The 110,946-nt window shown below is 40.9% G+C and overlaps 15 protein-coding genes across 22 annotated transcripts; 6 read left to right on the top strand and 9 right to left on the bottom strand.

The window, feature by feature from the left end:
- Positions 1-2,501: 2,501 nt before the first annotated feature.
- Positions 2,502-8,378, bottom strand: LOC102704184 (UDP-glycosyltransferase 13-like). The gene is made up of 2 exons (XM_006662413.3): positions 8,309-8,378; positions 2,502-4,502 (listed from the first exon to the last, which is right to left on the bottom strand). Exon 2 carries the CDS (start codon positions 4,430-4,432, stop codon positions 2,939-2,941), a length of 1,494 nt encoding a protein of 497 aa, XP_006662476.2. The 5' UTR covers positions 4,433-4,502; positions 8,309-8,378; the 3' UTR covers positions 2,502-2,938.
- LOC102711463 (1-acyl-sn-glycerol-3-phosphate acyltransferase BAT2, chloroplastic) lies at positions 8,309-10,561 on the bottom strand. The gene is made up of 5 exons (XM_040528083.1): positions 10,388-10,561; positions 10,116-10,295; positions 9,108-9,514; positions 8,693-8,794; positions 8,309-8,617 (listed from the first exon to the last, which is right to left on the bottom strand). Exons 1-5 carry the CDS (start codon positions 10,476-10,478, stop codon positions 8,390-8,392), a joined length of 1,008 nt encoding a protein of 335 aa, XP_040384017.1. The 5' UTR covers positions 10,479-10,561; the 3' UTR covers positions 8,309-8,389.
- Positions 10,562-11,523: 962 nt separating this feature from the next.
- Positions 11,524-19,732, bottom strand: LOC102711185 (wings apart-like protein 2). Of its 2 annotated transcripts, none has more exons than XM_006661843.3 (13): positions 18,991-19,732; positions 17,846-17,945; positions 17,232-17,565; positions 16,871-16,983; positions 16,231-16,359; positions 15,971-16,061; positions 15,783-15,866; positions 14,835-15,460; positions 14,043-14,350; positions 13,749-13,893; positions 12,876-12,973; positions 12,693-12,774; positions 11,524-12,004 (listed from the first exon to the last, which is right to left on the bottom strand). In XM_006661843.3, the coding sequence occupies exons 1-13, from the start codon at positions 19,455-19,457 to the stop codon at positions 11,921-11,923; spliced, it is 2,661 nt and encodes an 886-aa protein (XP_006661906.2). In that variant the 5' UTR covers positions 19,458-19,732; the 3' UTR covers positions 11,524-11,920. The 2 variants fall into 2 exon arrangements, with proteins under 2 accessions (XP_006661906.2, XP_040384054.1); XM_040528120.1 differs by having other exon boundaries at positions 14,835-15,463; positions 18,991-19,646.
- Positions 19,733-23,766: 4,034 nt separating this feature from the next.
- Positions 23,767-27,230, bottom strand: LOC102710906 (protochlorophyllide reductase B, chloroplastic). The gene is made up of 4 exons (XM_006661842.3): positions 27,087-27,230; positions 26,851-26,937; positions 25,382-25,907; positions 23,767-24,562 (listed from the first exon to the last, which is right to left on the bottom strand). Exons 1-4 carry the CDS (start codon positions 27,141-27,143, stop codon positions 24,048-24,050), a joined length of 1,185 nt encoding a protein of 394 aa, XP_006661905.1. The 5' UTR covers positions 27,144-27,230; the 3' UTR covers positions 23,767-24,047.
- A 1,697-nt stretch (positions 27,231-28,927) lies between these two features.
- LOC107305139 (lytic cellulose monooxygenase-like) lies at positions 28,928-30,083 on the bottom strand. 4 transcript variants are annotated; one of them, XR_001551244.1, is made up of 4 exons: positions 29,712-30,083; positions 29,479-29,635; positions 29,295-29,338; positions 28,928-29,208 (listed from the first exon to the last, which is right to left on the bottom strand). XR_001551244.1 is itself a non-coding variant. In XM_015841799.1 (3 exons), exons 1-3 carry the CDS (start codon positions 29,841-29,843, stop codon positions 29,325-29,327), a joined length of 303 nt encoding a protein of 100 aa, XP_015697285.1. In that variant the 5' UTR covers positions 29,844-30,083; the 3' UTR covers positions 28,928-29,324. The 4 variants fall into 4 exon arrangements, 2 of the variants coding, with proteins under 2 accessions (XP_015697285.1, XP_015697284.1); XR_001551243.1 differs by having other exon boundaries at positions 29,295-29,635; XM_015841799.1 differs by having other exon boundaries at positions 28,928-29,338.
- A 9,308-nt stretch (positions 30,084-39,391) lies between these two features.
- On the top strand, positions 39,392-40,742 carry LOC121055557 (dof zinc finger protein 2-like). The gene is made up of 2 exons (XM_040528298.1): positions 39,392-39,744; positions 39,851-40,742. Exons 1-2 carry the CDS (start codon positions 39,643-39,645, stop codon positions 40,541-40,543), a joined length of 795 nt encoding a protein of 264 aa, XP_040384232.1. The 5' UTR covers positions 39,392-39,642; the 3' UTR covers positions 40,544-40,742.
- A 312-nt stretch (positions 40,743-41,054) lies between these two features.
- On the bottom strand, positions 41,055-44,772 carry LOC102703905. The gene is made up of 3 exons (XM_040528299.1): positions 44,379-44,772; positions 44,059-44,264; positions 41,055-41,565 (listed from the first exon to the last, which is right to left on the bottom strand). The coding sequence occupies exons 1-3, from the start codon at positions 44,469-44,471 to the stop codon at positions 41,313-41,315; spliced, it is 552 nt and encodes a 183-aa protein (XP_040384233.1). The 5' UTR covers positions 44,472-44,772; the 3' UTR covers positions 41,055-41,312.
- Positions 44,773-46,138: 1,366 nt separating this feature from the next.
- On the top strand, positions 46,139-60,837 carry LOC102710621 (DNA-directed RNA polymerase I subunit 2). The gene is made up of 27 exons (XM_006661841.3): positions 46,139-46,416; positions 46,952-47,025; positions 47,140-47,259; positions 48,166-48,242; positions 48,966-49,029; positions 49,143-49,213; positions 49,348-49,425; positions 49,511-49,556; positions 50,003-50,183; positions 50,271-50,323; positions 50,409-50,482; positions 50,574-50,691; positions 51,491-51,575; positions 53,943-54,055; positions 55,200-55,327; positions 55,404-55,483; positions 55,660-55,901; positions 55,994-56,158; positions 56,242-56,406; positions 56,510-56,584; positions 57,165-57,268; positions 57,348-57,423; positions 58,023-58,145; positions 58,257-58,400; positions 58,714-58,926; positions 59,281-59,532; positions 59,907-60,837. Exons 1-27 carry the CDS (start codon positions 46,242-46,244, stop codon positions 60,342-60,344), a joined length of 3,534 nt encoding a protein of 1,177 aa, XP_006661904.2. The 5' UTR covers positions 46,139-46,241; the 3' UTR covers positions 60,345-60,837.
- A 425-nt stretch (positions 60,838-61,262) lies between these two features.
- Positions 61,263-66,235, top strand: LOC102710332 (nucleolar complex protein 2 homolog). Its single transcript, XM_015841981.1, has 12 exons — positions 61,263-61,358; positions 61,448-61,578; positions 62,802-62,873; positions 62,976-63,485; positions 63,591-63,905; positions 64,000-64,047; positions 64,228-64,554; positions 64,636-64,842; positions 64,928-65,014; positions 65,108-65,202; positions 65,436-65,570; positions 65,654-66,235. The coding sequence occupies exons 1-12, from the start codon at positions 61,337-61,339 to the stop codon at positions 65,964-65,966; spliced, it is 2,262 nt and encodes a 753-aa protein (XP_015697467.1). The 5' UTR covers positions 61,263-61,336; the 3' UTR covers positions 65,967-66,235.
- A 1,591-nt stretch (positions 66,236-67,826) lies between these two features.
- LOC102703622 (vacuolar-sorting protein BRO1) lies at positions 67,827-73,083 on the top strand. The gene is made up of 8 exons (XM_006662411.3): positions 67,827-68,605; positions 69,170-70,120; positions 70,277-70,366; positions 70,455-70,523; positions 71,125-71,265; positions 71,546-71,594; positions 72,064-72,167; positions 72,298-73,083. The coding sequence occupies exons 1-8, from the start codon at positions 67,925-67,927 to the stop codon at positions 72,847-72,849; spliced, it is 2,637 nt and encodes an 878-aa protein (XP_006662474.3). The 5' UTR covers positions 67,827-67,924; the 3' UTR covers positions 72,850-73,083.
- Positions 73,084-74,721: 1,638 nt separating this feature from the next.
- Positions 74,722-80,596, bottom strand: LOC102710053 (RNA-binding KH domain-containing protein RCF3-like). Its single transcript, XM_006661839.3, has 8 exons — positions 80,287-80,596; positions 78,062-78,713; positions 77,249-77,671; positions 76,914-77,159; positions 76,089-76,808; positions 75,603-75,658; positions 75,427-75,520; positions 74,722-75,321 (listed from the first exon to the last, which is right to left on the bottom strand). Exons 2-8 carry the CDS (start codon positions 78,689-78,691, stop codon positions 75,142-75,144), a joined length of 2,349 nt encoding a protein of 782 aa, XP_006661902.2. The 5' UTR covers positions 78,692-78,713; positions 80,287-80,596; the 3' UTR covers positions 74,722-75,141.
- Positions 80,597-82,584: 1,988 nt separating this feature from the next.
- Positions 82,585-89,275, top strand: LOC102709771 (katanin p80 WD40 repeat-containing subunit B1 homolog KTN80.3-like). Of its 4 annotated transcripts, none has more exons than XM_015841911.2 (19): positions 82,592-82,802; positions 82,900-83,067; positions 84,020-84,150; positions 84,303-84,420; positions 84,544-84,770; positions 84,932-85,034; positions 85,250-85,320; positions 85,983-86,006; positions 86,141-86,215; positions 86,300-86,443; positions 86,519-86,642; positions 86,756-87,691; positions 87,779-87,840; positions 87,940-88,065; positions 88,147-88,221; positions 88,298-88,410; positions 88,493-88,609; positions 88,702-88,770; positions 88,876-89,275. In XM_015841911.2, exons 2-19 carry the CDS (start codon positions 83,040-83,042, stop codon positions 88,949-88,951), a joined length of 2,619 nt encoding a protein of 872 aa, XP_015697397.1. In that variant the 5' UTR covers positions 82,592-82,802; positions 82,900-83,039; the 3' UTR covers positions 88,952-89,275. The 4 variants fall into 4 exon arrangements, with proteins under 4 accessions (XP_015697398.1, XP_015697397.1, XP_040384045.1 ...); XM_040528111.1 differs by having other exon boundaries at positions 82,592-82,822; XM_040528110.1 differs by having other exon boundaries at positions 82,592-83,067.
- A 908-nt stretch (positions 89,276-90,183) lies between these two features.
- LOC102703342 (E3 ubiquitin-protein ligase HAKAI homolog) lies at positions 90,184-93,155 on the bottom strand. Its single transcript, XM_006662410.3, has 3 exons — positions 92,820-93,155; positions 92,019-92,077; positions 90,184-91,471 (listed from the first exon to the last, which is right to left on the bottom strand). The coding sequence occupies exons 1-3, from the start codon at positions 93,153-93,155 to the stop codon at positions 90,385-90,387; spliced, it is 1,482 nt and encodes a 493-aa protein (XP_006662473.2). The 3' UTR covers positions 90,184-90,384.
- Positions 93,156-93,283: 128 nt separating this feature from the next.
- Positions 93,284-97,946, top strand: LOC102703069 (enoyl-[acyl-carrier-protein] reductase, mitochondrial). Its single transcript, XM_040528082.1, has 10 exons — positions 93,284-93,641; positions 93,832-93,992; positions 94,084-94,152; positions 95,237-95,742; positions 95,824-95,926; positions 96,015-96,114; positions 96,408-96,484; positions 96,566-96,644; positions 97,410-97,528; positions 97,617-97,946. The coding sequence occupies exons 3-10, from the start codon at positions 94,127-94,129 to the stop codon at positions 97,708-97,710; spliced, it is 1,104 nt and encodes a 367-aa protein (XP_040384016.1). The 5' UTR covers positions 93,284-93,641; positions 93,832-93,992; positions 94,084-94,126; the 3' UTR covers positions 97,711-97,946.
- A 3,088-nt stretch (positions 97,947-101,034) lies between these two features.
- Positions 101,035-106,380, bottom strand: LOC102709205 (ABC transporter G family member 11-like). The gene is made up of 10 exons (XM_006661837.3): positions 105,940-106,380; positions 104,340-104,629; positions 103,926-104,097; positions 103,727-103,849; positions 103,504-103,632; positions 103,209-103,403; positions 103,010-103,096; positions 102,645-102,917; positions 102,330-102,437; positions 101,035-101,632 (listed from the first exon to the last, which is right to left on the bottom strand). Exons 1-10 carry the CDS (start codon positions 106,369-106,371, stop codon positions 101,285-101,287), a joined length of 2,157 nt encoding a protein of 718 aa, XP_006661900.3. The 5' UTR covers positions 106,372-106,380; the 3' UTR covers positions 101,035-101,284.
- Positions 106,381-110,946: the final 4,566 nt, after the last annotated feature.

The following is a 110,946-nucleotide window of genomic DNA, read 5'->3' as shown; positions in this document are numbered from 1 at the left end:
TTAGACCACTGAGAATATGTATATAAATTTTATTTATAAATTATTATTCTTTTATAAATACGTTGTTTCGTTTTTTCAACGTAAAAACCAACGGATGACCCTGACACACAGAGTAATCAGAAGAAGATCATCTGTATGATCTCAATAAAAAAAGTCAAACGATCTCCCACTTCGAGTATCACTACTATACTACTACTTATGTATTATTGGTTTATAATAATTGTATTATATTTCCTCCGTATACAAATGTTTGACGTTAAGAGAGTAATAAGGAAGTATGTACTAGTGGTGCGTATCATTATGTTCTTTTTCCTTGATTATTCCTACATTTCTACCATCTTGCCATCATCTTATCTTTATAAAAAAGATTTTTAACTTTGTAGATGCTAATTTCATCATTTACACTAGCTATCAACTATATTTTATTAAATTTGCGTGAGAATTTTAGAATAGTTTCAAATTAGTTTACCAACTGCAATCGATGGCTCACCAAATAAGGGTGAGTTTTGAGAGCGAAGAAAAAAAAGGCAGAAGATCACAAAAATCAATGTATCTTATTAATAAATAATATGTTAAGCATATCTATTATAAACTGAAAATATAAATTAATATAACTTTTAAGCAGTTTGTATATAATTTATTTTTAGAAAATACTCTCTCCGTCCCGAAATAAACCAATCTTTCATATTTTTGATTATTTGTCTTATTTAAAAAAATTTACGATTAATATTTTTATTTTTATTGAATGATAAATCATGAATAGTATTTTACGTGTAACTAATTTTTTAAAATTTATTGAAAAATTTTCAAATAAGACGGAAGGTCAAACGCTGGACACAAAAAGTTGCCTTACTCCGTGACGAGGGAGTATATCGGTAAGGAGTTTAAAACACATGCTCAGAGGTAGTTTACTTAGGGGGTGTTTAGATTGAGAAAATTTTGGGAGAAGTGTCACGTCAAATGTTTGACCGGATGTCGAAAGAGGTTTTTGGACACGAATGAAAAAACAAATTTCACGGCTAGCCTAGAAACCACGAGATGAACCTTTTGAGCCTAATTAGTCCGTCATTAGCACATATTGGTTACTGTAGCACTTATGGCTAATCATGGACTAATTAGGCTCAAAAGATTCGTCTCAAGATTTCTTACATAACTGTGCAATTAGTTTTTTGGTTTATTTATGTTTAATGCTTTATTTAGGTGTCCAAAAATTTGATATGATGTTTTTGAAAAAAAAAATTAGGAACTAAGGTCTAAGGCCTTGTTTAGTTATAAAAAAATTTCCCAAAAACATCACATCGAATCTTTGGACACCTAAATGAAGCATTAAATATATATGAACATTAAAACCAATTACACAGTTACGGGAAAATCATAAGACGAATCTTTTGAGCCTAATTAGGATATGATTAGTCATAAGTGCTACAGTAACTAACATGTGCTAATGACGGGTTAATTAGACTCAAAAGATTCGTCTCGCGGTTTCCAGGCGGAATCTGAAATTTGTTTTTCCATTTGTGTCCGAAAACCCGTTGAGACGTCCGGTCAAACGTTCGGTTTGATGTGACTCCTTTGACAAATTTTTTTACCAACTAATCAACCCCTAAACAAGACCTTACTTCGAATGGCATACGGACGGTACCTTAATTCATCGATGAATTATTGCAGACGGTAGGTTGCAGTGGCACTATCTGATGCATCACATACACTGATACTACACGTCCTCCCTCCGTATCAGATTATATGCGATTTTGACTTCTTATTTATAATGTTTGACACTCGTCTTATTAAAAAAAATTAAAAACTTTATTTACTTTGTTTATTATTTTCTTTATTATTATAATTAGTTTAAATATTAATTATATTTTTTTATATTTACACTAAATTTTTAAATAAGACGAATGGTTAAAAATTATAAGTGAATAAGCAGAATCCTATATATATTATGGGACAAAACGAGGACTACACTTCATGAATATGAATGTAACTACAACAAATTTTTTGGTGAAGCTTTCTTCTAGGTTAGTATCATTACTCCTACAATGGTGACAACGATACTGTTGTTACTCATATAATGGTAATAACAGCTAAACACGTGATGAAAATATATTTAGGACATATAAAAGACTTTTATTAGCTGAGTCTCTTCCGTGTAACATGAGTAAATATAATAACACAGAGAAAACAGAGAGGAGGGAAGAGAAAAAGGGAAACAATTGAAGAACATTTTGTTTCGTGAGATAGATAAAAAAAAGGAAAGGCACGTGGCAAATTATTCCAGTGTATTGATTAAGAGATCGTATGTCCCTTTACATTTGTATATGTTTTCATAAGATAAGTTCTTCTTGTTTAACCATTTCTTTTATTTAAGAATTTATATAATTATTAATTATTTTGTTATGATATGATTTATTAGAGCAACCACACTGTTGACAAAAAGTAGCCCATAGTGAATTAAATATTATGTACCATGTGACTAGAACATTATGAAATTAGTCCGTAGTAAATAAATAACAAAAGCTAACCATACCACTATGGATAAATCATAAGACAAAAAAATATTATTTACACTGTCCTTCTAACACATCACGGTAAACATCTAGTGTGGACGGATTTTTTATTTCCCCTAGGACCACTCACATAGATATCCGGATTCAGTGATATTGTCCTGTGATATTTTCAGTGATATTCTGACATGTGGACTCTATATATGTCTGGACCTACGTGGGAACCACATGTCAGTGACATAATGTTACTGAAAATATCACGATGCAATATCACTGAATCTCGTCCCTCGTATAGACCGCTTGATCCGGATACATTGTGTCATAGTATTTAGCTATTGCCATCTGCAGTGGACGACTGGTCTGGGCTGATACACGGTTGTTGCCTTGTTGGTATAGAAAATTTAGCTTTGTCCAGCAACGACACGTCGTTCCTACCTAGCGAGCTGCCGCTTGTCCACGTCGGAGAGGAACGCCGAGAACGCCGCGCGCGACGAGCCACCGCCGTCGGCCCAGGCCGCCGCCGCGGCCGCCTTCTGCGCCGCGACCCGCGCCCTGAGCTCGCCGCCGGCCTCGGACTCCATCACCTGCCTCACCCTGCGCTCCACCTCCTCGGCAGCGACGAGGCCCCACTGCCACCCGGCCATCTCCACGGCGACGCCCATCTCCGCCTCCGCCACCATGAGGGCCTTGTTCATCCTCTGCTCCGCGTGGAGCGGCCAGCACAGCATGGGCACGCCCGCGGCGACGCCCTCCAGCACCGAGTTCCAGCCGCAGTGCGTCACGAACGCGGCGGTGGCGCGGTGGCGGAGCACCTCCACCTGCGGCGCCCACAGCTTCACGACGGCGCTGCGGCCGCTGGTTCGGTGCAGGAACCCCGCCGGGAGGAGCGCGTCGAGGTCCGGCTCGGCGCGGGGGTCGTATGGGTCGCCGCCGCCGACGACGGTGGAGACGGGGGCGCGCACCACCCACAGGAACCGGTGGCCGGACCTCTCCAGGCCGACGGCGATCTCCCTGAGCTGCTCCGCGGAGTGGTTGGCGGAGCCTGTGCTGCCGAAGCAGAGGAACACGACGCTGCGGTCGGGTTGGCCGTCGAGCCACGCGAGGCACTCGTGGCGCCTCTCGTCGTCCCTCTCGCCGGGCTTCTCGACCAGCGGCCCGACGCAGTAGAACGGCGGCGGCAACGCCGGGCCGCCGCCGCCGCCACCGCGCGAGCCTCTGAGCGCGCTCGCCACCCGCGGCTCCAGCGACTCGAACGTGTTCACCAGGATGCCGCTGCAGTACTGACTGTTCTTGCGGCCCAACGCCATGATTGCACTGTACACCTCGCTCTCCGGGTCCTCGAGCAGCTCGTCCCAGAGGTGAGACGCCGGCATGGAAGGGAGGCCAGGGAGCTCGAGAGGGGTGTCACCCAGCTCCCTGAAGCTCGGCCGACCCTCTCGACGGATCAACGAAAGCTGGAGGAAGATGGCGAAGGCACCTGCATTCCCCGGGTGGAAGACGTAGCCGGGGACGCCGAGCCCCTGGGCAACGTCGAGCGCGTCGACGGACAGCGAGTCCACGACGAGGGCGTGCACGTCCCGGAGAGGCATGGAGGCGAGGAAGCCGTGGAGGCACCGGTTGTGCCGCTTCACGAGGTCCAGGTACCCGAGGAGGGAGAAGTCGCCGCGGTCGGTGGTGGTGGCCGGCGGCGGCCGCCGGAGGCGCTCGACGCGTGGCCGTGGGAGCACGTGGAAGCGGATGGCGTGCTTCTTGGACGAGACGACGCGGTCGACGGTGGCCGTGAAGGCGACCTGCTGGTGCGCGGCCGGGTCGATGAGCGCGACGGCGACGGCGTAGCCGCGACCCAAGAGCTCGTCGGCGAGCTGCATCATGGGGAGGAAGTGGCTGACGGCGAGGCCGGGGTAGAGCACCATGGTCTTCTTCATCGTGATGAGTTCTCTCGGCGTGAAACACGAATGATGGCAGGTGAGATATATGTTGTTCAACTATTAAAAGCTGCCAATTATGAAATGGAGCCTTGTTAGGTGAGGTGGGCACTATGCAAGATGATACGGTCGGAATGAAAACGGTACGAAAATATCACAAACCGAACCGAACTGTTTTTTATATTTGATTCAATCGAATTCGTATTTTTGGACAAATTCGAAATATTAAAATTTAAAAACGGAACACAAAATTTAGAATGCGAAAACAGAACGAAAACGGTTTTACGCTTGTTCGACCGATTTCTATATTTCTATATTTTATTCGAAACATTCCGTATTTCTAAATTCGGTTAAAATCGAACTTGGCCCACTACCAATTCACAGTGAAAGCCCAAGCCCATTTAGAAGAAAACCCTAATTGCTGGAGGACCCAGAGTGGCGGCTGGCTGCTGCTACCTCATCCCGTCGTCGGCCGATACGGTACCCGAGAGAGACGAGAGTCACGGGAGAGACATCACCAGGCGGGCGGCTCATCTCCCCGCCGGCGTCGGTGCCGCCGCCTCCTTTCCCCGCCGGTGCAGCCGCCTCATCTCTTAGAGCATTCAATAGTATAGCCAACTACTACTCCAATTCAATCTAATAATCAATTCATACTATAGCTATCTACAAAACATATACTAACATGTACCACATGGCATACCCACACTGTGTCTTGAAGCCTGTGCTGTAGCTGGCTACAAATTTATAGCTAACTACTTTTCTCTCTCCTCGCTTATCTTCTTAGAATATATTTATAGCCTGCTATTGTATCTGTTTTTATTTGCCTTGCTCTTATGACTTAAGGAGTGCACGCAGTTGGTCTAAAAAAAGGAGTGCACACAGTTTCAGTCGCCTATCAACGGTCATAGTCAGGGCGGATCTACCAAAGAGCTGGCAGAGCTCTAACCCCCTACACGCTGGATTCCTATGGAAAATAGAGGAGAGGAGAGGGGGAGAAGAGGAAGCTGAAGGAGGAAGAACGTAATCAGCCCCTCCAACCTTCAGATCTTAAATCCACCACTGATCATAGTCATTGCTATAATAATGTTTTCAACAGTAAAAATATGATAATTTTTTTGTTACAGTGATATGAACAGCGCGAGCCACTCATCCGATCTCTATCCTGCGTGGGCGGGGCTTCCATGTTTCCTTGATGGTGTTCTCATGCATGTTCCCTCCACGTGTTAGCCATTCATTTTGATTACTTTAAAACTTTACCGTGTGGGCCTTTCTGTCCTATTCCTACCTTTCTTCCGGAAAACAAAACACAAATAGATTATGTTTCAGCTAACAAAAACTCAACCACACTCTCTCGCGTACTTAGAATGTTCACCGCCATCGTCGACTCTTTGGCCGGGTGCAGTTCAAATATGCATCCGTGTTCGAACCTCTGTCTCCTAATAACTTTATTTTTTAATTTCTGCTCTAACACTTTGAGCATGTCTTATTTGAAAATTTTATTAAAAATCTTTAAAAATTAGCCACACGTAAAACACTATTTATATTTTATCATCTAATAACAATAAAGAATTTTAAATAAAACGAAGAGTAAAAACATTATAGCTAAAAAATAGAAAATAAACTTATTTCGAGACAGAGATAGTAGTTTGCACGCAGGAACCCAAATAAAGAAGAGGGTATCGTGTGTGCATGCAACGCAAGTCGACCCAAATACGGAACGTGGTGCCTGTACATGTAAATCGCAAGCATCTCATATCCCATGAATTCAAATCTGATGTTGCGAACCACAACCAAGTAGTAAATCGCAAGCATATCATGCCATCTTGAAACCAAATTCGCCGCAATGCCGCCTGGTGCTCAAAAGCTTCAGGATACCATCATATTCGAAGCTTTCCAACTTCTTCCTTCGATTTTCAATTAAACCTAGCAGGCTTAAAGCACGACGCAAACGATCTTGTAGCATACTCGACTGGTTAATCTGCGTGACAGCAGCAGCAGCAGCAGCAGAACTCGACTGCATGTAGCGAAAGTTATATGCTGTCTCACACTCTCACCATTCAAAGTGCAATTCTGGCCTGCTCCTCCACACCATGTCTTTGAAACAGGAATAAAACAGGATCGCGTCATAAGATTTGCCGATATTCGCAAGCACTTTGTACTGCAAAATTTAATTTAATGATTCGGAGACCACCTTCGAAACTGGGAGAAGTTCTTAGGATCTGTTGTGTATTTGCATATTCTTAGAGATTTAAAACTCAATGCTGAAAAATAAACTTTGGTGTCCCCCCCCAACCCCCCCCCACACACAAAATCAATTTTAAATTTAAGGTTAAAAATTAAAATTTTGACATATAAGTATAAGCAAAAACGAAAAAACATGGATCGCAAGGAAATAAAGTGCTTGAGGGACAATGCCTAAGCATGAGCGGTATCGCTGAGAAAGCTAGTTTATAAATGTGTAATGAACCAGATGAGAAGGTCAAGAAGTGTACTAATGGAGGTGGTAACTTCCAGCCTTTTCATAGGGATGGAAATAGCCAAATAACAAATTAAAGTATCATACTCACAGTAACTGCCTCTATCAATTACATGTTTGATGAGCTTTCATCATTCAAAAGGTATTAATGTTGATATGGAAGAGTAAGTGCAGCATGAAAATTAAGGTTTTTGGATGGCTCATGCTCATTGATACACGGGATATGTTGGATAAGAAGAAGTGTATGCCACAGAGAAGTGATCTTATGACTTACATGTGCCTTATGTGACCAGAATTTGAGAGAAACTTATATGAATGTTAGAATAAGTTTAGCACTTAGCATGATTGCCCATACTTCACAAGTTAATTTAATGAATCGAGCAACTTCTAAATATATAGCAGTTCTTAGGATCTTATATATTTGTATTGTTAAATATAAAACCGGGGGGAGGGGGGGGGGGACTACAACATAGTTTGCAAATCTGGCTAACAATGGATGTCGTGTATTTCTCCTCCCTCTTCAGTCTGCAAAAAGGGGCAGCACTTACCACCTGCTACTCTGCTACCAGTCATACTGGAGGCTCAGAACATGAAGTACAATAAATTGTGGGCTAGAACGCATATACTTTTTCCCGCTCATCTTACTAATAACATATATGTGAGCAAGCCAACTAGCAGAACTAGCTAATGAGCACCTGCTGACACGATGCTTTTGTCAATTTTGCAACCAACTGAACAAGAAGATTCATACATGTCAACTTTTTTGTAAATATACTAAAAAACAATTATTTTGGATGATAGAAGTGATAACTTCCGACATTTGCACCAACTTACGATGTACAATACATAGCCAACTAAACAAATTAATGGGTCATATTTAAAGTACTCCCTGAATTTCATGTTATAAGTCATTTTGATTTGTCCAAAGTCAAATCTCTTCAAGTTTAATCAAGTTTATGGAAAAATATAGCAATATTTCCAACATAAAAAAATACAAGATAAAAACATAATTCAATGATGGATTTAATGAAACTAAATTGTTGTTGTAGATATTAGTATATTTTTCTATAAATCTAATCAAATTTGAGGAATTTAACTTAGTAAAACCCAAAATGATTTATAATATGAAATGGAGGAAGTTGCCATCATCAAATACATGTTTGGTACTCTTTCGTCATTTTTAATCGAACAAGAGGTGTTAATTTTCAGTCCACTCTTACATGTTACTTGCCTCTGTGATTGGGAGAATAAACTCAAATCTCTAAAATATTGGGTGCAGATTCAAATTGAATGACCATTTTCTGTAAAAATTTGCAGGCCCAGAAATGCACCATGCCATTATACTACACAAGCTCATTTATATTAAATATCAAAGTAATTTACTTAACTAGTATCGGTACCTGTAATAAGCTTTGCCTTGGGAACCTGTCTGTTCCTTGTCATAGGTTCCATATAAATTTTTAAAAAAACACCATCATTCTTTAATGCACTCCATATCCGTTTAGAATAAGACTGTCAGCTATCACCTTCCTCGCTTCAGAACATAATTTCTCAGCATCATTCCCTTCAATTGGATGGTGAATAATGACCTTTACTGAACCTGAATTAAGGATGCCTTCCATTCCAGAAGGCATCAGTTTCCCTGTCCCGAGAAGAGTAATAGGTATCACAGGAGCACCAGTCTTTGTAGCAACACTGAATGCACCCCTCTGGGGACAGTTATAACCATGTCAGTAACTGAAAATAAAAATCTGATTAGATGTAACCTAAGTTTGTTACCTAACCTTAAATACACCAAGCTTTCCATCTTTGCTTCTAGTCCCCTCCGGAAAGAAAAATACAGATGCTCCTTTTTTCACCAAATAAACGCACCGTTTAAGACAGTCCTGAATTTTAACAAGCCAATTGTTATGTTCATCATGGAGTACTACAATGTTGACAGACCACAAAATATACTGGAAGGCAATCAACATTAAACAAAATTCACTATGTAATTTCGTCGTGTGTATATGCAACAGAGTTCTTCATTTTAAATAATGTGCTATAGCTGTGCGAGCAGAACTATATGCAAGGCGACCACCAAAGAGGTTTTGGTGTCTCCCCCAAAATCATGTATGATTCACAAAATCTTGTTTATTTAGAAACTTCTGGAAATGTGTATGTCTCCTAAAGAAAGCAGGGATGAGGCTAAGGCCATACCAGTTGGCTCCTGCTGTCCATACGCCGCAAAGGAATTACGCCTAAGAGATACATTGCCCATCCAATAATTGGGAACATAAATATACTTGTCTTGCTTATAAACTTGAAACACCTTCCTAGAGTTAGAAGGGTATAGATATCCAAGAAACTCTGATGGTTCGCAACATAGACAGCAGGGCTACTATTTGGTGGCAGATTCTCAATTCCCTCAACTTCAAGCTTGTAGAACATGGAAATTGTCAGAGTTGCCCAAATCTTTGCAATGTAGTGCTGAGCTCTCCTCCGGTATCGGTCAAATAAGAGCACAAGTGGATGAACCACAACCATGGCTACAAACAAAAAGATTGCTGCTACTGCAGTCACTGCGTAGAAGCAAACCCCTCTGACCCTTGAAAACAAATCATGGTCTGGAATCAAATAAATAAATAAAAGTAAGCACCAAGAAATGCAAATCTAGAATTTGGCATGAATCCCATGAGCTTGTCTATTGACCCTGGTTTTATAAACATCTACACATTACATGTAAACTATATTTTACACATTGCATCATACACTACAGTAAGCAATGCCCACTGCTGTTCAAATTTCATGAAACATGAAAGGTGGTATTAGCTGAGACAAGTTATGTAAGTTTTATGCTAAACATTGTAGCTATACTTTTCAGGTAGGTGGAGCCAACCGTTAACAGCCAACAATATTCCATGGTGGTTAACAAGAAGGAATGGAAGAATACTAAACTCCTAGCTTGTGGTCCAGAATGAAATAATGTGCTTGCAAAAATTAAATTTGGTTTCCACGTCTTCGGTTAAAAATAGTGACTGCGATTGCAGGTTCAAACGAATGTTATCCCCTCCATAATTCCACATTTTGCCAAACTAATGCCAAAGCCGTCTGAATGTAATGTCCAAGCTGTACGCCTACGAGGCAATGGCGCAGCGCTGCGCAGAAGGACGAGTAATGGCAACACATTTTGCGAGAGAGAGAGAGGACGAGGAGGAGACTGGAAACCTGACAGCGCGTGCGGCGAATCCCGCGCGGCAGCCGCGCCACCAGCGGCTAAGTCCGATCTCACCACCGTATCCCTCCGCCGCCACGCCGCGGCCACAACCTGCGGACCCGGGCGGCGGAACGCCGCCGATAGCCCGCGATGCGGCCGGCACTCCACGCCGCGGCCACCGCCCGCCACCGCTGCGGGGAAACACAAAAAAGGCACAAAAACCAGCACACGTGGGTAAGAGGAGATCGGCACCCGAGAGAAGGCGGGAGCAGAGGCCCGGTACCGTGCGGCTGCGGCGACGAGGAGGCGGCGGTGGTGCCGACGTGGAGGCGCGGGGCGAGCGCCGGCCGCGGCCGCAGGAGCTGGCCCCCCATGGGCTCCCCCTCTCGACGGCGCCTCGGAGCGCGCACGTGGAGCACGTGGCGGAGGCGGAGGCGGAGGCGGCGGCCGGCTGCCGCTTGGATCAGCGGAGGATGGATGGATGGATTGGGTAAAGCGGGTTGGCGATGGCGATGGCGAGCAGCCGGCGCGGAGGTGGAGGCTGCTTCGGATTGGAGCGGATAAATTCGTTGCAAACGAAGCCGCGGTGGCGCGGTGAAACTAATTTGTGGGGAAATTTACGAATGATTCAAAACTAATCTATTGGCAAAATTATATACGTGTTCTTACGGGTTTAAAAATAAAATACGATTAAAAATAAAATACGATCAAAAAAATTAAAATCAACACCAAATTTATGTTTTAGAAGCCAAACTTTAGCTTTGACTGCAAATACGAGTGCAGACTGTAGGATGAAGAATCCGGGGAAAAAAAATTCTACAGAACCGCATCAAGTTTGATAAAAAATGACTGCGTCGACGAAGATATTTCCAATATTTTCGTCTAATAAACTTGACCTGATGGAGTAGCGCGTCTGCACAAATAATAATTCAACAACTTATCTTTGTTACTGAGTGACTCCCACGTTTTCTTAATAAAAAGTTATATTACACAGAAATAAATCACAACGTTGATGTGCTTCTTGCCTATAATCATATATCCATATTTTATAATCAATATATATCTATATTAGCTTACCTAGTATTACCACCGCCGCAAAAAAATATAAGAGATTTGGTTATGCATTTGTATAACCAAAATCTCTTATATTTTATAAGATGGAAGTAGTATAAATTAATTATATTTTGGAAATTTTGTAATCAAAGTCGAGGTTTTCAATATCCAGAGTACAGTAACATAAGAGCATGGAAACCATGCCAAATTCAAATAAATTATATTTTTTATTTTTTTTATAAATTATCTAGTTTTTCACGTTACATGAGATGATGCAGTAAATTCAGTAATTGAACTGCTAGTCTGCTATGCAACAGAGTCAGGCACTAGCAGCAACACAACCACCAAACACTGTTAAATGTTGCATTGCTAACATGTGATTTATTCTAAGCTTCATCAGATAAGGCATGTGAGGTCACAGGTACAAACTGTATGGACGTCTCTGAATAACTGAAACACACACACACTACACTGAACATTCATCCCCTATGCTGTTATACTACTTTACATTCAATTAAAAAGTAGGGCTACTCCCATGCTAAGAAACATGGCTAGAAGAGAGAAAAAAATACACAAAACAGGAGCAAAAACAACAGGAGAAAACATTGAAAAAGAAAAGAATGAAACCATTGTTAGCACCCAAGTCCACTGCAGGTCAGCCTCCTCAGTCCATCTGCAGAGCCCCAGGCCAAGACAAACACTTGTGTGTATGCTTTTGCTGCAAAGAGGTTAGTTAATCTGTACAGGGCTCCTCTTCACTCTTCTATGACAGTTTGCAAATTTCGATAACTTCTGTGACAGCTGAATGCGTTTCCTCTGTAATCATATTGAGCTGCAGATGGAACGCCTGAAAGAGAACATGATGGGTTAATAAAGCTAAGCGCTAGGAATGCACCCCATCATTGTGGACACAACATTCTCAAAGTCTCAAATCCTAAATCGAAGTACAGAAAGCAGTGTACCCAGAGTGCTAAGCCAAGAGGGTAAGTGGTTAGATACTTAGAATCTCTCTCTTTACCACTAAATGTTGCAAGATTAATTATGTAGCCAATGTGTTGGCTTGGTTTGGTGCTACACTTTAACTGGGAGTTGCCCATCGATAGATTGACTCGGTGCCAGATTGTGTATCATCTCAAGGGTGGGGACTCAGGTGTTACACAAAGTTAAGTTTCATTAGTACCGTTGCGACAGACAGACAGGATGGTGCTTGCATGGTAAAATGGTAGGTCGTACAAATGGGGTTAACAGCAGACAATCTTACAGTGGGAACATACTGCCATTTTAAAGGTTAAAAGCCCTGTCCAGAATGTTTTCTCCAGTGAAGAAAACATCTTGTTACTGTTCAAACTTGAAACAAGTTGAATAATCAAAATATCCTGGTTTTTCCATTAAATTTTGCAAACAAGCTTCCTGGATGAGGAATAAAAAGGATTGTGGCGACACCCCACATGGCCACACCTCAGATGATAAATTAATGATTTCCAACATGGAGCAAATTCAAATATCACAAGGATTCAAGATTTCTAGAGACATACCACAAATTTCTCTAGCGCAGGCACAAGGATTTTTAAGCTGTTATTTGGAAGGCAGCTGGAAACAGCTCCTCGAACCTTCATGCTGTTACAGTGAGCAGACAGTATAAGTTGAATGCCATCGCTCTGACATTATGCAAGTAGTTAGGCATTAACAAAACAATCCAACAACTACAGATTGCAAACCTTTCTGTTGAAAGAAATGCAAGCAGAAGGGCCGCATAGGCCTCTACAATCATCATTTCAGCTTCCTGTGCTCCTTGCATCAAAGACTCTTCATCATCCTGTTGTTTACAAGCAACAGGAAAACAAATGGTCCATAGAACGTCATAATGTATGCACTGTGAGGTAAACAGTACCGTATAATATTATAAATTGTACTGACCAAGAACTAATAAATGCTAGAGTTCCCAGTGTTTTTAATTTAACAAAAGAAACAAAACTCAAGCTTCTGGTAATCCAAAATTGTCTGTTAATCATGTTCTATATATGTTGATCAAATTTGCAGGTTTGTGGTATTGAAATGTCGCAATAAGATGCCCTCTCACTTATTACCCAATGTCAACAGAAGGGGAAACCAATTTACTTCATACTAATTGGAAGATTGGTGCACTAAAATATTGTTTGAAATATAATCTCAGTGATTTTGGTCTAACTAGAGTACCAAGACTAGATTAAAATAGCAAATGTGTATACTTTAAAATAAGATCAGCTATTATGTTGACCTCTGCTGAAGGGCAAAACAAAATAGTGCTTTTTGAAACAAAGAGCAGGTAATAAATGCCTAGTTTTATCATGTTTTAGGCCACGTTCGCCGACCCTCGTTTTCCACGTGTACGCTTACCGAACTGCTAAACGGTGTATTTTTTGCAAAAATTTTCTATAGCAAAGTTGTTTTAAAAAATCATATGAATATTTTTTATATTTTTTTAATAATTAATAATTAATTAATTATGTACTAATCTATTACTATGTTTTCCGCGCCAGGTAAGTTAACTTACCTCTACCCCTCCCGAACGCGGCCTTAATCTACAAAAGAAACTTGAAGAGTAGAATTACCGGCGATATAGTTCCAGAAGCTTCACTGGCACCTTGACTTGCTAAGAATACGGAACAGAGGAGTGGTATGACATCCCTCTGTGTCTCTTTACTCTCTGGATTCTGAGATAGATCAACAGGAACACGGGCAGATGAAAGTCTTACCCTGTAGATAGGTTATAAAGTATAGTCATTTAAAAGAACATGAACAATAATTGGATGTGACAGTGTTTCTGAATTCTGACCCCCAACAAACTGACAACAGTAACACTGATATGAATTGAGCAAATGGAAGGAAGCATGTGAGGGGCTTACCTATTAAGACTATCTTTCTCTACAAGGTTGACAAGCAAGCCCAATATGGCAACAAGAAAATCAAGCTCATGTTCTCGCAATTGCTTAATTTTGACCTGGTGTGCCTTGCTGCTTTGAGAAGATGATATGCCATGATCAAGATTGGCATCTCGGCCAGATGCTCTATCTCTTGTGTGATAGTTGTTGTCCACAAAGAAACAAAAGGAGGGGAAATGCTTAATGATCAAGGAGGCCATGGTATTAAGTCCACCAGATGACGCAATCAGTTCGCAACCAGATGGGTTGTCATTTGCTAAGTTCATAAGAACCTGCCAGAAAGAAACAGAATTAGACATGTGCCAATATGGTCAGAAGATAAAAGTGCGACTAAGATTAGACCATGCAAAGAATTGTTGCATTTTCTCTAAAGTGATAAGGCAAAATTTACAATACTTGGCCTAACCATTTACAGATATCCTATCAAGGAGCGGGATAGCAAAGAAACAATATCAGTTATTTGGAATGTCTGACAAAACAACAAGAATGACTGAATGAGACAACTTAAGGGCATGTAAAGTAAACCTTAGGTACATAGTCAGAACAAGCATGAGTCCCGTTGAAACAATTAAGTTATCCTTAAAAATCTTTTGAAAGTAGCTTATTTTTACACACCAAATTTAGGCCTAAACATTATGTTCAAAGGGACTTCCTGAAAGCCTAAAACTATTGATAAGTTTATATAAAATTTTAAGCTGAACAATGTAAGAAGTGACAAGAAATATAAGAAGGAAACTCATTTAATACTTTAATTACCTTAACTGATGCCAAGAGGCAGTCTTCCAAAAGACTGGATTCATCTTTAGAACTAAAAAGAGATGTTGTACCCGACTGATTAATATCCTCTGGTTGGTCTGATTCATGACTATCAACTAGCACTCCATTTCCTGATTTTTCTATATGTCTCTGAGGTGACTTCTTTTTTGGACCAAACAGTTCCCAATTTGAAGGCTCCTGATCAATATCATCAAATGCAAAAGGGTCATCACCCCCATCATTGTCACTGTTTACATTTTCAGATAGACGGCGTCTTTTTGCCATTTCTCTGGAGTTACCATCAGAACTGTGTGCTCTTATTGAAATCCACCCACTTGAGCCTCTGATTGGATTTGAATTACCACGGTCCTTTTTGACATTCAACTTCAAACCACTACCATTGCTATGCCTCTTGCCTAACGAACCACTTGATGTCCCATTGCTTGATATAGATGGAGAACTGAATGCCTTCTGTGACACACCAGTATCACTACCAGAAGATATAGTAATATGAGAAACTTCTGATTTGGAAGATAAGCAACTATGGTGTGTCTGGTTGGGCAAAAGGCTCTTTTTCTTTGAGTTGTTGCGCTTTCCATCATTAAATGAAGTCCCTCCCTTGGCATCTGCTGCATAAGAGAGTTGCAAAAATGTGGCTACATTTAACTTATATGATGAACAAAGAATTTAAGCCTTTTATATTACTGTACAAAAGGAACAGCATAGTAGTATTTACTTTTGAAAACATGCATGAGACCCTAACTGCCTTCAAATTTAAAATGTTCAAAATATTAGGCCACATTTAATGAATATTTGGTGTCAGACAAGTTCAAATTCTATCGTGTGGTGTACTATAGGTGAGACTCGAGTGGCAACCAAACTATATTGAGACAGTGCAGAAAAGCTAGCAAAATCAACTGATCATACAGAGTAGGTGTTTGTTATTACCAGAGCAACTCTCTTGAGAGACTTTAGACGATTTTGGATATGTAGAGCTGGAAACACCGGAAGAATTCTGAAGTATCGAAAGAGCTGCAGCAAAAGAAAATAGGCATCAGACCTGCAACTTAACATATTGGATGTTCAGTACATTTTATTGTGTTAGAAAGCATATTGTATTATTAAGAAAAGAATACCTGATAATGATTCAATAGTACTGATAATGACACCAACAAAAGAAAGCGCGCATTTCGGGCTGAATTTTCTACTCATATTGAGCAAATGGGTCTGCAAGGAGAAAAATGAGTTCAAGAGTTCAAACTGCTTTTTCAGGGGAAAATTAGTGCTTAGCAAAAATGCAAGGTCACACTATTAGTGCACAGAAAAAATGAGAGGAAAAGATGGTATAGAGAAAGGAAAGGGAGCAAAAATTGAACAGGTAACATATGAACAATACCTTGTTATCATCACTTAGAAATGTGGCATTTTCCAATATTTTCAAACATTTCAAGAGGAGTGCAGCACTTTGCAAAGATGGTCCTTCCTTCAAGTCCAAAGCTGAAGTGGAAGTATCCTTTATGAGGTTCTGATACACAAGGTTAGCCACCAGAAGCGTATTAGAAAATAATATGTTTATTCAGTTTAGCAGCATAATATGATTGCACTATCAGTTTGGGAAAAAAAACACTACAAAGATAGGAACACCAGGCGTTTAAATAACATGCCTGCATTCCAAAGTTGCTTGGATGTGCAAGAAGAGCAATTGTACTCGAAATGTAACATTCAACTGAATTATGTCCACTTGGTGTAGATATGTCAAGTGTTATCATCTTGGGGGCATATAATCATTAGATGTTTCAAGTTCAAACATATTGCTTGATTGTATCTCTAAACAGTAGTATTATGGTTGGGACACTAACACCACAAGCAGAATGAGCAATTTGTGCAGCGGCCAATTTTCCATGTGCTGATGAAAATGTTTATTTTATTTGCTTGTAGCTTCAAGCACATTAAAGGTAAAATTGTTAAGACCTACAGAACTTGTACTATCCATTAGAATGGACAATGTAAAGTACACGGTATTAACAAGATCTCACCTCCAATGTTGAATGACAATTCACCATAACATCAAAAATACTGTCAAGACCACCCAATTCCCTTAGAGTTTCTTTAAAATTTCCTCCAATTCTGGTCACTGTGTCAGAAGTCTCTGAAAAAATCCAAATATTTGATAAGGGGCATAGCAGTATCAAAATAGCTGAAGTACTTCTACCGCAGATTAATTCAACTGTGCAACATAGATGTACTCTAAACAAGTCATAAGTCAAAACCAGGTGAAGGGCCAAGCAAAACCACATGAGAAGTCCTAAATAGGTGCCACATAACTTATGATGACTGTCTGTTTGGCTACGACGATCATGAATGGAAACCATAAACAAGAACTTTATTAAAACTTACCCTCCACTGAAACAGCAGACAAGCATGCCTTTTCCATTGTCAACAAAGCAAGCCACTTTGGACACAGTTCAGGCCTTGTTGTTTTCTTGTCATCCTTGCCGAGTGACTTGATCTCTTGACAGCTTAAGAGAATGTCTTCAACTTTTAAGAGGATTTCCTCTGAAATGCAGTCAGAATCCTTATTTGATCCATTAAGCATTTGAACTTTACTGATTCCAAGAAGTTTGGAACCTATTGACGGTGCTTTAGCATCGACAGCATTCACTGGAGGGTTTAATAATTTAAGAAGAAAATGTACACAAGATTCTGAGTCCAACAAATGATTTTCTTGAACCTGAACACAATGGATATATTAGAGAAGGACAAGTGAAGCTACAACATCAAACAAAATGTTGAAATAAAAGCATGAGCTTTCTAAATAATTTTCTTTGTAATCACATATCAAAATATTCGTGGGGAACTAGTGAATGCTTTTATAATTGTACTGTGGAAATAAATAACTTTGTCATGATGTGTTTATCTTTATGATCGGATATAGAAGAAAACAATCAATGTGCATTAAAAATGAAAGCAGCATGCACAGAAGCATGAGGACTGGATTAAGAGGTACTCACATCACTTGCCAAAACGAATAGAAGAGCAGCTGCACCAATAGTGCAGGGAGGATCATCAATATTCAAAACCAAAATCGCATCAATAATTTGTTGTACCAATCTACAGGATACAAGAAAAGAGGACACTTGTGAGTAACAAAACAAAAGGCAATGCATAATAATTTCATCCACAGAATATATGTTTGTTGAATGGTGAGATTTTGTCGACATTGTGGCATTGTTTTTGGTTTACAGGACATCAAGTGCACAGCTAAGGATCTGCTTGGCACAATTATGATATAAACCAATTTTAAACTTTTAAGAATATTTTTATAGAATTTTTATTTGTCTTCTTAGCAATTATGAAAAGAGATCCAGGCACCAAAAGTGACAAAAAAACACCTAAAACTAATCCTAAGATCAAAATCTAAATTCAAAAATCATATTTGGATTATAATCCAATGGAGTGACAAGAAGAGCCTAGGTACCAAGTAGAAACCATCCTCAAAGTTCCAAAATGACCGGTCTTTTGGCCCAGGAGAAATATTAGTATTATGCTAGAATTCAATGTTATCTAAAGAGATGTCTGCATTGACACCTAAGCAATCTTAATTCAGTTAAGAAAGATGTAATTATAGAATCTAGGCATTCATTATCAGTCGTTATGCTCCCATCGTCTATAAAGAGACCAACAAGCTAGAAATGCTCAAAGAAACTTAAGATCACACTTCCTAAACCCAGTTGCCAACACGTGGTGCGCAACTGAGTAAGGTGGTGGTACTGTGGTAGTAAGTTAGCAATGGCAAACTCCTAACTCTACACCACCACAGTGATAATCCTGACCAAGCAAGCAAAATAGAGACAAACAAACATAGACGAGCTGCAAACCATAATATGCCAGTTCTTGTGCCTAAAACGAAGGCGATAGATATCAATTGCAACACCAACCTCGGTGTTCAAAGGTCCAATGCCCTAAAGGCGGTTCCTTTCCCACAGGAATGCCTATTGCTGAACCCTAATCGCGCTGAAACAAAAACGAGAAGTCCAATTTCATAGCCCTAACAAGAATTTTCTGACCAAGGTTGCCCCCGAAGCAACAGCAAGAACCCGAATTGGTACTCTTTACAGCCACGAACAAGAAAAGGAGGGTTCTTTGGTGTACCAACCCCTGGGCCCGGAGGACGCGGCGGCGTGGCGCGGAGGCGCAGATCCCGAGCAGCGCGAGGAAGCTCGCCCGGCGCACCCGCTTGGGCGCGGTGGCGCGCAGCCCGTCGAGCGCGAAGTTCACCTCGTCGACGCTCTCCATCATCTCCCCGTACTCCTCCGCCTCCATGAGCGAGGTGGCCGCCACCGCGGGGGGCTCCGCGCACTCCCCGCCCCTCCCCCGCCGCCTCCTCCCCTCTACCCGGGGCGGCCGCGGCGGGTCCTCGTCGAAGTCCCACATCGACGACGACTCCTGCGACGGCGGCGGCGGAGGCTGCGACGACCCCAGCTCCACGAGGTCGTCGTCGTCCTCCCCGTCGAAATCGAACGCGTCCTGCGACGACGAGAACCCTCCTCCTCCTCCTCCTCCCCCTCCCCCTCCCCCGTCGGAGAAGGAGCGGGATCTGCGGCCGTACGTGCGCACGATCATCGCGCCTCGCCTCAGCTGCTGCTGCTCCTCCGCCCCCGAGCCGCGCCGCCGCGCATAGGAGAGAGGAGAGAGAGAGAGAGGGGGGGCCGTGTGGGTGACGTCGCTGGGGTTGGGTTTCGGATTTGGATTTCGAATTTTCGCTGCTCCCCTTCGCTTTTTGCGGCTGATCCGGATTTGGGGAAGGAATCGATCGAGGCGAAGGATTTGGGGGAAATCGGAGGAGGAAACTGGGAATGGGACACGACGAGAACGAGACGAGGTGGCTCGGCTTATCGGCTCGGCTCGTGGCTTGTCTGTTTTGGCGGCTTGTGCCCGAGCCGAGCCGAGCCAAGAAAGGGGGAGGGACCCACCCGCACAGGAAGGCGGTGCGGTGAGGTGGGGCGCTCCGTAGCCGTTGGATTTTCTTGGGGTTGATCTTGGCATGTGATGATGGGAGGTAGTTGAGCCTTAGGAAAGTCGTGACTGCTATGCTTATATTATCAGCGGAAATATAAATTTTAAAATTTTAGTTTAGTGTTAATTTTAGGGTTGTTTTATCGGTTTATTTTCAATATTATTTTTAGATTGTTAAATATATATATATAAGTTTTATATTAAATTATTTGTAATTGTTTGTAAGGTGTTTTACTTATTTTAAGTGAAAAGACGATGTTTTATTAGTACCTCGTATGCTTGTGTTCCGATCTTTTTTTACCCCGACACCGTCATACTAGATATGTTGTTCCACTCCATGTTTGGCGATGGTCAAACAATCATGTTTCTTCGCCCCTTGTTAACATCTAACCTCGCATGAGAACAGAACCATGTGTTACCGTCTTTCCATGTGCCTGGCTTGGTGAACGAGAGGCTCTTTTCATGTACCTAGCTTGGTGAATGAGAGGCACACATACGATACGACCGGTTTGATCCATTGCTTACCGATGTATGCACTTAATAGAATTTTAGGGAAATTGTGAAAACCACCCCAAATTGCACTCTTAGTTTTATTTCTTTTCATATAAGTTGATTTGACATAAATACTTCGTTCCTAATCCACTTTGGCTGGATATTACCCCTATCATTGCTACGCAAGTATGTTAGTGAGCTTTTTTTTCCGTACGCTCTAGGTGGTTGTGTATCTTATGTTCAACGTGGTTATAAAACTTATTACATTAGTCGATCTTGTCAAAATAGCTTGTGTCCCTGCTGATGCAGCATACTAGAGATGGATGTGGTTGCGGGGTGTGCTGGGATGCTCTCACGGTGATGTCTGGATGCACTCAAGCTCTGTCCACTCTGTTGCACACTCATCAGGCTTGTGTTCGATGCTAGCGCTCGATGGCATTGTCTATTAGCACACTCGACACCATCCTACACAAGCTTCTGTGAGTTCAATTGGGTTTCTTTGAAAACTATCTCAAACCATATATGAGCAGGCCTAACCACAAGAATACGTGCACAATGAAGATAAGGGATCATCTCAAACTAACAGTGACATTTGATAGGTTTTACCATCTTCACTATATTTTTACGATGCCATGACATTGAGTTACGCGCGTGCTTACCAGTTTTCAAACCTCGATGGCACACGTGCTCACTCCTCTTCTCAATACAATGGGAAAAAGTTTCTGTAGTTGTCGGGGAGGGCGGAGGGTTGGCGGAGAAGGGTGGTTGTCGGCGAGGGCAACGGGTCAGGTCGACAGGAGAGTGGCTATCGGCGAGGGCGGCGGGTCGATGGCGAAGGGCAACGGCTGATGAAAGGAGGTGAGCTAGCGGGGGACGGTGGGGTGGTAGGCAGGCAGCTAGGGTTCCTTTTTGCCTCGCTTTGCCTTGTTGTTCACTTCGCTACGGCTAGCCCTTGTAATGGGCTACTCTGTTTTTCTTTTTTTTTTAATATTTTAGGGCCCCGTGGAGATTCCCGTGGGTCAAAATTATCCTCTAGCCCTGGCCAAAAAAACCGAGGCCCTAGCCTTGATTCCATGCGATACAAAATTTGCCCCTGGCCGCGTTGGGGTGCCCGTCTAGGGATTTTGCCATCCCTAGAGCAGGTACAATAATAGACTATAAGCTAGCTATAAATATATTTTAAAGAGATAAAAGATGAGAGAGAGCAGTGGACTAATAATTTGTAGCTAGCTACAACAAGGGCTCCAAAGCTACTAATTTATAGCTAGCTATAACAAGGACTCTAAGACGCAGTGTATATATGACACGTGAGACCATGTATTAATGTAGGTAGTAGTTGGCTATACTATTGAACTTGCTCTAGATAGGTTTGTAAGCATGATGCAGAGGACGCGAACCGAGGAAAAAAATCCAGAATAGTAGGTGCCCAGCCACGGTGCTGTCCTACCGCGCCCTCCGCCGAGGCACGGCTTCGGTAAGCCATGGTAACCGAGTTTAAATTTAAGGAGAATTTAAAAAATTTAAGAAAATTTAATAAAAAAAATATATGTTGTATATGTTAATATATAGTGTAGCTTTGTCAAAGAAATTAATGAAAAATGGTATTCCCGGCGTAATTAAAAAGCATAAACGAGTATTTCGGAAAACAAAATTAAAAAATAGCCTATTGCAAGTAATATTTCATAGGAAGATGGTCAAGAATATATTGTGTTGAGTCATTATTAATTTACACTAGACACTTGGGCACATAATGTTGAAATACAAATATACAACGATGGATATATGAAAAATATGTATAGAGAAAAATTATACATGCATCTTAATACATATATAATAGTTTTATTTGTAATAATGAGTAGTAGGTATAGTTGTGACGTAGCAATCAAAATGAAGTTGTCGTTACTTGTTATTGGAGTGAATTATTTGGTGAAGTATGATATGCCGGTGTATGTTTATATGCTGCAATATCAGGAATTTAGAAAATGTCATGTGAAATTTTCTTGTTTTCCCTATAACATGTCCTATTGTCATAAATATAGTCACAAAATATTTTCCTATTTTTTATGTATTTTTTTAGATTTTTTAAAGTTTTTTTTGCATTTGACATCACATCCACGGTCTCCTCGCGGTAACCTCGGTTTCGGCTAAAAAACCGCGCGGTAAGGTGCGGTAACCACTGTTCTCATGTGTTGTTCCAGCAAGCAGTTACCGCGGTTTACCACGCAGTAACCGCGGCAAACTGTGCGGTAAGCCGCGAAAACCGCACGAGTTTAAATCCAAATTTTTTGGATTCAAATTCATTACGGTTTTTACGGTTACTGTGCGGGATCCGCGGAAGCACGCTTCCGCGGTTTTGGTGCCTTACGCGGTAAGAGAACCCAGGTCCTGCCCGTCGCCGTGAAAATTTTCAGAGCAGACGGCAAGTTCCGTAGAACTGGTCCATGAGCACTGGCCACTCTCGTAATAAGCAAACGGAACACGGGCAAAGTATCTGCCTCCAGTGGGCCAAACCTAGCCACCGTGTAGCCTATACACGAGACGACGAAACTGCTCCTGCCTGCGCCCACTGATTTTCCGGGTTCCGTCGTCTGCTGGTTTCCTCAGGATTGTTCAGGAATCGGGATTCTGCTTCTGCTCTGGAAGCTGCCACGGCAGCAGGGGAAAATGGCGTCCACAAGATCACAAGGAGAGGCAGAAACGCCATGAATCAGCTACAGGTGCAGAGATGCTCGCTGTTTGTGCGAACGACTGGAGATCAGTGGAAAGCAAAAACTTTTTGGGATCAATGGATTTGAAATATTCCCCACAAAAAGGATTCGGACAACAAATTAGAATTTGAACAAATTTTGCCTGGTTTAAAATACCTTTTTTGGCTGGTAAAATCCGGCCAAGATTATATCCTACGTTTGACTAAAAGATTATAAAATTTCAGAATTTTCAGTTTGAAATATAGAACCTGCTCAAAGTGCATTATGGCCGTTCATTATTGTTCGCGAGAGCTACTCCACTAGGGCCGCGTTCGGCACGATATGCATAAGTTAATTTATATCTGACACGCAAAATGTAGTAATAGATTAATATATGATTAATTAATTATTAAAAATATAAAATAGATTAATATGATTTTTTAAAACAACTTTCCTATAGAAAATTTTATAAAAAATACACCGTTCAGCGGTTCGGAAAGCGTTTATGCGGGAAAAATAATGAAGATAAGTTAACTACGGTGGGCTCCCGAACGTGGCCTAGGCAGGTAGATGAGATGATCTTTAAAAGAGACAAATTACTCAACAACAAACTTAGTGCCGGGTTGGTTTGAGATCAAAATTGACCAAACCAAAACGTACATATATGTAATTTTTATATAGATATATTTTGGTAAGGCTAATTTTAACCTCAAACTAAACCAAACCTTAAAATGAAATTATTTGTAGTTTTCGTGTTACCCCAGAGCTCTTATTATTACCAAAGTAATCCCAAAAAACCACTAGAGTTACATCTTACAAATCCCATGCCCCTTCACCTCTGAACAGGTTCAAATCCACCGAAACAAACAACTCACTCTGCATCTGTGCATCATATTGTACACTCACTTCACTTCACATCAAGAGCTACCAGTTCGTGAGAAAATGTGTCCTACAGTATTCTTTCCACTGAGCCGAGCTGAGCTGAGCTGAGCTAGAGACGGGCGGCGGCCATGGACGGTCAGGCCAAGCCGACGAGCTTCTCGCTGAGCTCCCAGACCTTCCTGGCCTTCTCCGGGTCGGAGGCCTCCTCGGAGAGCTGGTTCTCGAAGGAGGCGGAGTTCTTGTTCCAGCTCCAGTAGACGCCGGACTTGGTGAGGCTGGGGTCGCCGACGACCTGGGCGAGGCGCTTGCCGGCCTCCTCCTCGGAGACGTAGCCCTTGGTGACGTACTTCTGGAAGGGCGGGAAGAGGAGGCGGAAGAGCGGGACGTGCTCGCGGAAGAGGCCGGTGGTGGCGATGCAGCCCGGGTAGAGGGAGGCGAAGGTCACGCCGGTGGCCTCGTGGTGCCGCCGGTGGAACTCCTGCATCGTCAGCATGTTGCACACCTTGCTGTCCTTGTAGGCCTTGGCGCCGTCGAACTCGCCGCCGTCGATCATCGCCGACGTGCCCACGCCGTTCAGCCCCGCCGCCAGCCCCCGCAGGTCCCCCAGGTTCGCCTTCGGCGGCACGTTCCCCGCCAGCGTGTTCGTGTTCCCTGCATTATGTCAGTTGTTTATATTAACATTTATAAGCATGACACGTTAAACCATCATCTGAATCAATGATAGCAAATCAGTATGACCTCAATCTCACTAGTCTTAAAAAATCAAATCTCTCGCATTACATACCCCCACATCGACATCGACATTAAGTCCGCGTTTTGGTTGGTTTTAGTAACCGGATCATAGAAAGCAACAGTGTTTAATATATTATTAATTAATTATTAGTTATAAAAAATTAAAATATATTAATATAATTTTAAAGCAACTTTTATATAGAAAAAAATAAAGAAAGACACATTTAACAAGTTTGGGCCGTTTGCGCGTGGAAAACAATGAGATTTGATTAGAAAGCCGATGATCGAACGCAGCCTAAGGTATGATAATTTACGAGCAAAAAACACAATAAATATATATATATATGTGTTTATAAGGATTTAAAAGAAAATATTATAAAATAATCAACGATAAAAAACACAAAATCAACGCCAACATCAACTTCTAGTATAATTACAACTCTATTTTCAAATAATTGGCACTGCATTGTTTTCTAAAGAAATGGCCACCCATATTTTGCAAACGCACAACAGAACGACAGATATTGGCTCCCATGGTTTTGCTTTCGAAAGAGAGAAAAAAACTTATTATAAACTAAAAATAATTTATGAGTAAAAACAATTTAAAAGCAGTAAAATAGGATGAAGTAAAATAAATGTTAAATTTTGGGTTATAAGCAGTTTTAGATGCGAAAAGCCATCGTACATTACATTTATTTGTTTTTAAACTATTGTCCGTGATTAGTGATCGGTTGTTACCGGTGATGGAGCCGACGATGATGAGGCGCTTGGAGGGGTAGTCGGAGGAGGTGAGGTCGCTGAGGAGCTCGCGGGCGAGGAGGAAGTGGCCGAGGTGGTTGACGCCGACGCTCATCTCGAAGCCGTCGGCGGTGAAGGAGGGCTCCTTGGCGGTGGGCCGGTACACGGCGGCGTTGCAGACCACGACGTCGACGGGCATCTCCAGCTGCCGGACGTTCCGGACGAACTGCCGGACGCTGTCGAGGGAGGCCAGGTCGAGGTGGACGATGGTGTAGCTGCCCTTCTCCATGCCGGCGTTCTTGGCGGCGAGTGACGCCTTGAGGTAGTCGCGGCAGGCCATGATGACGTGCCACCTGCCCGTCTCGGCGAGCGCCTTCGCCGTCGCCAGGCCCAGCCCGGACGACGCCCCGGTGATGATCGCCGTGCCCTTGCGCAGCGTCTGCTTGCCCGACGGCGACGCCGGCGTCACCGACGGGGAGGACACCGCCGCCGTCTGCGCGCGGATGGCCACCGACGTGCTCACCCTCTGCAGGGCCCGTGTCATCAGTTTTCAGAAACAAAAAATTCAGATTTCGTGGCAAGGATTTCAGACAGAGTTACGATGAACTAACTGTAATTGCAATGAGAAAACCTGACTAGCTTGCAGTGGGATTAAGTTCATCAAATCAGTGGTCATAAGACAGTCAAAATGTAAACCTATTTAACCACTGCAATTTCCTTAGCAATGTCAGACTCATGGCAAACTATTTCCAAGCACAGCTGCAGGGAACTTTGCAATTGCAATCTTGAACCAAGAGTTTGTAAAATCCACACCAATTTGCAATGCAACAGATGCTCAGCAAGTCCAAATGTCAACCTAAATTGGCAAATTAACCAGACACGAAATGGCAACTTAGCTGCACTAACTACGGGGACACACATTGATCCACTAGCAATTTGCCAAGATGCAATCCTCTGAAAATGAAATAATCCCCTGACACTGACAATTTGACATGCTAAAAGCATGAGAGAACAGAGAACCACACTGACATGATTTCACTAGCCAGCTGATTAATGGCAAACATGTAAACATAGTGCAAACCATTTGCAACACATAGCCTCTCCTAACATAACAGATAGCTAACTAGAACACAGGTGTATTCGGCATTTCAGCTACACTGTCACCGACGCAAACTCATCCTACCAATAATCTGGAACTAATCCTGCGATATCAGAGAAGGAGAACCTGACACTTCAGTACTCACGGAATCAGTCAGTTACTAACCAACACAAACATCCAACCATACGAACAGTAGACAAGCCAAATAACACTATGAACAATGCCAAAAAATACATATATTTTAAAACAAAATCCGAATGCTAGAAATGTATATTTTGGAACCGCAAGGAGCAACAAGCAGAGGAGCAGCTACGAAAGAACAAAATTCACTCATGTGCAGGTGTGTGTCAGTATCAGCAGTGTATACTACCTTGGTGCGCAGGCCGAGAGCACTGGTTTCCAGCTTGAGCCCATCGGCGAGACGAACGCCCAAGAACGCCGAGTCCTTCACCGCGCCCTGCAACAACCCCCCCGAAAAAAGAATCACCACCAAGATCAAAAATCTCACTCAACCCAATCGCTCAAACTCTGAAATGCTAGCTCCTGTTCAGAAATGGCTGGACAGGAGAGCTGCTCCCGAACCACCCCCTGAAAATCGAATCTCACCTCCTTGCGGGCGGAGAGCGCGCAGGGGAGGAAGGAGGTGGCCGCCTGGAGAGCCATCGGATTCCGAAGCAAAACGAGAAGGAAAAAAAAAATCCGCTGCTTCTGCTGCTGCGAAGTGAGCGAGCGAGCGAGCGAGAGGAAGTTTTTGGCTGGGGTTAGAGCTTGGGGAGAAGAAAGGGAAAGCTTTTATACCAGGTGGCGATAAGGCGATAGGGGAGGGTGCCACCTGGCGCTGACATGGCAGCGCCCTGGCCAATGGGGTTTCGCGGTCTGGATTTCCCTCTCACGGGATATTTTTTTCTTTTTTTTTAACTCCTACTGCTTGCTACGCAATACTCCATCTTTTTTAATTTAACATTTTTTGGTTTCATGTTTAACAATTTGTATTATTTAATATATATAATTATTAATTATTTTGGTATGATTTAGTTTACTATTAAAGGAATTTTATATATTTGTACTAAAATTTTGATGAATAAGATGAGTGAATAAAAAGTCAATGATGCCACAAAAAATTTAAAAGATTAGTTGCTATTACTATTATTTATTTATTTATTTATTCATTCTTACTGTTTTTCTTTCTCTTTAGGGTTGATTATATTTTTTTGGGGTGCAAATGTTGGTTGCTGTTCTGTTTTGGTCGGCGTCGATCGGGACGGTTCGAGTGAGTTGTGCATGGATGGGCGGCTTTTGTTTCGTCCCGCGAGTGTGAGATGGACCATCTATTGGAACAGATGAGATGGCGTTTGTTGTTTTTTTTTTCTTCTTTTTATATCTGTTCCTCCTGAACGCCTCCAGATTCTCTAGGATCCGAAAGCCCAGAGTACGAAACTAGTATATATCAGGAGAGGAATTGCATATCAACGCACTAAGACTCCGTTTACTTTTCAAAAATTTATGGGAGAGAAATGACATCGATGAATACAATAAAGTATTAAACGTTACCAAACAAATTTCAATTTCAGATTCTGTCTACGAACCACGAGACGAGTTTTTTTAGTCTAATTAATCTGTCATTGACACATGTTGCTTACTGTAACACTTATGACTAATCATTTACTACCTTCGACGTTCGACCATTCGTCTTATTCAAAATTTTAGTTGAAATATACAAAATAACAAGTCGTGCTTTAGGTTCTTTTGATAATAAAGTAAGTCACAAGCAAAATAAATTATACTGCCATATTTTTTGAATAAAACAAACGATCAAATATTACAAGAAAAAAGTCAAACATCTTACATTATGAAACAGTGGGAGTACTAATTAGGCTCAAAAGATTCGTCTCACGATTTTTTCTAATTGTGTAATTACTTTTAATATTCATGTATATGTATATTTAATGCTTCATTTAGGTGTCCGAAGATTCGTTGTAATATTTTTGGAAAAAGTTTTTGGAAACTAAATAGGGCCTAAATTGGAACTACAAAAATTGATCGGCCAATGATAAATTCGGTTCGAAACAACGCTGTTGATCGAAACTGCATAATTTGATAAACCAATAACAAATTCAGATTGGGACACACTGCTAGCATAAAACTGGAAAGAAGAACACAAGATATATTCTAGAGAGAATTTTCTGTATGCCATTAAAATTATACCCGGTCTATGTCATGAAAAAAATAAAACTTCCCTCTATGTCATTCACTTCATTTTTTCTGTCTTATGTGCAACTGTTGTTAACTTTTCCATCCAACTTTGTTAACTGATAGCATTTTGCTTACGTTCTTTTTATATCACTACATGACTCGAAATATAGAATTGAAAATTGATCTATGTTTCAAAAGAAAAAAAAGAGAGGAGCTCTCACCTGATCCATAGAGTTCATCTACTGAAGTTTGCTTAATGAAGTCATACATTGATCTGTGTTCATAATCTTACTCTGTTAATTTTTTCCCAGCACCAATACAGTCATGCATTGATCACTCAAAGGTCATACATCACATACTCATGGAAAGCAATTGAAGTACCGAACATTGAACAACATCTAGGAAATAGACGCAGGGAAGAACAGGCAAATTCAGACCAAACCATATATTTTCCAGGTTACTATTGACTGATCCACTGTAAACTTTGAAAACCGAAATAAATTCAAAGGTCACTATTGTCTGATCCACTGTAAACCTGAAAAACGAAAAAAAAAAATCACGCCAAATATATCTGTTCAACTTGCAAACATACCCTAAAACAATAATGTGACGTCCACTGACATGTAGCAGGTTGCACATTACTCCTAAGTCCTAAGTTGTTTTTCCTAAAAAATATTTAAAAAAGATTAATCAGTTCTATGCTGGGCTGCTGCCAATCTGCCATGATGCAGATTTGTTAAGGAGACATGCGTGATCAATTCTAGTGGAGATTAATCTCCCATGGAAGATGTATGATGGGCTCGACCATGACGGCTATGGGTGGAAGCAGAAGCTGAAAGAGGTAACCATCGCGCATGGCGTGTCGCCGGCGGCGTAGCAGGGGTCGGCGGCGGCGCGGGCGAACCCGCCACCCACCCGTTCCCGCCGCCGTCCTCGGAGTCCCCCGAATCGTCGAGAAGATCCTGGCGAAAAGGAGATTTAGCACATCGGTGTAGATCGATCGCGAGACAAGAAAGAGACGAGATCGAGTGCGCGTACGGTGCAGGGGAATTCGCCCTCCTCGTAGTCGAAGGCTTCATCCACATCCATCTCTTCCTCTTCCTCGTAGATGACGCCGGATGGCTCGCCGTCGCGCGGGAGGCGCACGTCGCCGGGGATGAGGTCCTCCATCGGGTGGACGGGGTGGAACGTCTGCCACGACGCCCATTGGTGCCTCGGCCATCCTCCTCGACGACGGCGGCGACGCCGATAAAAATCGGTTGCCAAATGAATCCCAATTTGTTGAACGTTGTTTATTTACGAGACCTTTGGATGCGATAAATACATCGCTTATTCACTAATTAAGGCGGCGTTGCGAAACCAGTAGGAGTCGAAAATTACATGGCAATTGGAGTCCGATCCGATGACACACACGGCAATACGTTTCGCCTCTGATAGACTGTATCATCTGCATTTAGTTATTCGTTGATACATATGTTGATTAAGGTACATTGATCGTGTGTGTGTGTGTGTGTATATATATATATATATATATATATATGTTATCTGTATAAATCTAAGGCCGCGTTCGGTGACGGAGCCGGTAAGTTAACTTACCTCGCGCGTAAAACGGAGTAATATATTAGTACATGATTAATTAGTTATTAATTATTAAAAAATAAAAATAAATTAATATGATTTTTTAAAATAACTTTTCTATAAAAAAATTTTTATAAAAAATACACCGTTTAGCAGTTCGGGAAGCGTGCGCGTGGAAAATGAGGGAGCTAACTTATCTAGCTGTGGAGGCGAACGATGGCTTAAGTAATGTCAAAAAGTTTTACGTTCGGAAACAAAGGTACTACCTCTAGTCAATTTTGTTTGTCTTTTTTAAGCCCCTTGCGGGGTGTATATTATAAAAAAGAGAGCAGAAATTTAATTATAAGAGTTCACGAAAAAAACGGGGAGGGGGGTTTACAACGAGAACAGCGTCACGAGGACGCTTTGCCTAAGTCAATTTTATTTGTCGTTTCAGAAAAAAAATGATTAGACATATTCCCTTTCTAATTTGATTGTCCGTATAGTTATGTCTACAGATATACAGATAAGTATACACGGTAAAAAGACAAAAAAATATTTTAAAATTTTGCTTTTAAAAATTTAAACTTTAGATTATAAATATAAACGAGAAGATAGCGGCTAATGCATGCGCTTTGCTACCTGTGACTGTGAATGTAATCGATCTTTCCTGGCCAGAACCATCCTCCTGTTTCTGCGTGCGCCGCCGGCAAAAGCAACCATGTTGGTCACTGCAGCTAGTGGAAGACCAGACCGGAGAGACGACGACGACTACGAGGAAGACGATCGAAGATGCAGGCGATCGGATGAAGGCGGCGAGCGCGACGACAAAACCCGCGGTTGTTTTCAGTCCTACTTGATCACTCGATCGCCGGGCGATCCCCCACTCGTGGTGGAGCTGGTGGGCGAAGCTTTTCGCGCGCCGACCATGGCCTGCTCGCCGGTTCCTGTCGCCGTCGCCCACCACCACGCGGACTAAACTAATCCCCCCTCGAGTGCCCGGCTTCCGACGTGGTGGGGGCCGGCCGGCCGGCCGGCCAGCCGATCAGGCCATCGGGGGGCGGGCTGGTTGCGGCTGCTAGTAGTCTTCCCGCCCAAGAAAACTCTGCGCTCGTGTGGTTGGCTCTTCTTTCTCATCTTCTCCGATCGCTCTGACGGCGGCGGCGGCCGTTGTCATTGCTTTTTCGGTTCATCCATCTTAAGGCGGTGTCTAGTTGCCAATTTTTTTTGGCAACAACATCTCATCGAATGTTTGACCGGACGTCGGAAAGGGTTTTCGGACACGAATAAAAAAACGAATTTTACGGTTAGCCTAGAAACCGCGAGACGAATCTTTTGAGCCTAATTAATCCATCATTAGCATTTGTTACTATAGCACTTATGACTAATTGTGGACTAATTAGACTTAAAAGATTCGTCTCAAGATTTCTTCTATAACTGTGCAATTAATTTTTTGATTCATCTGTGTTTAATGTTTTATTTATGTGTCCAAAATTTTTTTTGATGTTTTTGAAAAAAAATTAGTAACTAAACAAGGCCTAAAATACAGCTATCAATACAGAAAGATAAAAGAATTTTTATAGAAATTTAATGATATGGATGATGGAGTTTATTATATATATTTTGCGAAATTATATATATATATAATGTTATCTTATCATATATTTTTAATTAGATTTTTAACTTTGCACTATTTAATTTCATCGTATATATATATATACAATTAAGTAACTACTAAAATATTAAAATAACATTCATCTTTATCTTTACCTACCAAAGAAATACAGCTTGTGTATCTTTTTAGATGGACTAAGGTTAAAATTGGTCGCGATTGATAGATACAACTGAAAAATGATGGACAGCTGTGATTGATTAAGATAAATAAGTGAGCGAAAAGAGTTATACTTTAAAATAAATCCGAAGTGTAGAATTAGTTATATTTTGCAAAGAGGATTAATCAGTAGTTCCGTACGTGAGTGGTAAGATTGCTAGATCAACTAAAGCGTGGTACTTTTTTATTCTCTTGAAAAAAGGATGCATGAGTGTTATCCATACTCAAACTTTTCGCTTATACTGCTTATACTTATAAGACAAGAAAATGTAGTGCAATTTTGATCAAGCAAAGGCAACTTATATATCACTGAGTTGCGAACTTTTGACTAGTCGACCCAATCAGGAGAATGCTGCAACTCACTCTAGGGCTATCCTGATTGCTCTGTCTCCTTGCAGATTGCTAAGTAGAGAACAGTCAGCTGGTTGGGTTTATGGTGGAACTTATTCACTAGGGGTAGGGGTTAGTTGTTTGGTTTTTTCATGAAAAAAGCCAAATGATATATTTATAAACTATAATTTATAAATTAAACTTTTATATACATATTCTTAGCGATCTAAAAGCTATGTTTGAAAAATAAACTTCGACGAAAAAACCTTAAAGTCAACTCTAAATTTAAGATTGAAAATTCAATTTTTGGTTTATAAGCATAAACAAAAATTAAAAGATGGGGGCGTATAATTCAAGTTCTAGGTTTAATACCGGTGTTTATATTTATAACTAATTATCTTCTTATGATTGATGATGTATCTGCTGATAATAAAGCATCCATGGTGACTTCATGTATCTCAGGATTTAATAGACTGAGGTGATTGTTTTGGTATTTCATTAAAAAAACGACATATTTCTAAATAAAAAATAATTTATGAATAAAAAATTTATATACCTAAGAAATACATTTTAGTAAAAAAATCCCCAATCAACTCTAAAATTAAGGTTGAAAATTCAAATGTTGGTTTATAACCATAAGCATATAGATGCTCACGGGGGTAAGGATATACGTGTGTTCTTATACGTTAGTGTGTGTTAAACATTTACCATGTATTTGAAAAATTCAGCCATAGAAAATTGTAAAGTGCAAATCTTGTCCAACATATATTACATATCATACTGAACTTTTCACCATCAAATCAATAGGAATAACCGAGTATGGACACCTTTGTTTCTTTGTGTATATATATATACACTAGTTACATGTCCGTGCTAACGCTACGGTACCATAATATTTTATGTAATAAATCATTAAATTAAATTTCATGTTAGTCAAATTAATTTTCAAGAATTAGTCCAATTGAGCTTTAATTCAATTAAGGTCATATAACAAATGCATTTTTAAAGCCAAGTACAAAATATCATATTGTGTTTTTAAAAGAATTAGTTCAGCACCATCACAATTATATATAATCACTCTAATACATATAGGAGGACAATATATGTCCACACGTGGTGGGGAAAATTTTGATTAATTATAGTAGTAAATCATGACACTCATTTAAAAACAATACATGAACAGGTACATAGACATTCATAGGTTACTTATCATGGCATGGGCAATCTTAGGCCACCCCAATAATAGAGATAACATACTATATCTAGGTATTCTAAAAGACAACTCCTTCACGGTCTAGCTCTTAGCAATTAGCTCATAAAAATATAAAAATACAATGATTGTATTTCCAAACAACGGTAGGACAACTCATTTGATATATATTCATCTTAGATCCAAGATATACTTTTATAAGAAATGAGCTGCCATGGCCATGTAAGTTTAAACAAATTTAAAATTTGTTAGCTTGACGTTTAAAATAATAATAAAATAGTAGCTAGTCTAGTCTATATATTTAATTGATATAGTAGCTCATGGGAGAGTTTTTAAATTAGTATTGGTAAAAATAATCATAGCAAAATTGGTAAAAACATGTATTATAAATTCAGATCTTACGATCACAACATAGATCGAGTTCAGGTCCATAATATCACAAATGAGGAAAAATGGGGAACAATGTAACCTCGTACTGATTTATTTTTTCTTTTTCCAACCATATGTCCCTTTTCATGAAAATACTGTATATTGTATAGTAGGTATTCATTTTGATGGATATATTCGCCATTTGCTTAAGTGAGGCGGAAGGTTAATTTAGTCATTTAAACTAATTGGGTTGAGTTTGCTAGTCGGGAGGCCCAACACTGTTGTGTTCGATGCAGAAGGTAAAACAAAAAAAAAATCGTACGTCGCCACTGCTCGTATTTCTGCAATGATCTCCTGTCGCATCCATCCAGCTCCGATGCCACCTTCATCCACCGCTGGCGCCCGCTTCTGGATCGACTCGTCTTGTATAGAAGGAAAGAGACAGGATGACGAAGGCGGCTCGGCTGAATCCAGGAAAGAGGCAGCACAAAATAGATTGAATCAATATTCGTAATTAGCGCATGTTTTGCTCCGTTCAGCTGTGGTCGGTTAACCTATTAGCTCAATATTTTGTTTTGCACGCAAAATGATAAATGTAATTAGCATAGGGTTAGTTAAGTATTAATTATTAAAAAGTGGGAAAATGAATTTGTTTGATTTTTTTGAGCAACTTTTATATAGAAAACTTTCATTAAAGAAAAGCTAAGTTTAGCTGTTTGAAAAACGTGCTAACAAAAAACGAATAACAATTTAAGCCAAAACAATAATAAGAACAGGCAAATAAAACTCCTCTTCAACCTGGTATTGTCAAATACTTTTTGGAATTTTAAATAAATATGGTGAAAAAATATCCCTTCACGTATAGTTTTTGGAAATTTTGTACTTGTGATAACAAAAAGGAAAAGTTCAAATATATACTTAATTAAATTTTGACAATTAAGTTCGGTCCAAAATTCAAACCATGTGTGCTCATAAGGAAAATTTAAAACTAAAAAATCCCAAAATTTATGTACAAATAACACTTTTATCATGCCGGTAAGATCACTGAAGCAACGTTAGGCCTCTCACAATCGGCTGATCTGGCCCATCCCTTGAGCCCACCACGTATAAAAGAGAAGGCAAAAAACGCCGTGAACCACAACCTGTGAGATTGCTCGAGTCTTGCATGGGATACATGTTTCTTTGTCAGTTTGCGCAAGGGAGAGGGAGACTCCATGGCTAGGGCACCGGATTGTGGGCGTCGTTCCCCCATGCTCGTGTACTCAGCGGCGCAATCCCCCCAAATGCCCCTAGCTCCCGTGCTCTTCTCCCCCATCCCGCGTGATTCTTTTCTGCTCCGCTCCCGCGCCAAAATCGCGGCATCTGTTCCTTTTCTTCCGCCCCCATGATTTGCAGAGCAGCACACCGCATCGAGACCGAGCTGAACATCGGCAGCTCCCCTTTCGTCTCCGGCGCACCGACTGCAGGCTCTGGTATGAGCTTGAGTTCCCCCATCAATGCATTATAGACCTTTTGCTCTATAGGTTCTTCAGCCTTTTTTTTTTCTAGATCTACGGGTCTCGGTTGCTTGGACTGTGAGAAGCCTTATGGCAGGTCTTACGGTGCTGTCAGGCCCTCTACGTTGTGCGGCCCATTATATACATACATGGAATATTTCCTGTACGCCAGATGCGGCTCCGCTAATCACACTGCCGCCGCCGATGATCATGTTATCGACCACTAATCAAATACCCTTCATTAATTAATTATTTACAACAGTGGCATGAAAATAATTTCTAAAAATAACCATCTACTACACTATTACCTGATCTATGAGTCGTAGCATCAACTTAATAAGGATCATTGAATGAGCTATATTGGACAACTGATCTACATCTTAAGGTACAATAAAAAATCTATTTTTTTCCAAATAACCATCTACTTATGAGTCGTAGCATCAACTTACATGGACCATTGGATGGGCTATATATTGGACAACCGATCTACGTCTTAAGGTACAATACAAAATCTCCTTTTTTCCTATCAAAATAGCCAACAAACAGAAAGCAATATCATGCAGGAACCTCTACGAGGTTAGTATCTGAAAATTACAGGGTATTGCTGAAAATTATAAAATCAGGTTAAGATAAGATGCTTATCAAATTAGAAAATCAGTAGAGGGTTCGTATATGCATAATAGAATAATTCAGAGCATTTATTTCTCTGATTCTCCCAACAAAAAAAAATTTAGCGGCCCAAGTTAATAGCGCACATCGCTGAACATTACTGTACATTGATTAAACAGTGACTAAAGAGAATATTTGCATCGATATTTTTAAAAAGGGCTAGAATATTATGAATGGAAATTGACATAGAGAGATTTAACTGAAATGAACCTTTCGTGACTTAATTAGCAGTGACTTGGTTCAATAAAATCATCTCCTCAAAGAAAATAAGATCATGTGTATTAATCTTTAGTAAATCCTTCAATAAGAAGTTTCTAGCTTACAGATACATGAGAAAGATGGGAAAATACGAGGTAAATGCAAACGATTGCTAGTTGAATCATGACAAAGTGTAGTCTTTAGTAGGGAAATCTTCAATGGATTCGCATTCAAGAGTGTGCATAACATATCCTAGCTGAGTTTTACCGATCCCTGGGCACAATGACAGGGTGACGAAGATTCGGCATTGAAGCAACACAGATGGCAGCTACAAAGGGGCACGGTGGCGGCTTGGCCAGGGACGACGACCACCCGCTGCTGAACATGCACCCATCGGAACCGGGCAGATTAGATCGGCGATAGGGAAGAGATCTTCCTGGCCATAGCGCTCGAGACGCAAGGCCGCTAGGGAATCAGTGGGTGATGGAGGCCTTCCTAGTGGCGGCGTGACGGCGTTGGGGATCGAAATCTAGTCGAGTCGATGTCTGTGCCTGGAGGTTCCAGAGCGACGGAGATGGCAATGGGTTCATGCAATGGGTGGTTGTGTTTGTGCCCGGCGAATCCACGAGGCGACAATGACGGACGAGGGCAATCACCAGCGGGTCGGCTCAAACAGCGGCGAAAGCTGGGTTAGAGGGAGCGCGTTGGGGTTTGGGAGCAACATAGGAGATTGGGAATACCGCGCATCACGGCGTGAGGAACGCAAGTGATGACGGTATGGATAATGCATTGTGTGAGGGGGGAGACGAGCAACGGCGTGGACCATCGGATGAGATGGAGATGATTTAGGCCGTTAGATCTGTCCAATGAGTAAAATGAGTAAATGCGACTTGGTGTACTATAGGGTAGATATCTTCGGTTCTTCCTCAAATTACTACTTGGATTTGTAATTTGGGCAGTTTGGGGAAGTGTTTTCACCATCAAATTAATTAACGTGGTCTGGTGGCATCGTTGACAAAAGTGGTGTTTGTAAGGGCACGAGCAATACAACTTCTTTAGGAGTGGTCTCAACTGTGAAATAGATCGAGATTAATTGTTTGGGAATATATTTTTTTACACTACAAAATGGTCTTAGTAGAAGCTTCAATTTTTACATAAGTTTTATACTATTTATTTTATTCCTCACATTTTTCTAATTTAGAAAATCTAAAATTTTGCACAAAACATCCCTAAGAGATCGATATAAAACCACCCTCTTATTATTTCCCCATCTCTCACTCTCCCTAATCTCTCTCCTCTGCCACCTCTACTGTCTCCTTCTCTAGTGGGAGTTAGCTACCTGAAGGGGGCGACAAGCACATTAGAGCAGATCCAACTTACCGGTAGCATTATCTCCTCCCATTCGCAAGTGCACCACTCTTTGCTATTGTCTTTGCCTCCTCGTCATAGGGCATGTGCACGAATGGGTAAAGCTCGATGGTGGTGACAAGCATGTCAAAGCTGCGTCGGCGTATCACTTTCCTCCAACATGTCGGCATTGTCCTCTCAAAACCTCCCTCCTCTCCTCTTTATGGGGTGATGCTTTAGGATCAATAAAGCTCCATAGCGGTGTGCAGGGATATGAGTGGGATTTTGTGTTGGCTACGAGCTCAACCTTGGTAGATGAGTCCGACCTCCGTAGTGGCGCGGGTTGGACTTTATCCTTATCAATAGATCGAAGCGGATCCTCTTCTCTACCTCGCCAGACTCATCGATAGGGGATGCAATGACAATAGCTAGACGATCTCTATGAATCAGACGCCATAGTTGGCAAACAATTTGTGTTTGGATCACCGGTTCTCCTCAGACCACTTATTATCTCCAAACCACCTGAAACCAAATGGGTCACACAAACCATCTACAAGCCACTCTTATTTTCTTCTCTCCCCTCCATGTCAGGGACATATGTGGATGGATGAAACCATAATTATGCATTGGATATAGCCTAAGTGTACTCATAATGTCTTAAAGAGAAGTATTAAAAAAAGCCACTGTGCTCACAATGCAGTCCGGGCTTCTGTATTGCCCATCACTAGTATGGTAGTATAGTGTGTAGTACCACCTTCTGATTCTATTAGGGCTGATTGGTTGGCTATTTAGAGAATAAGTCAAACACTATATTTATAAATAAAAAATAATTTCTGAATAATATATATATATATATTCTTAGCGATCTAAAAACAGTGTTGAAAAATAAAATACGATGAAAAAACCCTAATATCTAATCAAATTTAAAGTTAAGAAATTCAAATATTGGTTTATAAACATAAGCAAAAGTGAAAATACGACGCTAACTGATTGTTCGATGAAATTCTACCCCTTCGATTGATCCAATTAATTAACGTGAATATGTATGTGATGGATCGACCAAAAAGCGTACGTTGTCTCCCCACTACTGGCACACCCTCTTGGCCTCTCGCCGTTGCAGCACACTACTACACTACACACAGTCTCTCTAGTCTCGGCTTAACTAGGGCCCTGTTTAGTTTTTAAAAAAATTTCCAACAAAGATCGCATCGAATTTTTTATATATAAATAAAACATTAAATATGTATGGACGTTAAAACTAATTACACGGTTATGAAAAAATCGTGAGACAAATCTTTTGAACCTAATTAGTACGTGATCAGTCATAAATGCTATATTAACCTACATATGCTAATGATGGATTAATTAGGTTTAAAATATTCGTCTCATAGTTTTCTAGCGGAATCTATAATTTATTTTATAATTAAACTATATTTAATATTTTAAATGTGTTTGGGTATATCTGTTGTGATGTTTTTTTTAAAAAAACATTTACAAACTGAACCACGCCTACTGGCCGCAAGCAACGTTGAGAGCAGTCCACGTTTGCGCTCCCGCGCTTTTCCGTCGTCGAGCTGATCATCTCCATTCTCCACTACGACCTTAGCGCCTAAGCAAAAAAGAAAGCAGCATCTTCTTCCTCCCTCCACCCCCTATATAACCAGCCCCGGCACCTTCACTGAAACGCCTCCATGGCTCGCGCCCTCCTCCTTGCCCTCTAGCTCCGACATTCTCCATCTCGATCGATCGACCACCTGCAGGCTCTAGCACAGCTACTAGCTAGCTAAGCTAGGAGTTGTGTGCGTTGGGGACGGCGGCTCACCGGTCCGACCGACATGCGCAGAGGTTCACCGTGGCCGTACGACTGCTCACCACCCCGCAGCAAGCGCGTGCAGCACGCCGTCGTGATCTCCGCCGCCGGCAAGAAGCTACCCTGGCCCTCGCCGCGCCGGCCGGGGAGCCATGTCGTCGTCGTTCCTGGGGGGCTCGTCTACCTCTTCCGCTTCGTCGCCCCTCTCTTACCTGATCCCGCCGCCTAGGCCGCCTCCTGCTTCCCTCGTCATGGTACGTATTTAGCTCGATATATATACCTTCTTCGCCATGGCGTGCGACGGACGAGTGGTAGAGATGAGCTCATGGTGTTCGACGATGTTGGTATGCGGAGGGACAGGGATACGCTGCCACTGATGGTGGAGCTGGCGTCGTCGCTGGCGTGCCTGCTGGCGCTGAGGCTGTGAACGCGGCGGCGGCGGCGACGGCGCCCAGGCAGGGCGGCAGGCACGCCGGGCACCCGCCGCTGCCGAGGCCGCCGCCGCGGCAGTGCCCGCGGTGCGGCTCCGCGAACACCAAGTTCTGCTACTACAACAACTACAGCCGCACGCAGCCGCGGTACCTCTGCAGGGCGTGCCGCCGCCACTGGACGGAGGGCGGTACGCTCCGCGACGTCCCCGTCGGCGGCGGCCGCAAGAACAGCAAGCGCGGCGCCGGGGGCGGGGGAGGCAAGTCCGCCGCCGCGAAGACCACCGCGGCCCGTGGCGTCAACAGCAGCGGTGGCGCCGCCGACGTCGTCGCGCTGCCGCCGCCGCCGCCGTCGTCGTTCCCGGATATCCTGAGGCAGATGCTGTTTGCTCCGGCCGCGGCCGCCGCCGCCGCCGCCGGAGGCGGCTACAGCATTGACCTGACCGCGTGGCAGCAAATGGCCGCGTACACGGCTCCGCCGCAGGGCGCCACCGGCGATGTCGGCGGAGCCGTGGTTGGAGGGACGGCGTCGGGCGACGCCAACTGCACCGGCGCCGGCGCCGGCGTTCAGTACTGGAACGGCTGGCTGCAAGATGACATGCCCGGTCTTGATGGGCCTTGCTAAGTAACCGATCCTTGTATCGGTAGATATACGTATACGAACGTATACATACGTATGCACGTATAGCCTATATATACATGCATACACATATACGGTATAAAGTATTAGGTATGTGTGCTAAATTAGTGTAACTAAGCGTGATGTATCTGTTGATCCACTCTAGTTAAACTAGTATATTTGGTTATCTAGTTTTGCCTGAACAACTTATGCTTTCTTTTTTTTCTTTTTTCCTGTTTAGCATTAACTTATGTTATGTTATTTTTTTTTGGTTTTTGCTTTTAGCACTTCTGCTAGTAATACTATGCAAATTGCCAAAAGGAAAAACAAAAGTGAATACTATATATGTGCTTGCTTACCTACAACATAACTAGCTATGGTCCAATACTCCAATGGAAGTAAAGGTTCATATTTTGATAGTGCCAAGCTAGCTGGGCACGTTTACTTCTGCTTGATGTTCTGATATTACCCAATTTTCTGGAGCAATTTCATATCACATGCTATAATCAGCTTCACAGCTCAAAAAATTCAAATGGGTAACGACAAATGAAGCACCGGCAGCAGGCAGCCACAGGCAAACAACTGACAAAATCCTTTGCACAAAGAGACTAAACACAAATATGTGCAAAAGAAAAAACCCCTAAGAGAATACATTACATAGTTACCAAAACTGTTGCAGTATTTCACAGTGATTTTGTCCCTCTGAATATTCATTGTAATAACAGACTAGCAGAGACTAGATCCGAGTGAGGTGATGGCTCACTGGCTCAGGTGTTCAGCTGAATGGGTTCATGCCAATGGTGGCTTCACGGCGGTGGAAGGAGACCCGCGCCTTGGAGAAGTAGTAGTAGTAGGCTCCGGTGAGCACGCAGGTGATCAGGGAGAAGGCGGCGCCGGCGCCGAACGTGCCCCGCCGCACCATCTCGCAGTCCGGCGGGTTCTCGAAGATGACCGTGCGGTAGCGGGTGTGGTAGGCAGACTGCACCAGCCCAGCCAGCAAGCACGACTCCGCGATGAGGAATGTCAACCTGAGTAGAGCAGCCAGAATGTTCAGCGGTTCAGTGCATGGTTGATTTTGATGAAATGCAAATTCACTGGGTACTTCATTGGGGGAAGCTCAGCCGTTTGATAATTGATAGAGGCCATACAAACATCTGAAGATGTCATGCTATGATGCTTGTATGATATTTGTATTTTGGTTATGTTTTTGTTTTGGAGCAAAAATAAGAGTATTCGAAACATTCGTGCAGTCAGTGTTAACAGCCGTGTTCGTTTGAGAGGAAAGTTAACTTACCCCGGCATAAAAAACATAGTAATAAATTAGCACATGATTAATTAATTATTAATTATTAAAAAAATATAAAATAGATTAATATGATTTTTTAAAACAACTTTTCTATAGAAAAAATTTACAAAAAATACACCGTTTAGCAGTTCGGGGAACGTGTACACGAAAAATGAGGGGGATAAGTTAACTTAGAGGGGGCAACGAACGCGGCCTTAATGCAGAAGCATAGCAGTAAAAGTATTTCGCAGATGCTGTACATAGGTGCTACGATAAACAGGTAACACAATACCCATTCCATCAGCAGAAAGCAGGTGTAAGAAAGAATACAATTAAAATATATAAATGCCAACTGTATATGAGGAATCATAGATAAACCCTTTTTTTAAAAAAAGGGTATTAGACAGTTAAAAGGGGAATTGTAGTAAATAATGTTTGCAGGGCAAATCATAAAGTTTGGGCCAAGTATTCCCAAACTGAAATTTCCATAATATTTCTGGAAATAAGAAAAGGTGCAAACTGCAAACTCATGAATGCACTTGGTTCTGCTACAAACTGATTAACAAACTGCAGACAAACCAAATATTATCTTATTTTGATAAGGAAAACAAATTGACTGTGGATGCTCTGAACCTACTGATTCCAGAACTAGCCTATGCCCAACGCAAATTTGCATTTGCAAATAGCCAAATACTACATAAATTAATTCAAAATTTGATTTATATTTATAATACTGATAAGATAGAATAAGTTTCAAGCTGGTGAGGGAGCATCGACTTGTCATGGGTGCAATCCTGAGAAAACACATGCCTGACTTGCTGGTTAACTCTTCGAAGTTAAAATATGTTACTGTTTTTACAAGGAAAATATTTTACTTGTTTCTGCAACTAAGAAAACATCACCGTACAACAAATGAATTTTCATGAAAAGTTGATACAGGCAGTCCATATATCTGAGCTCATACTCCCATATCACTAGCATAATTTACTGCAACTGATTTACTAGTGTGTTATGCAAGAAGTTTAGGAAAAACTATAACTAGATCAGATCATATGCCTCACAATAATCCCAAAAGTGCCCACTCCCAAATCCAAAAAACCAGATCAGTTTAGTAGTATTAACTGAAAGCAACTCGTTGATAAGTTGATCAAGCTTGCCGTTTATCAGTGTGGACTTGGTCCATCCGGCCCGGCCAATAATTTCTACAACCACTAAAGGCTGAGCCTTGATCAGGCAAGGTTGTGAAGGACCCAGCTAGCACATGACAACCCTTTCATTCTGACCAATTCAGCATAAGAACTCTGTTACGGCCAAAGCCAGTGTACAAAATGCAACACCATATCCCAGCCAACCAACTCTTTTATTCTTAAATGACATCAACATCACAGTTTGTATTCCACCAGAGCCTGCTGTATGCTAAAATTCCTAAATTTTTTGCCCCAGTGTGCAACCTAACTCAACATAGTAGTTACCAGTCCAATGATCGGAATGCACATTTCAAGTTTTCACCATCCATCATATATAATTTAAAACTAATCAAATTACGTACCTTCTTTGGGAAATATCAAACGCAGACAAAATATTTTGCCTGTTTCCTCTCCCGCTGAGGAAGTGGTAGAGCTAGGCAGCTAGCGATCACTGGATCACGGTCAGGGTTAACCAAAATGCTGGTTATTACGCGGTTATCGTGGTAACCATGGCTACCACTGGGGGTATGGTAATGGTAACAACCGAGTAACCCTACCAAATTCAAACGAACTTTAAAAATAACTTGAATTTTTTAATAAAATTTATGAGTTTTTTCACGGTTTGCCGTGGTAACCCATCCGGTGAGGTAAACCCTGAACACGGTTCACTGATGGAACAACTATTTGTCTATTTCAGCATGAATCACATCAGTCCACAGGGATTTCGTGCAAGCCCACACGGCAACACCAATCAGCACCCAGTTTTTTTGCAAAACCAAAGGCTGGCGGAGTCATTGATCCAACACGCATTCGATCCTTCTGACTTTTCGGCAAACACAAACATGGACAGCTAGAGATTCCCAAGCTAATCCCTGAATTCGCGCGGCTTCTGCTTAAACAAAGCAAGAGACAGAGCGCGGAAAAGGGCACGACGGCCAGCGGGGCCCGCGCGTCAGCCTCACGTGGAGGTCAAGGACTCAAGGCAGCGAGCCGAATCGTGGAGAGGAGGAGGTGAGGAAGGAAGGGGATCGATGGGGGTGCGTTCATACCAGGAGGAGAGGAAGAGGATGAGGGCGCAGGCGCGCGCGCCGCCGGGCCGGAGCGCGGCGCCGCAGCAGAAGCAGCGGCTGGAGACGGCGGCCACCGCCTGGCCGACGAGCAGCAGCGCCAGCGCGGCGGCGCCCAGCCCCGTGGCCGCGTCGGGGCGGTACACGCAGTAGGTCCACTCCCGCCTCGCGTCCGTCTCCACCCTCGCCTGCCGCGACGCGAACACGAACACGAGCAGCGTCAGCGCATCACCGGAAACGGGATCAGCGGGTGAGGGGTGAGGGGGAGGGGAGGGGGGGGGGGAGGGAGACGGGATTCGCACCGTGGGACGGCTCTGCTCGGCGCCGATGGCGAGACCGAAGGCGACGACGTCGACGACCAGGATGACGGCCAGCACCGCGGTGGAGCCGGCCATGAGGGCGCGCAGCCGGCGAACCCGAAGAGAGCACACTAGCTTCCGCTGCTGCTGCTGCGGAGTGCGGAGTGCGGCGGCGGCCGGAGATCTCAGGCGTCTCGCCGCAGGCGAAGCACGCGGACTCGCGGAGGCGGGGGAGGAGAGGTGTTCGACGCCGCCCTTTCCACCTGCCGTTTTTTTGAAAAAACAAAGCCAAGTTTTCTGCTCTATTTTTATACTTCCGTCTGCTTTGTTTCGAACACCGGAACACGCAAAGCTGAAAAAAAAAATCGGAGTTTTACGATTTCCTACTTGAAAAATCGACACCGTTGTTTTTTCTTTCGAATTAACTTTCTCGGGATACTTCTACATTTCATTTCTCTAAAAATATACTTACACATTTGGCAATCGTGTAGTAGTGCTCCCTTCGGATTTTTTATACCTTTTTAGATCTACATGTTTAATAATTATTTTATCCAAAAATTTTGTATGAATATATAAATATACAAAACAATAAATGAAGATAAAATAATACACTATAAAATAATTGATAATTATGTATATTTAAAATAAAACGAAGATTACGAATCAATAACATTAAGTAAAGTCAGAAGAAGCACATGATGCTTTTTTCTTTTGAATTAGATATTTTAGAATTCGTATCAGAATCGTTGGCAAAAGTTCTGCCGTGCCAATTGGCAACTTGTCCTTGTACTTTTCTGTTGTTCACCTGTTTAGTCCACAGGAAAGTAACGATTGCTTAAACAACAGGGGTGATTGTTCAAAAAAAAACTAGACGGTTTATTTACAGATAAATATATAAATCATGTTTAAGATAAAATAAAACACTATAAAATAATTGATAATTATTAATTATGTATATTTAAAGTAAAATGAAGATTATATATCACTAACGTTAAGTAAAATCGGAGGAAGCACATGATGCTTATTTTTCTTTTGACTTACAGATATTTCAGAATTCGTACATAACCGCTGGCAAAAATTCTGCCCATGGCAATTGGCAACTTGTCCTTCTACTTTCTCCTATTTAGTCAACATGAAAAGTAACGACGACTTAAAAAATATGGGTGATTGTTTGGCTTTTGGAAATGATGCGACGGTTATAACTAGTAACTAAGGGTCTTTTTCATATTGGAGGGTTTCCTAGGCCATGTTTGTTGTATGATGGTAAGTTAATTTATCTTTGGCACGAAAAATACAGTAATAGATTAGTAGATAATTAATTAATTATTAATTACTAAAAATATAAAATAGATTAATATGATTTTTTAAAATAACTTTTTGATAAATTTTTTTACTAAAAATATACCGTTTAACAGTTTGGAAAAAGTACGCGCGGAAAACGAGGAAGATACGTTAACTTTAACTCTCTGACCGAACGCGGCCCGAGAGAATTTAACTAAGATTGAGCACACAACAACATTGGTAGATACGTCAATTTTCCCCATTGATACACGCGTGTGCTATTTCTGTACGTTGGATCCGAACAGCGTAAACGGACGGTCCGATCTAACCTTCCGTCTCTCTCGACCCGTGGCCCACTCCCGGCCCAATACAATAGCCCATGGACCAAACCCATCTCCCCTCGTAGCCCCGAAGCCGAAGGCCTTAAACCCCTCGCCGCCCCCTCACTAGGGTTTTACCCCCACGTCCCGCCGGAACGAGACGGCCGCCACCTCCCGCTCGCCGGAGCAAACCCCCCTCACTCTCCCTCGTCGTCGGCACTCTCCCTACCCCTCGCTCGCCTCCTACCACCCCGGTGCTCCGGCCATGGCGGCGGGGAAGAGCCCCTCGGTCAAGGCGGACCAGTACGCGGCGCTGCGGGAGCTGTTCCGGCCGCACATCGACTCGTTCGACTACTTCATCGACGAGGGGCTCGACAAGATGCTGCTCTCCATCCGCCCCTTGGAGATTTCCGTCCACGGCTCCTCCGTCACCCTAAGAAATATCCTTCCTGCCTCGATTGTTTTTTTTTTCTATCTCTATTTACAACAGTGCAATTGATGTATAGCTGGAGGATTCTAGTAGTTGATGCAAAGTCATTAGAGGTGCCAGTACCAATCCCCGTTGCATTTTGCCGAATTTGGTTGCTGTTGCAGGGTGATATAGAAAATTTCCATTAGCTTGGTTATTCATTTTTTCCTCAGAATCCGAAAAGGGCCAAAATGTTATATGTTACTTTACGAGTTCATCTTAAGATAGGCCGTGCTTCCTGAGCTTAGCTGAAGAATGTTAATAAAGCTAATAATATCCAATAGTGCCAACATAGAGTAACTAAAGCATGTGTTCAAATTCGTTTATATATATTTTTTCCCGCGATGTGGGTACTGAGCTGCAAGGGCACCAATAAATGAAGTTTGGAAGGACTGTTAGATTTGTGGATATTGTTTGTTTGTGTACAGAATGTACCATAGAAATACCGTGGTTATCATCTCATTTTCTTTTGTTTTCTTCCATTTTCCCTTAACCATCTTCTATACTATCCTTGGAGAAAGGTCATTTGTTCCCACCAAAGAGTTACGGTCGGTTGGATGCACCCCTCTACCCCCAGCAGGTTTGCTATATCTACTTATTGAATCCCTTTACATACAATTTTCATTTTAGACACCAGAAATTCAACTTATTTAACCTGATCTGGTTCTTGTCATGTTTTATTTTGGTTGAGCAGTGCAGGCAGACACGGACGTCATATCATGGAGAATTTAAAGTGGATGCTTTCATCCAATGTAATGACGGGCCATCTATCAGGGAGACCTTCAGTTTTGGTCACTTGCCTATTATGTTGATGGTTGTTATCCTTTCTTTGTTGTACTTATCAATTTTTTAAATAATTTCTCTAGGTGGATTTCGGAACTTGCATGTGCTGTTGGCTGACAGCTAGTTGAGTAGTAGTATACTCATATGGGTACAGCTTGCCATCTGCTTCTAAGATCTAGCTTGGGTTTCTACAGCTTAGTTGAATAGTAGCCCCAAAATCTTGGTTAATTACTTAAGTTCACCTGTCTCTTTGGTACAAAAGGTGGATATGCGTCTGCAAGTCAAAAAAATGATAAGAAAACTATCTAATGTGACATAATTACCTTGAAAAATACTACCAATATTCTCTTATTTCTATCAGTTGGTTGAAATAATGAACACCATCCACTGTAAATATATGTTTCTATCAGTCTATATATATATATATATATATATATATATATATATATATATATATATTCTTATTTCTATCAGTTTATTGGTGTCCGGAGATCCACTTTATATATTTTTTCAGTTGGTTCAAATAATGAACACTATCCACTGTAGATAAATAAGCATGACCGTGCAGTTTTAACGGTTCAGCTTTGCCCTACGATTCTGATGTTAAAATGATAAATTTTGAGCTGCTTTAAATAATTTAGAATCAGTTTATCGTTTGGAAAGCTGATCTGCAATTCTGCATATATCATAATATGCTGCAATTGCATAGAGGAAAGAACACCCAAAGCACCAATACTAAATGTAATATACATCAGATTTTGGTGTAGCCAAAGACAACCGTTATTGTTTCTTCCTTCTGGAAGCTATGTGGGATTTGCTGTTTCTCATTCCACTTCTCTCTACACTGTCTTGTTTGTTCTTATTTGACTGAATATTTTGATTTAATTGTGTGAAATATTTTCTTCTTGTTTGTGATTTTATGCTCATGCAATTCCAGTCAAAACTTTGCCATCTAAGAGGTGCAGATCCGGAAAAATTAATTTTCCTTGGTGAAGAGGCAACAGAAATGGGCGGGTGAGTATGTTATGAACTTGTTTATTTGTTTACATTCTCTTAATTGTGTCATATTATTTCTTTTCTATCATTTCTTAGTACAACAATCCTTTAGCTGGTTATTCAACTTGTTAAGACTAGTGGATCTTATCTATCGATTCATTATGTTATGATGATATCACATTTGCTGTTGTGAACTACGTGTCTATGGCCACTAGTTATGTACATTTACTCACATAACTCTGCAATTGTTTGTTTTGTTGCTTAACCTGCTACTTGGAAAGTGTTATCTTTTACATTTTCTATGATGGCGATATTTGTCATTCTGCTTTTGTGCACTTGCATATGTGGGGTTTGCTAACTCAGGCCTAGTTTGAATGCTTCATATAATGTTGTTTTGCAATAGAGTTCCCCTGTTTCATATTGTAGAAATGCTGGCTTGTCTCACTATTCTCATAGTCCAATTGTTTTGTGAAATCCATGCATGAATACCGTACAGAAACTTCAAGCATTTTTTGAAGTAAATATATCTTTTCAATGAAGAGGTATATTCTAATGATTCCTTTATGTGATGGTTGTTTGAAACTTTGAAATTCTTATTGTGCGTCAATGGTTGCCTTTTTGTCGTGATGTAATAAGCTACCCTGCCTGATTCTTCCACTGTTATTGAACAGGTTTGTTTACATTGTTTCCTATGTATATTGTTTTATCCATTCTAATGCATCTAGTAAAATTTGCTTTCAGATACTTCATATGTGCTGGGATGGAGAGACTTGTACGAATCCTTATTTTACTAAAACGTAACTACGTAAGATAGCTCAGCTTTTCTTTGAGATTTATGTTGGCAGGCTAATATTGTAAAAACCAGAGAGCATTGTTGTGATGATTTTTGATGGATGTTTTGGTATGAGAAATTGTCAGCCTATGGGCCTGATCCGTGGTGCTTTTGTTAATCGTGGTGCTGGGTACACTGACCAAGCAGTGGTCATAAGGTGCTATATATTTTTCTCTGCAGCTGCCTATGTTATTGAGTTTTTTTTTTTTTTTTTTGCTGTTGCAAGTATACTTGTCTGTGTATCTTGCTGTACCTGCCTATGTTGTAATCAAGTTATATTTTCTTCAACAGATGTGTCCAAGATGATCAGTCCAGTGTGACAATAAAACTGTATTACCTCCTAAATGGCAGCGCAAGGCTTGGTTTTTGGTAAGTTTGCATTGGTACTTAGCGAATGGACATGTTTGATTTTTTTATTTTTGGAATTTGACTCTTGAATTTGTGTTGAATTCAGGTTGGGTGCCAGAGAATTCCTCCTTCCTGTTGGGATTGTTCTCAAGGTATAAGTCCTTGATGGAGTTTTTTGTTCCCTTATCAGAAATTTGGTTAGCTTTCTTTGTGTGTACATTTACTTGCGTGTGAGTAAGCTTTACAAAACATTGCTGTTTGTCATTGTTGTATGATGGTGAAAATATCTACAGTGGGTCAGTGACGACCTCAAGCTATTTGTTGAGACATTCCATATTTTCTACAGTATTTATTAAGTAATTAAATCTGTATTCTAGAAAAACCTTTTTTTGTTCTAAGTGCATCATTCATTGTTTTGTGTTGTTGTAGTTTCTTCTATTAGCTTACCAGGCAGTTCAATTTCTATTGATGTATTCTCACTTTTCAATTTTAAGTATTTTGTTCATGCTTCTATCCTTTCATATTTAGTGTAGATTGACAGTATTCTTAATATTACTTGAACAGTAAATTGATTTGATTGTGAATTCACCAATGATAGGCCCTTATTGATACTAGTGACTGGGAGATATTTACAAGCTTGACATGCTGCTACAGTGATCATTATAGAACAGGAAAAGGAGTTGTCAGCACTCCACTTATCGCTGACAGGGCACAAATAATTCTTGACGAAGTCAGAGTCCTGTCTCTTTTTACTCGCACAGAATGCTTGCTGCATATTGGTAACGGAGAGTTTAATTTGTTCTATGTGCACTACTTCTTGAATACTTCTTAGTTACTGACATTGATTAATTATCTTTCAAATGCAGGAAAGTACTTCCGATCTGTGATGGAAGGATTCGAGAAAGATGATTTTGAAACTGTAATATTGGATATTTATTCTGTATTTGTCTTTGCATGTTATTGAAATTTGGATCACTTCACCTTTGTCATTCCACACTGTGTAGGTTGCTGAGGCAGTTCTTAAGGACTATATTTTTGTTCACCTGCAAAACAACCATGACAAATTTAATTTATTGATGTAAGTTGAATTTTTTATTGCCTATTCTGTTAATTTCTATCCTTTTGAACCTTTTTAATGATGTGTATCTCTTTTACTTTTCACCTCTTAGATTTATGCTGCAGAAACTTTATGCGCTTGTAGATCAAACTGCTTCACCTGATAACGCTGATGCTCTACAGTACCAGGAAGCGCTCTTGCCTGGCCACCTGATAACAGTTTTTCTGAAGGTCACTAAACCCTCTTCTGCAAAGCTCATGACCTTTTCTTTTCTTTTTTTTTTTGGGGGGGGGGGGAAATCGTCTCCATGTTGCTGCAAAAATTCCACTCAATGTTACATTTTTAGTAAAATAATGCTATAACATAAAATAGCATAAAATTTTTATCTTAACCTTCTTTGTTCAATTTTGTCTACCTTTTGTATTCCACATTTCCATGGACTGCTGAACTATCCCATGACGAGTGTTAATTACAAGATGGGTCCACATTTCCATGGACTGCTGAACTATCCATGACCAGTGTTAAATTACAAGATGGGTGTTTTTAAACTGCTTGGTGCTGGTTCTGTTATGTTCGTTCAAGCATAGGTGCTAACGTAGAACAGGTCACTCTTAACACGTGCTATGTGAACAGCTTGAGCTAGTAATCACTTGGCACATATTGACTAATTTCGTGCTCTTAGTATGGTACAGAAGATTTAGGTGATTTACAGTGTAGGCATGGTAGTGGTCACAGGGAGTCCAAAGATGTTTTTCACCCTTTTGGAGTGTGAATATTTCACTAAGGTAGTAAGGTGGTGAGTTTAGACATATTTAGCTGAACTTGCACTTTTTCGCTGCCTTTGAACTTATTTAATTTCTAAGGTGGTGGCTTTATATCTTATTGTTGTTTCCTGAGCACATCATGCTTGATGCTGATTCTTTGACGTCCTATTTTGTGGCCAACATTTTGGTGGTGTTGCATTTTATTTTTTTCTCTGGCATCCAGTTCTGTTTTCCTAACACTTATTTTCTTTCCTATAATCTGCAGGATAGACTTCAAGATTGGTTGAGAAAGTCCAAACGGTTAATTGTTGAAGAGGCTACAAAAAACAAAAGCTTTGATCTCAGTAACTGTATGTTTACTTTATCCAAGTTTTATACAAGATCCCTCTTTTGAATTTCTTATACCGAAACCTATAGACACTAGTAAACATGGACATGTTTGTGCAATTTCTGCATCTAGACCAGTTGAGGATTGAACTATCGTGCAATGGTTACCTTTTTGATACATTTATATCTTATCTATGTTTCTGGAATATACTACTACATTGTTGTTAGAATCTACTAATAATCCATCAGCAAGTAAATGCTACTTCCTCTGTCCCAATAAGTGACTACGTTAGCCAACGTCAGACAAATTAGTACTTTAGTAAAATGACCTCCATGTTGCTATTTATTTACCCTTTTGGTGATGGAAAGATGTGCAATAATTGTCATGTCCCTATTCTCTCTTGTTTCTTTCCTTTTAAGTCCAAAGTAGCCACCTATTTTGGAACATAAGTTTTGGCCAAAATGGTCCCTTATTTTGGGACAGAGGGAGTAGTGATCTTTGCATTCATGTGATCCACCAAGTATTGATATGATCAGGATGTGTTTGGTCGCAAGGTTTTGGTCTGTTAGGGTAGAGAGAGCCATCCTGTTTTTATGTGTGTTTGGTTCGTATATGAGATGGGATGGGATGGACTCAATTAAAGAATATTCCCTTAGATCCGGACTTGTCATAGGATCACTCTATCTCATCCTATCCCTTAATCCAAACAAAAAACAGGGTTCAACCCATCCCTTTAACCAAACAGAAAAATGGAACCAACCCATCCCACGATCCTAGGTTGGCTCTAACCCATAGTTTAGCATAGGATCCAACATCTGCTGTATCTTGGAAAGGGGCGAAAGAGGGTAGAACCTTTATGCTAAACCAAGGTCTAGACATGCTACTGTAGCATCATAGGTATTGTTGTTGGTAATAATTTATAAAGGAATAAGATTAGTTTTATCAGTATCACCTATATTTCCATAATATTGGTAGTTATATATGTTACTCTATATCCTATATATTACTACCACTGCTCCAAAATATATCTACCTTTAGAATAGTGCTAAGTAAAGAATTTTAAGTTTTGAGTATTAACAACAAAAAGATCGATAACGTAGGAATGATGCTACTAGACTTATCATTAACAAAACTATCATAATGTTACGAGCCCCAGCATATGATCGGATGGGATAGCGATGGGTAATCAGCGGCCTTGGCTTTGGCAGCTTGGCAGCCCACCGTTCTGTGGCTGACGACAAGAACGGTCAGAAGGAGATGAGAGAATTGGAAATTGGAGATGAGATTGGTAGATTAATTCTGCTTGCCACTATTACGAACTAAAGCTGCCCTTAAATAGGCTTACACGGAAGTAGATAATTTAACAAACCTAATCTAACTAATCTAACTAATTTAATTGCTAATCCACTCGTATCCGACCGGAACTCATGCAGCCCCGGCGTTCCTGACTGCGCCAGCCGCCGCAACCGAATTGGACTGGTCCGCGCCGGCTGCTGCTGCCGACTCCTTGCGTCGGCTGTAGACAATGCCGACCATGACACATAATATGCAGATCTTTTTATTTAAAAAAACATATTTTTTTGTAAATATTATTGGTCAAAGTAGCATTTTGAAGACCGTGTCAAGACCTAACGGTAGTATGTTTTGGAACGGAGGTAGCAGTTAGAAATGCTATTGGTTGAGATAGCAAGTTAAATAGTTAATTTGTTTGGAAGTTATAAATTTTATGCTGAAGACAGCCAATCTGCCCTATAAAGGGATACTATGTACCCGTTCTGGTCAAGCAATGAGAAATTTATAGTTACTAAGACACTTCATGGAAAACCCTTGCTACCTGTAAGATGAGGATATTATGTACCCATAGTGAGGTTTGGGTGTAGGGGACTCAGCCTCATCTAACCGCTGTTTTGAGTCTTCAACTTTTGATTCTCATGCCTGAACTATAATGGGTACGTCATATCCCTTTTTTAGGGAAGAGTGGCTTGAACCTTTAGAATATAGTCTCTACCATTTTAACGAACCAAACTTCTTAACTTTCTATCGGAACTATTAACATTTCGATATTATGGAAATTGCTGCCACTAACCAATCTAATTTTGTTTCCAAGGAAACAAATCACTTATAAACAGTATCACTGCTGCTTCAGTAAATACACCTAGACCTTGGACCCCTGATGTTGGCTTTGGCGTAGTAAATCATGTTGCATAAACACTGCATTCTCTCCATTTATGGCTAGTAGTGGTACTTGTATGCTAAAAACTCTAGAGCTAGTAATCAGTAACATGACTAATCAGAAACTACAGATACAAGATTAATGCTAACACCAGAGCCCACAAAAATGCCAGCTACAACTTTTACGACAGTTAATAGTATTGTTCCTTTTGTGCAGCACGGGAGGTCAGGAGATTTCTTAGTAAAACTTCACAATACGTTGGCAGAGCTATTGAGAGTATGATAAAGGTTGGGAAAGTGAATTCACAATCAGGGCTTGATCTGCCACAGGTACACCTTTTACAATGTCTATCACATCTGGTATTTTAAACAACATTTGGTGATAATCTAGTGGCAAATTGTTTCATATAGCATGCAAACACAACATGATGGACTAATAGTAGGATAACAAAAAGCTCTAAATCCATTTGGACTGAAGTGATTTGTAGTTAACTAATAGTAGGATAACAAAGAGCTCTAAATCCATTTGGACTGAAGTGATTTGTAGTTAACTCCACATCTTTTTGTTAGGTATATATTTTTTCTCCATAAGTTGTGCCTGTGAATTTGTTAATGATTCTCCTTGTTTGCGCTTGTTTATTACATAACCCTCTCCCTTGCATATGTAAGTAACTTCCCTGGTAAATATTCTCTCTTCTTTCTAAGGTATTTGAGCAGTGATATCATGTCCACCCTCTCCAATTTTTTTGGTTTTAATTCTTTTGCACATTCAATCACACCTTATTTATTTTTTTACCTGGCCGGTCGAAGGAGGCCTGCCAATTTCATTAAGATTGGGGAAACAGTTACATAATACAAATGCTTCGACAATATAATGTCGAAACCGGGTCCTAAATGGACCAACCTCACTTCCAGAATGTGAAACTAAAGGAGATTACTCAATGTCATTCTTAAACACTCCTGCTTCCACACCTTAGAATTTCTTAGGGAGTATAGAGACTATGTAATGCTTTGCAAACGTCAACCCTTCAAGTATTTTTTCAAGACAAAAAGGTAACAATATGCAAAATGAATTGTGCCGAAAACTGAAGAAGTATCTGTTCAGAGGTATCAGTACTCACTGCACATCATATGCTACTGTGAGTTATGACAGAAGCCATAAGGTATCATGCTGCAGCAGCACAGCAACTGCACTGGCTGAAGATGGCCATTGGGTAGCGGCCTCTAACCCACCACACTTACAGTGTTGGTTATTAGGCTGTTTTGAAATAATGAAGGCATCAGTTCCCATAATTCTCAATTTAGTTTTTCTGACAATGTATCCTAAATCATGTATTATGATATATGCTCAGAGTAAATTTGACTCTTGTTGAAAGCAATCATTTTCAATTCACTTCAATGTTGTTAGTATGTATTATTCACATTCCCCTCAGATCACTTCTATATATGTTAAGCACCTTTTTTAAATTTGCAGAGAGATGGGATGACCATTCATGCTGAACGGCTCAACTTCCATCGTTATATCTCACATTTCAGATCTGTGCATAGGGGTTCTAGTTTTGCTAAAATGCGCACAACATCTGTTAGAAAGCTGCTTCCCGAGTATGTTATATTAGCTTTGCTTATGTATTGTTCTTGTCTTGCACCATTATGGCTTGTACTGAAAATTATCTTGTAGGTCATGGGGTTTCCTTTGTCCAGTTCATACACCTGATGGAGAGCCTTGTGGTTTACTTAACCATATGACTTCCACATGCCGTAAGATACTGCTACACTATTAAATAAAAAATTTCGGTGCAACCCTTGCAATGCCAAGAGCATTAATTTTTTCTGCAGGATTGCTCAAATTCTTCTTCTTTGTCTCTTTAAATGCTGTTGCGCAAGTGTGATTTTATTTCAGGGGAGTGTCATCAGTTAAATTTCTGTATGTCCAGGTGTTTCATCCTTCTACAACTCAGGAGGTGCAATTAAAGATTTTCAGAAAATAAAGATGTCACTTATTGCTCATTTGGTTGGTGCTGGGATGGCCCAACTGTTGCCGAGGATTGAGCGAACTGGTCCTCCAGAAGTTTTACATGTCCATCTGGATGGATGCATTGTTGGTTCCATCGCTGCTGCTAAGATTGAAGAAGTAGTAAATTATCTTAGAAGTTTAAAACTGTTGGCACATTCAGGGGTCTGCTCTCTAATTCTGCTGCTGTTTTTCCTAGATGGTTTATTTTTCTTCTCAAGTTCTATCTCATATCAGCAATTTTAATTGTGTGTTAGATTCCAGAGGATTTGGAAGTGGGTTATGTACCCTTAAGCCTTGGTGGGGCTTATCCTGGACTCTACCTTTTCACCAATCCAGCTAGATTTATTCGCCCAGTCAGAAGTCTTTTGGGTCTATCTGATGGAGGGCCAAGTATTGAGCTCATTGGACCATTTGAACAGGTTCCCTTTTATAAACCTCAATGGTCTTACATTAGTTTATTCTTACAAAAAGCTGCAAGGACTAACATTTCTGTGTACTTTAGGCATTCATGGAGATACGATGCCCTGATGGTGGGGATGGTGGAAGAAAAGAATTATTTCCTGCAACTCATGAAGAAATCCACCCTACGGCCATTCTTAGTGTAGTTGCAAATTTGACACCTTGGTCTGATCACAACCAAAGTCCTCGGAACATGTACCAATGCCAGGTCATTATTTCCTTTACTGTAATACAATTTCTCATGCATAATGAATACTGAGCCTCTTTCCTTTTTCTTGATCTAACTAATCCTCGTGTTTTCTTGTCCACAGATGGCAAAGCAAACCATGGGGTTCTGTGGCCAAGCTCTAAAGTTTCGTACTGATGTAAAAGCATTTCATCTACAGGTTTGTTTTCCTGTACAATAATAACAACCTGCTATCATTATGTACACTTGTTTTGTTGTTAGAAGATGCTCTTTGCTGTTGAATATGTATCTGCCCAGTAACATGTTGACAACCTTAGGAGCAAAATACTGAAAATAGTTTGTGTGACTTAAAAGATGGCCTGTGGTTCTGTTGTAGCAAGTGTTTTATCTGGCACAATTTTCATATATTGGTAGCATGCCTATATCATCCAGCTCCTGGTAGGTTTGACAATTTTGTGCCTTTTGGACATTTTTTGTTTCTTATGGCTGTATTATGAAATTATATAGCGTGTAGTAAAATCCAGTCAGCAAGGAACTTCTTTATGGCGTGAAAGGTTTAGTTCAAAAATAAAACTTGGGATTTTCTCAAGCGTACGGTTGTTATAAAACTAGTTCTCGTCCTTACGTTTGATATAACCGTAATGTTTGCTAGATACCAGACTCAATGAAATTGTCCATTCTAAGCTGTTCAATTGTGTGGTAGCATATCAGGTGGAAATGATTGCAGTGATAATCTTTTTTTATAAACAGTCCAGTGGCTCATAGATTTTCTTTCTCAGACTCCTCAGACACCAATTGTCCGGACAGCTACGTATAGCAAGTATTGTATGGATGAATTTCCATCAGGAACAAATGCTATTGTTGCGGTGCTATCATACACAGGGTAAGCTTTTCATTATATTATGTTACGATTTGATTGAACTTTGACATGGTGAAATCATAATACTGGTATGGCAATCTAGGTATGATATGGAGGATGCCATGATTTTGAATAAATCTGCTGTTGATCGCGGAATGTTCCGTGGGCATATTTACCAGGTAAGTTATGTTTTTTCCCCATTTTTCGTGACTCATGAAGATCTCCCATCAACACTAGAATTTAATGTGAAAAATGTGTATCAAATGGCATGCATACATCTTTAGACACTATCCCATATTTTGATGGGAGCCTATCTCGGGCGACCCAAATCATTACCCGTTGATCTCATGAGATTTGCGGCTTTTACCTTGGTATCTTTTAGACAAAAGTACATGTGACAGCAGTTTCATTTCAATTCTGTAAAATGTTCAATCCTAGTTTCATGTATTTTTTGTGAAACTGCAGTTGCCTTATATTTGAAAGTAGTTCAATAAGTTTTCTTTCTTCAAAGTCGATATGCATGTTCATCATAAAGTTCTTGGCAAGTGGCATGGGCTTTGTTGCCTAGGCAGCCAAATATCAAAATTACTTTACTATCTATATTTTATAATTGAATTCTGACCATTAGAATTGGATTCTTTTGATTTGAAATGCCATTTCAGTATGCACGATACCTTTGGAAAAATCTTGATTGGATGAAGTAACTTGGTACAGGTTGAACCTTAAGTTTGGCAAAACTCTAAAATTTGCTTCTTTTATCATGTTACTCTTCCTGCAGACTGAGTGCATTGATTTATCAGAAAAAAGTAGAGATAATGCTGTGGAATTCTTTTGCAAGAGTAATCTTTTGAGGGACACTACCGCTGTAATCGATTCAGATGGCCTTCCTTGCATTGGAGAGGTAATTATGTGTTTGTACTTAGTTAATTTATTACCGTGTGGAAAAGGAGTAGCAGTTCAATTTCTTCTGTATGATATTTCCCTTACTGTCAAATGTTTGTGTATGAAACAGAAAATATTTCCAAATGAGCAGTACTACAGCGTCTGTAACAATCTTACTGGTGTAGTAAGGCCTGTCAAGCTGAAGGGTTCAGAACCTGCAGCTATTGATTATGTTGCTGTCAATGGGACAAATTTTAAGAATCGCCTACAAAAGGTGAGACCATGGCCATCTCCATTGTATCTTTTTGCGCTGATGGAAAATCACCTTTTGCAATATGGTATAGATATACTTATTTGCCTTGTTCAAAAATGGAAACTTGTCTATGTATTTTTAAATGCAAGAAAGAGTGGACTACCTACAGCTTCTTTAAACCTCTAAAATCTCTCCTCTTTGTCAACCAAGGAACTCCAGTAGCATGCTATACAATGCATTTCTTAAATGCTAGTAGGATTATTGTCGTGAAAGTGTGGTCAAATTTGTTTTTTGTTATCTTGTTACTCCTTTTACTACTGCATGTTATTGCCAGGCTAATGTCCGTCTGCGTCGTGTGAGAAATCCTATAATTGGTGACAAGTTCAGTAGCAGACATGGTCAAAAGGGAGTTTGTTCACAGTTGTGGCCTGACATTGATATGCCTTTCTCAGCTAATACCGGGATGAGGCCCGATCTCATCATTAATCCCCATGCATTTCCTTCACGAATGACTATAGCAATGCTCTTGGAGTCAATAGCAGCAAAGGTACTAATATATGCATTTTTTTGCTGTTAAAAAACGCCATGATTGTGAATAGAGATCAGATTTTGTTCCATGGTTGGACCTTTCCTTATCCCTTTCTATAAAACCAATACAATAAGGTTTCATTCAATATGTCTACTAGCTTGTTATGAAACATTGGCTTTTAAAATACGGATGTTGAAGTAATTCTCAATAATGTTTTGCATCTATTGAGAAATAAATGTTGAGAATTTGTTATGAGAGAGAGATAAAAATGCTTTGTACCATGATCAATATGTGTCCTTGTTTCCATTTCTTTTTAATTAAGTATGATGGTGTCTTTGTGCTTTCTTTACTCATGGAGGCCTGTCTTCATAGGCTGGAAGTCTGACCGGGAAGTTTATGGATGCAACTCCTTTTTCAAGCTCAGTTGAGAAGAGAGATGAAAATTCTTGTACATCAAATTCCATTGTGGATGAACTGGGACCCATGCTTGCTTCTTATGGATTTAATTATCATGGAACAGAGGTTCTGTATAGTGGAGTTTTTGGGACTGAGATGAACTGTGAGATTTTTCTTGGACCTGTTTACTATCAACGTCTTCGCCATATGGTTTCTGACAAATTTCAGGTGGGCAATCATTTTTTAGTTTGACTTACTATCTTAGGGCATGAACAGTTTGTGTGATCTCAGAGAAGATTGCAGTTGATTTACAAACCTACTAATAAAAAGCTTAATACCACCATGCTGTCTATAGAATTAAAACATTAATCATTTGAATTTATTTGAAATAGCTGAACAGACAGCCAATTGTGTGAGTTGTTTTTATGGTATGTAGATATGATGTGAGAAGATTGTATAGATGACAGTCAGTTCATGCTCTTTCGGGTTTTGCCTAAAGCCAGATACCTCTTGCTTGTTGGGTTTACTGCTCTAATTGTCTCGTCATAAATGTTTTTCTATTATAATGTATAGATTCTTACGGGTGTGAAGGGTTTCTGCAGGTTCGTACAACAGGTCGAATAGATCAGATAACAAGACAGCCAGTAGGAGGAAGGAAATTTGGCGGAGGAATTCGGTTTGGTGAGATGGAGCGGGATGCGGTTCTCGCACATGGGGCTTCTTATCTCTTACATGACAGGCTCCATTCCTGCTCTGATTACCATATTGCGGACGTGTGCTCACTCTGCGGGAGCCTACTGACAGCAACGGTGATCAAATCCGAAAGTCAGAAGAAAGCCAAGCAGGACATGCTTGGGCTTCCCACCGTAAGACCCGCAAAGAACTTCGCCTGCCAGGCCTGCAAAACAACCAAAGGGATGGAGACCGTCGCGATGCCTTATGTCTTCAGATATCTGGCCGCCGAGTTGGCGGCCATGAACATAAAGCTGGAGCTTCGGCTCAGCAATAGAACTGAGCTTGCTACCCCCGAAGAATCCTGAAAGATTTCCTCTTCGTCGAATCACTGAAAGTATGACTGGTTCATCTGGAGCTGAAAGTATGACTGGTTCGTCTGTGGAGCTGACAGGCACAAGTGCAGTCACGCCATCCGCGCGGTGTCCTGACGAGGGACATTGGGAAGTTTTGCTTAGTGGACGTCTCCAGTTGTTATTGGACAGTGCCTTTTTATTTGATGATTGATGAAAAGGCATAGTAGTGTGTTGTATCGAAACATCAGTGATTATATGATATATCTAAGCTATACAATTATTACTCCACCTACAGTCCTGCACTAGCATGTAGACAACTGGACCTGTGTGTATTGCAATGGCACACCTGAAAAATGAAGATTTATTCCTGAGATTTGACCACACCGGTAAGCTATCTTAGTATTTGGTATATGGACATGACAATAGTTAAATACTTTGGAAATGTAATGGAGTAATATATGTTTAAATATAATGGAATGATGATAACAAAGAAACATGGTGTCCAAAACCTAAGGGCAAAAAGGTCTGCTTGACCCTCTAAAGCGTTGGTCCATTTAACTCCTTGAAGTATGAAATGGTGTATTTTACCTTCTAAAGTATTTATACCTGCTCAAATAACCAACAATATAAATTGGGTTGAATCCACTTAAGCCCTGTTCGGTTATTTCCCAAGAGGGAGGGATTGGAGAGGATTGAGCGGGAATAATTTCACATCATAATAGATGTGGAATAAATCTCTACTTAATCTCTTTGAATCCTCTTGTAACTGGGATTAACCAAACAGGGTCTTAATGAGCTGGGCTCATTATTATGTAGGCTGCGGCCCACAACTTCTCCTTTCTCCGTTCGTATAATGGGCCGGGCTTGAAAGCCAACCCTGCTTAACCTTCTTCTCCAACCCCGCCCGCCGTCTCTCTTCCTCTCGGCAACCAGCCGCCGCCGCCGCCGCCGCCTCCCGCGTCCACTAGGGCACACGCTCCCCTCCCCGCCCCTCGCCGCCAGCGATGTCGGACTCCGACGAGTACGGTGCGGTTCACCGCCTCTTCTTCTCCCCGCTCCCTCCGCTCTGTGCCGTTCGCTTTGAGTGACCGTGGTTTGCCTTTTTCGTGGTTCAGTGGAGCTGCCCGTGTCGGATGACGAGGGGGAGGAGGACTGGGAGGATGGGGAGTCGGAGGAAGAGGAGGAGGGGGATTCTCGCAAGAAGGCCGAGCAGCACGTGGAGGAGCTCAAGAGGCTGCAGGAGACGGTTCGTTCTCCGCCATCGCCATCGCTCCTGCGAAGCTTATAATCCGCTGTTACTCACTTGTTACTGAGTGCTGGTGTACTGCTAACATGATAAATGAATGCTTGATAATATTTTCACCCTGATGCATGTGCTCTGCTTCATATGTAATGCTTAGGGTTTATTTATAGTTTTGAACTATGATAGTAGGGTTGGGGATTTGTGTGGTATGTGTGCTCTTGGTAATTTGAAACTGAGCACGCAAGGCAGTGTAGATTTGCATGCCCATCTTGGATTCCAGAAGGTATTGTATGCTTAATAGGTGGATATTGGCTCTCGTATGCATTGGGTGAACTTGTTTTGTTGGCCCTTGTTGATATTTGATTTTGGAAATAGACTGTGATTTTGTGTGTTTTGAAGGCGGAGTTTTGTGCAGAGCACTGAATTGTCACTTGGTTGTTGCAAATAAGTATATGCAGCTATTCAAGTTCCTCAACAGATGTAATGATATATTTTTAGCCATTCTGATCATATCTGCACCTGAAAAAGGTGATGGTAAATGAATCTCAAGTTATCAACTCCAATAACTGTGTATTTGTGCTAATCATGGAATCCAATCAGGAAGTTAGTTGTAATATCATAGGGATTGCTAGTATAAAAGGATAACTTTTTTTGATATCTAGAAGTATGTAGCCCAGTGCTGTTAAGGTTTTTCTCTGCTTATGTCGGGTTAATAGCTCTCTACATATAAAGGGGGTTCTACTTCCACTTTAGTGGAACACCCTGTCACTGATTTAGTAGGTACCGGCATTGCAGTTGGGGCCGATGAAACTGAGCAAAGCACATCCAAACTCCAGTTGAAGTACTTTCGATGGAATTACACTTGCAGATCTGTGTTTGACACTTTGAAAACAAGCCTTTTTCTTGAAGTAAAGAACTTAAGATCATGTTATTGGCTTGACTTTTGTTTGGTCTTATATTCTTAAAAGTACTTTATACTTTTTGTTGCCTGGTATGATATTGATTGTTATAATCATTAGACGGCTTTTTACAAGTTTAGGTGTTCTTGTTGTTGTCGCAATTCCTTGCTGAAATCATTATCTGTATGAGTGTATATTATTGTTAACACAGCAATAGCCAGGAACTTTTGTTTTTTGAGCTAATCATTTCTTTCCTCCCTTGTTCTTTCTTCTCGCTTCTATGTTACTGTCAGCTACTTATGATTGCTACAAAACTCTTTTTTGTAGGATCCTGAGTTCCACAAATATTTGCAAGAGTGTGATAAAGAGCTCTTGGATTTCAACGACGATGACATTGATGTAATACAAAGCTATTTGTTTTTTTTGTTTTTGTTTTTTGCATTTTTATGTGTCCCTTGAGAGAACTACATGTGTTGTATTTTTGCTACGTATTTTGTTCAGGATAGCGAAGGAAGTGACGAGGAACCTAGTTCTGTTCCTAAGGAAAAACCGGAACAAATTATAAAACCTATTACAATGCAAATGGTTGATTCCTGGTGCCAAGGTGCAGAAGATGGGAAGATAGGTTCTATCCAGTCTATTCTTCAAGCATTCCGGAAAGCCTGCCATTATGGTGAAGACAGTGGAGACAATTCAGCGCCGAAATTGAGTGTCATGTCTGGCAGTGTACTTGACAAAGTCATGCACTTTGTTTTGAAAAACATGGATAGGGTCCTGCGCCAATTGCTTGATGCACCTAGCTTTGGGGGGAAGAAAGAAACAATTAGTGAGCTGATGATCACTCAGCACTGGAAGAGGCATGGGAGATTAATGAGGTTATACCTTATCAATGCACTCCACATGATTACAGAATTGACAGACGAGCAAATGATAGCATTTACTGTACATCGTGTTAGAGCGTCAGCTGTTTTTCTGACAGCCTTCCCTGCACTCCAAAGGAAGTACGTTAAGGTTTGTATCTTTGGCTCCTCCATCTTTAGTAGCCTTTTGTATTATTCTGATGTCTGTGCTGAGATTGTAATTTCTTTTATTTTCATTTGACTAATTCAATCATAGGCTCTGCTGCATACCTGGTCTAGAGGACGTGGTGCCATGCCTCTTGTTTCATTTATGTTCCTTCGGGATTTGTGCATTCAACTTGGTTCGGAGTGCCTTAATACGTGCCTTAAGGGTATCTACAAGGCTTATTTGGTGAACTGTAAATTGTCCAAATCGATTAGTGGATCAAAACTGCAGCACATTGAATTTCTTGGTAATTGTGTCAGAGAATTGTACAGTGTGGATCCACAAAGTGCGTATCAACATGCTTTTGTTTTCATCCGTCAACTGGCAGTCATCCTAAGGGGTGCTCTTACTGAAAGAGGACCAAAGGTATATGTGGTTGAATTCTGATGATCATACACTGCAATGTAACTATTTACTTGGCAGCTGACAGGTTTTATGATTTTTGTTTTGTTTTTTCAAGACATCGAAGGACAAAAAACAGAAAGAACCAACAAAGAAACAGACAGAGGTATGTCATTGTTCGAATGCCACATAACACATATGTATTATCAAGGAAAAGAGGCCACCCTGGGATAACAATATTGTTTATTTTCTTATGTTGGTTTAGTTTTATTTTCTTTTTTATTACCACATATTCTAGCTGAGCTTCTTCTTTTTGGCTGACTTGTTATTTGTTGACCTTGTGTAGAAATCCTACCAAAAAGTTTATGATTGGCAATACATATTCTGCCTTGAGCTCTGGACTAGTGTTGTGTGTGGATGTAGTTCTGAGGAAGGCCTTCGGCCTTTGGCTTATCCACTAACCCAGATAATACATGGTGTAGCATGCCTGGTACCTAGTGCACGTTACTTTCCTGTGCGCCTTAGATGTGTGAAGATGCTTAACCGCATTGCTGAAGCTACTGGTACCTTCATTCCGGTGTCTTCTCTGCTGCTTGATATGCTGGAAATGAAAGAACTTGGAGGGAAACCAGATGCTGTAGGCAAAGCTGTGAATATGTTCAGCGTTAAACAGGTTTATTTTCTTGTAATAACACTTCCTTTTGAGAGCATCACTTTGAAAAGAAAAACTTTTAACTGGTACTTTCTCTGGCAGGTAGATAAGAAAACAGTGAAGACGCGTGCCTTTCAGGAAGCATGCATTTATTCTGTGGTTGATGAGTTAGCTAAGCATTTGGCCCAATGGAGCTACTCCATTGCATTCTTTGAGATGTCCTTTTTAACAGCTGTTCGGCTTCGGAACTTTTGCAAAACTGTTAAGGCTGACAGATTTCGGAGAGAGATGAAAGATCTTATCCATCAGGTTTGTGAAGCATGTAAGATTGTAAGAGAGGACAGTGCCTAACTGAATGCATGAATGCTGATGTTTATATCCTTTATAATTCCAGATAGAGGCCAATGCAGAGTTTATAAAATCAAAGCGTGCAGGAATCGGATTTTCTCCTAATGATCCAGCTGTGGATTCATTTCTACAGGTATGGGTGGTCCTGTTGGGTGTGCGCTATATATTTATTACTCTCATTTAGTGTCATTTACTCACTTGGTAAAATATATAATGTTCATTTTAGGTTGAGAAGGAAGAACGGTCAAGTCCTCTATCAAAATATGTTGCTACTCTACACAAGAGAAGTCAAGATAGGATGGACGCTCTAGATGAGACAAGGTTGGTAACTTAGTTACATCAATGTTAAGCCAAGTTTAGGAGTTAGCAAGTCCATTCGTAGTACTTGTAAACAGAAATACTTCATATTTCCTTATTCTTAACCTCATCGCCTTATCATGCAACATTTTCTACTACTATTTACTTTTTACAAGTGACTGGAGCATATGCATGTTGCTCCAGATTTTGAGTACATATAATTAATGATATTACTGATCATTTCTTTGCCCTACCAGCATTATTGTGGGGGCAGAGTCCTCAACCTTTTCACGGAGGTTGTCAGAAGCAGAGAAGCAACAGGATGAACAAGATGATGGCGATGATACCATTGAATTCAGTAAGGACTGGTTGAGTGAAAAGAAGAAAACCAAGTATGCTATCACCTTCCTCTTTGTGCCTTCTTTTGTTTTTCTTGGAACGGTAGAAGTTATTGTTTCCATTTGGGTGGGTGCAGAACTCCAAAGGAGAAGAAGAACAAAAAGCGAGCCCGTGATCATGACGATGTCGCTGCTGAGGAGGATATCGTCGAGGATTTGGTCCTGAGTTCAGATGAGGAAGACGGAGATGGGAACAATAATATGGAATCAGATGAGGATGCCTCCATGCCTGTTGAAGATGACAGCGATGACGACTTTGTAGACCCGGATAGCCAGTGGAAGAAGCAGAAGGAGAAATCAAAGAAACGAAACAAGCGCCCGCCATCAAAGAAGGCATCATCATCAGCAACGAAAAGAAAACCACATCCCAAGAAGAAGGCGAAACATTAGACAGATAGACAGTAGTCAGGGCAGACAAACAACGATGTTGATGTGTTTTCAATCATGAGAGAAAAACAGACGCATCACCAAAAATTTTGTTTTAGTTGAGAAAGACATCTCCCATTTCATTGCTTAATCATTCGGCTTTGCTGATATTGTTGATTTTGCTCCATGCATCATTCGTTCTTTCTAGCAGATTGTGTGCTGAGTTAAGCTACCAGGAACTACCTGGCAAATATTGAATGAGCTGAAGACCTTTTGCATGAAACGTAATCAGTTTTAGCATGAATTGTCCTTTTCTTGCAAGTCTTGACAGGAGGACCTGTGATTTTCAGCTCTCGTTCAAAAGCATACTCTCTCTCTAGTTTGAAAATTCTCGTCGTTTTGATAATTCTCACCGTTTTAGACAAATGCTAGGTCTTTTAAATCTATTTTTGACTATGATTTTCTATTAATAAATAAATGTGATTTTTTATTAAAATACTCTATGACTCATCTATACATACATGTTGTCTTAGTGTTTTTAAACTAAATATTATTAAAAGGTATAAATAATCAAAGTGTTAAAAGTCTTCATCACATTTTTATCCAAAACAACAAAAATTATGCAACCGGAGGGAACTATGAACTTATGGCTATATTTGACCAATCCATACGAAAAATTAGGGCCAACTTCTTATAAACAAAATCACCACAATTCAAATTTGTTAATGAAGTTAATGCTGCAGTAGATCTAGGATAGATCGGTAGGGGAGAGCTAATAACTCCGCACATTATTCCAATTTTGCTTAAAACTTCATTTTTGTTTAGAGTTATTCTCTTGAAACTAACCTTTGACATTGACAAAGGTCTGTACAATTAAACTGAATCATTTCCTAATTTTCCAAAAAAACTAAATCAATCAAGCAGCTTAATGGAAGTTTCAGCCGTTGAACCCCTACAAACCCAACCGTGTGGGCCCCACCACACGCTTCCCGCCATGATACGAACTACCTCCTCTTCTCGTACTCCTAATTACATTTGTTAATCCGCCTAATCCGATTCAACTCTTTTCCTTCCATGGGATAAATATTTTAAAATTTATTAATAATGAAAGTTCGTATTGTCCTTTACCGTATAATACACTGTTCACCGACCGAAAAATACACGTTCATGTGCTGTCTGGCCGCCCAGCCGGCCGCGACTTGCTGACTGGCTGGCTGCTATGCTCGGCAGCCTGGAGCATTTGTTTGGAGCATGAAAGCCTGCTATTTAGCGTATGGTTGAGTACAGAGTTTGGAGCATTTGTTTTTAGCATGAAGTCCTGAACCTCTGCAGAGCAGCAGAAACATTTCCTGCCACAGGACGTGCAGCAGCCTGCGTGGCTGTCCACCTCCTACGTGGCTAGGGCATGGCTAGGGCTGGCCGCCGGCCGCCGGTGCGTCCAGGGACCGGCTGTGGCGCCATAAACCGATAGCGTTCTCAGCATATGCGATCAGCGATCTTGGGGAGATGAAGAGAGAACCGATAAAACAGTGTATTATACGGGAGAATATTACTTTTCTAAGCAAATATATGTATTTAGATTAGATTACCCTTAATGATATAAGAATCAAGTGTCCAATATTTTGAGAGTTATTTTTACTAAGATAACGTTTCGTGTCCTATAATTACGAAATACGTTGTTTTAAGGTTATCAAAATTATAATTTTCTCAATTATAATTTAAAAGGAGTATTTAAAGATGTGTCAAACTCTTAAGAGTGGTAAAGTCATTTGAGAAACCAAACCACCCAAAAGTCGAGCACGAATCGCAACGCGACGTCCCCGACGCGGCGAAGCATGTCTCACGCACGCGACTACTGATCCTACTCCACCCCCACCGCCAGCGACGGCTTCCAACTTCCCCCAATTTTTTCTCTCCTCTTCATTTTTCCCTTTTTTCCTTCGCCTCGAAGTCTCGATCTCCGGCCACCGCGCGCGCTCGCCATGGCGTCGGCGGCGGCGGCGGCGAACGTGATGCTGGCCATCCACGAGAAGAAGACGACGCCCACCGACCTCTACCGCCCGCTCCGCCTCTACATCTCCTCGGCCTACTCGGAGCGGGAGGCGGCCGCGGCCGACGACGACCTCGCGGCGGTGCGCGACCTGCGCGCGGCCGTCGAGCAGCCGTCCCTCCCCGACGCCTCCTCCCTCGAGCAGCGCCGCGACGCGCTCCTCGCCTACGCCCGCGCGCTCGCGCTCGTCGAGCCGCGGTTCCCCATCTCCCCCGACCGGGGCCACGTCCACTCCCTCACCTTCACCTGGCACGACGCCTTCAAGACCAGCAAGAAGGCGGCCCTGCCGTCCGTGCACCTCGAGAAGGCTGCCGTGCTCTTCAACCTCGGGGCGGTCTACTCCCAGATCGCGCTCGCCGCGGACCGCGCCACCGACGTCGGGATCAGGACCGCGTGCGGCTCGTTCCAGAGCGCCGCCGGCGCGTTCGCCTGGATGAGGGAGAGCGGCGCCGCCGCCAAGGCCGTCGCGGCGGGGGCCACCACCGTCGACGTCACCCCCGAGTGCGCCGCGATGCTGGAGAAGCTCATGCTCGCGCAGGCGCAGGAGTGCTTCTTCGAGAAGGTCATAGCCGGTGGGAAGCCTCCCGCGTTGTGCTCCAAGGTGGCCCGCCAGGTGGGTTTCTTGCTTTGCCTCTTCGGTTTCTTTTGTTGATGTGAGCTAATGACGATGGTAATGTAGTGAGGGAGCTTATTTTTTGGAGTCCTTTGATGGGAATACTGTAATTACTTGCCATCCATTAGTGACTTAACATAGCAACTTGTAGTTTTGGGAATTTTCCTAGAGAAGCGTTCCTCTAGATGACTAGATGCTATCTTTGGTGTTGATAGTAATTAATCTTGCAAAGGTGAAATATCGGGAGTGGAGTATGTTTATCTTGATCATGATAAATGTATATTCTGGCATCATCCCATGGGGGTGATCATATTTTAAACTAATATTTGAAGCGATAGGTTTCAATGTGATTGATTGGTAGCATTCATGTGTGCCTTGGTTGTAAATAGAAGCTAGATTAGTTCTTGCAGATTATTTGATTAAATAATGTACAATTTGCATGGTTGATGGTTTACTGCTTTTAGTGCGTGTTTGTGTTAAACTCAAGATACCATGTTTCTTCACCTTTTGTAAAATTGGTTCCAGATGTTCCATTGGTTTGATTTATGGATCTCCTTTTTTCAGGTGGGCGTATTCTATGAAGAGGCATATGCAGCTCTTAGTGCGGCTCCTCTTAGTCAGCACTTTGATAAGACATGGGTTTCACATGTCCAGCTGAAGGCAGCTCAGTTCTATGCTGATGCTTGCTATAGGTGTTCTTTGGATCTTCACGAGAAAGAAGAAATTGCCCAGGAAATTGCACGTCTAAAGATTGGAATTAGTGCCTTGGCAGATGCCAAGAAGGCGGCCAGGGGAGTCGCTGCTCCACTTCTTGATTCTGTTAATAAGCTGGAAAGTAATATGAAGACTAACTTGGAGAGGGCTATGAAAGAGAATGATCGTGTTTATCTGATGAGGGTTCCGGACGCTAGTTCTTTGGGTGCACTCCCTGCAGCATCTCTTGTAAAGCCTACATCTTTGGCTGATGTTCTAGATGCTAGCAAAGAGAGGCTTTTTTCATCACTTGTGCCTGATGGCAGCATGAAAGCACTTTCCAAGTACACCGAGATGGTAGATAACATTATCCGGACCCAAGCTGAGAAATTGCAGCAAGCCAGTGAGATCACTAGAGTTAGATTGAAGGAAATGGACTTGCCTGATTCCATTCTTTCATTGGAAGGTAATATCACCTTACCTTTAGATCTGAAGGAAGACGTTGAGGCTGTTCAGATAAGTGGAGGCCCTGCTGGATTGGAAGCGGAGTTGCAGCAGCTTAGGGATTTGAGTAGAGTCAATCAGGAATTACTTGTTCAGACTGAAGAGATGCTGCAGAAGGAGGCGAATGAAGATGCTCAATTCCGGACACAATTTGGGAGTCGTTGGACTAGACCTCAATCTAGCACCCTAACAAAAAACATTCAAGACCGATTGAATCTGTTTGCTTCAAATCTTAAGACAGCTGGTGATAGTGATTCTCAGATTGAGAGAAGTTTGAAGGAGAGCTATCCATTGATGTCTATTCTTGACAAAAGACCGGTGAGGGGTAAATTCATTATAGTAAATAGTGTTCTCATTTTTTTCTTTAACTTGTCTTTCTTGATATGATTCATAATGAATTTAATTCTGTTATTCAATCCTACACCTTTTTTTTTTCATATTTGTCCAGTTACATATTGCTGTTATATGTTGCAGATAGAGTCTGCACTACCGAGCATTTCCAGGCCTATTATGTCCTTGGATGGGAATGAGGATGCTATTGTTGGAGCCCTTAAACAAAGCTTGGTAATGTACATTGTTTTTCTTAGCTGGCAAGTTTTGAGTAGGCTTCACTTGTTTTAAACTTATAAAGCAATTTGATGTGCTCTTACAGAGGCAACTAGAATCTCTAGGAGCACAGAGGGCAGGTCTTGAAGACATGCTTAAAGAAATGAAGAGAAAGGTACTGTTTTATTGCTTATTTTGATATTATGTAGATAAACTACTATAAATCTCAGGCATGTGTTATAATAGGTTAGGAATATTTTTTGTACAGTATTAGCTTGTTGATAATTATGTAATTGACTTTTCTTTTAAGTTTAAAAAACTCATGCTTTTAATTCTGGTTCTTCTACATATGGTCATATGTGCAAACTGCATACTGGGGAAATATCATGTTTTTTACATTTGGACCTAGTCTTCTTGCAATTGCTTCATTTCCTCATTTTGGATGGATCTATCTTCTGAAGTGTAACTAATTATTTTCACTGCATTTTACTGGCAATAAAATTAGTTTGCAACCATTTGCCCATTTATATTTGCATTTGATGGATGATGGATCATGTTAATGCCTGATATGTGATAAGCTGCTAGGAGCCAATTTCTGCTACATGTGCTCTCTTACTTCCACCTGACAAGTTTTCAGGGAGGTCTTGCAATTTCTTTTCAATTTCGTTTGTCCTTGGTTCCTTGTAATGGGTGAATTGAATATATGTATTCATGACTTCTACATATAACCTGTGATTCCACCATGTTCACTGATTTTGTGCATTCATTACTATCAGGATGACATACTCCCTAAGTTGATGGCTGGTGTTGGTTCACATGATGATCTTTTTAAGAAGGAGATTTCAAAATATGATCCTATCTGTGCTGAGATAGCTGATAACATTGTGACACAGGAACAACTGCTGCTACAAATACAGGTAAGCTATAATTCCTGGTAAAGGTTGAGGTAGTCCACCTTTGCAATTCCCCTATTCTAGAAGTTCAATGTAAACACCTTTCTGCCAAAATTTAGGCAGATATCCCATAAAAATGTATGTATATTGAAAATAAACCTTTGATAGCATCGATGGTTTAACATTTGTTGATATTAGAAAAGAAAGAGTGATTGAAAATTATTTTTGAAGAGTTAAATACTGTATATTTCATGTTCTTTCTTCCTTATTTCTAATACTAATTATATTTTGGATTCTTGCACAGGCACAAAATGAACAGTTTGCTGCTGTGTTCAATCTAGAGGATTACAAAGGTATCCCTTCTGATCTGCTCATCAAATGGACCGAGTATATCATGCACTTGGTGGCTTGATAGCTTGATTTTTTTTCCCATTCTTAGGTAGCAAAAAATGATTTGGATGTTATGTATATGATTACTTCTGTTACACTTAGCAATAAGGTTGGGAACTTATATATACATACATATCTGTACCTAGTCATCAATTTGTCTGTTGGCTAAAACAACAGAGTTTGTTGTTTGTATGCATGTGTTTTTATCTGTTCACCATTTTCAATTATGTTTCTTTGTTGAATGTATTTTTTTCTCCTATTTCAAGTTCGTTTTCAGATATGAAGAACCATTATGCTGGAACTTAGGTTCTCTAGTATCTAACTTATAATCATCACTCCATATAAATGATACGACAGTCAGTGTTTAACTATATGCCAATTGATTTGTAAGCAATGAACTGTGCAGACCTGATTTGTGAAACATGTTTTCAGTTTCTCGTGAGAGATGTTACAAGCAAATTGCTGTGGCTGTTGCTAAATATCGGGATATCAAGAAGAACATTAATGAGGGCCTAAACTTTTATGTGACGTTACAGGTAATTATGGGTTGCTATTGCATTTTGTTTTGACTGTAGTTAGAATACATATATATGATGACAGTTACTATTGGTAGTAGGAATGGAGGATTATTGTGTATATATATCCTGAAATGGCCCTTTTGTGCAGGAAGCAATTGGCAAAATAAAGCAGCAGTGCAGTGACTTTATAATGACCCGAAACATTCAATGCCGTGAAATGATTGAAGATGTGCAGAAAAAGTTAGCGGGTTTCAGCTTCTCATCTTCCAGCCAAGCAGGCATGCAGAGGAACACTTCTGCTCCATCAGATCATAACAGTCCATCACCACAACCACCACCGCATGCTCCCCATGCTCAGGGCCCCTATGGTGTTCCACCTGGGGGTGATTCAAGACCTGGGTACTCTCAGCCCGAGGCAAGACCTGCCTACTCACAGCCGTACCCACCCTATGGCGCGCCACCGCAGCAGCCTCCCTATGGCGCGCCACCGCAACAGCCTCCCTACGGTGCGCAACACCCTGGTCACTACCAGCAGCCACCGCATCAGCACCCTGGTCAACAAGCATATCCTGGAGGATGGCGAGGACAGTACTACAATCCACACCAGCCGCCGCAGCCTCAGCCCCCATATCCTCAGCCACCGTACAATGCCCAGGGGCCTTACCCTCCTCACCAGAGCAACTACTACAGGCCTCAATGAGAGATGGTTTTGAGATTGCAGAAACTATTTGTTGGCTTCATTTTCCTCGGACCGTGCATATGTGAATTACGTTATATGGCGTTCTTCCTACAGGTTCAGGTGGTGTGATATCAACTGTGGTCAGGTTGGTTAGACAATAGCCTGTATCATTTGTGCGTACTAATAATGTTGAATATGATAATACAGGCCATACCATATCTCCATTATATTTGCCATTGCTGAGCTTCTGTATCTCTCTTGCCACCTCTTGTGCTTGTCAGTGATTGAATTCTACCTCTTGTACTTCCATGTACGTTTTTCGTTTGTGCGAATTATATGTCAAAGGGCTCATATTGAATGTACAGACTGCACCATAAAAAGAAGATACATAGGCGAACAGTTGACAAAAATACTAGAGAATGATGCAGAAAACATGTGATATTGTAATGTATGCCACTGCAAAGTAGGCTAATGTACTCGAGAACTCATCATGCTAAAATTTCAGGTTTGTGTATGTGAGTATTTAGGATTGGTTTAATGTTTGAACTGACATTGGTTGGACGGGAGAGATTTGGTTGGAAGGTGGAAAACGGTTAAGTCTTTCTAGAAAACACTTTATTTAATAAGTTTAGACATATAAACTTTACACGTATAAAATTTAAGCATATAAAATTTTATATGTATGAACTTTTTTATATAACTTTGCACATATACACACACAGTTATATAAACATATAGATTTAAAATTGAAAACTTAATTTCTAGTTTGAATTGGAGTCAAATATGTAAACTTTATATGTATAAGCATTGAATATAAAGCATTGATGGTATGAAGTTTTTATATATAAACCTTTTTTTAAAAAAGAAAAGAAAAAAAACGAACGCCCGCTAAATAGACTTTGGTGGGTTTGGTCTAGTTCGATAGTCATGATCCAATCGTCTTCATCTCAACGAGATTTTGAGCCATGTGGCGACACACGTCCATCCTACCTCTAACAGTCTAACCTGATGTCGCGCGGCAGCTCGATGCTCGTTGTCTGATCGCTCCCTGCTTCCGGCTGTCCGACGCCGCCGAGGCTTGCCAACGATTTATAATTTCTTTTGTTTACTCCAGTCTGAATCCATGAAGGACAACAGATAATCAAGTCGCAATCTTAACATCCATGCAGCAGGGGAACACCAGAGAACGTAGGTGATTGTTTGGCTTATTTAGGAAAAAAGTTAAACAAGATGTTTGTAAATAAAAAAATAATGTGTATATAAAACTTTTATATATGTGCTCTTAGCGATTTAAAGATCAAAAGCAATTTAAAAATCAAAATTGAAAATAAATCACGATAAAAAACCTTAATATCTACTCCAAAGTCCAAATATAAGGGTATAAGCATAAGCAGAATGATAGAGCTGATTAATATTGCTCGTAACTCCAGTAGACAACACACTTGACATCCTAAAGTAAGCAAACTGTGAGGACAATCTAAGTGCATTTAGCAGTAGTTCAGGGAATCCATGTGGGTACTCCAGCATCAAGTGTGAAGAGCTGAATAATGATTTCCCTGGAAACGCTGGGAATCTATACATGGCATTTGACCTTTTTTTCTTGTCTTTTATCTTATTTGTGGCGATTGTTGTCATCATTTAACTTGTACTCCCTGATGATGTACTGCTTACTGAACCACTAATATTATGTATATATTCATTTAGCTACTGTAAATATTCAGTATGAATGGGCATGTCATTTTCAGTACTGAACCAGCCGAAACAATCCTGCTAGTGTACGCGTCCTCTGAACAACTGCCTCAAGTAGAATTCTTCTGCCCATTTGCCTCAGGTAGCACTCATATAGTCAAAGAATCAATTGATGGAAAAAATAGTCACTGATAATGCTAAATGTGATGGCCTAAATCTGCAGTGTCCAATGCATCGTTGGAAATATCATTTTTTGTAATACAGTGACAATTTTGAGCTTACTGTATCACACAATTTCGTTTTCTACTCCAGCCTGAATTCATGAAGCACTACAAGTAATCAAATCGCAATCATAACGCCCATCCAGCGATCATAAGGATGAAAAAAAAGAAGAGTAGAAAACATTGGCAGTACAAATAGGCGATAAACACAATCTAAGGTTATGTTGATCACTACAGTTATGTGGCAACTATGTACCCTTCTGGCAACTACGGCATCGATCAATCTGCAGTTGTGTTGAAGGAGAAGACCGGACATGCAGTGACCCCCATTGCGATGCCCTCTGCCACAAGAGAGGGCCTTTTTTTCTTCTCTGAAAACCCACAGTAGAAGCCTAGATCCAGCTTAAAAATAATGGCCCATGCGAGAAGACTGGGGCGCCTGCCTGCTGTTGCCGCTGGCGCCAATGAAACCTTGCAGAAGGCTCTGTGCAGCTTTCACTTGATCCGGCACACCCTGGATCTCCACAATGGACTCAGAAGAAGCAGGATGAGTTTCGAGTAACTTCACTCTTGCGCCTGAGATCTGGGATGGAGGGGAGGTTTTCATGAGGAGAACTATTGGACGGCCACATTAATATGGTTAAGACTGGACCAAATGGATGATGGGTCAGTCTCACAGATGCTATACCTGACGGATCTCAGCTAGATTGGCACCACCAACTCCAATAACAGTCTCCAGATAACTATTTGGAATCCTCAATTCGACAGAGCCACCTGGGTACCTGCAAACAGGATCATCATTCAGTGACCGTGGAGGCAAAATCATTTTTATCCTGGAAAAAATACAGTCGGCAAAAGTCATACCCAGTGAAACCTGTCAGTCTTCGGTAATCCTCACGCCCATGTATCTGCTCAGCAGCCTGAAGAGAATGAAATTCAAATCTATTAAGCACTTAAGAGAACCAAATTAGACATTCAGATGCATCAGAGAGGCCTTAGGTGAACCAGGCAACAATGGAAATATAAATATGAGAAAGATCAACACCCAATTAAGATAACTGGTGAGCAACAGCAGCAGGGAACAATTGCATAACCAAATCTAAGGTTTGCAAGAAAATGGTAACAATTGAATAGTGTCGCACAATCTTGTCCACATTATAGAGATTAAAGTGGCACAAATGCCGCAGGAGTGAAGGCCAAAAGGACAAATTTGGATCACCATGACATTCTAAAACGTTTGTCCTTGTTTCAGAAGTCTGAACCATTATGGAAGAAAATAGACATAAATCAACAGTCATATAGTGAGGGCCATTTGCAAAGAAGAGGCAAGCTAACACATTGGAAATGTACCTCGGTATAGTCATAAGCATTGGAATTGCCAGCTCTGGTGATTCCTAATTGTTGCAAATTACTATTCTCAGCTCTCAAGGGGTTTAATTGTAGTGTACCCCTACTAGAGTACCTATCAATAGGTACATGGTCAAAATAAGAACGGTGGGACATATAATTGGCACCGGGACTACCAGATGAGGGCAGTTCTCTATTAGGCAAGCGAGAAGGTGCTGCATATCTGTCATATGAGGCGGATGGTGTAACTTTGCTACTTCCACTAGGGTACTCTCTTTTAGAGAAGTACTCTACAGGATACGTGGTGTAATGATCATGAGGTGCATCATTGTTCAACCCTCCATATGGTGTATCATTGGCAGGTCTTCTATATGGTGGATCATTGGCACGTCTTCCATATGGTGGATCAATGGCTGGTCTTCCATATGGTGGATCAATGGCAGTTCTTCCATATGGTGGATCATTAGCAGGTCTTCCATATGGTGGATCATTAGCAGGTCTTCCATATGGTGGATCATTAGCAGGTCCACCATATGGGGGATTATTGGCAGATTGTCTGTATAGCATGAATTCCCTGCTAGGCAAGACATCAACAGGAGGACCATCAAAAGGGGCAAAAGGTGGAGGATTATTGGAAGAACTTCCATCTCTGAGTGTCCTAGTTCTAAGCCTCGAAGCAATCTCTGTGAGGGCTCCTCTTGCAATAGCTGGAAGCCCAGCAACCTGAAAGCTTGGAACAAATGTAAAGGCACAATGAATGTTAACAAAGTAAAAACTGTGCAAAAGTAATATAGGCATCTCTGGTGTAGTTATGGCCAAATATATTACCTGAACAAGCTCCTCATCAAAAGACAAGTACTTAGGTTTATCTGCTTTCGAGTAAACTCGGATCTCAGCCCCAGTTCGCCTTCTCATTTCAGTAATTACCTTTCCACCTTCCCCAAGAATACAACCAACTTTGTTTGATGGTACAACAAGCCTTGTTGTCAAATGTCGATTCTCAGCAGGTGCACTTACTTTACTATGGAGCAAAATAAGTGCCTCAATTGTTGGAGATACTGGATCATCTGGAATCTGGAAAAAAAAAGGAGGATATAAAATTGTAAGGACCCATGATAAAAATGGCAAGGCGATGTTAATTGGAACAATCATCTGTATGTTACCTCCTGAGATGAAACAACAATTAACCTTTCTCCAGAAGCATTTTTGCCAACTTCTTTAACCTGAATGCGAGCACCTGTCTGCTGCTCAACTTGTCGAACATTGCCACCACTTTTCCCAATAACTTGACCAATGTGTTCAGAAGCACACAGGATTTTAATAGAAAACTCTTCAGCTTCACCGGCATGATACCGCAGGGGCCCGTTTCTATATGGATCAAGCAAGGGTATTTGTGGTGAGTGATCCACATGTAGGTGTGGCAACATTGGATTTGCATGTGGTAGTTGTGGTGGAGACTGATGTTTCCTTTGTGTGCTCGCATCTATAATTTCTTCAAGAGGTGGATTGTCTTTACGAGGATGTTGATGCAGACGAGTAGATATTTCATAGAGAGCTTTTCTTACAAGAGAAGGTGCCCCAGATATCTGAAATAATATAAGCACAACAGCCAGTGATTTTCCAAAAACAATAATAAATTAACAAAGCAATCATACTTTAATTAACATGAAATCACATATCATTAAGAAAAAAACATTTGTTAAGAGAGGTAAAAGCTCCATGCAAGATCCAAAAGCTCCATTATTTACTTCAGTCAAGTGCTTAATAGGGCATACCAACAAGAAACTCGCCTAGTAGTACACAAGGATTGATATGTGCCACACCGAGTGATTTGCTTTTCATCATATGAGTAATGCATGAACACGAACCAAGTTAACAGATACCATTACCAAGACCAGTGACAAGAATGGAACTATGGAATCAAAAGGCGTTCACAAGTTGGAACAAAAGATAACAAATAAGTGTTTCGAAGTTACCTGCACCAGTTCATCACTTTTAAGTGCACACTGGGGAAGATTTTCAGATGGTAAGACACGGATCCCTGCACCAGTTTCATTTCGTAGCTGTTGTATAATGGAGCCACCTTTTCCTAGCAGACAGCCAACCTGATTTCCTGGAACCAAAATTCGAGCAGTTACACCATCAACGGTTTCAGACTTTTCATGGTCAATTCCACCATGGAGATCTTCATCTTCTGCAATTTTGTCATGTATCTTCAAGAGTGCATCTTGGGCAAAACAATGAGGCTTCATGTTCTGAAAGCCATCAGTAGAAATATTTTGAGCAGCTTCATCATCTTCACTCTGACTTGGGTAATTAAAGATAATAATTACTCTCTCATCTGCACCAGGAATGGAATCAGCAACCCTTATCTTTGCTTTAGTTTCATCTCTAAGTGCCTTCACAACGTCACCACCTCTTCCGAGGACACTGCCAATCTTTTTAACCGGACACAGTATCCGGTATATGGTTTCTGTTGGCTGAGAAGACATGGATCCATCATCATGCTTTGTGTTCAGCCGTTTCCTCTTTCTGTCATCAGAATTGGAATGTGGCCTTTTTCTGGAAGTACTCAAATTATGCCTTCTAGATCTATCATGATCCATCAGCAGCAAGAGTATAACAAACCTTTTCATACATAAGGAAAAAGTCCATCAACAAAATGAAAATAATACATGTGTACTAATATTAATATAGGAAGCAGGCAGCACAAAATTAATAAACATAGAACAGAGTAGAAATCTGGGAGATGTTCCATAATGGCACCATGCATAACCTTGTAATTTTTGCATAACTCAACCTCAAAAAATGTCATTACATGCTTATGTATCAACTTTGGGACTATGGAATAGTAGTATGAATGGATTGAAAGGCCAATAACAGGTAAAGACCGTAGTCTAAACTATAAAGTCATCTCACTGAGCACATGTCACACTAACTAAATATATACCCTCACAGCCTCACCCATATTTTCTAAAGATGTATCCAACTGGTGTTTCCACAGTTCCACATACTGTATTCTTTTAAACAAACATTTACCTCTATTTGGTTTAGCACCATTGCAGCTTCATCTAAATTGACCCAAAAAAGGACAGTGATTTTATAATGCAGGCTGAAGATCCTAGTTCAATATATCAAAACGTACTTGAACCATGCAAACTCACAGTAGGTTTCTAAAGATTAAATGCTGACCAGGCCAGCATGTCCAAAAAAGGAACACCATAGAAGGGTAATGCATATTGGAACAAACAGATTAAAACATTGACAAGCAACAGACACAAAGGGCATTCTGTAATTAAATGAATTTAATGGAAATGTTCCGCTAAATCTTTTCACAGAAAGGAGAATAAAATAACTCAGTATCATGGAACCAATCATCCTATCATAGAGATCCACAGGTGAAAATATCCTAGTTGCTAGGATAGATAGGCTGCTAAGCAACTGGACAGGTAGGACTCGAATTTATAGTAACATGATAAGAATTTAAGTCATTAGTCGCATGTATTTAGTAAGCTACGATTCCGAGCATCGCTTTAGAAGCAAAAGTCATCCAAACGTACATGACTTGCAGCAATTCCATATGTGGGAATAAATGATGCGATGATTACACCTCATCATGGCATCAAGCAAGAAATCATGGCAATAGATAGCTTCTGGATAAGCTACTGAAAAAAATTCATAAATTAAGGCATCAAGCCATCGCCTTGTTGTCACTGTACTAACATGTAACCGTTACCGAATGAAGCGACCGAACATTCCAGCTTTACAATACCGGGCCAATATAGAACCAATTTCGGTAAGATTACAAAGAATGATTTGAAGCAACTCCCCCTTCGCACAGATCATGCCATTAACACATAAATGCGGCCGTTTGACCTCGCACGGATTAATATAGCAACATCCTTCGCGCTCCACATGCATTCATCAAATAGTATGCCAAAGCAGGCAAATTGTCACCACAAGTGCAGTCACAAAATCCTCTATTGAATCACAGCTCTTTCGATCTTTGCGAGCTACTATTCAAAAAAATCCCTGAACTTTTTTAAAAAAAATTTGAAAACACACGCTGCTAGACGGGTTAATTGGGGGCAAAGAAATCAGACCTAATCCGCACCGGATGCCTCAGGAAGTGGCGGGCATCGTCTCCAAGGGAGGGATACGACTATACGAGAGAGAGAGAGAGAAGAACGAATCATAATACCTTCAGTCCGATTCGAACGAAGACGGTCGCACCGACGAAGCCTTCTCGCCGGCCAGGGGCGCCGCACAGGGAGGGGGGGGGGTAGGAAAGGAGCTAGGGTCGGGTCGGGGAAGGAGAAGAGGCCTTCTCTCCGGGCTGACTCCGCGCCGCGCCGCTTGCGCGCGAGGATGGAGGAGGGGAGGTCTCTCTCGCCGAGCTCCGGGTCGCGCTGCGGATGGGAAAGCGGAGGCGGGAGGGAGGGGAGGAGAGGACAACGACGACGGGAGTTGCGGGTTCGAGAATCAGGGGATCGATGGGAAATTGGGAAGGGAAGGGGAGGGAGGGGTACGCGACCACGAGAAAATTACATATTTTCACCCGCTTTTTTTTTCTATAAATCGGTCATTTTCGCAAACTTTTCGTAAAAATAGGCTCTCGTAAAAACTTTAACCAAAACCAAAACTAGGCCTTTAGGTCAGCGCCAGACGCTGATATCCTGCATGTTCCGCCGACGTGCCAGGCTACTCAGCGCCAGGTAGCTTGACACTGACCAAGCAAACTCATCGCCAGGGCATTTAGTGTTGAGCTCTGTTATGTACTGGCCAGCCTGAGCCCTGCCCCAGCCTTTCTTCTTCCTTCCCTTATCCTTTCTCTCAGCTAGGGTTCATCACAGCATGAGAAATCTCTCTCTTCTCCTCTCTAAACCTCCTCAAATCCGCTCCAAATAGAGGGGATATCGTCGGGATCGAGTTGGAGAAGTGACGCATTCTAGCGCCGTTGTGCTGGCGCTGAGGCATGCGCCACGTCCGCAGGGCGAAGGGCTTGGCCGCCGCGCTAGGAGTGCCTCAGCGCCAATGAACTTGGCGCTGATCTAAAGGCCTAGATTTGTTAAAGTTTCTGTGAGGGCCTATTTTTTAAGAAAAGTTTGCGAAAAGGGTCAATTTGTCAAAAAAAGTGGTATTTTCACCACCAACTCGTGGTTTCACTAGAATATTAGAATATGGTTTAATAAAATACTAATGTTAATATGCTGGGATACCATTTTCTTTGTTTTTGGATTTTGGTTAATGTTTTGGTAGCTTGTTAGTTTTTTTAGGACAAAAGTACCATTTAGATCCATTTCTCTTCTCCTCTGTTAAGTTGCTCTCTCTCTCTGAAAAAACCAAACCATACATCATCCTCTTCTTACGACCACTCTTAGGTTCTTCCCCTCAAGCGAAGAAGCCGCGCGCCTCACGGCCGGCTGCCACACATATCCCCGCCGAACTATCACAAATTTCATTTTATTATTTATTATTATTTATAAAACAAGTCATAAAAGAGAGGAATACCACCAAGATTTTATTGTAGTTTGCTTGAATATTTTTTATCTCCTCAGACTATCACATATTTAGGTTATGACCGAAGACTGAGCCGAACGAACCAAAACCGAATCGTTCGGTCGTGAGTTTTTTCAATGTAATTCAGTCCTGTCGAATTTTCTTAAAAACCAAAATACCTAACACCCACCCCTATCTTCACGTGGATAGTTGCTCGAGACAATTCCATTTTTTTGTGTTAGTTCCCTTCATTTGTTATAAACTAATGCTAACTAAGTTTGAGAGGAGGGGAAATACGAAAACAAGGTGAGCCATTAGTGCATAACTAATTAAGTGTTACTACTAAAAATTGGGTTAACATAATTTTTAAAGGAACTTTTCTATATAAAACATTCCATTTGGATTGCCTATTAGATGGCTGGTAATTACTAATTAGACCAATTAGGATAGTTCCTGTCTATTCAACTAGAAGCATGATGTATTTTTTGTTTTTCTACTTAATTACTCATAAATTGCTAAAGTACGTTATATATTAGGATGGACATCGCAATGCATACTACCTATCATCTGACCCATGTAGGACTGAGTTTGATCAACATACTGCCATACATGTGACCCTTTGACTTTTTGATTAAGCGTTATATGGTTTAACGGTACATGGGTCGTATAACTGGCAAGGGAGTAGTTGCAACCAAAGTAATATGAGAATTATTGATAAGAGCAACCACAATGTAGGAGAATAGCAGGTAGTAAGCATTAAATACTACCTTATTACCTGGTAACAACCATTGTAGAAGTGGTGAATAACTACTACCAGGTCATAGTGCTACTACCAGGTATAAGCAAATAAATAATGTTTTCTTCTCACACATCAAACTGCTTACTCCTAGAAAACTTGCTATTCTTTCTAAAGTGGGCCCCACCTTACTTCCCATCTCCTATATAAACATTGTGGAGTGTGCAAGCAACTGCTAGTTGCTGCTACTATGGCCTACGCTTGTTAAGGTGGGTAACATATATTGAAGATGCCTAACACGGTAACTGATGGAAATATCCATAACAAGTTTAATTTGCCCCCTAAATAACCTAATGGGGAGAGCAATTTAAGGTGATCTTTATATGGGAGGGAGCTTTTTTTCACAGGCCAACAAAAAATTGAAATATCTTAAGCACGAGGTGGAAACTGAAAAAGGAAACAAGAAAGCAAACGGATGGAAGGTGAGCAAAGGAAAGAAGCTGTTAGTGGGCTCTCTTGTTCTTCCCTCTTCCTTTCCTTTCCCCTCCATCCAGTGCTAACTGTAGTTTCTCTCTCTAGTTCGTTGGTTTAGAACAAGATTAGGCAGGCTTTTAGCATCAGGTTGGTAGAAATTCAAAATTCCTCTTTGTGGCATATATTGTGGGGAGAGGAGGAAGAAAAAAAATCCAATCTTTTGATGACTGCAGCCATCGTCGCAGATGGACACCAAGCGCGCGTACAAGCTCCGTATCCTCGATTCTTTGCTTCCGTTGATTATCGGTTTGGGAGTTTTAAATTTGGGTCTTTTTTTTTGAGTCGAGTTGTCTTGCCTTGCCAGGTTATCGGTGTACCTAGGTTTTGAATTTGATCGAGTTGGGGGGTTGGGGGTCCGTGTGTGGTGATCGATTTCGATCTGTGCTCATGTTTTCTTCATGTTGTTCTTGGTTTGGTGATTGGGTTTATCGCAGTACGCTCCTTGATTTGAGCTGTTGCGAATTCCAAGGAGACGTTTTGAGACCATGTCAACTACTGTTATCTTTCTTTTTGACATTTTATATGAAATACTGTTCAGCTCCAGTACATCTTATATATATATGTGTATGGAAGTTGAAAAGAAAATGAAACTCGTTGGGTTCAATAGGAGGTAGTAATAGAAAGCATGGCACCTAGAATTATTTAGTCTACTTAAATCCAAGCTTAATTTCGTTCTCTCTTTAATTCGTGAGAGTGTTTATTCAATAATTTGTGTGTAAGTGAAACATTGGTGAAGTTCTCCTTCCAAAAAATGATGGTAAAAGTATTGGACAGTATTCTTAGAAAACTTGTCTCCTGCGTTATGTAATTTACCGCCGCTTGGATAGTTTCTGCAGAAAATAGGATCACACTAGTGTCTGAGGTGCAGACTTATCATGTGAAAATTGGGTGATGAATGAATCGATACAAATTCTTCAATATTCATTCTGTTTAGCTCTTCTCTTTAAGAATTTCGATGCTAAGATATCATTGATAATACATTACTGAAACAGACATAGTTAAACCTTAATGCATTGTTGTCAATCATTTGTCTTACCTTGTGGAAATGTATATTCTGAAATATCATTCCACAAAGAAGTGATTTTCTGAAATAAACTTGAGAATTACCCAAGCGTATGCATGGTACTCCACAAACAGCCTACCATGTTTCCTTGACAATGGCCAGAGGAGTTTGTCGCGCATGCTTCCGATGTCAACTGTGTCAAGTTTGGGAGGAGGACATCAAGAATCCTCATCACTGGTGGGGAGGATCAGAAGGTCAATCTTTGGGCCATAGGCAAACCCAGTGCCATCTTGGTAATGTTCCACTGGCCACTGAAAGTTCTGCCATTCATGTTTTATAGCACCTTTTGTGTTTTTTATCAGTTTATTATGCAGTCTATGTTTGTTACTTTGGAAGTTATTTCTCTTCGTACAACTTTACAAGTGTGTGTCACTATGAATTGCAGAGCCTGTCAGGCCTTACAAGTCCAGTTGAATCAGTGAGCTTTGACTCATCTGAAGTTATGATAGGCGCTGGATCATCAAGTGGGACCATAAAAGTATGGGATGTGGAGGAAGCAAAAGGTATGAGCTAGTCTGGATAACAATTTGCTGCATTATTCATAAAAAGGGCACTTCTCTGCCTTTATACTGAAATATAAACTGTAGTTGTATCACACAACGTGCCATAACTTTTTTTTTGCACAGTTGTTCGTACTTTCACTGGACATAGATCAAGTTGTGCATCCCTTGATTTCCATCCCTTTGGAGAATTCTTCGCTTCTGGGTCTTCAGACACAAACATGAAAATATGGGATATGCGGAAAAAGGGATGCATTCACACATACAAGGGTCACACACGGCAGATTGATGTGCTTAAATTCACTCCTGATGGCCGGTGGATTGTCTCTGGTGGATCTGATAACTCTGTAAAGGTAAAACCATAAAACTCTGAATACGACTATAATATAATGGAATGCATGTTACAATCACGGTACTGGAAAATAAATCACATGATATGCTGATTATCGAAACATATTAAGCTTCCATATATATCTATTGGGCTACTGAAATTGTTTTTTAATCATCTTGCTAGATCTGGGATTTGACAGCTGGAAAGCTCTTGCATGACTTTAGGATTCATGAAGGCCCAATTAACTGCATAGATTTTCACCCCCACGAGTTCTTACTGGCTACAGGTTAGATAGACTTCTTTACTATAGAACTTGTAGAAGATGCATTTGCTGTAGTGAACCACCTGGCAGCCCTGATGACATGTTTTCCTCCAAAGTTATGCTATTATGAATATTATTATTTCTGGCATGGACCATTGCTCCTTTGATGCTTATTTCTGTCATCTAGACTTCGCAAGTAGTAGCCTATACATCACTATTCTTATTCGAAAATTTTGCAGGTTCAGCTGATAAGACGGTTAAGTTTTGGGACCTTGAAACTTTTGAGTTGATTGGTTCTTCTGGACCTGAGGTATTGTATGTATTAGTTGTTGGATCTTAAAACAATTTAAGTTAGCGTTCAGAGTTTGAGCTAATTTAGTTCTATAAATACCATTGCTATGTAGTGATCTGGCTTATTATCTCCTATAATTTGGGAGTCACTGTCACATGTAAGTGCTAGGTGCATTTCGTGATGTGCTTGGGTTCAATGAACTTTATTTGAAATCAAGTTCCATAAAGCTATTTTAAGTCCATGGTATTTCTGCCAAAACCTTGTCGTTTAAAAGAGACAAGGGAACACATCCAGACAGCATTGAGCAGCACTGTCGTGTATATCCCAGTCATTAAATGGTAACTAATAAAGCTGACCAGTGATTCAGCATGTCAAACGAAATGAAGTATCATACCTGAAATCATATCTGCGATCATCTTTCAGGAGCTTATGTAACTTAGTATCTCAGTTATCCAAAATAATATGTACAGTTCAACTGTTTTCCCTAAGAACAAAATGCTGCACCTTGATTTGTATCTTTGAACTGTAACATTACTCAGTTGGTTAGCCTGATTGTAAATACGACCCATATTAAAAAAAAAATTGGTGTACTTGAGCTATAACCTATAAGTTCTTTCAATCTCCCCTCTTTATTTTTTTTTTGTTTCATGGATGTAACTAATCTATTCAGTTTCTTGCAGAATAGCCGGGAATACTTTGAGCCAGTACGTTGATCTATAACTGCATTTTATCTATATTTTCTCTTCAAATGGATGACTTGCTTGTTGTCAACAAAGTTTGTGAGTCTTGACCGAATGAAATAATCAATTACTTATCTAGATCTACTTCTAATTTTCAGGCTAGTGTAGTTCGGTCTATGACATTCAACAAAGATGGTAAATCACTTTTTTGTGGACTACATGAAAGCTTAAAGGTAATTGCTGTGTTGGCCTACCAGTAACCTCCTTTGAAGCTTCAGAAAATGACTTCACAACAGAGTTTATCTTTTTGCCTGTAGGTTCTTTCATGGGAACCTATTATATGCCATGATGTAGTTGATGTTGGCTGGTCCACATTAGGGGATCTAATTGTTCATGAGGGAAAACTTCTTGGTTGCTCATATAACCAAAGTTGTGTTGGAATATGGGTCGTGGACTTGACGGTATGGTTTCATATACTAGTACTTTACAATGTTAACAATTGGATTGTTCTAATATGATGCTAATCCTAAATTCAGAAAATCGATCCATATGCTGTTAATAATGCTGAAGCACATTTGAATGGAAGCATAAATAGGTCAATGCAAGCTGATAATAGCATGTCATCAATGTTGGGGAAGTTATCAGTTTCCAGAAGCCCAGGTACTGCAAACAGTTTCATATAACATCGCTATATTTTATCTTCATTTATTATCCTTGAGTTATGATTTTTCACCCAAAAACTATCTATGTTTTGCTATCTCTCAAAACTGCAGCCAAGGAAACATCTTCCAATACTTTGCTTAAACCCTCAATCTCAATGTCTGCTTCAAAAGAAGTTCCAGCTCCAGCTACTTCTGCAGTGGCAAAGAAATTACCAAAAGTGCCTATGACAAGCAATCTTCGGCTCACCAGATCTGATTCTCTGCCAGTTGTTTCTCCCAGGGTTAGATTAAACCCGAAGTTCTCTGATGACCAGAAGAGGAAGACTGATTATGTTGTGCCTGTAACAGCTCCAAGAATTCACTCTAAATTGGATCTTTCTACAGGTGCTGGAGTGTACCGTCGTAACTCACTACCATCGTTTGCTCCCACAAATAGACCAAGGTCCAAAATATCTGCATATAGTAGTGAAGGATCGTCGCTCATACCCATTGTTGTCCCTAGGCATAGCCCTAAAGTGGATGCTTGTCCCAGTCTCAGTAAAGTTCTCACTACTGACTTAACAATTGTTGAGCCTCAAAGTATAAAACGAGGTGGTCTGGCCGTGGATTGTGGACAAGAAGATGGTAAGTTGTTGCGTGTGACTGATTCAAGGAGCTCGAGTATGGTTGTACAATCAGGCTGTAGAAGAGTAGCTAGTGATGTTACGCGTAAAGAAAATCCAGAGACTGCTTTGACAGCTAATATGGATCATGACTTCAGGCAGAAGGCCCCTGAAACTGAAAATATGCAACAGTATACATTTCAGTCAGAGCCCATTAGTTCAAAATGTAAATATATTTCAGGTGGTGGAGACATTAACCTATCTGGGCCAGCCTTTACTGAGAGTGTTCAGTCTAATGAAGTTGGTGACTGGTATAATGCATCTTCTTTTGTAAAACCAAATTTGACTATTGGTAGGAATCCAGAGACTTCATATATCAACAAAAGAGCAGTGTTTCCATTGAGACAGTCGGCAGATTCAAGTGAAAGGCACTCTGTGGAGCATCGTGAGTGTTTAAACTTATAAACTGATGTTATTGTTTGTTTTTGTTTCCTTTCAACATTATTATCATTTCTCCCTGTTGGGTGAACAGTACCTTCCAATTTGTCTGCAAGTTATGAGAGAAGTCAGTATGTATCAACATTAAATAACTTGGTATGTATTACTCACAAAATTTCAGATTATGTCATTTGGGACGTCTTTATTCTTTGTCGGTACCAAACCCATCTTGCGCCTACCTTATTGTTTCTGCAGAGGTGGCGCTCTTCAATTGCTGGACAACAAAGCGTGTCAGCTGGTGATGAAGATGGTATTGTTGACCTGATGGAAAATCATCAAGAATTCATTCATGCAGTGAAGTCTCGGTTAACAAAACTAGAGGTTGTAGAGAGTATCCCCGTCTATAGCATTTTCTATTTTTAGATATGTCAAGTAACGGTAATCGCCGTATGCTTTTTGTAGGTGGTTTACAGGTGTTGGAAAAATAACGACATAAAGGGATCTCTTGATGCTACACAGAGGATGCAGGATCTTGCTGTGTGTACTTACCACCCTGTTATGTTGAAGTTTCATCCATTATAATGTCTGATATTTTGTTGTAACACTCTTACAGGTTAGTGCTGATATAATTAGTGTTCTGATGGAGAATACTAACTGTATCACCCTAGATGTGTGTACTTGTGTCCTACCTCTTGCCTCCAGTGTTCTTGAAAGCAGTTGTGACAGGTATTATCCTTGCATATACACTAGATATATTATCCTTGCAGTGTTCATCTTAGTAAGTATGCATTGACATCTCCTATTGCAGGCACCTGAAGGTTGCCTTGGAGATGATCCATAAGCTTGTTAAAAGCTTTGGTACTACCATATCTTCAACTCTGTCATATACTGCAGCAGTTGGTGTGGACATAGAGGCAGAGCAGAGGTATCTTGCCTCCCTTCTCATTGCATCTGAATATCGTGCATTCATGTACATCACAATGGTTCAATTCACATGTATGGGTTGCTGCCTGCTAGGTTCCTGCGGTGCAATTTGTGCTTCCAAGAGCTGATAAAAGTGCACAGCATTCTCATCACCATGGCACGGTAAATTCTTCGTTTCGCTTCGAAAGGAATTGCCTTCGGATTCTGAAAGTTCCTCACTAGTCATTCAAAGAAGTAAAAATGGTTCATTTGTGCATCCTGTTCTAGGCGGCAAGGCGAGGTTGGAAGATCAGCACAGGAGCTAAGCCTCTTTCTTCAGGATATGTTTCAGCTGGATAGATGATAGCCATACGGCGATATTTCGCCCAATACTCCTTTCTCCTTGGGACAGATAGAAAAATATAGGACATAGGCAAATATAGAGAAAAAGATAGGCAGGAAAGATACAGGTCATCCTATTCCTGGGCAAATGTACAGCAATTTCTGTTATCATCCGGTGTGCAAATGTGCAATCAATTAGTCAACAAAATTTCAAATATATCCTTTAAGTTCAAAGATATATGTAATTACAGAGCTACAGCTACTGCAACAAAGCAGGTATCAAATAGTTGATTGCAAGTTGTAATGGGTATTATTAGACCGGCATGAAGAAATTAGCAGTTTAGCACCCTCATCTTTTACTAAAATTTGAAATTTTTTATCGTAGTTTATTTTCTAGCTTTAGCTTTTAAATCACTAAGAACACATATATAAAAAGTTTTATTCGCCAATTATTTTTTATTTATAAATATGGCTTATTTCTTCAATAAGCCAAAAGATGGGTCCACTGCTGCTATAGCATTCACAGGAACTGGTAGTGCAACCAAAAACGTTGAGATGCTGACGACATCTCAATGGGGAATTTAACTATTTGTGACTCTTGTCGGTAGCTATTGTTTCTACTTTTTTTTTTGTCATTATAGGGACGTAAATGTCTGCTTCATTGCTAAAATAATTTGCATAGTAAATAAAGCAACTATCATGCAATTAACCCTAATAATGTTATGATTTTAACTCATGCTCAGGCTATGATATTGAAAACTTACACTCATTCATTATTTTAGTATGTCATATTCAATACCTGATTTGTCGATGATCATAACGGAAAAAGAAACATTTAAATGTCATTCAAAAACTTTGAAAAATGCATAAAAATTCTATAAATATGGTTGGAGTAAAAAATTCATCGTGATGTGAGTTCTGATGTCATTCATTACAGTTAATTCGGATAGACGAAAGGATATTTTAAAATTCTAGTAATCATGTCCTCTCATTAGAAACGAGAGGAGACCATGCAGACAAGAAAACATTATGAGAAGGAAATATGAAAAAGATGAAAGGCGTAGAACAGACTTAAAACATTATGAGAAGGAAATATGATCGAGATGAAAGGGGATTAAAAACAAGTAGCATTTGAGTGGCTACCGGTAACAGTGGCAAATAGTTAATTCCCCTGTTTCGTACATGTACACATTACATTACTGTGCAACGGCATTAACTCATCCAGAGTAACAATCTCACAAACAGCATGAAAACTTCAATCTCAACAGAAATTTCATTAGGGATATCATCGTTCATGGCACAATACATGATCCTATCCACCAGAAGGGGAAACCCCATGGGATAACATAGGGCCACAGAATGCTCATCAGCAACGCAGAAAATGATGACTAAATTTCCTCGATAATAAGTACAATCCAATTTTGACAGCAACAATTAATTACCATACAGAATTAATCAAGTTCTGCTAAAAGGTTGCTGTCCACCTGATGGGGGCTGTGTAGGGGGAGGTGGGGGAAGTGACATCTGCATTTGCATGGGCATGGGCATCTGCGCTAGAACACCCCGATCACCTTGGCCTGAAAGATCCCTACCTGGTATACCTGAATTCATCGAACCATCTGGCATGACTCCAAAACCACCTTGCAGGAAAACCATTCCACCACCTCCCTGAGGTTCACCAGCACCTTCAGGCATTCCCTGTCCAAGTGGCATCGACTGAAATGGGTTGCCCATCAATCCCATGCCCCATGGGCGCTGAAGCCCCTCGGGGAAGCTTAAAGGACCACCAGGCGGTGCAGGTTGGACCCCTGAGGCTGAACCTTGATCCAGTCCAACATCTGGTAGTTGCATCTGGAAAGGAGCACTGAAAAACTGCGGGTTTCCATCTTGTTGGAGAGGGTAATTGAATGATGCATTGGACATTAATGGCTGATTCATATTCATGGGCATCATGAAGTTTGACTGATGAGGAATTGGAGGAAACATGAAAGGGGCATTAGGCATCATTTGCTGTTTGTCTTGACTACCATGCTCCGATTCTTGGCGGACTGGAGTTGCCCCAGGTGCATTCTCACTAGCCCAGTTGTAGGGCCGATCAAATCCTTGAGGTGGGTTCTCATTTTGAGTATCACCTGGTGGATAAGAATGACGACCATGGAATGATGGTGGTCTTGCTAGCATAGGTGGCCTCTGTGGGGTCTGATCCCTAGAATGGTGGTAGCGAGATCGGTCTTCACGATCTTGCATGTGAGAACTTGAAGAGGGTGAAACACCAGTCCTAGGAGGAGCACGTGCAGTCGACATTTCAGGCATCTGAGATTGTCTTTGATCACCCCCAGAAGCACGGGATATATTAGGAGCATCTGGCTCATTACGTTCTTCCCTCTCTGGAGTATTCGCCAGGAGGTTGGCATGAACTTCAGGTACATGAGACTCAAATTCAGCTTTCTTAAGGAAAGACTTGAGACACATAGGTGCAGCACAGATAAAAATCCCTTCCATCATTTTCACAGTCTGAATCTTCTGAATGCGCTCATCACAACTGAAAAAATAGGTTAACAAACATTTAAAAGTGGCAGGTGCTAGACAATGTTAATTTGTAATGAAATAATCAAAAATACCAATGCTAGCTGGTAAGATTTCTCATTTTTAGTGGAATGTTTATTGTAAAAATCTTATGATTGCATGTTGAACATTTGATTGGCAATGACACAAATATTAGCACTCCAAGGTGTAATGCAATATGATGTGCATCACGTCTTAACCAACGTTCATAGCTATTGACACAGAAGACTAACACATCCCATGTAAACAATAGTAACAGAATGCAAAAAGGCATAGTTTACTAATAGAGTAATGGTACCACACCATTTGAAACTCATGCATACTGATATATCTTATGATCTACGTACTTGAAACTCCATGTGGTAGAAAACTTAAAACCTAAGGAAAATAGCACATCAATCAGGAATGCACAGAGATCATACAAGGAATTTAACTACATACAGAAGAAAGACTGCATGTCACCCTACTGAATAAGTCAATATACTAACAAGAGCAAGTTCCAGAAAGTTCAGGGCGATGCTTACAGATAGCAGCTGGAATCACTTCTAGCACAGGCTAAACAGAAAGCATGTTCACAAGGAATCTGATACAGAGAAAAAAAAGATGTCACAACACTATCATAGGGCATAGGGTCCACCAACACATAGTAACAAGAGAACTAAAGTAAATGGCACAAACATACAACACTGAAACTATCACGACAATCCTAGATACAGATAGTTGTGAAATACAAATACTATGCACATAATAAGTCTGTTTCACTTGCCTGTGTCCTAGCTAAATCCAAAATCAGAAAATATTGATAAAGGAAATACTTTTAGCACAAAACCACACCTACCAATGAATCCAAATACTCTCAACATTTAAATTTGTAAGACCCTGTCATGAAGGAAATAAGGTTATAGTACATTCAGCATCAGGAATTCCAACTATTATCTATTTGACATGCAAACCGTGTGCAATTCTCTAACCAACTACTATGTGCTATGACATCAATATTGTAGCAGAACAAACTCTTTCGCTCGAAATGACTTCAAAGTTTAAACTAGACTGCAACTCTCCCTTGTCTGAAAATTAGGCGCAATTCGACGAAAATACTACGAACAGATGGAAATAGCATTGACTCTGGATACTCTTATGTCAAATCACTAGCCATTCCAACATGATCTGCTATCCATCAGTGTTGCTTCCTAAATGATGCACAGCTAGACAACATCAACATGTGGTTAACTAGAAGCTCTATTTTTGTTACCAAACCACAGCAAATCTAACAAAAGAGAGCAAACAGAAAAATGGGGAACGAGCTAGGGTTTATGGCTGCATACGAGGCGGCCGTAGAGGGCGATGGGGAACTCGCAGCGGCAGCAGATGTGGACGCGCTCGCCGAGCGGGCGCCGGGAGCGGCGGCCGATGGTGCGGGCGGCCGCGACGGCGGAGGTCGTGACGGCGCCGAGGCTCTTGGCCACGGGGAGGTCGGCAATCACCAGGTGGTCGGGGCACGCGACCGTGACGGACTCCGGGGGCCCGCCCCCGGCCGCCGCCGCCGCCGACGCCGACTTCGGCGGGGCGCCGCCGCCCCCGCCGGCCCCGGCCGCCGCGCTCGACGCGGCGGCGGCGCCGGAGTCCGACGAGCCGATCTTGCTCAGGCGAATCTGGAGCATCTTGCTTAGGGTTTCTTGCCGGAGTCTTTTATCCTATGTCATTAAAAAAATAAAAAAAAGTTTATGGACACAAACTTTCTGACAGGTGGGACCCACCTAAGAAAAAGTACTAACACTGCCCAGCTACTCCTCCCGAATCCTCTCCCTCCCGTGCGCCGCCTCCCCCCCAGAAACCCTAGCCGCCGCCGCCGCCGCCACCGGACCGGCCAGATCCGGCGGACCCCCGCCTCGCGGGACCCCCGCGGACCTCTCCCGAATCCTCCTCCTCCCTCCCTCCCGTGCGGCCACCCGGCAGGCCGGCGGCTCTCTCCCGAACCCTCCTCCCGTGCGCCAGCCGGCGTCCAGGCCGGCGCGGCCGTGCGGCCAGCCGGCGCCCAGGCCCGCGGGGTGAGCCCCCAAGCCGCCTCGCCTCCAAAATTAAAAGCTTCACCTCTGGCAAGTTCCTAAAAACGTGGTTACATGGCTATCAATTCATCCTTATGACTGGTTAGTTCCATCGTATGCTGTCCCTATAAATTTAGTTTATTTACTAAACGAGGTTAGGCTGTAAAGAGTTCTTAATTAAACTACCACAACGATGACACACATTTATGCTTAGGGCTGCCTGTTAATTAAGTTTCTTGAGCTTGGTGTCATAATGCACGTCCATCTCACACTGTTTGTTTCAACTGTGCAGGCTGGTCAAGAATCATTCAGATATCGCTTACAGTTGGCTAACTTGACTTCAGGAGGGAGACTTGACTTGCTGTCAGCTATGAGGAAGGTGAACAATTTGCCAAGGAGCATGGCCTAGTATTTATGGAGGCATCTGCAAAAACTGCACAAATTGTTGAGGAGGTGATTATTTGTCCCTACTCCCTAGTATGTTTGACTTTGATTGCAGAGTTCATTACTCTTTAATTTTTTTCTTGCATATTTTGCGATTTAGGTATTCATCAAAACTGCTTGAACAATATACAAGAAAATCCAAGATGGTGTCTTCGATGTATCTAATGAGGTGAGTTTTTAATTGCTTGCCCTTTTCCCTTTTTAAATTCTCATGGACCAGTTTGTGCTAACCAAAGATAATTACTAGCATAATTGAATTCAATCATGTCTTGTTCATAAGTTGCAATTGTACCATACATTTGTCAGGCTATGTTTTGAACCCCAAAGTACAACTTCGACATACATCTTCTATTTGACTAGTTTTAATTGGCCATTTAAGCAATAATTGTCCATTTAGTTGTTGGTGTATTATAGAGTATTAACCAGTATTATAGAGTATTTCGATGTTCTTGTGGAAAAAAATAGCTGGGATTGGTGCTGTGTTTTTACTCCTTCTAGCTACCGACGTTCGTTTTAGTGCACAAAATGTTCATCCATGGTAGTTGTGTCTACATTGCAGTCTCTGTAAATTTAAACGTTCACGATTTTTGTACCTTTGCATGTGTATCTAAATGAAATGGTGTGTGACATTCATATGAACTTGTTTCTATGGATACAATGGTCATGCCCTTGTTTTTTTTCCATGTGATATGTAGTTATTTGTTCGTATGCAATAGTCATCCACCTGCTTGAATGTTGATGATATGACCCAAGTAATTTAGTACTAATGTCATGTATTTTATCTATTGTATTCTCATATTTTTCTGATTTCTTCTGATAATTTACTGATTAATTTGGGCATTTTTCTGTTTTTTTCTGAATTATCCTGATTTTGTGTGAATTTTCTGGATTTATTTACGAATTTTTCCTGTATTTTTTAGAATTATCCGGATTTATGAGCCAATTTTTGTGAATTTCTAGGAATTTTATAATTTAATTACGAATTTTCTTACTTATTTCCTGATTTAAAATTAATTCTGTCATTTTATAAATTATTTACTGATTGTCCATATTTATTTACTGTTTTAAATTTATTTCTGTTATTTATTTACTAACAAGGGCGAAACAATCTTTTTACATCTCCATTTGACACCGTTAAGTCTCCATCCATCCAAAATGGCACACATGTTAAAGAAAGCTTGTGTCATGGCATAGATGTGTCTATAAATTTTTTTGTGGCACACAGATAACCATCAACTTTTTTAATGGCACAGGCTACCGACGGCGGCGAGGCGGTTGCTGGGAGCCTCAGCGGCGAGGGCGAGATACCTCTCTATCTTGACGTCCCCGCCCGCCAGGGCCGTCCTCTACGACCACCACGGGTCGCCGGAGCAAGTCGTCAGGGTGGCGGACGTGGCGACGGTGGAGATTGGCGACCGTGATGTGTGCGTGCGGATGCTGGCCGCCCCCATTAACCCCTCCGACCTCAATCGCATTGAGGGCGTCTACCCTGTCCGCCCTCCCCTCCCCGGCGCTGTCGCAGGCTACGAGGGGCTCGGCCAGGTCCACGCCCTCGGCCCTGCCGTCGATTCCCTCTCTGTCGGCGACTGGGTCATCCCATCCCCGCCTTCCTTCGGCACCTGGCAGACCTACATCGTGAAGCCGGCCACCGCCTGGCACAGGGTCCGCGCCGATGTGCCTCCCTACTACCCCGCCACCATCACCATCAATCCTCTCACCGCGCTCAGGATGCTCCGCGACTTTGTAAACCTCACCCCTGGTGCTGCTGCTCTTCCCTTTTGTCCAATTTCTATGTTATGTTAGGGACCCTGATGCTGATGCATCTCTCTCTTGCACCTAGGTGACTCTCTTGTCCAGAATGGTGCCACTAGCATTGTCGGTCAGTGCGTCATTCAGCTCGCCAAACTCCATGGCCTTCACACCATCAACATCATAAGGGACAGGTCCTCTCTTCTGCATCGCATCATATCTCATTTCAATTTTACTTTCTTTATGATGACTCACTCATCTCATCTCCCAAATTTGCTCTAGACCTGGCTCAGAAGAAGCCAAGGACAAACTTAAACAGCTTGGAGCAGATCAAGTATTCACAGAAAGCCAGATAGATATAAAGAATATCAAGACCTTGTTGGTACTTCTCTCTGTAGGCCTGCATTTCCATTTCTTTAATCATCCCCAAACCATCTACTCCTACTTACTTTTAGTGGCCATAGTATTTATATTAAATATATGAAATAGTGTTGTCAAAATGTATTTCTTCAAATCTGTTGCCGTATTAATTTAATTGGGAATGCTTAGTCCAAAATGAACTCAAGTCACAAGTTCTCCCAAACTTTGACAACTATCAAAAAAATGTAACTCTAAGAAACAGGATGATTTCAACTGTTTCCTTATACTGCTCAATTTTGTTTACTGTGGTATCAGGGTGCTCTGCCAGAACCTACATTAGGATTGAACTGTGTTGGTGGAAATGTTGCTTCTGTCATACTGAAAATTTTAAGGTAACACTATCAATTTAAACATGAGCCAATTCCAATTAGAACCGTCTTTATCTTCCATATATGATTATAAACTCTCTTTAGACAAGGTGGCACAATGGTGACTTATGGTGGAATGTCCAAGAAACCTGTTACTGTATCTACTTCATCTTTCATTTTTAAGGTTAGTACGCCAGACTCAGGGGATTGTGTGTCACATAAGCTCAAGTCATACGGCTCAGTCAAATTGATAAGTAAAGAAGAGAATTTATTTCTGCATCAATAGTATCACCTGCGAAGTACACTATCTTGGTATGTCAAAATGCGTTGAACTATTATTTACTTCCTCTGTTTCATAAGTGACTATGAGTTTGTCATAAATCAAACCTCTTCAAGTTTGAGTAAATTTATAGAAAAATTTACTAACATCCGCAACAACCAAATTATTTTCAGTAATCCCACCATTAAGTATATTTTTATAGTACTAGCAAAATATCTATTACAAAATGTTATAGGATTTTTTTTATCAACTATACTAATATTACTTGTTTGAACCAAATATGGACTATTCCATAATATCAGTAAATACCATGAGCTAATTTACAAAAAAAAAAAACCTGTATTAAGAAGTGGGGTGGCAGATTCACAGCCACCACCGCTAGAGCCTAGAGACATTTAAAATAGTATATTTGTTTTGTGTTAAAAATGTTGTTGTATTTTCTATAAACTTGGTTGAACTTGAAAAAATTTAATTTTGTAAAAGCCCAAAGTGACTTATAATATGAAACGGAGGGGTAGCTGCAAAAGAAAAATTCCTGCATTAAGTTTGAAGCACCAATCGTTTCCTTTTCGCTACTATTATGCATCATGTATTCATGTTGTCTTGATGTCAATTATTTAACACAGTTTTTTAAGACAATATTTAACACAATGCTATGTTGTGAACAAGGATCTTTCCTTGAAAGGATTCTGGCTACAGAAGTGGATGAGTTCAGATAAGGCAGAGGAATCTAGAAAAATGATAGACTACCTGCTGGACCTGGTGCGCAAAGGCGAGCTCAAATACGAGTATGAAATGTTGCTCTCTTGTTGAATTGTTGTTGGATATTGACACAGTATGAAAGAAATGAACGTTTGTGAATCGGTTCGCTTGCAGGATGGAGTTGACGCCCTTCAGCGACTTCCGTTTGGCTCTTGACAAGGCACTCGGCAAACATGGGAGCCAACCAAAGCAGGTTCTTATGTTCTAAGATAAGGCCAGGACAATGGATGAGGGAGAACTTGTATTCTGTATATTGAAAAGGATGCAAACTAGATCACATAAAATAGGAGTAGAAAGAGGATGTAAATAGTGCATGTGCACGTGGCTGCCAGATTGGCGACCTCTTTCAGTGTTTTGCTTATAAAGCAGCACGATGTTTTGTACACAATGCAGCGGATCCCTGTACGTGCCAAGTGCTGTCTAGTCCAATGACCCTTCACTCTAGAGTTTTCTTCTTTTTTATTTGAGAACAAATGTTGAGAAGGGAAAAACATGTTCCTATGTCTACTGCTGTATATTGCAAGTGATCTTTATAATTTAAAATAGGCTGCCATTAGATCTAAAACAAAAATTTAACGAACCATTTATTTGTTAACGAACCATTTATTTGTGTGGTTTTGTTAGGAGTAGACGTTTGTGTCTAAGAGGAGAGGAGGTTGGACTTTTGGAGTAAGCAGAGATATCACGTGCCCTAATAAAATGGGTTATGGGTATTGATTGATGTTCTTCTACCAGGGAAGAAGGCGAAACGGAATGCATCGAAGCGTTTTGTTCTTAGAGACTATCTGATTTTTTTATAGTTATTTAGTGATTTAAACAATAAAACTAACTGCTAGAAAATAAAATTTCTTTTTTAGTGATTTAAGACGTGTGGTATATCACATCGAAAAAATAGTTTTATTTATTTTAGACAATAATATAATCTAACTTCTTTTTCCCATAGCAAATCACGGGCATTCAATTAGTAAAAATGAGGTAGCGACCACATGTAGGAAAATAATGGATTGTGGATGCGTTCGGCGGTCACTATTAAGTCCAAATTCTCTCTTTCTCTTTTACGGTTAACCTATGTGTTTTTTTTAAAAAAATTCTATGGAAAAGTTATTTTAGAAATCATATTTTATAATTTTTATAGGCACACTATTTTATAAATTTTTATAACTAATAATTAATTAATCGTGTATTAATCTACTACCTAACATCTACCCAAACGTAGCCTGAATCAGGCCAAAATATGGCCCCATCTTTTCAAACAAAACTAATATAACAGAAATTAGTTTATAAAGTGATTAGAGCCTGGAAAGGGGCCATCCTTTTTCTTTTCCCCTTTCAGTTGCTGCAGTCCAGGGCAAAATCTCCTCTGCTCCTGCCGTACACATAAACCCTAGGTCCTAGGAGATCATGTAGCGAGGTCATCCCCCAAACTGCTGCAAACCTCTGCATCTGCCCTGCTGTCTGTTGCTGCCGGCAATGGCCGGACAGCCTCATGATCCATCCTGACGAGCTCCAACCACTTCCATCTGACATTCTGACTCTATTCAAGCCCTTGATTCCCCTGTCGTTTGATGATCCGTTTGATCGGTTCGTTTTGATGGCATCTGTAAATGTTATGTGAATATCCGTCTAAAAAATGTTTGTCATTGAGGAGGAGAACAAGATGGAGCTCTCTAAATTCAGTGCTTTCATTAGGGAGTAGCTGTACTGTGTTTAGTATGGGTTTGCATTGTCGTTTCTCATCATTTTTTTTCAACAATTTGCTGTGTTCATTATAGTCATACAGATTGGCATTTTCTGTTGTGAGTTTGGACATGCTATTAATGAATGAGTAAATGAATACCTCCAAGTTTCCAACAATTTGATGTCTGTTCAGTACTTCAGTCCTCTCACATCCCCTCTGTTTCTCCATGTAGATGAGAAGAAAAAAAGTATGGGCAATTCAATTCCAGTCGCATCTTCTTTTATCTTCCTGTCTGAGCTCTGAATTCTAGCCCTCTTATCATATGTTTGCAGGTGATCAGGTACAACCAAGATTTGAATTTGAAAAGTTAACTTTAGAGTCAAATTTAGTTCTTTTTTCATCATAGTCTATTTTTTCAGAATTAGTTTTTAAACCACTAATAACACAATAAAAAAATTGCACTTATTACTTTTGGTTGCTTAATTCAATTTTTCCACGGCTTATCAGCAGTAACTCAAATGACTAGAACCCTAATCTTTGTAGCAATCATGGAAGAATATTGGTAGTCTAGTTGAACTAAGCTGCCAGCCTTCCAAAACCAAAGAAAATACTCATGCCATGCATGTATTCATGTAACCCATAACCAGACAATTCACATGCACGGATACAACCCATGATCTAGTACAAATCAGTTGGCAAGATTCAGAGTCACTGCCAGTAAAGGGTTGTAATTGCACACCAACTTCAGACGCTTCATGTCGACGAGCATGCTGTGCCGTGCTGAGAAGGGCGAGCCTCATACAGGGATGATCCAAGCTCCAGCTAGCAGCATCCTTCTGAATTTCTCTTTGAATTAACTTCTTGGATATCTTTCAATGATGGGGCTCATGTGGCATAAAGATTGATTTCTATCTACTTTTGCCAAGATATTTCATGCACCACTGTTCACGAAGATAGGATAGGTTTCAGCTGTGATTTCTATCCCTTCATCAAACTGGATGACATCTATCTTGTTCCCAGTTGCAGTGTTGCTGCTGTTGCACAATGGTTATCTTTGTGTTTGTTATTGCCACTGCTCACTGCATTAACTTCTACATGTGATCTGCAGCTAGCATCCTCTCAGCTCGTGCTGCTGCTGCTACACCTACCTGCATTGAGATCACAGAGAGAGAGATGGATCAGGATAAACCCAATTTATGTTACAACAGTATCTTTCCTGTTTTTCCAACAACAAGCCAGCTTGTCATTACTGATAAACATTGCTAAATTTCTTCTTGACAGGCCATAGGATCTTCTAATGTTCAGACTAATCATGGATGATGGTATTAGCAAGTAGCATATACACAGTTTTCTCTTGTCCCAACTCCAAATTGCATACAGTATACTCTCCTGACAAGATAGAACAGCTTGCCATTACTGATAAACATTACTAAACTGCTTATTAACAGGCCACTGCATCTTGTAATGTTCAGACTAATCATGGATCATGGTACAAGCAAGTAGCATACAGTTTGCTCTTCAATGGTCATAAATATCCTATGTCCTTTCTAGGATGTTTTTCTTGCCCAACCAAACTGCATACAGTATGCTGTCCTGACAAGATCCTTGTGAAAATCTTCAGTACCTTGCTGCCATATGCATCATTGACATCTGTAGCTGTAGCTCCATTTTTGACAACCCACTGCAGCAAGATGCCATCCAAATAGGTGAAAGCTTGAAACCTCTCCATCTGGGCTCCATCAGATTGTTCATCACAAATGCAGCTCAAAAATTATGGATCACTACCATCAAATGCTAACTTGCATAACTACAGCAAGATCAGAGATAGACAGAGGCCTGAAAATTAAACTAAAGTAGCTAAACTTGCATTCAGCTGCTGATATACACCTTGATATTAGTATTATCAAAACAATACAACAAGACAGCTTGATTAATTAAGCATTGCTACTACTATAACACACACAATTATCATATCAGATATTCAGGTTGCCTTTTTTTTTAGTTCAGTTTTAGCCTCTTTTTTCTGCTCCTGTTTGCCTCTCCTGTCTCCCACTTGTTCAGGTTCAGGAGTTGAGACTTCCAGGGCTTTCAGGCCATGTCCGTTTCACGGATGGTCAGCCGGCAGGTCGTCGGCGTCGACGACGTAGGCTCGGAGCGACGGCGAGCGGGAGGCGGCGAGCTCCGCCCGGCGGCCGCCCTTGCCCTGCTGCACCCTCCGGCGCGCGATGTAGCCGCGCACCCAGGGGGTGACGTCCTCGCTGACCTTGATCATGGCGAAGAAGAGCAGGCGGTAGATGACGATCATGCTGAAGAGCACGGCGAGGTCCAGCCACTTGGATCGGTTCACGTCGATCTGGAACACGTTCTCCAGGATGTACTCGCCGGGGATCTTGGGGAGCTCGTCGTCCTGGTTGTCGAACACCAGCCCCTTCAGGTCGTTCTGGTACTGCCCCTGCAACATCCATGAAAACCCATCAAAATTCAAGTTTGCTAATAAACTATGGCCGTGTTCGGTAGTTTGGAGAAGGGGATTAGTTATCCGGTGCGGAAAACGTAGTAATAAATTAGTACATGATTAATTAATTATTAAAAAATATGAAATAGATTAATGTGATTATTTAAAACAACTTTCCTATAGAATATTTTCACAAAAAATACATTGTTTAGCAGTTCGGGAAGTGTGCACGTGGAAAACGAGAGGGTTTAGATATCTTATTCCTTGCATCGAACGCGGCCTATGAAAAAATTGTTTTTTTCCCTTCAAATTTCTCATAATTTACTGTTTACTGTTTTTTTAATGTTTTACTATATTTACTAGTGACAACAGAAATATATAAGCAGTTCAAAAGGTGGACAAAGCTAATAAACCATGAAAAAGATTGTTTTGATTTTATAATTTCCCTAAATTTGTTGTTTGAAACCCTGAAAAAGTTTCCTAAATTTATCAGTAGTTCTTGTTTCACATGTATAATTAATTCATGTTCTGTGACATGTGCAAGTGACACTAGAGGCATAGGCAACTTTCAAATCGACAAAAGTATGAAAAAATGTTTGGAGCTCAGGATTTCCCTAAATTTCTTGTTTGAAATCCTGATTTGATGTGATTTTGTGTTCACTTTTAAGTTCTGTGAAAAAGTTGGACAATTTACCTGCAGTGCCCAGTAGTGGAAGCTGATGTATGACATGGGATACCTCCAGAATGGCTTTGGGATGTCATGGGGAAGCCTAAAGTATCCTGAGACCAGCATGAATATCCCCTGTCCATTTCCAAAGATATTTTCTCTTCAATAAATGTTTTTCCATGCCATGATCAGGAGAGAATATAAAGAAACATCAACATTACTTCGTGCAGTTCCATGAACAGTCTCAAAACTTAATTTCAGTTTGTACGCATTGCATGACTCCAAACAGTGCCTGAATTTGATGGATTAGGATCAAGTAGTTGGAAATGGGTTCTAGCTCACCTGAATTCCAGCTCCGATGATGATGCCCATGAGGAAGTTGGGGATGACACTGGCAATGGCCATCATCAAGCTCTCGACGACGGTGACGCTTGCGTAGAGGCAGAGGACGAAGAAGAGGTAGTGCGTGAAACCCGGGTGGAGGCGCACCATGAAGTAGCACATCGTCCCGGAGATGAAGGTGATCAAGATCAAGAATGGCATTGCCGAGATCGTGTTGCTTATGACGAATGCCAGCACGCCATAGTGCCCGTTGAGCCTCTCTCTCTGAAACACCTGAAAAGAACAAATCAAAAAGGTTCAGTGAGCATGGTTTGCTGTAATCTGAAGAAAATTTCCAACCCAGTTGATTCAGTGGTGGCACAAACCTTCATGTCTTCCACAAAAGATGGGAATCCTCCGATCGACATGAACGTGACGAAGCCGAAGACGAAAGAAGCACATGCACCTCTTGCCTAATTTTGTTTTTACAGTTTTATCAGATCACCAAGCTTACTATTCAGTTCAGGCTTCTAATGTGAGCTTGCATCCAAATAGAAGTAACAACTGAAGAAGGGAAATTTTTACCAGAATGGAGCTGTATCCAGTGCCAACATTGAGGTAGATTGTCCCAATGCAGACTGTCACAACAATGTAGATGATGAGCCTGAGCCAGTAGTACCCAAAGTCCCGGGACATGTTGATGAACGATCGCTTTGTGAGCGTGAAAGCCTGCATCCAGAAGCTAGCCTGGCTCCCTCCTGCATCCAGCACTGTCCCTTTCTGCAACAAAAAAACCGATATGAGTTCTCATAACTTACATTGCAATGGTCTAGCCAGGGTTGAATTTCTGGGGAAGTTTCTGAGGTAATCTAGTACTTACAACCCGTGCCATCTCGTTGACTTTCTGCTGCGCAGCGAAGTAGTACTGTGAGTTCTTGTAGTAGGTGATCAGCCTTCTGATGGCCTCCGAAGTCATAATCCGATCGAGCGGATCATCGGATCTTTCAAACTATGTATGCAAAATTTCAGCACAATTTCAGTCAAGATATGAATACCAGTTGTGGGTACAAGAAGTAGGAGAATGACTGAATCATGAAACTTACTTTTCTCTTCATTGATCCTTTCAGGGTGGCCTTCACCTTGTCGAAGTCTGCGTTTATGCATCTGAGGAAATGATCCGATGGATTGCGCAATGGTGGGCAAGGGAAACCAGCTTGGGCAAAGAACTGCAAAATTCAAAGAACAGTATAGATGTTGGCATTGCAGAAACAACTTCAGAGAGTCTGTGTAAACTCCACATACCTGACAAGCTTCAGAAGCCTGCCCAAAGTAAACAGTTTTGCCTCCTGACAGGAGATACAACCGGTCGAAAAGCTCGAAAACCTCGCTGCTCGGCTGATGGATTGATGCTATCACAGTCCTGCCATCCCTCGCCAGCCCACGCAGCGTCTGTGTCACGAAGAATGCTGAAGCACTGCAACAGTTCAACCAGTTGCACATCAGTTACTTGCACAGATGAACAGTTGCAATCACCCGACAAATGACAAAGCACAGTGACCCTCTGAAAGTTATATCAGTAATGGCTGAAACAAGCAAAGCACAAGCTGTGCAAATCAAATCTTCAAATTCCAATTCCAACCAGATTTCTGTCATGCTTAACTGCATGATCCAATAATTAAGAAATTGATTTGCCATATGTGATAACAGGAGTAGTACCTGTCAAGACCACTGGTTGGTTCATCCAGGAAGAGCAGCCTAGGCCTCATCAGTATCTCGAGGGCGATGCTGACCCTCCTCTTCTCACCGCCGCTGATCCCCCGGAGGTGCCAGTTGCCGACCACCGTGTCGGCGCAGTCCTGAAGCCCCATCTCGACGATCGTCCCCTCGACGAGGGCATGCTTCTCCTCCATGGGCATCTTGTCAGGAAGGCGAAGGCGTGCCGAGTATGAGATGGTCTCCCTCACCGTCAGTGTGCCGATCAGATTGTCATCTTGCGTCACATAGGCCTGAATATTACATATTTTACTGAAACTTTTCAGTGTCCTGGAGAATGGAGATAGCTTAATTTTTGCTACCATGAGATTACCATAACCAGATTGAAAGTCGATCATCCGGTTTATCATGTTGTCATTATTTCACAAAAAAAATACATACAAAGATTTTTGAACTTTTTTAGCTTAATACTTTCTAGTTAGTGATTGGTACAAATGCTAGCCTACTTCCTATAGAGGATTTTTACCGTCCTTAAAAAATATCTTGGGGGGTACATTGTAACTCGGGGTACTAAATTTTTATATAAAAAATATAATATCTTAAGGTATTTTTTTTTAAGAATGTTAAAAAAGCTCTTCTAAGACAGGTTGACAGTTTTGACAGAAACCAATGAAGCACCACTGCACAAGTCACGAAAAATATCAGCAACAACCTTTCTTTTGGACTCTGAAATAAAAAAAAAACTCTTGTGAAGTCGTTAAGAAATGATTTTGGACAACAAACACACGCTAAATGCACAACAAATTGTCAGGGTTGTCAAGGGATCATGAGTTTCTGATGAGCACATTTCTGGAAAAACTGGTAAACCACATCCCATCTGTTTCTATATATCATCCACTTTCTGGGGGATCTATCACGAAACATCTACCTGAAAAAGTCTGCCCTATCTAAAAACAATCAGAAACAGTTTTTTTTTAAAAGATAAACATGGAAATCTTGGCCAGAAATGGCTAATCTATCTCCATGAAAAGGAGTTATTGATGCATTTAATTATGCAGATAAGGTAGCCTCCAATGCATCATAGCATCTGGCTAAGTGTCAAAATGCAATCAGAAGCCAGAAAGCAGCAAGGTTCCAAGACCTGGCACGTGGCAACAAATGGCCCATTTTTTTCTCGTTCTGAAATCTGTTGCTCAGGTGATTCAGAGAGAGACCCAAACACAAACAAGAAATGAAAGCAACAGAGAGGAAAAAAACACAGTGAACATTCTAATTAGACAAAAAAAAGTTTTTTTAAGAAAAGGAAGTGCATAAAGAAGCCTCATTTTCAAGCAAAGAAAAACACATATTCTCTCTCTTTTTTATGAGAAAATTTCTCACTGTGTGCAGAAAAAACTTAAAAATGCACCAAAACTTAATTAAAGGTGAAGTTTTTAGTGCAGAAAAAATCGGTTTTAGAAATTAAATCATATCCCAACTCATATAAAAAAGCAGAGTGAATTAGTAAATTAATTAGCGTTATGGATAGTAGTAAGGTCAGAACAGCGGCAATGGCGGCTGCCGGCGGCGAGCCGGCGAGGTGACACCGACGTGTAGAGCGTACCGCGGCGCCGAAGGAGAGGTTGGCCTTGCGGCCGTTGAGGAGGACGGTGCCGTCGAGGAAGGCGTTGGCGGCGAGGCGGCCGGCGAGGGCGTCGAGCAGCGTGGACTTGCCGGAGCCGGAGGGTCCCATGAGCGCCGTGATGGTGCCAGGCTCGGCGTGGCCCGTGAGCCCCTGGAGCACGTCCTGCGTCTCGCCGCCGCCGCCGCCCAGCACGACGGTGACGGTGAGGTCCCGCCACGCCAGCCGCGCCGACACGTCCCCGAGGAACTCCGCCGCCGCCTTCTCCCGCCACAGCGTCTCGCTCAGCGGGCTCAGCGCCACCGCCGCCGCCGCCGCTCCCCCCGCCGCCTTCCCCACGTCCTCCAGCTCCGCCTTCACCATCCCCGCCGCCGCCACCGCCGCCGCCCCCGCCACCACCCCCTGCTTCTTCATCGCTCGCCTCGCTAGCTATACCCAGCTCCACCTCCACCTACCTACGTACGTCGTTCCGTACAGACCTCACTCCACCATGCGAGACCTCGAGGCGACACACACACACGTCGCGCCTGTGGCTGCTCGGGTTGGCCACGGTTTTATGAGCTGATCGGCTGAGCTTGGGAGAGGAGAGGGAGGAGGTGGTGGATATAAAGGCCATGCAGTAATGGAGGTGCAGCACTGCAGCTAGAGAGAGAAGGGAAGCTAGAGAGAGAGAGAGGGAAGGAGGGAGGGAGAGGTGCACAAGTAATGAAGAGGGTGCAGGGGTTTGACCTAGGGTCAAGGCTGCATGCATGCAATGGGGATGCTCAGGGCTAGTGGCTGTTTGGTGTGATCTAGAAGCATTGCATAGGCAGCACAAGAGAGAGAGAGAGGTTGATCAGGCCATGTTATGCATGCAAGATTGCAAGTTGTTAACAACCATGGTATTATACTATGGATGTGTTCTTCTCTATACATTTTTCTCAACTTTTTCTCGGTTTTTCGCTGATATTTTCTAAACTGTTAAACGGTATGTGTTTTTATGACAAAAATTATATAGAAGTTCACCATCTCATATCTCTATAACAAGTTTGAACTTTATACTCTCTCCGTTTCATATTATAAGACTTTCTGGATTTATCTAAATTTTTCTCTGTATTAAGGTATATATTTTTTATATGTATCTAGATTTATTAGCACATATATGAATCTAGGCAAGAACAGAAAGTCTTATAATATGGAATATAGAAAATATTGGTTAATTATATCATTTATATCATTAAATAGCTATCAAAGAATAAAAAGATATTCATACTCATCTTCATTATCTAAAAAATTCATACTCATCTTCACAAAAGAAAACAATATATATATTCATGGATAAATTAAATTACAGTTTCTCGTAACATCAATGTGTCTTCCCTAAAGTGGGGAGTGGATGATAATCCCGTAGAAGGATGTCGTATAAGCCAAAACTTAAATTTTCAATCTTATGGAGTAATTTATGGGTTTTTTACTGAAATTTATTTCTCGGCCTTGGCTTTTAGATCGTTAAGAATATGTATATACAAATTTTATTTTATTTGCAAATACACCGTTTGCCTTTTTCCATGCCAACAATCACCCCATAGGTATGGAAATTTTGAAAACATTCATCAGGATAGAGATCAATATGCGATATGTCACCTTACACGTATGTATGTTTAAATTCAAAATGAACAAAATAAACTCTAAGTAGTATATGAATATTTGTAAGCCCTATATTTTCACTTCTACTTGTACCGATAAGCCAAAATTTAAAATTTTTAATCTTAAATTAAAGTAGATTTTGGGGTTATTCACCATGTTTTATTTTTCAGTCTTGACTTTACATATTTACATATTTAAGAACATATATAATTTTTATTTATAAATATATCGTTTATTTTTCCCAGATGAAGCAAACCAGTCACCCCATAGTCATATCTGTCTATTTTGTTGAACTTGTTGAATCAAATTTAAATTTGTATACTTGTAGAGTGATCTATCAGACATTAATCTGTCTTGCAATTTCTTTTGTGACTTTTGTACAAGATGCAATAAATAAGGGAAGATTACCTAGATGGATTTAGAACACTTTTCCCTCTAAAGTGTACGTACAGCAGCCATAATTCATGAGATATTTCTAAAGTGTATGGCAGCCATAATTGATGAGATATTTTACGATGGTCCCTATTATGCAGTAGAAATCACCTATCATCGTTTATATTTTTTAATGATTCAATAAATCGTATCTATTTTTATCGATCTCCACATTAACTATACATTGATAGAATACTTTTCTATAGGTAGTAAACTCATAAAATAATAATTAAGATCACTCGATAGCACCCGTATTAGATTACTCTCAGTAGAGATCATCGTAAATATACTTATCATGCATGGTTGGATGTGTCAATGTTGGGTTGTCAAAGAGGAATAATTATCTTCTTACCACTCTTATAAGTGGTGATACCAAATTTGCCACTGAATCCATATATCATAGACACACGAGAATCTATATGTCATATACAACGAGTGATAAATATATTATCATTTAATCTTAAGAGTAACAAATAGTTAAATGTGCCTGTAGAAGACATTGGATATCTCGGGAGCAAATAACTTTCCAGACAACAAATCATAAAAAAGCTTGATTACAAATTTATTTGATACCTTCCCTTTTTACCAAAATTGGACAAAAGAGAGTACTTTTGTGTGGAATGAATAGTGCTCTACCTTGCTTACAAGATTCCTTGAAGGATTAACCCATGGCACGTGAAAACTGGTTGTTGGCACACATCAATGATGAATTTCATATTTGTCTTGCACCCAATTTTCATCTCTGGTCCAAAGAGAAAAAGTGACCTTAATGCAACCTGTGACATCATTAACTGGCTTCTAGCATAAAAGTTAAACCTACCCTCTGTTGAATTCAGCCCTCCAAATCTCTTAATTAAGAATCTAGCATGAAATTAGGCATGTGACATGTTGGGCCAAGGCCGAACATGCCTCACAAAAAGTGTTACTCCTTGATCTTATTGGTTCCAACTGGGAAATGCATGCACCAGATGCTAACAATGTACTGCCTCCATCCTTCAATGTTTAACGTCGTTAACTTTTTTATACGCGTTTGACTATTCGTCCTATTCAACAAAAATTGTCAAATGTGTAAAGTTATATATATGCATAAAAATATATTTAGTAATACACGAAATGATATAGAAATAATTAATAATTAAGTAAATTTTTTGAATAAGACGAACGGTCGAACATGTATAAAAAAGTCAACGGCGTCAAACAACGGTGTCAAACATTTAGGGATGGAGGGAGTATTTACTAACATGTCGTTGTGAAATTAGCTTGTTCTGTGCATGTCATGCAGAGGTGGGAGTTCATCACTTCTATTATTAAAAAAGTTTAACCAACAAAGTTATACCTACTTTTAGGATTTATAATCACTGGAATATGTATCGAAACATTTTTTTGTTTTTAGATAATGATAAAAAAACATTTTAATTTGTGGAGTAAAGATTGTATGCATGTAGCACTGCCCTTGTGGCTTTAATGTGATGGATCAGGTAGGGGCCTATTTGTGATCTAATCACTACCACTGGGAGTCTGGGAATTGGCATGTAGGTTCATGGATTGTGAACCAAAGGAACATGCAGGGGTCTCTGATATGCTTCTTTCGAGCGGACGGAGGCAAGGATGAATATTTTTCTGATCTTTATAATAGCTACTTAATAACGTAAACAATAAAATTAGCTACTATAAAGTTAAAATTCTAACTAGATGATGACCTTCTGCATAATAATTGTTTTAAAAAAACACAACATTTAGCTGTTCAGAAATGAGAAAAAATCCGAAAAAAAAACATCCTACTTTACCACCACTGGGATTAAGAAGAAACATAACAATTGGTAGTAGTTCACTAGGCTACAGATGCATATGCAGATTCATGGACTTGTAAGCCACTGATCAGGATTGGGGATCCCTCATGCAAAAATGCAGTGCAGCCCAAGCCAGGGGCCTGGTCACTCAGCTTAACTGCATTGAAGCTGGCAGGTGGATGTTGGTGGGCAAGCATTTACTCAGTTTAGTGCTGTGCTGCCACTCTGCTAGCTGCAGCTGGGACTGCTGTTACTGTGCATGCATATATATATAGCCAGCCTCATGGATTCTCATCAAAATAATAGTTTCTTGAATTTTTTAATTTATTTAGGCACCATTTAGTTCTCAAAAACTTTTCTAAAAAACATCACATCGAATCTTTGGATATCTAAATAAAGCATTAAGGCCTCCTTTGATTCAAAGGAAATTTATAGGAATTTTATAGTATTCCATTCCTATAGAATTTTCCTACAAAGCCCTTTGAATCAAAGGAATAAACCCTATGAAATCCTATAAAATTCCTATGGAATGCATTTTCCTATACAAGTTTTGGAGGAAATTTAGCAAGAGGTTAAACCTCATGGAAAAAAAATCCTTTGAGTCTATATCTCTCCTCAAATTTCTGTATTTTTCTTGTGGTCCAATCAAACGGTCATTGTGTTTTGCAATCCTCTATTTTACACCTATATTCCTGTCAGAATCCTATGTTTTTCCTATTCCTCCATTTTTTTCATTTCTGTGATTCAAAAGGGCCCTAAATATACATGAACATTAAAACTAATTATACATTTATAGGAAAAATCGTGAGACAAATCTTTTAAGTCTAATTAGTACATGATTAGCCATAAGTGCTACAGTAACCAACATACGCTAATGACGAATTAATTAGACTCAAAAGATCCGTCTCGGGTTTCCAGGCGAAATCTAAAATTTATTTTGTAATTAGAATGTGTGATTGTACGTGTCGATGTGACCTTTCTCGATATTTTTTCCAGCTGAACAGGGCCTTAGCACTTAATTATAATCATTTCTATATGTTTTCTCTGAAAATAACATGAAAACAGGAGGAGAATGTATAAACAGAGGGTAGTATTGTCGTCAGTTTTCTAGCCCATCCTTCCAGTGGTTGGATTCCCTGTT

The sequence above is a fragment of the Oryza brachyantha genome, chromosome 10 (genome assembly GCF_000231095.2).
Source record: "Oryza brachyantha chromosome 10, ObraRS2, whole genome shotgun sequence".
Lineage (NCBI taxonomy): Eukaryota > Viridiplantae > Streptophyta > Magnoliopsida > Poales > Poaceae > Oryza > Oryza brachyantha.
The sequence above is the reverse complement of the archived record's forward strand: the minus strand, read 5'-3'. Positions and strand labels throughout refer to the sequence as shown.

What these genes read in the sequence shown, in the direction of transcription:
- LOC102704184 (XM_006662413.3), bottom strand. Translation starts at nt 4,432, where the DNA reads ATGAAGAAGACCATGGTGCTCTACCCCGGCCTCGCCGTCAGCCACTTC.
- LOC102711463 (XM_040528083.1), bottom strand. Translation starts at nt 10,478, where the DNA reads ATGGGGGGCCAGCTCCTGCGGCCGCGGCCGGCGCTCGCCCCGCGCCTC. An exon ending in CTCGTCGCCGCAGCCGCACG is followed by an intron (nt 10,296 to 10,387) that starts GTACCGGGCCTC and finishes GTTTCCCCGCAG; the next exon opens with CGGTGGCGGGCGGTGGCCGC. An exon ending in TGGACAGCAGGAGCCAACTG is followed by an intron (nt 8,795 to 9,107) that starts GTATGGCCTTAG and finishes GTTAAAATTCAG; the next exon opens with GACTGTCTTAAACGGTGCGT.
- LOC102711185 (XM_040528120.1), bottom strand. Translation starts at nt 19,457, where the DNA reads ATGATCGTGCGCACGTACGGCCGCAGATCCCGCTCCTTCTCCGACGGG. An exon ending in GTCTGCTGTTTCAGTGGAGG is followed by an intron (nt 16,984 to 17,231) that starts GTAAGTTTTAAT and finishes GGATTTTTTCAG; the next exon opens with AGACTTCTGACACAGTGACC. An exon ending in TACTATTGAATCATTATCAG is followed by an intron (nt 15,867 to 15,970) that starts GTATTCTTTTCT and finishes CTTTTGCTGCAG; the next exon opens with CTCTTTCGATACTTCAGAAT.
- LOC102710906 (XM_006661842.3), bottom strand. Translation starts at nt 27,143, where the DNA reads ATGGCTCTCCAGGCGGCCACCTCCTTCCTCCCCTGCGCGCTCTCCGCC. An exon ending in CGCTCTCCGCCCGCAAGGAG is followed by an intron (nt 26,938 to 27,086) that starts GTGAGATTCGAT and finishes GGGTTGTTGCAG; the next exon opens with GGCGCGGTGAAGGACTCGGC. An exon ending in CTCTCGGCCTGCGCACCAAG is followed by an intron (nt 25,908 to 26,850) that starts GTAGTATACACT and finishes CGGGCCCTGCAG; the next exon opens with AGGGTGAGCACGTCGGTGGC.
- LOC107305139 (XM_015841798.1), bottom strand. Translation starts at nt 29,843, where the DNA reads ATGGAGGACCTCATCCCCGGCGACGTGCGCCTCCCGCGCGACGGCGAG. An exon ending in AGGGCGAATTCCCCTGCACC is followed by an intron (nt 29,636 to 29,711) that starts GTACGCGCACTC and finishes CCTTTTCGCCAG; the next exon opens with GATCTTCTCGACGATTCGGG. An exon ending in GCGACACGCCATGCGCGATG is followed by an intron (nt 29,209 to 29,519) that starts GTTACCTCTTTC and finishes TTCGTTTTTCAG; the next exon opens with GTTTACAGTGGATCAGACAA.
- LOC121055557 (XM_040528298.1), top strand. Translation starts at nt 39,643, where the DNA reads ATGTCGTCGTCGTTCCTGGGGGGCTCGTCTACCTCTTCCGCTTCGTCG. An exon ending in CTCCTGCTTCCCTCGTCATG is followed by an intron (nt 39,745 to 39,850) that starts GTACGTATTTAG and finishes GCGGAGGGACAG; the next exon opens with GGATACGCTGCCACTGATGG.
- LOC102703905 (XM_040528299.1), bottom strand. Translation starts at nt 44,471, where the DNA reads ATGGCCGGCTCCACCGCGGTGCTGGCCGTCATCCTGGTCGTCGACGTC. An exon ending in CCGAGCAGAGCCGTCCCACG is followed by an intron (nt 44,265 to 44,378) that starts GTGCGAATCCCG and finishes GCGTCGCGGCAG; the next exon opens with GCGAGGGTGGAGACGGACGC. An exon ending in ATCCTCTTCCTCTCCTCCTG is followed by an intron (nt 41,566 to 44,058) that starts GTATGAACGCAC and finishes TGCTCTACTCAG; the next exon opens with GTTGACATTCCTCATCGCGG.
- LOC102710621 (XM_006661841.3), top strand. Translation starts at nt 46,242, where the DNA reads ATGGCGGCGGGGAAGAGCCCCTCGGTCAAGGCGGACCAGTACGCGGCG. An exon ending in AAGCTTTGATCTCAGTAACT is followed by an intron (nt 51,576 to 53,942) that starts GTATGTTTACTT and finishes CCTTTTGTGCAG; the next exon opens with CACGGGAGGTCAGGAGATTT. An exon ending in GCCTTCCTTGCATTGGAGAG is followed by an intron (nt 58,146 to 58,256) that starts GTAATTATGTGT and finishes TGTATGAAACAG; the next exon opens with AAAATATTTCCAAATGAGCA.
- LOC102710332 (XM_015841981.1), top strand. Translation starts at nt 61,337, where the DNA reads ATGTCGGACTCCGACGAGTACG. An exon ending in TCAAGAGGCTGCAGGAGACG is followed by an intron (nt 61,579 to 62,801) that starts GTTCGTTCTCCG and finishes TCTTTTTTGTAG; the next exon opens with GATCCTGAGTTCCACAAATA. An exon ending in TCAACGACGATGACATTGAT is followed by an intron (nt 62,874 to 62,975) that starts GTAATACAAAGC and finishes TATTTTGTTCAG; the next exon opens with GATAGCGAAGGAAGTGACGA.
- LOC102703622 (XM_006662411.3), top strand. Translation starts at nt 67,925, where the DNA reads ATGGCGTCGGCGGCGGCGGCGGCGAACGTGATGCTGGCCATCCACGAG. An exon ending in CTATTCTTGACAAAAGACCG is followed by an intron (nt 70,121 to 70,276) that starts GTGAGGGGTAAA and finishes TATATGTTGCAG; the next exon opens with ATAGAGTCTGCACTACCGAG. An exon ending in CAATCTAGAGGATTACAAAG is followed by an intron (nt 71,595 to 72,063) that starts GTATCCCTTCTG and finishes ACATGTTTTCAG; the next exon opens with TTTCTCGTGAGAGATGTTAC.
- LOC102710053 (XM_006661839.3), bottom strand. Translation starts at nt 78,691, where the DNA reads ATGGATCATGATAGATCTAGAAGGCATAATTTGAGTACTTCCAGAAAA. An exon ending in ATGCTTATGACTATACCGAG is followed by an intron (nt 75,659 to 76,088) that starts GTACATTTCCAA and finishes CATTCTCTTCAG; the next exon opens with GCTGCTGAGCAGATACATGG. An exon ending in AGACTGACAGGTTTCACTGG is followed by an intron (nt 75,521 to 75,602) that starts GTATGACTTTTG and finishes TCCTGTTTGCAG; the next exon opens with GTACCCAGGTGGCTCTGTCG.
- LOC102709771 (XM_015841911.2), top strand. Translation starts at nt 83,040, where the DNA reads ATGGACACCAAGCGCGCGTACAAGCTCC. An exon ending in CGAGTTCTTACTGGCTACAG is followed by an intron (nt 85,035 to 85,249) that starts GTTAGATAGACT and finishes AAAATTTTGCAG; the next exon opens with GTTCAGCTGATAAGACGGTT. An exon ending in TATGGGTCGTGGACTTGACG is followed by an intron (nt 86,444 to 86,518) that starts GTATGGTTTCAT and finishes TCCTAAATTCAG; the next exon opens with AAAATCGATCCATATGCTGT.
- LOC102703342 (XM_006662410.3), bottom strand. Translation starts at nt 93,155, where the DNA reads ATGCTCCAGATTCGCCTGAGCAAGATCGGCTCGTCGGACTCCGGCGCC. An exon ending in TCGCCCTCTACGGCCGCCTC is followed by an intron (nt 92,078 to 92,819) that starts GTATGCAGCCAT and finishes TCTCTGTATCAG; the next exon opens with ATTCCTTGTGAACATGCTTT. An exon ending in AGTGATTCCAGCTGCTATCT is followed by an intron (nt 91,472 to 92,018) that starts GTAAGCATCGCC and finishes CTATTTTTTCAG; the next exon opens with TTGTGATGAGCGCATTCAGA.
- LOC102703069 (XM_040528082.1), top strand. Translation starts at nt 94,127, where the DNA reads ATGGTGTCTTCGATGTATCTAATGAG. An exon ending in CTTTGTAAACCTCACCCCTG is followed by an intron (nt 95,743 to 95,823) that starts GTGCTGCTGCTC and finishes TCTTGCACCTAG; the next exon opens with GTGACTCTCTTGTCCAGAAT. An exon ending in AAAGGCGAGCTCAAATACGA is followed by an intron (nt 97,529 to 97,616) that starts GTATGAAATGTT and finishes GTTCGCTTGCAG; the next exon opens with GATGGAGTTGACGCCCTTCA.
- LOC102709205 (XM_006661837.3), bottom strand. Translation starts at nt 106,371, where the DNA reads ATGAAGAAGCAGGGGGTGGTGGCGGGGGCGGCGGCGGTGGCGGCGGCG. An exon ending in TCAACGAGATGGCACGGGTT is followed by an intron (nt 103,404 to 103,503) that starts GTAAGTACTAGA and finishes TTTTTGTTGCAG; the next exon opens with AAAGGGACAGTGCTGGATGC. An exon ending in TCATCGGAGCTGGAATTCAG is followed by an intron (nt 102,438 to 102,644) that starts GTGAGCTAGAAC and finishes GGAAATGGACAG; the next exon opens with GGGATATTCATGCTGGTCTC.